Genomic DNA, 144179 nt, shown 5'->3' on the forward strand with positions numbered 1-144179 from the left:
GACACAAGAATCTAATGACGAGGAGATACGGGTCAATTTAGATTTACTCGAAGCAAGGAGAGAAGCTACATTAATAAGAATGACAGCACAGAAGCAGGTCATAGAACGATACTACAATAGGAAAGCATGCCTCAGGTTCTTCAAAATTGGGGACTTCGTGCTTAAAAAGGTTTTTCAATCTACAAAGGCAGCTAACGCGGGTAAATTAAGTCCAACATGGGAAGGACCCTATAGAGTTTGTGATGTTGCAGGAAAAGGAGCATATGAACTGGAGACAATGGATGGCAAGATACTACCTTCACATTGAATGTTGTTCATTTGAAGAGATACTATTTCTAAGGGAGACCCGCAGTCAGGTATCACCATTTTAAAATTTAATCTTTGAATTGTTAAAATTTTACTAACGATTTTAGATGATAGGCAAAAAACTAACCCGTACTAAATGATGAGTCACGATTCTGTAAGGCACACGGAATAACCTAAAATTCCTGGCTTAGGGTTACAATTATTCTGATAGAAATACAAACGGGTTAAGCAGTCTTCATCTATAATCGCACCTCCGAGTCCTGTATTTTTTTCCTTTTCAGGAAAAGGACCAAATGAGAGGAACTATCAAGTGCTCGAGGCTTCATACTTCAACGCTCAAACACTTGGGGGACTACATAATATACTTAGACATGTGTATAAAGAAAGCAAAGAACATTGAGGAAAAATCAAGCCTAAAAGAGTCAAGTGCAGAGTAAAAGTCACGAGATGGAGCCACGAGCTAAGGCCAAAGAAAAACCTCACTATAGTTAGGGTAAAGGCTATGTACTAAAATGGGTTATAAGGAAAAACCCCGTGTTTATTATTCTCCTTTTATAAAAATCTATTACAAGAAAAACAGTTACGAGAATGTTATAGATGTACTTTAAATACATGTAAAGTATTGTTCAAAACTGGACAAAGTTCAAATAAAAACTTGTCAAAGTTACTTCAAAGAAACATGTGTGTTCCTATTTCTTTTATCGATGTTAACACCATTATAAAGTTGAGACGTCTTCTTCATTAAGTGTCGAAATATAAAAGGGCCCTCTTTTATAAAACTCATGTTCAAATTAATTATTCATGACGATAACTTAAGCATTTTCTAAGAACAAAAATGCAAATTATTCTGTAAGTCCTTAAAAATAAAGGCAAGAATAAACCAAAAATAAGTTTAAGATAATAACATGAAAAACTTCTTAATATGTAAAAATCTAAGATTAAGATCGAACTTAGTCATAAAACTATGAAATTATTTACACAAATTGCCCCATAGGAGACTTGGGGACTTGCGTTTTCAAAATCAACCCTCAAATTAAGCTAAGGGTTTGATTACAATTTTTCAAAACAAAAACAAAATCATTCAAATGATTAAAATTGATCACTGAGAAGTTTGTGGAAATGAAGCAAGAATATCAACAACAACGGGTTCAATTTCGGCAAGTGCATCAACAGATGCGGTTTCAACTTGACTTGCAGTAACAGGCTCGATTGGGCTTGAAGAGTTCGGATACCCATATCAGCTCCAACATTCACGGGAGCTTCAACCACGGGAGAAGGAAAGTCCTGAGTTTGCTGAGCTTTTTCAATGGTTTCATTGATCTTAGCTAACTCCAACTCTAGGTTGAAGTTTTCTTGGCCAGCTTCAATTAGGGTATCACGACGTGAATTCAAAAATGCCCAACTTGCCTCAACAGCAGCTTTTTCCTCAAGGATCTCATAATCCTTTTTTCCAATCAGCAATCTCATTTTTTAGCTCTTCATTTTCAGCCAAGGTGGAGTTGTAAGACGCTTGAAGAGAGGCCTGGGAGCACTCTAAAGCACGAACCTTATCAGCAGAGACTCGAAGGTCTTCTTGTGTTTGAGTTAAGCTTTGCACGAGCTCCCCAGCGTAAACTTCTTTTTAACTCAAAAGAGCCTTCAACTCTCTGTTCTCTTCACTGGCTTTAGATGGCTGCTCTGAGAAGGAGGATTCGAGACGTTCGTTTTCTTTTTCTGCTTGGCTTGAAGAAGCTCTTACAACCGCCAACTCTGAAGTTAAAGCTCGCACCTGCTGCTCTAATGTACTCTTGTTCTTTTGTAAGTCTTCCACATCAATTTGTGCACTCTCGAATTGTTTCTTCCAATTGATCTCCTCCAACTGAGAATCGCGTGCTGTCTTCTCCAAGAGAGGGATTCTTTTCATCATCTCTGTACCGATAAGGTTGGCCTAAAAATGGGAAAAGGAAGTCAGAATCCTCAAAGATAGTCAAATTATAAAGCAAAAAAGGAAGGGAAGGAAAATACCTTCAAAGTAGCATGCACGATATCATTCATTAAAGTCAGGGAACTATGACTCTCCAACTTGACTTTTTCAATTGGGCCAATTAAAGGTTCTAACCATACATCTGCCTGACTTGATTTTCTCAAAAGGCTGCTTTCAGCAGGAACTTCAATAGTTACCTTCCTCATAGCGGCACTTCTACTTGAAGAGCCCACTTCCTTATGATGAACGATATGAGGGGGAATAGTCAAAGGAGGAGCAGTAGAAGAGGTAAAAATAGTAGAGGAAGGAACAGAAGTAGCTGGGGCTGGTAAAGAAGGAATCACAAGCACGAGAGTTGAAAAAGAAGATAAGGGTACTTCATCTAAAACAGGCCCTAAATCTTCACGGCCAAATTCGCTGATAAAAAGTTGGTCAATAGACTCACGAGTATCGTAGGGAGTGACGTCATCGTCAGGAATTATTATTGGGGTTTCAACAGGTTCAGGAAGAGAAACAGAAAGATGAGAGGAAACTTCAGCTTCGTCATCAGAGACGATGCGTCTTCTAGCTCGTGGCCTCGTCACCAGGGAGCCCCCATCTTCCTCTTCTTCAGAGTCTTCTTCTTCAATAGCTTTCCTTTTCGCAGAAGAAGAACCCAAAACTATTTCTCGGGCTCTTTCTAAAGAGATACGGGTTCCTGAAGGAGTACGAGTTTCCGAAGAGACACGAGAGGCCGCAACTGCTTCAGCAGTAACTCCTCGAATAGTAAATCCTGACAAAAAGAAGGATGGAAGTTAGAACAATAAAGGAAAATATAGGCATGAAAGAACAAGATATAAACTCTTACCATGAGTCTTTACTTTCCAACCGAAACGGCTAGAAAGTGTTTTCCAAGACCTACCATCCATCGGTGCGGTCTTCAATAATTTATCTACCCAACCACGGAAATTGGGAACATCCTCCACAATTCTCATGGTTGCTAAAAAAAAAAGCAAAATTAGAGAAGTTGATAAACCTGAAGGAAAAAGGTACGAGAAGGATAAAAGACTTACGTGCAAAATTCCACTTCTCAGGGAAGGGAACGTTATCTTCACCCACTAAACAAACAGTGGGGGCAGCAACAAACCCGGCATACCAGGCACGGTCCTTGTCATCTTCAAAGCTCACCAAAACCCTCTTGCTCCTGGCTACTAGTGTAAAAACACCATTGCGAAAAAGCCTAGGAGAGTAAAGATGAATCAGGTGAGGGAAAGTAAAAGGAATTTCAGCTTTAGTGGTTAAATGCCTTAAACAGGCAACAACCCTCCATATGATTGGGCCAATTTGACCCAAACAGACATTGAAGAAATGGCAGAATTCAAGAATGACCGGGTCGATAGCTGGTTTGAACCCTAAAGTGAAAGGGTATGTGTAAACAAAAGAGAACCCAGTCAAATAAGAAGTAATTCTCTTATTTGGATTAGGGATAATAATGGGAAAATCGTTACTCCAATGGTAGTCTTTACGAAATATAGGAGTCAAAACTTCTGTAATTTGAGGGGGGTAAGCATCGACATGATCTAAAGCGGAAATCTGGTTTCTAAGAGATTTCCTATCATGGTAAAAAGATAGTTATGTAGGGACTATCTCCTCTACTAAAGGCTCACTTAACGGTTCAGAAGGTTCTTTATTCCTAGAAGACGATTTGTGAGAAAGGGAACCTTTGGTTCTAGAAGAAGGACCAGAACTAAGAGAGGGCATAGACGACCCACCACAAGTAGATCCTAAGCTACGAAGCCTACCTCCCCTAATGGGGGCGTTGGGGAAGGTATCAACAATGGGAACCTTCTTAGGGTGGGGGTTTGGTGAAGACATAGCGAAGAAGAATGATGAAGTAAACAGAGATTTGGAGAATTAAGTGTTCAATAAGCTTTATGTGGTAAAAGACAAGGAAAGAAGTTATATCTATATCGATAAGCGACCGCCACAGGTAAAAGTGTAGTGATGGAAAGGCCATAATAATGATAACTGGCACTTTATAAATAGTGGAACCGTAAAAAAACCTTGAAAAGGGCTGCAAAACTGCAGAACCAATGGAAAAATGATACGTGCACAGAGCATTAAATGGAAGCGACAATTGAAGCGTCAATTTTGTTATAACAATAATGGTGACAAAAATTCTCGTTTTAATGAAATCCACTTCCCAAATATTCAATTGATGAATAAATGGAAAGTGGGGGGACTATCTGTATTGGAAAAAAATTGTATTTATATAAAGGTGACGTGTCAAGACACGTGGATTGGTCAAATGGTCAAAGAATTACAATAAGCCAAGAAGCACGGGCAGCAACGGAAACGAGCAAAGGCAAAGGAAGAGACACGGGCGGTCATTTGAAGGATTCAGTGCCCGTACCTATTTAAGTCATTTATATCCAAGAATCAAAAGGAATCGATCTGACCATAGAAAAGAGTGCAGATACAGAATTTAATAGGCAATAAATGCTGAATGCGTTAGAGAATTTGTATTTAATATAATGATTATATAACGTAGCATTCAATGTCTTTAATTATTCATAGTAGCCTCATTATGATTTGGGCAAAACGCATATCTCCAAGATATCTATAAAAGGGAGATATCAGATCGATTGTAAGGACAAAGAATACTATTGGGAAATACTTTGGTTTACTTGTTTTTATACTCTCGCTACTCAAATTACTCTCTTTTACATATTCTTTCGATTATCAGTAACTCGTGTTCTTCTAAATTCTAGCTTTGACTAAAATTCAATTTTTTGGTTAAACACTTCTTGCTTTGTTCCAAACACAAAGTTCCTAAGCATATCCACGCATCCACCACATAGCGATTCAACTTAAGCTATGTTCCAAATTTGATTACGTTAATCAACAGTTAATAGAAAAGCAAAAATAACAATTAGACGTTAGAATACTGAATCAATTCAAACAAAATCAATTCACATAAACACACACACAAACCCTCACACACTCACACACTCACACAAACGCACACAATATAGTGATTCAACTAGCTGTTACTACAAAAATACAGTTAATTAAGAAACAAAACGTTACAAAAAAAAAATTAGACAAAGGAATATGAATATATCTAATCATTGAGACTCGGAAATTTCAAGAAAACAAATTGATCGAAATTTCAGAAAAACACCTGTTGAAGGCCAGATTTAAAGAAACTTCTAGCTTTATCAAGATCTTCTCGTTTCCAAACGCATGTTCCTATGCATATCCATGCATTCACTTCAAATTGTTACCAAGAAAAGAATCAACACAGTCAAGAAAATAAGCGTAAAATAATAGAAGAAAAAATATGAAATCTACTTTAGTTTTTTTTTAATCACAGCTTCAGTTAAATTTTGCTCTGATTATAACACGGGTGATGTATGGGTCGAAATCTGACCAAACAAGAATTTGCGTGAAGAGGAACGGTAAAGTCATTTAGGACGAAGTCATATTCGTACAACGCTATAGCGACGAGCACTTCGGCTAAGGCCGAGGTTGTATACTCAGAATACTTATACGGAGAATTGGATGTTACGGTATTTCAGAGGGTCAATCGGTAAAATTGCTAAATAACTTAGGTACTCTGGCTAATGATCGTTGTGCAAATGAGAATATCTGGTATATATATATACTAGGTGAGAGAATGAAGAACCGGGGCTGGAACAAACTCACATACACAGACGTATTTTCAGGGAGGAAGAGGGGTCTTCATCTCTCTCTCCTCGCTGAGGAGAAAGAAGCAAGGAAGCTCATATCCTCAGTATACATCGTTAATCTCATCATATCAAATGTATTGGGGTCAACCTTGTTAAAGATAGGTGACCCCTTTTGTCTAAGTATTCTTCATTATTATTCAATGTTATGAAAATCATCATCTTCTTCTTATATTACGATATTCAATTATTCTTATGGTTAAATTCTATGTTCAGCTATGCTTGCTTGTTCTTATCCTCTGTCTCAGATCTAGAATGAATTATCTTTGGCTAGAATTCATCTCAAATATTCCTATTTAATTAGTTTATAAAAAGACTTAACTCTTTTTAGTCAAACAATTTGGCGCCGTCTGTGGGAATTTTCTAGCCAAAATTTTACTTTCCTCTAGATCCAAATTCAGCTAGAGTTCCACTTCCCAGTTGTAGCCTCGCCCTCTCATTACAAACATCAACTTGAGAAATTTGTAGGCAAGCTTATGAAATAACCGAACCAACCAAGGTCACATCTTTGCATGAAATCAAAATTATGTTTAATATCTATACGAAATCCACATCGTGCTGTAGCGATGGGTTTGGTACGTCATGAGTATGAATTGTCAAAGTATGACTATGGCCACTACGCACTGAGCACGCCCACAATCCTATTTGCTATATTAATGTTAGGTACCGACCTATAATTCATGCACACTACCCCTTCTTAGCAAGGGACGATAGCCTATTGTGTGATCCTTTGAAATAACAAGCTTGTCCTACCTGTATGTACGGAGTATAACTTATATTTTTCTTATTTCTGTACACCTGGGATGGGATCGAACGGGGACTCGAACTCGAGATCGTAATGGGCAGAGTAAGTTGTAAGTCCATAAGAAGCCCAAACTCGACTAATGGAGAAGCTAAGCACGAGGAGGAGATCAAATCTGAAGTCGTCATTCGAGCACGGGGGAAACAAGTCATTGTACAACGACCCTCTCCCCTTGCCAACCAATCAGATCAAGGTAACAGATAATTTCGTTTGGGTTTGACTTGTTATTTTTCTTTTTGGATTGGGAGAGAAACAGGAGCATTCTTCCAAGAGCGCGAATAAGGAACAAACGCCACCAAAACAACACACCAAGAAAACATTCCGAACCATGGCATCCCGCAGGCAACGGTCGAGCCCCCCCCCCCAAACGAATCGGTACTTTAATGCCATAAAAGGACAAGCCTGTATGGACTGGTACTGGGTCACCAGCCCAGAAAACGTCCTCCCAAATATGCAAACGAAGGCTAACCGACATAAAGGTCTCCTTCCTACGGCAAACGGCAAATCAGGAAAACCCCCCACATCGCACCTTACTATGAATAATAGACAAACGGCTCAAAACAAGCCGGAATTATTAAGAAACAATCTCCATAGCCTGGGATTGGGCTGTGAGCCCATGAGACGTACAGTCTCCCCAACACAGGAAAAACATGAACACGAAAAGCTTGCTCGTATGCTCGCTATGGCAATGCAACGCCAATTCAGCCGACTAAATATTACGAATCGTGTCTGAACTCTGTTCGAATCAATCAAATCCCAGTGTGCGCAGAAGCCCAAGCAATAAGTTCATCGCACGTCGCATCAACAGTCTCTCCAGGCCAAGCAATGAAGGGACTAGATAGATTGGGACTCACCCCAACGCGCGCATAAACTATGCAGCAACACGTGACATTCTCCAACAAAAGCAAGGCAGTGTACGACATTCTTACACCACCGAATTTGCCCCACAAACGCAGAAAATATACGTTCGAACTCGCTCGAACTCATCACGGGTCACAATTCGACCTCATTCGAATTCACCCATGCGGCCCCCGGCCATCGCCAAGCGAAAGTAAAATTCAACCTCGCTCGAATTAACAAGTCAATATTCGACCTCGCTCGAACTCATCACGGGTCACAATTCGACCTCGCTCGAATTCACCCATGCGGCCTCCAGCCATCACCAAGCGACAGTAAAATTCGATCTCACTCGAATTAACAAGTCAACATTCGACCTCGCTCGAACTCATCAAGGGTCTCAACTCGACCTCATTCGATTTCGCACCCATGCAGCCCTTGGCCATTGCCGAGCGAAGGCAAAATTCGACCTTGCTCGAATATGCAAGTCAAAAGTGACTCCGCCCAAGCTGGCAAGTCAGAACTCGACCTTGCTCGAATTTACAAGTCAAAATTGACTCCGCCCAAGCTGGCAAGTCAAAATTCGACCGTGCTCGAATTTACAAGTCGAAATTGACTCCGCCCAAGCTGGCAAGTCAAAATTCGACCTTGTTCGAATTTACAAATCAAAATTGACTCCGCCCAATCTGGCAAGTCAAAATACGACCTTGCTCGAATCTACAAATCAAAATTGACTCCACCCAAACTGGCAAGCCAAAATTCGACCTCGCTCAAATTTATACCCTTACGGCCCCCGGCTACCGCCAAGCAAAAGTAAAATTCGACCTCGTTCGAAACAAGCCAACGTTCAACCTCGCTCAAATATAGGTTACAATTCGACCTCGCTCGAATTTACACCCATACGGCCCCCGGCCATTGCCAAAGAGTAAAACTCGACTTTCATTCAAGTTATTAAAATTCGACCTCGTTCGAACTAACAAAGTAAGGTTCGACCCCGTTCGAACTAACGAGATGAAGATCCCTCGAACTAAATTCGACCTCATTTGAATTCCCAACTAAAAATCAGGGACTCATCACGGGGAAATCTGAAGATCAAATTCAAAAAAAAAAAAAAAAAAAAAAGAACCAATCGGGTCGTTACAAAAGCTAGTAAAGCCTTTGTATTGGGCCCCAAAATTTTGAGGTTCCAAAAAATTTTAATAGCATATTTTATTATTTTTTGCTTAGATATTAATGACGTCTATATATTAAAAAGAAAAAATATGAAATCTTTATTAAAAAGGAAAGATTGTCTTCTTTTTAATGGAAGAAATATTTTAGAATTTTAAATTAAATTACTCAGATCTTCATATTAATAAATAAAAAATTTTGCAACAATATCCAAGGTAATATATTGTAAATATATGCCCAATATGAAGTTTAACAAGAAAGCGAAAAACTACTTTAGAATCTGAAGAGAAGAGCTACAAAATAATTAACCACAAAAAAGACATAGCATAAGTAATTTTTAGATCTATCATAATCTCCTTTCTTGGCAAGGCAGTTCGCCTGGCAATTCCATGCATCCATGAAGTTGAGCCAAATTAGTCTACAACAAGAAAATTAACAAAACATTAAGAAGAAAATTAAAGAAAATGCAAATTCAAGCAATAAAAAAGAACATTAAAGGAAGTAATTGTTTGCTAGTTAGATTCAGTCATAACATTCTCAGTACACTACAGAATTATTTATATTGAATGCGTTAGAATCTGTAAATGAAAGCTACCTTGAGGAATTGAATCGAGGAATTCAATGCTCATATTCATTTTTTCTAGTGGAAAAAAAAAAAGAAATACTAGAAAAACGAAAGAAACACAGAACACAAACTACAACAAGAAAACAAGCAAGAAAAAAAAAAGCAAGTAAACTAACATAAAACCAATCCAAAGTAAAGGAAAAGAATAATCAAAATCAAAGAAAAAAAAAGAAGAAAAAACCTAAATTGACACTTCTTTGACTTAATGGATGAGAAATGACGTTCACTTTCAACGATTTTTCTTTTCGAGGAGATCCTTGCATGTAACATTTGTGACCTTTCATAGCAAAAGTTTTCCTTGTCATCGTAAAACTTTTGTGATACTAAAATGGGAGAAGTATCTACAGGAAGAGAGATTTCGTTATCGAGAGATAGAATGTACATTGTGTGAGCTTACTTACAAAAATATCTAAACCAACTATTTATGCATGCAGCTAACTACCACTAATACAGCAAACGACTTAATAGATTAAGTTACAAACTTATATTCGGTACATATCAACCCCTCAACTTATGGTTAGGGGTGTACAATGGAAATCGACAAACCGCACCAACCCAATAATTCGAGTCAAACCAAGAAAAAAGAACCCGACTATGATTTGGTTTAATTTAATTTGGTGTTGGAAAAAAAAACCGACCATAATTGGTTTTGTCTGGTTTTAACTAAAGAAAGTCACACCGAAACCAAACCAACCCGACATTACATATATAGAAATTTTAGATATATTTAATATTATTGTGATGTAATTTATAAATATTTCTTAAAAGATTTTATAATTTTATCTTTTGAGGTATTATTTCAAGGTTGGACTTAGAACTTTTGAATGTTCCAATAAATTTTATAGCCATTAACATTAGTAAATTAATGTCACGACCCCAGTTCGCCCTCCGTGAACCATCGTGACAGCACCTAGTCTCTACGACTAGGTAAGCCTAACAATGCGGAAAGTAAACCAATTTGCGGAAGAAAACAATTAAAACCAAAATAATGAAATAAAACAACATTTTAAAAGTGTCGCTCGGCATACACAATATCTACTCTCAAAAACTAATACACTTTCCCAAAACCCGAAATCTCATGAAACCATAAGCCTTTGAATATCTACCAGTGTCTAACTCCAGAATATCAAACAAAGAAAAGAAATACAGAAGGGCTAATACTTAAAAGCGAGAATAGAAAGGGACTCCTCGGTCTGAGGACGCGGTAGATATACCTCGAAGTCTCTGGAGCAGTCGCCTCGCCTCAAGGGTGATAGGACTGAGTCGAAGTACCTGGATCTACACATGAAAAACATGCACAGAAAGGGCATGAGTACACCACAGCGGTACTCAGTCAGTGCCAAGCCTAACCTCGGTCGGATAGTGACGAGGAAGGTCAGGGCCCTACTGAGGTTAAATAAAATATAAGGTTCAACAATGTAGAAATAAACAATATAAATAACTAAAACAGTAAAAGTAACACAGAATATAAAGGACAGCAACAATTTCTATAGAGGCAAGTAAACACAGAAAGAGGTACAACTCAACACAAAGGTAACAACCGGGGATCTCCCAGGATACCGTCCTGTAGTCCCAAATGTAAATATTCAGTGGATCTCCCGGGATATCGTCTCATAGTCCAACTCAAAATGCGAGGGGGATCTCCCGGAATATCGATCCGTGGTCCCAAATGTAAATAATCAGTACAAGGGGAATCTAGTGGGTGCAATCTCGTAGTTCCAATGTAAATGTGCAGGGAGTTCTCCCAGAATACCGTTCCGTAGTCCCAAAGTAAACACACAGCAACAGGTACACAGTTCAATTCAAGTTCCATACCAAGGTAAAGCGGGTATTTCTAACCTAGCATGCTGCACGTAATTCAAATAGGGCAATTTGAACAAATAAGGCAGTTAAGTCAATTAGACATGCTTTCCTAAGCTAACAATTGGCTTAAATTGCAAGTAGTATAAACAGGAAAGGAAATATACTAGTAATTACTTAATGAAAAATCGGATTTCCAACAATTAGCACAAGTACGCACTCGTTACCTCACGTACAAGGCATTTTAATTATCAATAATACCAAATCCTAATGGGAAGGTCTCCCACACAAGGTTAGGCAAGCCACTTACCTCGAACTAGCTCAAATCAATCCGAAATCACGCTCTTGCTACGAGTACTCGACACCAAATGGCCCAAATCTATTCAATTCAATTGCATAATGTAAATAACACTTCAAGTAACTAATTATACAAAGAAATTCTAAGCTAATACGCAAATTTAGGGAAAATGACTAAAATGCCCCTCGGGCCCACGTCTCGGAATCGGGTAAAATTTATATTTCCAGAATTCTCATACTCTCACGAGTTCAGTCATATCAAAAGTACCAAAATCGGACCTCAAATGGTCCCTCAAATCATCACTCAAAGGTCTCTAATTAATCAAGCCCTAACCTCCAAATTACCATTGATTTTCCTTAAAATTTCATGCTTATAATGATAAAAATTACTCCAATAACGAGCTTAGGGACCAAAGACCTTACCCCAACGAACTCCTCTGAAAATCTCCCTTGAAAATGCTCCCCAAGGCTTCTTCCCGTTTGAAAAGAGGTGAAAATAGCTAAATTTCGCGAAGGCAAGAATTTATATGTTTCTGCCCAGCTAATCCGCTTCTGCGGTCCCACTTCTACGAGGACATGGTCGTATCTGCGACATTTCACTTAAAGCCCAGCTTCCGCACCTGTGGTTAACCTTACGCAGATGCGGCGCCGCTTCTGCGGTGAATCTCCTGCTTCTGCCCTGCTAGCTTCTCCCTTTTCCGCTTCTGCGATGGCTCCGCCTCTTCTGCGGCTCCGCACCTGCGGAACCCAACCGCAGGTGCGGTTATGACAGAGATCAGCAGCTGAAGCTGCTCAAACAACTCCCAATTCTTCCGACAACCTTCCGAAACCATCCCGAGGCCCCCGGGACCTCAACCAAAAACACAAACAAGTTTAATACCACTGTCCAAACTTATACCAATCCTTAAAACACCTAAAACAACATCGAAACGACGAATCAACCGCGGATTCAAGCCTAAGAACTCCAAAACTCTAAAAATACACTTTTGATCAATAAGCCTATCAAACCTCGTCCGAATGACCTGAAATTTTGCACACACGTCATATTTAACACTACGGAGCTACTCCAACTTCCGGAATTCCATTCCGACCCTCGGATCAAAATCTCACTATCGAATCGAAAAACTTCAAAATTCGACTTTCGGCATTTCAAGCCTAAATTAGCTACGGACTTCCAAAACACAATCCGAACACGCTCCTAAACCCGAAATCACCCAACGGAGATAACGGAACTATCGGAATTTCATTCCGAGGTTGTCTTCACACTGTTCTGACTACAGTCAAATTTTCAAAACTTAAACTCTCATTTAGGGACTAAGTGTCCCAAAACTCTTCGAAACTCAAAACCGAACATCTCGGCAAATCAAAATAGCAGAAATAAACACGGGGAGAGCAGTTAATAGGGGATCGGGGCGTAAATTCTTAAGACGACCGGCCGTGTCGTCACAATTAAATAGTGCCAACAAAAGCCTAAACCAAAATCAAATCAATACTAATGCTACCAAAATACATTCAACTCAATACTACGAACGGGAACGTATTGAATATCTATTTTTTATTTTGCAATAATATAGATAAAAATGCATAACATATTTTTATTTTTTCTTTAGAGTTTAGTCATATAATTAATACTCCCTTATTAGTCTACTTATTTAGCATGACTTAGTACTTTTAGATTATTTTTATTTTTATTATGGCTTTTAATTAGCGATATTTATATTACATAATTTTATTATCTTTATTGTTGGATATTTTAAGATAATGCCATGACATATCTCATATTTTGTACTCTATTATTTTCTTAGAAAATACTTTATATAGTTGTATCTTACTAGGACTAAAAAAAAAATTTAAGCACAATTATATGTTTTGTTCTACGAAAATTTTACCGGGAAAAAAACCCCAAATAACCCGAAAACTCGAGAAAACCCGAGAAAGACCGAGACTGAAAACCCCAAGTTTTATTTGTTTGATTTGGTGTTTAGATTTAATAACCCCACACAATTGGTTTGGTTTGATAATTGTAAAATTCGAACCAACCCGACCTATGTATATCCCTAGTATATTCTAATTGACCTTTTCTTTTCCTGTTTCTAATTGACCTTTACTTTGTTCTTTCTTTTCCAAACTGTGGAAAATAACTCTAATTAAGTAGCTTCCACTATCTCAAATCTGGAGCATCTCTTTTTGTATTTACTTATGCAAATTAATATAGTTTTGACGCAATTAAAGAGTGGTTTAAAAAAGTTAGTATGTATCTCGCATTTCAAAATTGACTGAAAAAATAACGATTTGGATCCTTTTTTTTCTCGGATAATGCATGTGATGATCGAACAATATTTGTGCAATTTGAAGATGACTATATTCTATTGAACATCACATAGTTCACTATAAAGAAATTGTACGCAAATTGGTTTACTATATGCATTTTGGGAGTGTAATTAGGTAGAAATTGTACAATTAAGATTATTGATTTCTTGTTAGTATTTAGCACATTGAAATGCATAAAATGCATAGTACTGAAAATTCGTTGTTTAATCAGGTAGCTATTACTATTTAAGCTGGCATCTTTTAATACGTTAATAATAGTTATATGTTGTTTGTTATCTTTCTTTCTTTTTTTGGTAATTAAACTTTATTTCCACGTAAATATACAAGTATATCCTCCTAAGTTTGGACATGCATCCCCAAACTTAGTAACATCTCTTCCTCACTGACTACTCTAAGGATAATAGTTGAGTTTTTGTAAACTATTCCTCAATCTACTATGACTATGGCCTATACAATGAATATCTCTAACTATTTGTCTAGTAATATCTTCACTGCTTCTTTTAGTCTTCTGAAAGATCCTTCTATTTCTTTCCAGCCATATGTTATACACTGCTCCAATCATACTCAACCTGTACAACATGGTTTTGGATCCATTGCTTTTCACCTGTTCTATTGCTCATTTGATCTCCTCGTCCCATCTTTTTGGTTCTCGACTGATATCCATCCGCTTTAATAATCTTCTCCAAACATCTTCTAAGAAAGAGCAAGTAAAGAAGATATGGTTGTGGCTTTCCATCTCATGCTCACATAATGGACATTCTGAACTTACTTGCATCCCTCATCTTATCAATCTATCTTTTGTATATAAACTCCCCTACATTGCAAGATACATAATAAATTTCCATTTTTGACAGCTTCTGTTATTGCATAGCAATCGACTCCAACTCACCTTTAGAAATACCCCTCTTAGTTGCTTATACATTCCTCTAATGGAAAATGAATCAGTTTGCATTACCCTTCCTATGTCCAAACCTGCTTCATTCAAGTATTTCCCAGCTTGTAGTATCTTCCTTACAATCCAGGAAGCTTGCTTTGCATCAACGTCCCATGGTTCCCTTCCTTTTATATAGTATGCATGCACCCATTTGATCCATAGCTTATCCTTCTTCTTGACCAAGTTCCAAAGATGTTTCAGTAGAGCTGCCATATTCCATGTATTGAGGTCTGTGACATTCAGTCCTCCTTTAGTTTTAGGCCTGCACAACTTGTCCTATGCCACTAAAGCCTTCTTGCTCGAACTAGTATCACCAGTCCATAGGAACTTCCTACAAATGCCTTCAACCTGTTGAATGATCTTCTTTGGCAAAGGGAAAATCTGTGACCAGAAAGACTGTATAGCAATAAGTACACTTTTGATCAATTGTAGTCTTCCTGCATAGCTCAGAAACTTCACTGCCCGCTGTTTAATTCTCCCCAACATTTTGCCTAGCAATGGTTGGCATTGGCTTACTGATAGCCTTTTTATACTCAATGGAACACCTAAGTATTGAAAAGGAAGTTCACCTGTGTTAACCCTGTTATTTGAGTAATCTCCTGTTGTACTACATTTGAAACACCTCCAAAATATATGCTGCTCTTGTTCTGATTTGCCACTAAGCCTGAAGCTTGTGAAAAGCTATTGAAACACTCATATAGTAACTGCACAAACACCCTATCTCCTCGGCAGAAAAGTAGTAAGTCATCAGCAAAACTGAGTTGGATAATACTCAATTTTTCACACCTTGGGTGGTAGTTGAAGTTAGGTTGATCCTTTAAGTTCTTCAAACTACTGGTCAAGTATTCCATTGCTAAGACAAATAGCAATGGAGACATAGGATCTCTCTGTCTCACACCCCTTCTTGTATCAAATGGAATAGCAGGACTGCCATTGATATTAATAAAGTATGACATTGTTTTAATGCACTCCATAATCCAACCTACAAACTTTTTAGGAAAACACAGTCCATCTAACACCTGCTCCTAATACACCCATTCAAGTGAGTCATATGCCTTTTGCATGTCTATCTTGATCATGCATCTAGGTGAGACTCCTTTCTTACCATAACCTTTTATCAATTCATGGCTGAGCAGTATATTGTCCATCAAGCCTCTACCAGGTACAAAAGTTGCATGGCTTTCATCCACCAGTGTGTTCATGACCATCCTCAGCCTACTTGTCAGTATCTTGGATATGATTTTGTATAGGGTAGTACAGCAAGAGATTAGTCTGTATTCTTTTATTGAAGTTGGATTCTTCACTTTGGGAATAAGTGTAACAGCTGTGCAATTTATTGATTTGAACATTTTCCCAGTGCTAAAGAACTGCAAAACTGCCTTTGCTATCTCATCTCCATTCATATTCCATGTTCTCTTGAAAAAACAAGCATTAAAGCCATCTCCCCCAGGTGCCTTCATATCATCAATACTCTTGAGAGCTTCAAATACATCCTCCTTTGTAAAAGAAGCTATGAGTTCCAGTTGTTGTTTCCTACTTAACACTGGTCCATTCCTTATCCTCCCAGGATGTATGGTAGATATACTTCCACATGTTGATCCTAACAGGTTTTTGTAGAACTCAACCACTTCAGCTTCAATCTCTTTATAGTCTGTTAAGTTGTTACCCTTACTATCAATGAGCCTTGTGATTTGATTCTGAGCCTTCCTTCATTTCATGCTTGCAAAGAAGTAAGCATTATTGGTATCCCCCAGTTGTAGCCATTGTATTCTTGACTTCTGTTTGTAGATTGACTCCTCAATTTTATCTCACTTCTCCAATTGATATACCATCTCTTTCTCTTCTTCAAATAGCCTTGATGGTGCATTATGATCTTTCATTCTTCCTTGTACTTCTTGCACTCCCTCTCTTATACTGTTTATTTTTTGCTTAACATTCATGAACTCTTTGCTATTTAACTGCTTCAGAGCTGCCTTAACACACTTCAAATTCTGCCATATATCTTTCATTGTCCCTGCTTTCCATTTCCAGTTAGTTTCCTCAACCTGTCCAAACTCAGGATGATCAGCCATACAGTTATAGAACTTGAAAGGCCTTCTCTCATTATCATATTTCACATTTATTTCAAAACCCAAGGGAGAATGGTCTGAGAAAAGAGGATTCATGACATGTACTTGTCTAGGAGGCATGTTGAGCATCCATTTATCATTAACAAAAGCTCTATTAATTCTACTGAATACATGGCTATTTGTCCATGTATATGATCTGCCTATTGTAGGTAATTCTGCCAAATTACATTCCTCAACTACTTCTCTGAAATCCTTTGTTTCGCTATCCTGCACATTCCTGCCTTGCATTCTGTCTTCAGCTCCCAGGATTGAATTGAAGTCTCCCATTAGTAACCATGGCTCCCTGACTTGTTTCTTTATGGTCCTTACCATGTCCCATAATGTTTTTCTATCATTTACGTTATGTAATCCATATACTGAAGAAAATTGAAACTCATTCTTGCTTGCAACACTCTTTACAACCCCATGGATCAGCTGTGCATAGCTTCCTATCATTGTAAACTGCAGTACATTTGGATTCCAAATCACCCAAATTCTCCCTATGCATGTATTGGATACATTATGGCACCAATACATGCACAAGAGTTTGTTATCATTAAAATGTTAAAACATATCTTTAAAACATCTCACAATGAGTTGTTATTTCTTTATATGGTGGTAGACTATCCTTACCTCAAATGTCAAAGGAAGAAAATATATCTGTAAAGGTAAAATCCATGAGTATGCAAAACTACAGCAGTTCGCAATAGGGCTGTGCATTTGGATCGGATATCCGAAATCCGATCCGATCCACTCTATTTCGGATTTTCGGATTTCAAATTTCGGATTTTCGGATTTCAAATTTCGGATTTTCGGATTGGATACGGATTCGGATTTTCGGATTGGATTCGGATTGGTATGATTTTAATCTGATCCGATCCGATATCCGAAATTATATGTACCTATATAAATACACACTAAAATTTTAGGGTTATGCTTATTCATTTTTCACACACCCCCTCACTCACTTAGATTTTTCCGCCTCTCTTGCACCTCTCTTCTCTTCAGTGAAGACTAAAAGAGTCTCAATGACTCAAACTTCCGATTTTACTTTGATTTTATGTCTCTTTCTTCCGCCTCTCTTCTCTTCTCTTCTGTCTTTTATGTCTATTTCATGTTCTATTCTTCAACTTTTGATTTTATTTTGATTTTTTTGTTTGTTTTGGTAGATGGAAGAGACACCGAATGAACTTTAAATTGTTCAAAATTTTTGTGACAATCCGATCCGACAATCCGAAAAATTATCCGATCCAAAGTTTAAAATCCGATCCAATCCAATGTTAATTCGGATCGGATTCGGATTGCCCTTTTCAGAATCCGAAATCCGAAATAGGCTAAATCCGATCCAATCCGATCCGTGCACAGCCCTAGTTCGCAAAGCTGACAGTTATCTCTTTTCCCGAGACTCAAGTTTTTAAGTGTTAGAATCCTATAATGAAGCGGACCAATGTGTTATAGTGAGGGGTCACCGGACCACATAAGCTTCAACAGAAATCTTGTATATGTATATGTATATACCTTGAAAATGGTTAATTTAAAGCACTTGGCACCCTTAACATTAAAAGCCTTTAGGGGGCATTGGTTGAGAAGAATATTGTGCCCCGTCACGTAAAAATTCTGAGTTCGCCTCTGCCTCTATGTTTAAGGTTCTTAATCTGCAATAGAAATTTCTCCACTGTAGTAAGGAGCATTATTGAGACATTTGCAAAGGAAAGATAGAAGTAAGCAATGAATCTCAAAAAAGAAAAAGACGCTTGCTCAAATCCAAATCCTCGTGTAAAATCATGAAAAATTAAAATCTTGAATAATAGGTGCCAAATTCTGCATAGAGGATGCAAGACTTACACAACTTCACCTCTCTCTAAAAAAAAGAGAAGACAAAGAACAACTAGAATTTTTAGGAAAATAAAATGGAGTTGACTATATATACATCAATAACAGTTGCTCAGGCATTTGAAGATGCTGTCAAAGCATATAAAACTAGCAGAGGGCTACAGGGAGGACGCCTTGAACGTCATACAGAAGAAATGGGCTGATCTTGATAGCCAAACTGTCGATTGTTTCTTATACATTGAATAATAGAACACCTACAGTTACATTCTAGCAAGTGTCACTTACCAGAAATCTATCTAGCACCAGCTCATCCATCCAGAATAAGAAGTCAAGCAAACAATGCTGCTGGCTCCTTGGACGATCTACTAATCCCATTATCATACCGTTTGAAAGTTGTATCCTGAGGGCAAATGCAGGTAATACTGTAAATTATGGAGCACCATTATCATGCTCACCATCAATCATCTAATTGCAGTTTATCGGCTAAGACTTAGTGACAAATATCAAAACCAACAATACATTCATCAATTAATGTATTTTATTTGCTCATCCTGCCCAATGAAGGAGAAGAAGGGAACAAGAAGGGCAGAGGAAGAGCGTTTTATCATGGTGTATTTGAGAATGATTCATGTATACAAATACATAGAAACCATGTGATAAACTGAGTTTCCTTATTCCATATCTAGAGAAGTGCCTTTTTTTTGAGTTTGTTGTTTCTGCGTGATTAACATGCTATATATGAGAAGGAATTTACCTCACTGTCCTCCCAAATTGCCCCAACACACTTGGAAAAGCTAATGCTAGCACTTCTCAGCAAGCAGCGTGCAGTGTTGCTTGTTGTACTTAGCTCTACATTTTCATTACTAGCGTCAGCTTTGTTGACCTCGTGTAACTTTGGGGGGCTTGGAAGGCATCTATGAGCAACAGTTGCTTCAACGTGCCTTTCAAATTCACCATCGTGATCAGTTTCCTCGTCTATTGAAACATAGACCCGCTCTCTGTAGAAAAAATTTAATGAGGCTATTTGAGTAAGCACACTTTATCAGAACTATTAATAAGCTCTGAAGTATGAAATCCTTAATATCAGGGTCAACTAACCTAGGCAAGGAGGCATATCGCCTTGGATGGAGAACATGTTTTCCACCTTTGCCATAGTGCCCCTCAAGTAAGTCAAATTGTTCCTTAAAGCAGTCGACCCCACTATATATATGCACATCGAACTTCATGTTAGCATTGCATAAAAATATAGCTAAACATGCAGCAGAAACAGGGAAGACTTCAGAAGTAAAGATCATGAGAATTATTAGAGAACCTCTCTTCACTAAAATGGCGAAAGCAAAGCAAAAGCTACCATCATTTCTGAAGGTAAGTATATTGAGTCACTTAAGCTTCCATAGACTTATTTAAGCATTATCAAGTCGGACCAAGTAAAGAGCAGTATAATAGAAGACTCAAGATATAATTAGCATACCTCGTTTCTTGTTATGGGTTGAAAAAGTTGGATCATGATATTGATCCAGACAGAACAAAATTGCTTAGCCGTCCCTAAAATTCATCTAAACTAGCAATTCTCTGGTCAACCTAAACAGGTTCAATGGTGAAGCTCTTCCCGGAAAAAAAAAAGGAAAAGAAAACCAAATAATATATCCTCCCATATCAGGAATGTGATGATTGAGTCAAAATGATTACTTGTAAGATTATAGGATAGTTATTAAAGTCACATAGTCTTGCGCATTGTGTAACTTATATATTCCAGACTAACAAGTAAAATGCATAACTACTTCAATGACACCATTGAAGTAGTTATACAACTTAATGCAGATTCTATTTGATAATGATCATAGCAAAGCATGGTAACTGAATCTGCAAACTCCCGATAGAAGATGCTTATGTGTCAATACGAGGGATAGAAATTGGAATTATTCTCGAAGCTCATTTCGACCCATATGGAGCACACAGAACACTGCTTCATGCATGAGCCTTGGCCATAGTTGCAACCACAAGCAATCCACCGGTTCTATAGGGAAAAGGATCACTTCTCAACACAAATGCTTAAGCTAATAGCTACATGACTGTCCACTGTTTAATTCTGTGCAACAGCATTATTGTTTAGTTGAATGGTAAGAACTTGTAAAATTGTCCGTCAGAAATAATGTCCAATGTTCACTAATGTATCTATCCTATTCCTCATATGGAATACCTTAGGACTTAAATATTGCTAGTGAAGTCACGCCAATATCATCTTATGTCAAAAAAGCATGCAGGATTTCTCAAGTGAGCCTTCCTCATCACTAATTTTACATCCGTAGAAACATGATAAAAAGATCTGATTATTTACCGCATCACATACTAACAGTTAATTAAAAAGGCATGCCTGGAAAGTAGGTTCAATACGCCATAAGTATTTGTATCACACAGTTAGTCAACAAAATGAAAGGTTAACACATGGACTGAATCATATTCAGTATCTATGACACACTTGTGCCCTCATCACTGGCAGATTTCTCTCTTTTTATCACCATGAAAGTATCAGCGGCAGATATAACCGCATATGTTATGCATCAAATTTCAAGTATGTCATCTTAATCCAAGATAAAAGTAAGTGCAGATACAGAATGAAACACCAAATACCATTGAAGTTGCTGTGTCTTCTACCGCCAATACATCTCTTATCACTCCTTTATGAGATTCAATTAGATACTAATTCCAATTGCATTACACGGATGAAAATGTTTATTTTTAATGCATGATAACTAAGACATATGTGCTAAAACAAAAGAATGAGCTTGTTGTTAGCAGGTCAACAAAAAGCAGGCATGGACAAATTTCACAAGATCATACAATTGAGTTAAATCGTTAGAAAGAACTAGTTATCGGTCATAGGCACCAACGACTATGGACAAATAAGGAGAAGTATTGGCAGTACCTTGGATACAAAAAGCTGGTATTGTCAGTGCCATGAAGATACTCCTGCAGCATCTGAGGGTGGTACTCCAAAATCTGTGAAGGACAAATTCAATGTTGTAGTACAATGGAGGAGGAGGCACAAAAGAAGGTAAAAGGAAAGATCAGATTGGTTGCCAACTCATACCTCCCTGTAGATGAGCTCTCTAATATCCTCTTTTGCCAGTTTTCTTCTTTCAAAGTCGAATTCAAATTTTGAAATAGGCCGAGCAGATGGTTCATGCTCCTTGTTTGCTAAACCACGGAAATATGGATGTGCTAGTGCCTAGAGGGGATTAACATAGGACAGCATGAGAGAAATAAAAACTTGCATCATAGGCTCCAATGAGTGTCCAACAATCTACTAAGTCCTACCTCTTCAGCAGAAGGGCGATCTTTGGGGTCAAATGCAATCAGACGCTCAAGTAATCTTAGAGCTATTGGGTCTATATCTGGAAATTTTTGAGAGAGAGGAATGGGGGATTTATTCTTCATGCTGCTTAAATATCTCCTTGCTTTGTCATTTTTAATCTGCATATATCGGGAAAACGGACCATTCATTTGGCATTCATTATACATCACTAGTTTATTAACTTCAACTGAGGAAAGGGAAGGACAAACCCTTGAAATGGCTTCAGTGGATGGTGAACCAAGCAAATCGGTAATCAGATCCAATTGGTGGACCACATTCTTCCCAGGAAATAATGGTTTTTTTGTAAGCATTTCTGCAAATATACATCCTATACTCCAGATATCAACTGCTGGGGTGTACTGCAATAAGTAGTTTGTATTAGAATTGATACCAAATTATGAGCGATCGCAGTATAATAAAGTAAATATAAGTGAGCAATGATTTACACAAGTTCTTTCCCAGCAAAGTAAAATTTAATATTGCAGCACAGAAACTTAAGGCATGAAGATTGCAAAGAGCAGAATTCAGATAAGGAAAGAGAACAATAAAAATAAGAGCTTTCGTCGTAAAATTTGTGAAAAATGTCAGCCATGGCCCCAAAGGGCTCCTGTTCAGCTCTTTTCCCCTCCTAATAACAAGATAAGAGTGAATAAGAAAACATGAAGAAATTAAAGTGCCATCGCTGAATAACATAATATAATATTGGTAGGGCAAATTCCGCATGCTAAGTACAAAAGTTTCACCACATGAAGACAGATATCTACTATTAACATGAAAAAGTCATTTGAGAAGTGTACGGGATAAGAAACAAACTATATAAGCATTTGAGTTACCGATTAATGTCATACTTACTTTTGAGTAAAAAGAACCACAAAGTTCTGGAGCGCGGTACCAACGAGTTGCCACATAGTCCTGTAAAGAGCAAAGGAGTTAAGAGTTTTCTTTGGAATAAAAGCAAAAATCATGCTGAGATATAGACTACGAAAATTTTGTGAAGAGAAAAGAGACGTATGAGGTTCTTGAAAGCAAAAAAGAATCAGGGTCTTGTCATCACAGGTGTAATAACTTGACAATTTAATGACAGCATTGAGACCTTCTGACTGGCTATTATGGTTAAGATAGATCGAGAAAATTTAAAGTAGAGAAATGCTTCGTACCGTCCAGAAAATAGCTGATGGGGTATCTCCAAATGATGCCCGAGCAAGCCCAAAATCACATATTTTCAGCTTGCAATCTGCATTTGCTAGAATATTCTTTGGCTTTAAATCTCGATGAAACACGTTTGCTGTTGAGTCAATAAATGAGGGAAAAGTCATAAAAATGTAAAAGAGAAATCTAACTAAATACCAGAATGTGTTCAATGAGGAATCGCCACCTGTGTGCATAAACTTTAAACCTCGAAGAAGCTGATACAAAAAGAATTGATAATGTTCAGGAGTGAGACTGTCATTGGCCTTAATTACATGCTGAAGGTCACACTCCATCAACTCGAAAACAACATATATATCCTTGAATTCTCTCGGACATGGAGGTAACAGAATATGCTTTATTTCTACAATATCTGGGTGCCGAAGCAACCGGAGGAGCTTTATTTCTCTAAGGATGCGGGTGGCTTCAGAGACATGCTCCAAAACATTATCGATCTTCTTTATCGCTACCCTCTCTCCTGTATGAGTATCAACTGCTGCTGCAACAACACCATAGCTCCCCTTGCCAACAACCTCTTGGATTTCATATTGATGTGCTTCACCATATTCGGTGAAGAATTCCTTGAAAGGCATTGCCTGAGAAATTAAAAGACACAATCAGAACTGTTTTTTTTAAACATACAGGCAAAATCTAAGAAACACGCATACAATGTAATACATAAATAAAGAGTTAAAATCTTTTCTCTCCCCATCATCACCACAAAATTTGAAAAGTATCAAAAATCTCTACCAAACATTATCTTCCAATATTACTGATTTTTGGGAAGGTGTTCAAGAAATGCGGGTAATACTCCTCTTTAAGTGTCAGAAAAAGGATAGGAAGAGGATTTAACAATCATCAACGATACAGAATCAGATGCAAACCTTATGAACCACTCTAGATAATATTGACTCAAGTAAATCAGCTTCTGCTTCAGAGTTATAAGGTAGTCATGGGACTAAGGACAGGAGCTTAATGATGGAAATTGATACAACCATTCATAGTTAGAGAGAGATGAGAAAATACTACTCGATTAAGAAACAAAAAGGAGCAATCATAAAGCAGCAGCTGAAACTGACACAACTAGAGTGCAGGTGACCAACAATAAGAGAAAACGCATCACATGTGAATAAACTTGATGATCAGAGTGACTGAATTATTTCAAATTTGGGATCATTCTAAGTAGGGGTGAGCATACTGCGGGTTGCTCTCTATGCCTTTTTTAAATCAAAATGCCCAGCTTATACCTTCAGATATTCTAATAAAGATTGATGTTCTTATTATATCATAAGACGAGTAGAAGTAAGTTCAATCTTGGAGGTTTTTTCCTATTTAGTGTGTGTCATTTGAAAAATATGGTGGAGAAACATTTCAAGTGTTAAGGGATTCATGTTTTACATTTTGTCTAAATTTTTATGCCACTTTTCATTTCTGAAGCATTTTTTTTAAGAATTTCACTCATTAGTAATCAGCCAGTCAACAAAAGTGAGTGGAGAGAAGTTATCTCTAAAACTTCCGCAAATTATTTCACTATTAAACAAAACTTGGAAAATTTGTACATTAGATACTGGTTTCACATTGTCTTTGCTAAAATGATGGTTAGCAGTAGGGTTAATGGCTATCCATGCCAAGTACGGCGAATAAATACGGAAATAGCCAGCAGGGCTCAGAAGAAAGATAATATGAATAGCCAGATTGAAAAGCAAGCTTCAAATTCAAAATTTCAAATATCTCAACCAAAAAAAAATGAAAAGAAAAAAGAAAAGTTACCATCTTTTTTAGAATTTAGACTTCTATCTAAGATGCAAGCTGTTTAAATCACAATCCAAAACCTACAATGTGTCAAAAAATTAGAAACAAAAGACAACTTAGAGCAGACAGCGTCAAAATCCACAGCATTGTAAAAACAACAGAAATCTTTATCATCTAAAATTTGCAATCTTTTAACAACCAAATACCAAAATCCAAATTTGAACTCTCAACCAGCTAATCCCTGGCATATTTAGATCATGTGACCTCACACAATCAATACAACATAAAACCACATCCTATTTGTTAGATTAAACCATAGGAAGATTTACATTTCATTCAAATGCATTCAAGAAAAGAACAAGTAGTCTATATAACAGAATTATTGGAAGAAATTACTACCTCTGAAAAGGGTCAGTGAAGGCAAAGGGAAAACAGCTCTTAGATAATAAATGGAATGGCTCCTCCTCTCCACACTTTCTTGGAGTCTTTTATAGTTATACCTCCATGAAAGGTACACGTCTAAAGAAATGACCCGGTAAAAGCAACCCCAGTTGAATTCTGCTATATTTATATTAGTTCATATTAAACTACTATATAAAAATCCAAATAAAAAAGAGCCAAAAATTAGATATGTCAGCCTTTTGTCCATATCACAATCTTCCACAAACAGCTTTACATGAATAAAATATATTAGAACACAGCGTTTCAAGATAAGAAACAAAGCTACGAAATGGCCAAGAATAAGGCATCATCACCAAATAAATAAATAAACAAATAGAGTAGAATCCAATGCATCATTGGAACTAAATTACAAAAATGAAGATTGCCTCTATAGGGGGTGGTGGTCTAAGTGTTGCACTAACAACTTTTGAACCTAAGGTTCATGCACTACCACTAGGACAAATTCTTCCTATCTAATTAACGGGTTCAATTGAACCTAATATTTTTTACACAACATTATAGATATGTTATATGAAAAAAAAACCACTAAAATTTCAACTTTAACCTGAACTCCTAGTTGAATAAATTGCATTTAAGTCCAGTCGCAAGAACATAAAGGTTGAACCTACCAAGTTTAAATCCTCAACCCCATTCTAAATTGCGACACTATCAATACATGTTTGCAGAGGCGGACCAATGTGTAACCTTGAAGGTTCACCCAACCCCGTAAACTTTGGTAGAAATCTTGCATATTTTTATGATTAATTTTAGTGCCCGTTTGGACATAAAATTTGATGGAAGAGTTTTTAAAAAAAAATCACTTTTTTCCAAACCAGCGTTCGTTCGTAACATTCTCAATTTTCACTTGAAAATGTACTTTGAAAATTTTCGAAAATTTGAAAAACTGCAAACAGTTATTTTTCAAAATTTTCAATCAAATCACTCACAAAACTTCAAAAACAACCCAAATTGAAATTTATGTCCAAACACAACTCTAAATTTCAAATAACATTTTCACTTGAAAATTGTTTTCACCATTTTTTCAAATTTTACAATTCGTATGTCCAAAGCCTACTAAATCACTTGACACCTGAACACTAAAAACCTTTAGTCGGTACTGGCTGAGTAGAATAATGGTGCCCGTCACGTTAATATCTTGGGTCCGCCTCTACGTGTGTATGTGAATTGAATGCGTAAGCAAGTTCACCCGTTACCCAACATTGAATAGTGAGCCTTATCTCTTTTTTATTTGAGTCGGTTAGTCTGCACCGCCATAGAAACTAAAACTACAAATACACATACAGAGAAAGAGAGAAATATTAAGAGAGAATATGAAAGAACTGACCTTTTCAAGCTGAGGCTAGCTTTGCTGTAGAGAATGAGTTCAGCAGCAGCGAGCTTTACTTATATGAAAGAGTTGAGCAAAGAAAAGGTGGCAAAAGTAATGAGAGCCAAGGGAATTACAACATTTTACCTATTCTTTTGGATGCCATGTTTTCGGGTAAAATAGATCAAATTTACTCCATTTTTTTCTGACTTTTCTTGGTCGGCTGCTGCAGCAATTGGTGTGTAGATTTTGGTTTGACATATTCATTTGATTTGGACATTGTTACAGTAATTGTCAACTTATGAATAAAACGGAAGCACATTGTGATGTTTCACCAATCTAAAACATCAATTTTTTTAATTAAAAAAAATTTTTTAAGCACTTTGTTGTTAATATTTTGAGCTACAAAAAGAAATTAATTTTAAATAATTTTGATATAATTTCTAAATATGTATGCTTTAATAAAAACTACACCCTCCATTCACTTTAGTATTCTAAATAGATTTTCACTTTTACTTGTCACTTTTAACATATCATAAAAAGAGAATTTTTTTTTTCTGTTATACCCACAATATTAATTACTCATTTATAATCGTTTTCTTAAATTCATTAAAAATATGCATCAATTAATATAGGTATCACGGTAAATTATGCACTTCATTTATTATTTTTTAATGGTTGTGCAAAGTCCATAGTGGACTAGTAAAAGTGAACGGAGGAAGTAATAACAAAATGATATATGAATTCATGTGGAATATTAAACTCTCATTTGGTCATAAATTTTGGTAATTTCTTCTCAATTCTTTTTAAAATATTATTTGTTCATGGAATATGAGCAGCTTTTAAAAAAGTAGAAATTGTTTTTCATGTTTTCAAATCTGATTTAGGGCAGTTTTCGGGTGAAATTTTTCTTTCACACACAACATTAACTTTTTAAAAATAAAATGTATGTCTAAACAGAACTTTAACTTTCAAAAATTAATTTTTAAAACAATTTTAAAAACTTTTTTTTAAGTTTTTAGTAAATTTATATCCAAACTTTAGTTAAATGTATTGATCATATTACATCGAACCTACTGGAACTAAAAGTTGAGCTAGAGCCACCTATTGCCAATTTGAACAACTTACCAATGTTACCATCATAATATGAAGGCTCAAGTGGATAAGCTAGAAGCAACCTTTGGACCTAGTCTCTAAACCAAATAGAGAGGACAAGTTCAAAGCCCACTTATATATATATATATAAATGGTCCGATTAATCGGAACTCGTATCGAGTATATCTACCTAGGGATAAAGCATTTTTTATTAAAACGTCTTTATTTTTTAGAACTCGAATTCGTAGAAATGACATCAGGTAGTCACTCTAAAGGACTACACAACAACAACAACAACAACAACAACCCAGTATAATCCCACTTAGTGGGGTCTGGGGAGGGTAGTGTGTACGCAGACCTTACCCCTACCCTGAGGTAGAGAGGCTGTTTCCAAATAGACCCCCGACATCCTTCCCTCCAAGAACTTCCCACCTTGCTCTTGGGGAGACTCGAACTCACAACCTCTTGGTTGGAAGTGGAGGTTGCTTACCATCAGAGCAACCCCTCTTGTCGAGGACTACTATATAGGAATTAGTCTAAAGGACTACTATATAGGAATTAGTCAGTGTGTTAGGTGTTTGTCCAGGTTTTTTTACCATAATTGATTTTCCTATTTCATGAAGGAAAGGACAACATATTTACCATATTTGGGTTTTTCTTTTCCTAGAGGGAAAATATAATTCTTTCATATTTGGCTAGTCCCTTTTCTTGTAGGAAAAGGTTTGGAGTTCTATAAATTGAAGATCCGTCATTCTCATTCAGTAGCATCCACAATGTAGCCATAGGAGGCTTGAGAGTCGTGTTTAGGGGGAGAACTTTACGGGACAAGTGTTAGTGTGTCACTTGTTTTTGCCTCTTCGTGAGGTTGCTCTCTCGATATTAGTGTGTCACTTGTGTTTGCCTCTTCGTGAGGTTGTTCTCTCGATATTTTGTACTCTCTTTTATATAGTGGATTGCTCATCTCCGCCGTGGACGTAGGTCGGTTGACTGAATCACGTTAAATGTTTGTGTCTCTTTTGGTAGATTTCTCATTTGTTATCTGATTTATCGTCGTTCAAGATTTGCTTTTCTAACTTCGGCATGACACCTAACTTTTTCCGTCCTAATATAGTGCAGTCTGAATTTTAGTTTTTCAGTTTATTTTTTGAGACAAAAATATCTTGAATTATCTTGAAGTTAAGATTTTTAATTTAAAATTTCATGACAAAATAAATACTGACTAATATCTAAATAGCATCAAAAATAGTTGTTCATGCAACTACCCTCGAATTCGAAACCTTTAATTATGGACATTAGCAACGTGAAAGTCCTTTGACGCATGATTAAACCGGTTAGCTAACCTGAACCTTAGGCAAAAGGAGACGGTCAATCATGCATTCACTTAGGGTGTGTTTGGCACGAAGGAAAATATTTTCCGGAAAATATTTTTTAATTTTTTTATATTTGGTTGGCTTAAATGTTTTAGAAAATATTTTCCTTATGAACTCATTTTCCTCCAATTGGAGGAAAATGTTTTCCTTATCAAGAGAAGGGTAAACATTTTCCAAAACTACTTCTCAACCTTCCCCACCCTCACCAACCAACCTCACCCCCTCTCCAAAAAAGGCTTTTTTTTTAATTTCAGTTTTTCCGTTACCACCTACCCTACTACCCCTCCACCCCACCCCACTGCAAAAAAATTATTATTTTTACCTTAATTTTTTTTTTTGCAATTTCAAATTTCTGTTTTTTAGTTTTTCTGCACCAAACCCTCCCCCCCCCCTCCCCTTTTGTAATTGAAATTTCTGTTTTTTTTTTTTGGTTTTACTACCCCCTTCCCACCTTGTCCCCCCGAAGAAAAATATTTTTTAAATATATTTTTCAGTTTTCATTTTTTTATTTATCGGTTTAAAGGTTCAAAATTTTACAAGTTCCAAAATTATGAGTTCGGAAGTTTATGTGTTTGGAAGTTTACAGATTTAGAAATTATAAAGTTTACGGGTTCGAAATTCCGCGATTTTGAAAGTTTAGCGGTTCGAAAATTTATGAAATTTGTGGGTTCGGAAGGTTGTTGATTTGAAAGTTTATGACTTCATATTTATTATATCTAAATTATTTATGAATACTCTTGAGAAGTTATTTTCTTTAATTTGCGTACCAAACACCGGAAAATGAATAAGATTACTAGTACTTGTTTTCCAAGAAAATATTTTCTTGGAAAACATTTTCCGTTATACCAAACACACCCTTAATCTTGGTTTTTACAGATTTGACTTTTGACATTAGTCAAATTTGCAGATTTATTTATTTTGTGAAGATAAATAACTATATGAATAAGCATCAACAAGTTGAACATTTAATTAATTAGCCAAGCTCTACGTACCCACCTGAAAGTAGTGACACGAAGTTGTCCCCAGATTTGGTTTTTGTACGGCAAAGGACGAAATTATTAGTTGAAAATTTGCTTGTTGAATTCTACAACTTTCATCACGCTGAATTTCACAAGCTAATTATTAATAATTCTAACAATTGTTAATTATTAATTAATAATAATAATATAATTGTCCGAATTGCAAACTTTTATCGTAACACGTCAGTCCAAGCTTATAATTTGTGGAAACACGTCACTCCAAGCTATTATCAAGGGATTAGCCTATTTGATTTATATTTTAAAAATATTTCGTAGATAAGATATTATATATTTGAATAATATTAATTAGTTATATAGTGATCAAACAACTGTTGGTTATTTGTTAAGCCAACCATAAAAGACGTGTTCTCCTATTTGGTTTAGATTCATCATTCATTGCTGGAAAGGATTGACCTCAAACTCTAATGATGATTATAAAAATGGATTTTAATCAAAAAGTAATAAAATTCTGGCCAACCTCCATGTATTCCGTTAATACTTGCAATTTTTCTGGCCTCCAACACTTAGATTATTTTCTTAGATTCTTCGTTTTGACAGCCACATTTTATATTGATCTTGACTTGTTGATTTGAACGTTATTGGCTAATACATTCATTAATCCTTATTTCTTTTATTGGCAATTTTTTTTTCTTATATATACCAAAAGTCAACTTTAAAAGGCATATGAATAAGGTAAAGAGCTAGGTTGCGTTTCACTAATTTATCATAATATATTATTCAACAAGTTTTTTGGTTCCAAAAAGTTCGAGATAGATCTTAAAAAAGAATGAATGAATAGTTCAAATGCAATCAATATATCAATACACTGTGATTTATTGCAAATTAACCACGCGAAGAAGAACACAATAAACCAAATTTGATTTAAATCGTCACAGATGAAGAGAGACCACAAAACGAACTAAGAGAGAGATCAAACGAAGAGGGAAGGATTCAAGAAATTACAAATAAATTTAAAAAGGGATTTACTGCCTTTATTAGCTTTTTGCGAAATCGGAAAAAAAAAAGGACTGAATAATTTTGAGGATGTTTGATCAAAAAGTGTTAAGCTTTTTGCTAAACTAATTAATGAGGAAAATAAAGGATAAATTCTAGCCAAAGATAATTAACTCTAGATCGAAATACATTGAATGAGAGAATAGGATATAATCAAGTTTATAAACTTTTTAAGATTATAAAAGATATCAAATGTAAATGATAGGCTTACATTCTTGACGTATTCTTCCGTAATATAAGAATAAAGAAGGAAAAGAAGGAATGCCATTGGCAGCTATGGGATCTATCCTTATTGATTCAATAATGCCGATTACAAATATTTGCATCCAAGATCTAAACCTTCACTTGTTTCTCCTGAGACTCCTTGTTCTGTTCTTCCGTCTCTTCTTTATGAAGGAGAGGAAACCCCTTTTCTTGTTCTTTTACCTCCTATATATATAGTAAGTATTCCCTTTTGTCCCACAGTCCTTAGCCCGAATACTCTAATCTGATTCTACTTTAGGTCGTTCCCCTTAAGTGTCATGATATATACTTCGCCCTACAAGCTTTCTGATAGTTCGATCTCGGTAGCGGTCGAGATACTCGTCGTTATGATGCCTAGTGGATTCAATCACGACTTAATCGACCCCTTGTCATTCCTTTTAGCGTTAATCCACGTATGGTCAGATTTTGACCCATGCACAAGATAACTAGATCAGTCAAGTTCCAATCTAGCTAGGATTGGCTTCTTTCAGCTCCCTGAATTGTGGAGAGTAGAGAAATGTCCAAAGTGATGGCAGCCATGGCCCGTGGATATATGGTTTGAAAATGACAATTACTCCCGTTCATTAATTATTGCTTGTCGTTTTTTTTTTCTGGCTATAAGATGTGGAGAAACGTAAGGGGCCTCCAATGTTTGGATTTTTAATGGGATTCTTTTGACAACTACGTTTGACTCAGAGACTGGAGTTATAATTTGAAGCTTTAGGGTTTAAAATTTTATCTCTTTAAACTAAAAATTTAACATATTAAATAAATCTCTTAAGACAAACATATTATTGGGGTCGGTCGAACCCCAACTATAAACGCTATCTCCACCCTGATCTTTGATACTACTTAAGGGTGTCTAACGGGCGGGGTCAACCCGTTTTCGGAACGGCCCGGACCGGTAGAAGGGGGCCGGGTGGGGCTGGGTTATAGGGGTAGGGCAGTTTGTTCCGTTCACGTTTGAACCACTGGTTAACCAGACCGGTCAAACCCCGGTCAACGAACAACACTGTTCATCCGGTTAACCGACCCAGACCGGTTTAACTGTAACAATTTTTTTTTTTAAACGTGGACTCAGATTCTGACCATTGGCAACAGTCCATTTCACATTATGGTTGTTGCCCAACGGCTGAATTGCATTTTTAGCCCATTTTTGGGTTTTTTTTAAAAAAAAATTAGCTCCCTTTGAAAAACTATAAATACCCCCTCCCCTCCCTCTACCTCATTTCTTCACTTATCTCTCAATTCTCAATTCTCATATTCTTTCATTCTTCAATCTTCACCTATTAAAGTGCAATCAACTATTTGGCTCTTCTTTTTTTGGAATTAATTTATCGTAGTATTTATTATTTGAAGTTTGAACAATTGAACTTCAAAATTGGAACAATTGACGTTTCTTCGTGGTAACATTGGAGTTGCGAAATCATCAAGTGCTCAATTTATTGCTGAATTCGGTGCACTCCCTCCAACTCTTTCTCTTATTTACTATTTTATTTGCATATTTAATTGTTGCTAGTAGTTAAATTTTTACAATATGTTTAATGCTGCAAAAAGAGTTTGTAACAAGGTTATTAATCGGGGAAATAAAAAAAGAGGTAGTACTTCAGCTTCAACATCTGGTAGTAATTTAAATACCTCTCCAAATATTTCTGAAACATTACCTGATAATAATATAGATTATGAACAATTCCAGGAAGATTTTGGTATAGAAGATAATGAATTAGAAATGGAAGATGAGAGGACTTACACCTAGTGGTGTTGGAGCTAGTAGCAGGGGTGATGGTCGTGGTGCTAGTAGTAGACCACATGTGGCCCCGACTAATAATCGTAGAAAAAGAAGTAAGGTTTGGATTTTTTTAAGACATACCGAATAGTGATAGAGTTAAATGCAAACTTTGTAATGATACTTTTAAACATAAGACTGGAGGACAATCTATTAAGATGTCTGATTGTCACCAATTAATGAATGCTTTATATACTTATATGGAGATTGGACCAACTGAAACCCCAGATTTATATGCTTGTATGAACAAGCTAAATGAATCTTTACAACAATTATATAATTATTATGCAAATATAATTGATGATGATGCTCTTAATGTAGGCAATGTTAATCTCACTATGCACTGTACCACTTCTGCTACTGTGGATTAGGAAGAAGGCCTTGATAGTTTTAATATTTTGTTTACATTTTCTAACACTCAAACCAGTAGCAGGAACATTGATGGATTTCAATTCTACTTGCAGAAGCAAAGAGCCTCGCACAGAGGAATTTTCACCAGTGGGATGGTGGCATGAGAATGGAAAGCAATTTCCTGTTTTTTTCGCTATGGCTCGGGACGTGCTGAATGTGCCAATTTCAACAGTTGCATAAGAGAGTGCATTTAGCCAAGCAAGACAACAACTTGGAGACACCCGTCACTCATTGGGAAGCAATGCTTTGGAAGTTTTAGTATGTTTCAGAGATTGGATTTGATCCGAACGAAGAAATCAAGGACGTGAAGATGTTGATTGCCCAGAAGACGAGGAACTTGGAGATATATTAACACATGGTAACCCATCCGAATTTAACACTCCAGAAGAAGGTCACTCAGTTCATATTGATTATGAAGAACTTATTAATGCAATGCAAAACCTTTGAATTTACTCTTTTTTGGTTAATTTTACTTGTTGTTAAATGTAAACTTTTCAATTTGTAAGTTTGAATTTTGAAATAAATGTAGCACTTGTAATTATAAGTGCAATTTTTTCCTATCTTCATTGTATTCTTTATATTTTTATTTTAAATTAATACAACTTACAATAGTTATATAAAATACAAAAAAAAATTAAAAAATAAAAATAACACTAACCCGGCCCGGCCCCATAAACCCGTAACCCTTACGGTTCAATTTTTACCCGGATGAACCTGAATCCGTTAAACCCGGTATGACTCAACCCGTAACTGGCCCGGACCATAACTCGCACGGGTACTAAATTTTTCTATCCAGTCCGGCCCAGCCCGGCCCACCCGTTAAATACCCATAAAATACTACTCCATGAGACTGTAAATAATGGCACGTCAACCACATATTCCTTTTTTTTTTCTATGGTAAAAATCTTTTTTATTTTAAAATCATGTAATAAAGGTATACTTTGAGAAGTAGATAATAAATCTGTCCACTCTAATCATTGGATAGTTACAACTTGTTTAGATGATTGCTACCTATACCTATTGTATTGTATTCAATATTGTTACTTAAAATATAATGTTTGTTTTGATTGTTACTTAAATTACACTGTATTGTATTGTTAAATTCGTTGTTAGTTAATGATAAAAAATGTCATTTTATGGAACGACAGATTTGGTGTGGTGGCTTCGTTACCTTGCTTTTTTCTCTCATCTTGCCCTTCCTTATCATTAAATAATTATATTTTATTCTTAACCCTACTTTTTTATATAATAATTCTATTATGTATCCTATTTTTTTAGTGATGTTGCAAGTTTATTCTTCATGTTGTTGGTATGTGATATCATGAAACGATGCAAGCGATAGAATCTACTCATTGTATTCATCAAACAGCATAGTATAATATAGTACAATATAACACAAATATCATGAAACGACAAACAACACAATTTATTCAAATATTGTATTCATCAAACAATACAGTATAATACGATATATTATGAAAACAAGTTGTAAAGTACCGAGGCCACGTGGAAATATAAGAATATCACACGTAGAATTTGAATGTAATCTATAATAATTTTTTAACTCCCTTTGTTGTTGTATTATAACTTTTCCTGTGCGAAAGGGATTCAGTAATTTATATAGTAAGAATAATTATTTTTGCTCTATTCATACAGTAGTACTCCAATAATTTTTCGATGAAGATACAATTCAATTAAAACCCATCGCACCCCCCTTTTTTTTGTTGGTTTTCCACTTAGGTATCCGGTAATTGTATTGAGGCGCATTGGAAAGTTCCACGTTGGAGGGTAAAGCGCTATCTAATAAAGACGATTACATATCCAGAGCTCGAAAGCTCGAACCCGAGACCTTCGATTAAAGATGAAGAAGTACTTACTACTCCACCACAATCCTTGCTGGTCCCATTGCACCGTACCTCCACCCTTATAAAGTAAAGAGGTTTTTTTTAAACTCCATAGCAATTAAACAATAATTCTGTTAAATTCAGGGTATATGTAACAAATACGGCGGATGGAGTAGCTCGTCCGTTCCTACAATCAAATAAATTATATTTTTTTGTCCCAATTTATATGGTGGAGCTCGAATTCGAAGAGTAAAACTTCTTAATTTTAATCATGAATTCGAAAATAGAATTTTTAAGTTTTTTGAAATAAAATTTATATATTTGAAAACTACGTAAAAAGTACTATAAAATACATTAACGATTGAAATATCTAAAAATGTCTTTTAGATATTTTTAGTGGGGTCTGGGGAGAGTAGTGTGTACGTAGACCTTACCCCTACCCTAGGGTAGAGAGACTATTTTTCTAAATAGACCCCGGCATCCTTCCCTCCAAGAACATCCCACCTTGCTCTTGGGGAGACTCGAACTCACAACCTCTCGGTTGGAAGTGGGGGTTGCTTACCATCAGAGCAACCCCTCTTGTCTTGCACCTTAAACTGCATCTATGGATAGAAATTTAAAGCCTGCATATAACTATATAAGTCTACTTTTTCTACAAGTTCTACAATGTATCTCAAGTATCACCTGCTTAGTCACTTGTTCAGTTGTATTTTGTTGTGTCTTGAAGATTCTTGTATTTTTTTTTCTTGCCAAATGTGGTATACACCTCCTCCCAAAGTCATCCTATAAATCTCTTGGCTAGCAGTTTTCCCTTTTCCATGCTTGATTGCCCATGTCTCCTCAGTCTTCCAGTCATTTGTATTTCTGCTAGTCCCTTGAGATATCTAAACTTGAACTTCGATTAGTACATGCTAATTTAGTAGAATTCTTTTGATGAACTTCAATTGGCCTGAATTTTCGTAAGTCCATTGGAGACGGTTAGTGAACAACATTTATTCCTTTACCATAATTTTCGGGTTCATTTTATAGCATTACGTGGTTATGCAATACGAATTTATGATTATATCTACTTTTTTATTTGTATTAGTGTATGCTAATTTTGTAAAAAAAATAAACTGACAGACTTTGATTTTCATGAAATTTCGTAGGTCCGTAGGAAACATCTTAGTAACCAATACTCATTGTTTCGTCATGACTTTCGAGCTTATTTTATGGCATTTCAAGGTCATACAATATGAATTTATGATTATATACATTTTTCGTGTGTGTTAGTATATGTTGATTTTGTAGAATTTATAGACGAATACTAATTGGCCTAAAATTTTATAGGTCCATTGAAAATGGCTTAGTGAACAATACTCATTACTTCACTGTGACTTTAGAGTTCAATTTATGGCATCTCAAGATCATACAATATGAATTTATGATTATATACATTTTTTCGTGTATATTAGTATATGCTGATTTTGTATAATTTTTTTGACGGACTCTAATTGACCTCAAATGGACCAAATCAACCCTCTAAAAACTCCTTTTCTTTAGAAATCACCTCTCATCGGCTCGAATCTAGCTAAAAACAACTCAATAACGTCAAACTAAGCCAATGAAACAACACCAAATAATAAAACTTTAATCAAATGTCCAAAATCAACAAAAATCAACACGTGCCCACACGAGCAAAACCTGATTTAATGGGTAGATCTCGACTATCCATAATGCCACGAGTCCAAATATATAATTAGATTCCAAATCGATTCTCAAAATCCCAATTTTACTTTCTTGAATTATAGACAAACCCCCAAATTTTCCTTTAAAATTTCAAGTTTTAGGTGTGGAAATCCATGAGAAATCAAAATATAAAGACAAATTCAAGTGAAAATTGCTTACCTCCAATATAGTAGCGAATTTGTTCTCCAAAATTTCCACATCTCGAAGTTTATGGTATGAGATTATGGGTAAAATCTTGAAATTATATCACTAATGAGTCTGCATATTGATACATTTTGCGAATGCGGCCATTGCCTCGCTTTTCCGATGCACAAAAATATATTTCCTCAAATACCTCTTCGTCAACGCGGCCCCAGCCAACAAACATAATGCACAAAACTCCACTGGCCTATCGAACACGGGACCATCCACGCGAACGCAAAGGCCGAGCCTTGGCCATGCCCCAGCTGCCACAACTTAATGCGAACTCGATCACCTGTTGCGAATGTGGAGACCACCCTGCCTAACCCATCGCCAACGCGATTACACTGTCGCGAATGTGAAGAAGAAATTCTTCCCAGCACCAAAATGCATTATGCGATCGCGATACACCTCCGCGATCGCGAAGAAGAGCCTAACACTAACAAATACTTGTATTGCTCAAAATACTCCGTGTGGTACAAAACTCTCCCGAGCCACTCGGGACCCAGTCCAATCATACTAACAAGTCACTGCGCGGACCTTTCCAAAGCCTCCAAACACATACGGTATATGATAATCACGACGGAGGGCGGGTCAAGCAGAACTGACAGGCTTTTAGACTGGCAAGCTTCAAAAGAAGGGGTACATGTCACCTTAGGCAAATCCAACATTGGAAGAGAAAGTGAAGAGTTATATAAGGCAAGAGTTAAGTTCATATGGTACTCCCGCTTTTAGGCTGGATATGGCGTAGCCCAAAAAGACAAATCTGTGCGGGCCTAGGCCCAAAGCGGACAATACGTGCCATAGGCTTGGATCGTGAAAAATATGATATCAGAGCTGAATCTCCATTAGTACGGTGGTAGGGCAAACCTCAGCAAGGACGCTGAGTCCCAATGGAGGTGAATATGATGCCCATAACAGAGTATGAGTTAAGCATGACTGACAAACTTCTAGGCTGAGAAGCTTCTGAAGAAGGGGTGCATATGTCATTTTAGGTAAATCCCACACCAGAATGGGAGAGGAAAGTGAAGGGTTATATAAGGCATGAGTTGAGTTTACATGGTACACGCACTTTTGGGGCTCGAGGTGGCGTAGCCCAAAAAGACAAATCCATACGGATCTAGGCCCAAAATGGACAATACATGCATTGGGCTTGGGTCGTGACACAATAACATCATAACAACGAATCAACAACCAAAATGCAAATTGAACTTCTTTTAAGTTCAAGAACTTTCATACTTCAACCAACCGTCCGATTCAAGCCTATCCAATCCGAAATGAACCCATACACAAGTCCCAAATGACAAAGCAAACCTATTCCAACTTTCAGAACTAAAATTAGAATCCAATATCATCAAAGACAACCCCGGTCAAACTTAAGAATTCCCTATACCTTCAAATTGCCAACTTTTGGCAAATATCACCAAAATACTCTAGGAACTTCCAAATCTAAATCCGAACATACGCCTAAGCCCAAAATCATCATACGAACCTATTGGAATCATCAAATCACTAATCTGAGGTCGTTTACACAAAAAGCCAAATCTTAGTCAACTCTTTTAACTTAAACTTCCAACAAAGTAAGTGTTCTAATTCACTTCAAAATCTTTCCGGAACCAAACCAACCATCCCTGCAAGTCACAAAACAAACAACCAAACATATAAGAAGCATTGGGGAAATGGAGCTCAAATACACAAAACAATTGGCGGGATCGTTACACGAAACCTACCCGTGTGACGGACTCCAATTGAGCTGATAGGTCCATCCAGAACGACTTGTAGGCAATACTTGCCATAATTAACGTTATCTTTTTGGCATTTTGGGAGAAATTTATTATTATGTCTAATTTTTTCGTGTGTTTAGATACATGATGTCTAATCAAATTATTTTTGTCTTTTTTTTTTGTATAACTTAGGTAAAAAAATAACTTTATAACAAAATGGAATTATTCATCTTTCTTTTTTCTTTTAATTTGAAAAAAATACCAAATTATTCAAAAGGGTAATATGCAGCAATACCTTTCATTTTCTTGAAATGCTGAATCCCGACTTGTGCAAGCAAAAAACACAAGCGGGGAAAGTATTGTACACCAAAACTCTGTAAATGAACACGCATACATACAAGACTTGAGAATTGAATGTTCATGTATCTTACAACAAACTAGCACTACGTCCCTACTGTTACCTACTTTACAAAGCAAACCCACAAAGTGATCAACAAGATCCTTTTCCCCTTCCTTCAATCTTAATCGATTTTGCAATCAGGGTTTTACAATACCATCCACGAAAATTGAATTTGAAGCCTTGAAATTTGCCCCCAAAAGGAAAAAAATTGCGTCTTTATATTTTTCCGCAGGAAAAAATATTTGCATCTTGAAAGGTGCAAATTAAGTTCTGGGGTTATGGATGATGATGTGGTGCAGCGAGTATTTCAAGAAGGAGGTCGCGATTACTACCAACAGCAGCCTTCCACTTCCTCGTCTTCCCCTTCCATTCTTCAATCCCTTCCTCTTCATGTGGTATACTTTTTCCTCCCTTTTCCTCTTTTCATTCATTTCTATGCTGATAAGCTTGGACCCTTGTCATCAAATGAGTAAAATGTGCAGAAGGGTGTCCATGTATATAAAATTATGGAAATACGTTGCTAGTTTAGAGCTGTATAGTTTCCAATTTGTTGATTCTTCCATTTTAATTCAGTATATTTTGGTATTTGAAAATCATGAATATAAAGGAGATTTTTTTTTTCCGCTTGAATACCGCTGGTAAAGTTGCTCTTATATTACCCGGAGGTCACGGGTTAAAGCCGTAAAAACAGCCTCTTGAAAAAATGTAGGGCAAGGCTGCGTACAATAGACCTTGTGGTCCGGCCCTTTCCCAGACCCCGTGCATAGCGGGAGCTTAGTGCACCGGGCTGCTGTTTTTGGATACTGCAGTTTGGAATTTGTGGTATGTGTAGTCTCAATGACATAGAAATGATTCTCTTTTTGCAATTTTGCAGTCCTTTGATCATGGCTATTACTTGTTGGTAAAATCTGTTCAAGAACTTCGTTCTAAGAAAGAGGGTGTTGTAACTGTTGGCATTGGTGGTCCAAGTGGATCAGGTAAAACGAGGTAAGCTTGGTTTACAGTCCTCTGTTTGCATGCCATTGAGAATGGTAGATTCTGAGTGGAGCTTTTTCTATTGCTAATTTAGCGACTTAGCTTGGCTTATGTGAATTCAATTGTTTCTGAAGCTTAGCAGAGAAAGTAGCATCTGTGATTGGTTGTATTGTTGTGTCGATGGAGAATTATCGCACTGGAGTGGATGATGGAAATGATATGGATTTAATAGACTTTGATCTTCTTGTCGAGAATCTCGAGGTACAGTGTTTTTTCGTTTTCCATCTTTATCCATTAAAGTTGAATTTAACTGATGTAGGATTAAATGTATTAAAGCTCTTTGCTCTGAGGTCCAAAAATAGTTTTACTTTTTTTGTGGTTTAGGATGATAGGATTTTTGTTAAAGTCAGCTCTCTGTACATTTCAGTGCCAACAGCCTTGGAGTATGTTAGTCTCCTCAAGAAATTGTTCAATTGGCCTAATAATGTTAGAACAGTATAATATCTTTAAATCTGTGTTGTGGTCCTTTATCTGCTCACTTAAAGTTCGTTTCCTGTTTGGGTAGGACCTGATAAATGGTCGTGATACATTTATCCCTGTGTTTGATTTCCAAGGACGAAGACGCATTGGTACTAAAGCAATAAAAAGTAGCTTATCAGGAGTGGTGAGAATGCTTACTATTTGTTTCCCATGGTCCTTTTTATATCAATGTTTTAATGATCATCGTTTCTATAGGTAATAGTTGATGGTGCTTATGCTTTGCATGCAAGACTACGGTCCTTGCTAGATATACGGGTTGCTGTGGTAAAATTTCTATTTTTCACACTTCAATCTGATTAACCATGGTGCGATTACTTCTATTTGACCCATACAACTTTAGTATACTTTGTGCCTGTCACTTAGGTTGGTGGGGTTCACTTCAGTCTTCTTTCTAAAGTTCAGTACGATATAGGAGAATCTTGCCCGCTGGATTCCCTAATCGACAGTATTTTCCCTCTGTTTAGGAAGCATATTGAACCAGACCTTCATCATGCTCAGGTAAAATTTGAAGTCTCCCATGCTAATTTGTCGTCCAAAATCTTACTCTTGATTCCCTATATTTATGCAGATCAGAATTAACAACAGTTTTGTGTCATCATTTAGAGAGCCAATCTACAAGCTCAAGTGCAAAAGTGAGGTGTGTAAGATTCAGTGCTAATTTCTAAATGTTACTCCATGGAATTTAATGGTATGAATTTTTACTTTCATGTGTTAGATTGTCTAGTCCACACTACCTTAATATGAAATGTCATGTTGACATGATTGTTGACATTTGTGCATTTAGTGTTGCTGGTCCTGAGACAATTGCAATTTCTAACATGAAGCAGTTGTTGGATGCTAGTTTTATCCTCTCCAGTGATAATACTACTTTTACTTGAGCTGATTTGTGCTTTTTACCTGGGATGTGCGCAGGGTTTTTTTGAGTAGATTATACATTTGATCATTCTCAGATGTGTTCAGTTAATAGGCTTCTTCCTGAGAATAAATAGCTTTTTTGCTACATATGGCCTTTTAGAACTCTTATAGTCACTTGTTAAATGTATAACCTATCGAACTTAGGGGATTAATCTTACAACTCAGGAGGCAAAGTTTTGTTTGTATAATGAACCCCCAGTTTGGGAGAACGCTATCTCCAAAATAAAGGTTTGTGCTGCTTAGAATCATTTAGCGACCTGTACTTTAACATGAACAAGTGTATCCTTGTATGATGGTGTAATCCAAGAAAAGTTCCTGTTTAAATTGTTTCTACTTGTCATGGTTCTTCAGAGTAGTCTACCTTTATATATTGGCGGTGTTATTTGTATAAGAAACATAAGTCTGACTCTGAATTAAATTTCTATGCAGCAATTAGAAGATGAACATGCATCTCATGTATTCCATGGAAAGGAAGCGCAAGTCGACAAGTGAGTTCTAGACTCTAGGTTCTTCCTACACTGTGGCATTGTTGCCACAGCAAAGTTTGTCAACTATTCCTTCCATTGTGCTTGTAGTTTTCTTTGTAAGTGATGGTCACAGCTGACTTTCTGGAGCTTTGTTCATAGTTTTATTGAGATGTACCTAAGACCTCCATCTGCCAGTGAAGAAGCACGCATTAATGATTGGATTAAGGTGCGTCAATCGGGTATCAGATACTATCTCTCTTTGGGTGATCAACGGATTGTTGACAAAAATTTCATAATTCGGCCCAAAGCTGAATTTGAGGTAACTGGTCTCTTTTGATATTCAATAAGTGAACTATTTCTCAATTTTAAACGTGTTAAGATTAGTTATACGAATCATCTATATTGGTTATGCTCTATCTAGTTATAATTGAATTGAGTTGTGAACATGTAAGAGTGTTTTTTATTTTATTTTTTATTATGGGATTTTTGGCTACATAAAATAAAGAAATCATAGATTACATGAACTAAAGGAACTTTAGACTAAGGATAATCACCGAAATTCCTAATATTGCGTGATCGTCTGCATCAATATTTCTTACCAAAGTTTAGACTGATGATCTAGGTTCATTAGTCGCCTTAATATTTCATACCGTTGTTTCTTAGCGTAATCCTCTGTGAGTGACCTAAAAGCATATGTTACTCTTTTTCCTCATACCATAGTTTAAATTTTTGTAGGTTGGACGAATGACCCTGGGTGGATTGCTGGCTTTGGGATACAATGTAGTCGTAAGTTACAAAAGGGCCTCAACATCAGTTATTGAGGGCAGCTTCTCAAATTCATTGGAAACGATCGACACTCTGGGCGAGACATATCTGGTTTTGCGGGGAATAAATCGGAAAGTATGTATTATTTTTATCTTGTTCTCTCAAGATCTTGCTTCTAGGATGGTTAAACCATTGTATTCTTCTTCTTTGTCTTCACGCTATCTTCTATATGTCATTTTTCATCTTGTTAATTCTGGACAACGGCATGAAGTCTGTATCAAAAGATTATTTTATAACCTATTGCAATTTGTGCTAGTCTATCTGGTTCCATGTTTATTTGGTGACATCTCTTTTTTGTAGATGGTTGGAGCTGAAGCATCAAGGATGGGTATTAATGGACCTTGGATTACTAAATCATATCTGGAGATGATTCTGGAGAGGAAAGGTTGTCTCTTGGATGTAGTTTTCATTGTTATTTTGTTTCTCCCACTGGTTCGAGTAGCCATTGATTTATCAGTTGAAATTTTAATTGTTTGAACTCTTGGTCAGTTATAGTAATGAATCCAGCTTTACTGCTGAGAGAGTGAAATCCGAGTCCAGAGTGCTTATGAATGCATAAAAGATTTTTGAGTTTGATTATGGTGGTTAAGCTATTGATTTTACAAAATATGTTATAGATAGGGCTTTCTTAGTTTTGGATTCTGGCTAGCTTTCATTTGCAACGACAAGTTGACAAGCTACATATGTCCATTTTTTAAAGGGATTATATTAGGAAATTAATGGTGGGTAAGGGAATGCCACCTTCTAATCTTTTGGCTATTGCATGCTTATGGTGGCATCTAGAGCTCTTTGATATTTACTTCATAGATGGAATGTTTTTTAGAACCCTACCTTTTTCAACCAGAGAAAGTGAGTGGCATGACTTTTGTTGGTAAGGAGGGGTGATGACATGTATTCTCTACTATCCCTTGGCAAGTCTTTCCAGCGGTAGAAAATTTATATTTCTCTCAGGGAGGGAGGGGGTGGTTAGTAGCACAAGATAAAATGGCGAAAAAGGAGAATTCATTGCAACAATTGGCTAGTAGAAGCAAATTCTGAAAAGCTAGCATTCCTGATATTATCACAGGCTGCAATATCATGGATAGGGCTAATGCTTGTTGCTCAATTATCATTCCTAGGATCCACAAAGTTAAAACATGGGAAAAATTCACCTTCAAAGGTTCTTCACTAACTTTACGATGACTGTGAGATGCTTGTACAAAATTCATGTTGATGTGATTTCAACAATCAGATATTTGCATTCTGATAAATGATTTTTCACTTGCAGGTGTACCACGTCTGAATACACCACCGTTATCTAATCCGCCTAATGCTGTTTTAGCTAGCAACCAAGAGAGCATCACAGCTCCAAAGCCGCTTCGTGTTAGTTCAAACTTGGTCAACCGGCTAGAAGATTTATCTCAGCCTTGGACGCGTTCCCCCACAAAGTCCAAAATGGAACCTGTCTTAGCAACATGGCATTTTGTCTCACTGGATCCAGCACTTGCTCATGGCTCTGTTACTGGTATGTTTGTTTTACTGGGAACAAGCCGTGATCTACATGTCGTCATCAATTATCCATTTGTTTCAATTCCGCTCATAAAACAGCAACAGATCCTACTTCTTCCAGGGATGCCCTGCAGCTTGCTCCTATGCCTGATTCATATGATTTGGACAGAGGATTACTTCTTTCTGTTCAGGCAATCCAGGTTCAGATTATGTGATTAGCCATTTTTACATTTTTTTTCGAAATCTGAGAATCTGCTCATTCTTGTCACAAACAGAAACTTAGCTTCATTACTGTTTTTTTGCAGGCTTTACTGGAGAACAAGGGTCTTCCAGTTATAGTTGGAATTGGTACAATGAACAACAAAGATCTCTCTCCTCCCCCTCCCCCAAAAATATTTACTGATATTCATCTTATCTGAAGTAACCTTGATCTTTAATTATCAAAAACTGTTACCACTAAGAAATTTTGCTTTAAGGACTAAGGATGTTATGCAGTTCAAAAATGCTTGTTAGTGATACTTAATAGGGGGAAAACCATCATTAACCTTGTACAGCTTTTGGAACTTCCGTTTTACCGCCCTATGCCTCCCTATGGTTGAATAGGTTAGTAGCCTCCTTGTAGTTTTAAAAATCATGTGGTATATCCGTCTAACCAATCACATGCATGTCGCAATTTTTTCCTCTAACACCTCATTGAAAATGTCGCATATGCCCTTAATTCTTATGTTTGGCAACTCCATACATCAACTGGCCACAACTCCCACAGTTGTTTTAATGGTACTTAGGCTAAATTAAACATGGAATATTCTGAGGCCCTTAAATCTGCTGCAAAATTGTCAGGTGGTCCACATCCTCTCATACATCGTGCAACACCAACTTACTACAATTTGTTGCATCATCCTCAATTTATCAGCTGTAAGGATCACATCCTTCATTACGCACCATGTAAAGAACACAACTTTCTTGGGTGTGTTAGTCTTCTGTCTTGGACTCGAATTACCTTCATTGAGCAAGAAACTCTTATATGACTCGCAGAAATATTTTTGCTACATGTCCTTTTTCATATCATTCTTTATCCTGAACTACATGTAGTTTTATATCCTGTCTAGGGAAAATATCATTAAATGGGTTTCCTAGTAGTGTAATTTCTCAAGACACTCTTTTCTTTCCCCTGAGCATTTTGGCAACTGTAGCATGCTAGTGAATAAGTTGGGGGTTTCTTCATTAGTGTTGAGCATCTGCACAGTTAATCTAACCAGAATCACATTTGATTGCCGGTTTGGACTGTGAACCCAACGACTCTAGAGAACTCCTTCATACCCCTCACAGTTTCCTCAGCACTACTCCATATGTGGTTGTAAAGTCATTTGAAAACCACCGGCACTTACAACATTCAGCATGCATCGCCTTCCTCATAGTGCTTCTTCTGCATTCGCATATCTCGATAAGCACTTGCCCGAAAGGCTTGGTTGAATGTGGTTAATCAGCGAATGGCACTGTTCTCTAGTTCCCGTTGGGCTCGTCACCTTCGCCGTCCTGCAAGTGATATTTCTTTTACTTTGTTTTGTACCCTTGACCTTTCCATCATTTAGCAAATTGTTTTTCGTTCATCCTTTTGGTATTTTCTCAATTTTCTCAATGAAAGGGTGCTAAAACTCCAGCATCGTTGCATATTCTGCACAATGTTACAACCACAAGCCATTATAAGCTCATTAACATTATGCACCTCTTCAATATGATTGGTCTTGGACTTTCTCATGTTGACTCGCAACCTAAACACTTCCTCGTACCACACCGGTAATAGGAAATGAATCTGTCTCGTCTGTGGCTCATAAAAAATCAACGTGTCGCTTGCGAATATGAGATGTGATATAAAGGTCTCAATATTGCATCCAAGGGTGTGACTTACCGGTTATTGAAGTGGGTGAAAACGTCGGAGATCAGGGTTCAAATCCCAATAAAAACAAGGAGTGCTAGGTAATTTCTTCCCATTTGCCTATGCCTTGGTGGGCAGAGTTCTCCAACACCCGTGCTTGTGGGAGGGGTGGAATAGTAGAGGTGCACGCAAGCTGGCCCGAGCACCACAGTTACCCAAAAAAAAGGGATACAGATATCTCATTACTATTCTTATCTACTATGAAGTCACGGATATCCTTGTGCCATGGCCTTTTCCAGAAATATTACTAAAATCTTCTATCATAAATAAGAAAAGAAGTAGATAGAGGGGATCTCCCGGCCTAATTCAGCTTTTGCTACCAAAAAATGAGAATGGAGTTTCATTGACCGTAATGAAATATCTTATCGTAGATATTCATTGAAAATTGACTTTCTTCGCCTTTTCCTGAAACACATATTTCTTTAGAAAGTAATGATTTCTTTGAATGGTTTGCAGAGGATGCATTCTAGTACAAGAGCCATTTACTCTTATATAGAAGTTAGGAGAACCATAAAGTCTCATGTTCAAATCTCAACGGAGGCAAAAAATGCTTGGTGGTTCTATCCAATTTGTCTAAGCTTTTGGTGGGTAGAGTTACTTGGTACCTGTACCAAGTACCAGGTGAAATAGTCGAGGTGCGTGCAAGTTGATATGAACACCGCTGTCATAAAAAAATAGGTAAAAAAAGGAATTACAAGAAGTTCCCATTAACATGATCATGAACTTTCTTCACATCCAATTCTCAGAATAACCGCGGTTCTTTGCTCCCCAATTTTGATCTATAAATTCATTACCAATAAGCACGAAATCCATAAGTTCACTTGCTCCCACATCAGTATTCTGAGTGGTAGATTCGGGGTTGTTTATCCATAAAATATTGCTAACCTGAACTATTGGATCTCATACCTAAATTGCAACTGCACATTCTATTTCCATAATCATCATCAATCTATCTAAAAATTTACAAGGTAGAATAATATGATTTGGAAAAGAAAATCAAGTGTTGCCTTTCTCAAATTGAAGTGAATTGCTTTTGGAGGGTATTAGGGCTTTTATCTTAGTTGTTGGATTAAAAATGGGTTTTATGTTTATATATAAAAGGCCGAGGAACAGATTATTTTCAATACCACAAGGGGGCTCAAAGCTTATTTCCATACCACAAGGAGGTACTAATTTCATAAATCAAAGGAGATAACATTCCCTAATTTTTTTTTTGAGATGGTAACATTTGTGTGTATTAATATATAATAGTACATAGGTTGTACTGAAACCATATTGAAACCATATTTACAAGAGAACAAAAAGAAAGACTAACTGCTCTGCAATTCTAGCAGTATTCTAAAACTTCTAGGATTGATACAGTATCTTCTGGCCACTTCTGTTTACACCAAAAATAAAAAAGAACACAATTCAGCTTGATCTTCTGCACTGAATTGCTACTGTCTTCAAAACATCTAGAGTTCCTCTCCTTTTAGATTGTCCACCATATACATGCAGGGACAGTCCTCCATCTATCTCTGTTTCCAGCTCCAGTTCCAGCTTCATCCCAACTAGTAAGCACTTCAGTAATCTTAGAGGGCATTGTTCATGAGATACCTCTGAGATTAATAAATATCTTTCATAGTTCATCTGTAATCTTGTAATCCTGCAGCGTAAAAATAGATGGCTAACTGTCTCAGCTGTTTCCCCACATAGAAAGCACCTAGAGCACAATGGGATTCCTCTTTTTATGAGATTATCCTGGGTTAGAACTGCCTCCTTTGCTAGCCAAGTGAAACAATGCCTCCTTTCCCTAATTAAAAATATCAATGCTTTAGTTTGCTCCTGAAAAGTACAGGTTTTAAGCAATAAAATTTGACTATGATGGTAATTGATTCCTGCTTATTCCTGGTAACTGTAGTTTTTGCTATAATGCACATGGATCCTTTGGTTAAGAATAAATGTTGAGAGATGATATCTTCAGTCCTAATTGTCATTAGGTATCTTAAATAAAAAAAATCAAGATATTTTGAATTGATTAGCATCTTATTTAACCCCCCTTTTCCCGCTTTTTGTTGCCACTATAGGAGGTCCGAGCGGATCTGGAAAAACGAGTTTGGCTCGTAAGATGGCAAATATTGTTGGCTGCGAAGTTGTTTCCCTTGAAAGCTATTACAAGTCTGAACATGTAAAGGACTTTAAATATGATGATTTTAGCTCTCTTGATCTCGGTTTGCTGTCCAAGGTACAAAATCATCCTTTCTTCTCTTCTGCTCTGTACTCTTTTCTTGAAACTGCAGCCTCGTTTGTTATTGAAGGTAAATAAGGTTACCAGCAGAGTCCTTTTTGTTTCTTCTCTTTTTTCCCCAGCAAAGTCCTTCAAATGGATTGATTAGCTGTGTTAGGAAATTCAAGTCTTAGCTTTTGCTCTGGGAAATGTCATTGTGGATGCTAACTACTTACACAAAATAACAACAACAACAACAACAACCCAGTATAATCCCACTTAGTGGGGTCTGGGGAGGGTAGTGTGTACGCAGACCTTACCCCTACCCTGGGGTAGAGATGCTGTTTCCAAATAGACCCCCGGCATCCTTCCCTCCAAGTACTTCTCACCTTGCTCTTGGGGAGACTCGAACTCACAACCTCTTGGTTGGAAGTGAAGGTTGCTTACCATTAGAGCAACCCTTCTTGTCTAACTACTTACACAAAATAAGAGAAAAAAAGGAGAGAGATAGTTTACCTGAACGCTTATTTCATTGTTATACACCTTTTAGAGTTTGGAATTGAATCACATACTTTTCTTAAAATTAATTATTTCATTTCATAGTCTTTGCTTTCCTCTTATATCTCACTTCAGAACAAGTGGGATTTCCAATCCTCGTAGGATTAGGGGATCAGTACTGTAGAAAATCCTTGGGGAAATTTTCATGGCTACTCAATAAATTTTATTAAGTTAGTTATAGAAATTAACAAAAAACAATGCTTTCATCTGCCGTTAAGTTGATCCTTATAATGGTAGAAGTGGTTTACGGTGCTACACTTTGATTTTTCTTGGTGATCATTGGGTTGGGAAACTTTAAATTTCTTATCCACTCTTACATTGCTTGCTGCGGGTTCTCACTTAAATAACATTTTTTTTCTCTTTCCCATATGTTAATGAAGAGAATGTATGACCTTTACTTCCTATACAATATGCTTTTAATGGGGATTTGTTAGGGGATCGGGATTCATAGTTGTCTTGGTTATAAACATATCTTTCTTACTTTTTTTCCAGTTTATGAGAGCTTTTATTTGGTATACAGAAGTCCGTCAAAATCAAGACATTCATTTGGTTTGGTTGTCTTTGTGATAGATCCAATACCTAAGGCCAAATTTAGTTTCTTAGCAAGACCTACTTTCTACTGTCTGTGAAATTAACTTCTGCACTGCGATTGTCCAGTCCTTCCAGGAAATTTGTGTTTTGTTATTCACTTTATAAAATCCTTTGTAGGTTCTAGCTACATTGGAAAAAAATGTTTTACTTATTTAAAAAAAGAAATGATAAGAGAGATACTACACTTGATCTTAGTCAAAAGGCCAATAATGTATTACTTTCAAAAAAGACCCTAACATTTCATTGAGATGAGTCCGCCTCAGATATGGTAATGTGTATGTAACTTGAGAATAAAGAAGGAACTGTCAAGTTAGCATGTTCTTGTAGTTCTTGTCTTATACGATGGTTTCCAATTTACTCTTTGGTGTAAACCTATGAGTCTATTGCAGTATCTGAAAATCTGCATCTATATTGGAAGTCTTACTTTTGGGTTTATAACTTTGGACTACTTGTATTTGGCATAGCTTGCGCTATTCCTGTATGCTTTTCCTTCCCCAGCCATATTTCTCTGTTCCTGAATCTGTTTGTCATTTGTAGAATATCAGTGACATCAGAAATTGCCGAAGAACGAAAGTACCTATCTTTGACCTTGAAACAGGCGCTCGTAGCGGCTTCAAGGAGCTTGAAGTTTCTGAAGAATGTGGAGTGGTATGACTATTACCCTCCCCCCCCCCCACAAACCCCACACACACAAAAAGAAAAAGACACAAAAAAGGAATGAGGAGTGGTGTGTGCAGATTTTCTTGCTTTTACTGAGTAAGTTTTGGCACGATATAAATAAAAAAAGAGACGATGTATGTTGAATTAGGTAAGTAAGATGAAGACACAATTGATTTCCTTCTAAAAGCTGTGAAGTTTATTGTTGGTATAGCTATTGCTTTTTGCTGCTAATCTTCTACAGTAATTAGAGAAGCTGAGTAAGTTCTGCTTAATTTGACTAGGTGATCTTTGAAGGTGTTTATGCTTTGCACCCTGACATCAGAAAATCACTGGATTTGTGGATTGCTGTTGTAAGTATGATGATGTTATACATGATTATTTTGAATTTGCTTCACTTCGTTTGTGAAAGTATTTAGGTAAGAAATTTATCACCAATGATTTTATTGCCTGTTTTGGAACAGGTTGGAGGTGTTCATTCACATCTTCTTTCTCGAGTTCAAAGAGACAAAAGTAGAGTTGGCTGCTTTATGTCCCAAAATGAAATTATGACAACTGTGTTTCCAATGTTCCAGCAGTACATTGAACCACATCTTGTTCATGCACATGTTAGTCTATTCTGGAAATATGTTTACTTTTCGTATTTCCTATATAGTTTTCACTAGATAGTTTAAATTTAGCAATAAATTGGGCTTTAGAATTAAGTGATCTTCTAAATCAAGCAGAATTCGCTACTAGAAATTTTAAGTAATGGTTGTCATCTCTTGGTAATGTTTATTTTGCATGTTTACTATGGGGAAGTTTATGTAATTACTTCATGGTGCAAATCGCCTGATATTTTGTAACAAGTAGCGGTGCATGAGACAAGTTTTGTACAATATCGTGCAACTTAAAACTGCTTTTTACATAAAGTGGCAATAGAAATCCCAGTATCTGTTATTAGCAAATTGCTAGTAATAATATTTATGGTGATTTGGGGTGGAGGAGAATGCACTTTGGATGGGTTTGGTAGCGGAAAAGTATAGTATTATGGAATGGGGATGGAGGACTAGAAATATCACAACACCGTTTGGGTGTGGCTTATGGAGGAGTATACATATTTCTTTCAGGGTTGGGGATGGACGCGGGATTAGTTTTTGGGCGCATAAGTGGTGCGAAAGAACGAGTTTAGTGAAGCCTTTCCTAACATATATAGAGTATCTTGTCAAAGAGAATGACAATCCAACAAATCTGTAAGTCTCACAAGGAGGGGGGAAGTTCATTGGGATTTGACATTCAGGAGGAACCTTCTTCCATCACTTGGTTGAGATATTGTGAGGCGTATGGAGATGGCGAGGGTAGAGATGGGTTATTCACTGTTGAATCTTATTATTAGAGGTTGTTAGGGAGAGAGGAATGTGTCTTCCCTCGTTACTCTATTTAGATCCCAGGGCACCAAGAAAGGTTTGTTTCTTAGCGTGATTGGCAGCAAGGGGAGTGATTTTGATAGCAGAAAATTTTAGAATGAGGAGGATCACCTATGTTAGTTGGTGTTTGATGTGCAAAAGCTCGGTGAAGATGTAGATCATCTCCTATTGCATTGTCAAATAGCTAATTGGTTATAGAGGGTGGTCCTTAATTTGTTTGGTATGCAGTGGGTGATGTCGGGCACAGTAAAGGAGGCGTTGCATAGTTGGACTCACAGAAGGGGAAGAAGTCCAAGGGCATGGAATATTGCTCCCTTACAATCATGTGAGTTGTTTGGAATGAGAGAAATAGGAGAGCATTTGAAGGAGCGGAACAAGATTTTGTAAAATTGCAAAGTAGTCTTTTGTTTCTAGTTTCTTTTTGGTGTACCCATGAGGGCCCTGTTTGTATAGAAGATTGGGTCTCTTTTGTTGAGAACCATATTTTGATGTAGGTTCTCTTCTTTTTGGTCTATGGCTTATTTACGGGGTTTCCCCCAGTTGCTAGTAAAATTGTTAACTTATTATAGAAAGTAATTTTTATGGTGCTCTGCCTTTTTAATACCATTCTGCAGCTAAAAATCAGGAACGACTTTGACCCTGTGCTCTCCCCTGAGAGTTCATTGTTTGTGCTGAAAAGCAATAAACAGGTCAGTTGCTTCCTTTATGCTAATACGTAGGACTCAGAACGAGTCTTTTCCTTTTGCTGCTTTAACTAGCAAACTGTTTACAGGTTGCATATCAAAACATTTTGAGAATTCTTGACCCCACCAAGATATGTAGTTCCGTCCAGAATTTTATTGATATATACTTGCGGCTTCCTGGAATACCTGCCAATGGCCAGTTAACTGAGAGTGATTGCATTAGAGTCAGAATATGTGAAGGAAGATTCGCATTGCTAATACGCGAGGTGTGTGATTTAACATGCATACAAATGTATTTATCGAAGGATTTGCTGTACCGTTCCTTTTTTTGGAAAATTTTGTGCAAATGCTTGACCATACTGGCTTATATTTTCTACTGCTACATCTGAAGCCTATAAGAGAAGGAAATTATATTATTCAGCCGAAAGTGGACTTCGATATCAGCATTAGTACTGTCGCCGGCCTCCTTAATCTTGGGTATGTGGAGTATTTGACAATGGAGCTGGTTTTTATTAGGCCATTTCTTGCATCGTCCATCCTTTCATTTCCACGCTTCATAATTTCATTTACTTTCGGCAGATAATGTGTATGATTCTGTTGTATCAATAATTCATGCCATTCAATTGCATTAGAAATTTTTCTTGTGTATACTCTGCTGTCTATTGCATGCTTGGCCTGCCTTGTATGAATTGATCTCAAAGTTCGTGTAATAGGCTAAAGGATGTACAGTTGAATAATTATGTATGAGAACAAAAACTGCCTCTTCTATATAGATTCTGTAGATCCTTCTGAATTTGACATGTCTTGGATAGTTGATTGCTGTACTGCATATTGAGCTTGTTTTCTTGTTATAAACAAATAATGGTTATGAAAGGAAGGGTTGCGGGGATATTAGACATCATCTGGTACTTATAAAAGTTGAACACCTGCAGAGTTTAAGTCTTAGCAAAGACAAAAAACACTAGGTGGTTTCTTCTCATCTCCCTAAGATTTGGTGGGCAGAGTTACCTGGTACCTGTGCTGGTGGGAGCTAGTAGGTACCACGGTGGAATAGTTGAGGTGCACGCAAGCTGGCCCGTACCTACCGTTATCAAAAAAAGAAAAGAAAAAAGACGTTGAATGCCTGCTAGTGAAAGCAACAACCAGAATGGCAAGTCTTTACATAATAGAAAGACTATGTTTGATGTCCCAGTTTGGGTAGTTCAGATGATTTCATTGAAGAGGAGGAAGAGAGAATGCAGGGGGATGAAAGGGATGAGTTATTCTGGGGCTACCAACAACTTTAATGGAGAAGATGAGGGAAGCCCCAGCAAGATGATGATGGTAAAGGCCAAAATGGGTGGGGAAGTTCTTTAGAAGTCTGACTTGGTTAAATGCATTTGTATGGACAAAATAAGATTCAGAAGCCAAGTACAACATCTTGGACTGATGTTTGTTGCAGAAAATACCAAGTCTTTTCTGTTTGATGGGTTTTTAACTTTTTCCCTTTAGTTGGTTTTTGGACATGAAAGGACAATTGCTGGATGCGGGCATTAATCTACCTTTTCCTCACCAATAGCTGGGCCAAGTTTTGTCCTAACCTTTTTCCCTCTTTTGGTGATAAATAAATAAAATACTTCTTTCCCACATGGGACACAATCTGAGGGCAATCTACTACTTGATAACCCCTCAAAAAGGCAAAAAGAGAAAGCAAGAAAAAAACAAGATACAGATAAAGGATAACAAACCCAGGCACACTTTCCTCAAAATGACCCTAATGGAAATACTGAATGTCTCTGTTATCGCTGCTTCTATCCTTTTTCTTCCATTTAACACTTTCTTATTCCATATTATATCTATCCTTTCTCATAAGTATTAGTAAATAACGTTAATTCATATGTGACTTGGCTCATCATCTCTATTTATATCTTTTCTAGGTTCTTTCCTAATCAGTATATTTTGAATCAAATTCTTATGCTTCATAATTTCTGATTGCAGGTATCAGGCAGTTGCGTATATTGAAGCATCAGCTTATATCTACCAAGATGGGAAGGTATTCTCAGTTTTTTGGATACTTTTTTTTATCATACTGAGACACACTAAAGACTTGTCTACATTACTAGAATTGTAATCTATATCATTTGTGAGGAATAAGAGAAAAGGAATACCTATTTCTAGGTGTGGTATACAATTCATATCTTAAACAGACGAAAGACCGGCTTAATAATAACACTTGATGCTAACTCAACCATTATAACAGACAAGCACTTTACTTCTAACTCGTCCCTTAAAGTCAAAGTGGAGAATCAACTTGAGTTTACTTATCCAGAAACAACAAATAAATTGTTGCTGGAATGGTTTATAGAAAGCATGTCAGAAGGTCATTGACAAAGTTTTGATTCACTAGAATCTCGCCAAAATTATGATAGATGGGATTTCGGCAGAAAAATTTTGGTCACCGAAAGAGAAAAATGGCTGGAAATATGAAATGTCGCCGGAAAGTGGTACGCTGCCAATGCAACTGTCACCAGAGAAGAGGCACGATTAGTCACAGGTAAAAGGTACTGCTCATTTGGAATTGCCACAAATAATTGGCATGGTGTTGTTAGAACGTTCATCAAAAAGAAGCACGGGTGCCACTCAATTGGACACCCAAAAGAGACTTTTCCAGGAGAGCAGTCACTGAGATTTGCTCAATACTACTCCTTATTCAAAAAGAAATAAGAGCGGTAAAACCAAAATGGTCACCATAAGGAGGAAAGACAGTACAATCAGAAGATGGAACAAAGAGGACTTTAGGATATTAGAGGAAGAAAAAGATCTTGGTAGAATCAAAGAATTAACAGTAATTGAACAAGTGGAAGATTTCAGAGATTTATCACATAAAGGAACTCTCAAGAAGGATTTCTTTAATAGGGGAATAGGAACAAATAGCTACACAGAAGATTTTTTTTTTTTGGGTGGGTGGGGGGGGGGGGGCAGAAATCAAGATGCTTGTGGTTAAGTGGAAGAAATAAAAACACCATATAGTATACAGTCATGATCCCTGTGTGACTACTGATAGGAGGCTTTTCAGTTGCACTGCAGGTTTTCAGTAGTCTTCCTAGGTGTTGGTACGAATCTGTTTTACCTATTATCCAATGTGGTTCGGATCTGATTCCTGATAATTTTTGTTTTTTCCTACTCATATGCTGCATTCTACCTCCTCCTCAGTTTATGTGTGGTTGATATTACGTGTTAAGGTTTCCACTTTTTTCATGCATTACCTCTTATGTGACTTGCTTTCGAGGAAGTAAAGGGTTCTTCATTTTAGATTCTTATAGAGGTTGATCATCTACAAGATGTGCCTAGCCCTTACATACAAATTAAAGGGGTCAATAAAGAGGTTGTGGCAGCTGCTGGGTCAACACTCAAATTAGATGGTTCATATACTACCAAGGTTTTGACGTTCACCTTCTTTTTTTCTTCTGATTTGACATTACTATTACTATCAGAATTTTGTCTTACATCAGAAACAGTCCAAACTGATAGCTTGCTTTTTTGAATTTCTTCACAGAGTTATCTTCAAATAGTTTTAGAACGGTTGCCTGCATTAGAGAGAAGTTCAAGTGGTATCCATTCCCAACAGGCAGCAAGGTTGCAAGAACTCGTGGAATACATACAATCTCAGGTAACCTTATTTGGTGGGCTGGCATACCTCATTTTTGTAGTTTATCATTGATACATTGATATGAAATGAGGGTAGAAGGGAGCTTCGGAAACACTGACGCTTGTTTTTGATTTATCAACATGATAATCTACTGCTCTATCTTTCCTGTTATAGTTTGATAACTGGATAAAAGTGGTTGAGGCCAATATTTACTTCAATCATTTGTCTTCTAAGTTCCTCATTGTTCATGCGTTTGCTGAGAACATTTTTGTTCAACATGCTTTTAGTGTTATTTTTCACTCTTACAACCGAAATCCGAGCTTGGTTCAAGTTAGCATTTGATACAAATATAGGAAACATATAGGATTTGGCTTAACCTTCAACCTGAAAACTTGATTAGGCTGTTCAATTAATGATGGTAAATCCCACTGGTTGACTTGGATGGTAGTCTGGACATGGTTGTTTAAATTGGTTTTCCAAATTAAAGAAGAATGGTCGTTGAAATTGGTTTGCACTAGAAATTCTGCTTATAATTCTGTCTTCCTCCAACCTGAAAACTTGATTAGGCTGTTCAATTAATGATGGTAAATCCCACTGGTTGACTTGGATGGTAGTCTGGACATGGTTGTTTAAATTGGTTTTCCAAATTAAAGAAGAATGGTCGTTGAAATTGGTTTGCACTAGAAATTCTGCTTATAATTCTGTCTTCCTCCAAGCTTGAAATTCTTCAAGGCTATCTATGAGGATTTCATGTTCTTGTTTTCTTTTATTTTATTTTTCTCTTTTTCCTTTAAAAACTATATAAAGCTCCTTCTTGGTTAAATTTCCCTTTTTCTTTTATTATGGAAGTAAAAATTTTTGGTCAGAAGAAACACATTTTCCAACAAATGAGGAAAAGTGCTTTCCTTCACAACATCTCATCTCTTAATTTCATCACTGCTCCTACCAATAAGTAGACATTTTTATGTATTTTGATACTCAAAATTTTCATCAAAACACTACTGTTACTTTTTTTTTTAAAAATCATCAAAACACTCTCCAGTTTCTTAAAGTTATCATCGGTCTTTAATACATTTTCTTTGGAAATGTTTTCAACTATCAAACTTAAACAGCAGAAAACAATTTCCATAAATTCATCTTCCAGAGAACATTATTCAAAAAATATCTTCCGTCGTACCAAACACACGATAATTGCAGTAGTAGTACCAAGTTTTGACAGCGAAGGCCATATGGCTGATAGTGTCCAGTAAAGGAGTTTTTTCGCGTGCTTCCGATTAATTCATGAATCATATATGCCTTCATGTGATACGCCACCTATTTCCCTCAGCTACACGTACTAGTTTGACATTATGGTATGCTTCTACAGTGTTATAGTATGTAGATTGAGCTCACTCACATACTACTTAGATATTGTGGAATGTTGGTACACTGTTATAACATCTAGGTCGAGCTTACCGCATGATATCAAGTCTAATGGTTAGTCAGCCTCTTATTGATTAGTGTTTTGTGTATTGCAAGCAGGGAAGCAGTTCATCTTCAGAGTCCTCGCCCAGTAGAGAGATTTCACCATTGGATGGTGTAATTGAAGACATGCAGTCAAGAATTAAAAGGCTTGAACGATGGCAAATGATCAATACGGTATTTCCATTTCTCTCGTTTTCTTGACTGCCTTTCTCACCATAAAAGTTTGAATTCTGGCTTAAATTCTATCATGTAATCACAGGTTCTATGGACATTTTTTATGTCTGCTTTTGTTGGTTATTCACTCTACCAGAGGAAGAGGCAATAGAAGGGTTATAGAGTTGATTCAGAAAAGCTAATGCTTGACCATCAGTGACTGGCTCCTTTGAACAATCTCATAGCTTCTTGTGATCATCACATTTTTATCGGGTGATTGATCTACTTCTAATTGACTTTCGATTTTATGCTCTGAAATGTATGATGTGTGGCTCCACATCTGTAAATACTAATCTGCAACTGATCAAAGAAATGTGAGTCATGCGTAATCAACGTTGCAAAGATTTCTAATCAAAACTGAAATTTTTTGTGTCCTTGCCACTTCTCTGTGTGGTTTAATGTATGATTCCAGCTTACTCTTAGGGATCGTTTGGTAGGATGTATACATATACTAGCTTTGGTATTATTAATCCCTTGTTTTTCTTATACATAGCAAACCATGACATTAGCAATACCATGGTTTTTGTATAAAGGCAGTTGCGCTTTATACAGGTTCTGAAGTTAAGGAGAGAGAGTTGTGTTCTGCTGAAATTGTAATGTAGTTCTGCAGTTTTTTGCCGTTGTAATACTTCCAGTTGGTTAATAAAAAATTTTATTTTACAAAAAAAAAAGGCAACTGCGCTTTCAAAACCTTTTCCAAATAATGTGGATGGTACTTCTGTAAACAAATTATGCAATGCAATGGATGTTATTTTTAGTACGCCAAACCAAACAGTTATGAAGAAATACTTCTACCATAACTAATCCTAACATTACTAATACACTCTATTCAGTACTGTTATACACCTTACCAAACGACCCCTTATAGTTTTAAAAGCTAAGGATCCTTTCACTTAGTTTATTTACAGGGCAGAAATGCTGCTAATTAACTAGATAAAGTGGCTGTGATGGTCTGAATCAGTTCTACTGATAGAAGATTTCTCATGTTTCTAGTTGTTTTGGTTGGTCAAATGCTGTTTGCTAGAAGAGAAAAATTGAATAAGAAAGGTGAAGGGAAAGCAGAAAATAACTTACTTTCAATTGCTTCTTGGCCAGATCACATAGAGTTGTTTTGTTTGTTGTAAGTGCATGCATAACTTCTAGTTTTTAGAGAACTTTTAATATACCTTAAGCAACAACAACAATAATTATGCTCAATCTCAAGTAAGATGGTATTGGGTATATGAATTCTTGTTGAACATTTTGACTTTGAATTATGCGGATTTATCATAAATTGATTAATTATATGCTAATCGTCAGCATTGTTGTGTACTCCTCCTTGATTCGAGTTTGGGACTGGCAATGTGAGTAGGCTCGCAAAAGTGGAGTTACCTTAAAAGAGATTGAAAATATAGCGGTTGCTTGAAAATTCTTTCCTAAAAGTCAATAATTCTCTTAGCTAATTTTGCTTGTACAATTCAAGGATTCCATATCTAGTGAACCTAAGGGGAAAATAGGTTATTTTTATGCTTTTGATTGAGTCCTTGATCAACCAAATAGAATTACAAAGGTACAGATGAAAGAGCTAAGCAACAGCAGCTGAATTTATTTTATTGTATCTCAAACATTGTCTGGTATTTGGTATTTTATTGTTGAGGAAAGTGAAGCTACTGCTTCTTCGACTGTTAAAAAGAGGCAATCTGGTCTCATCATATCTTTAGTTTCATCAGCCCTCTGTAATTTTTCCAGTACTTCTCCTATTGGATTCACCAATACAAACTGCAATGCCAAAATCATTAAGGAAATAAATACTCACATAATATCAGAATAAATAGAAAACAAAATGGTCTTGAGGATTTTGACTTCATTTGGAAAGAAATAGTGGATTGTTGGAGGGAAGGAAAGGCTGTGAGTTCGAGTCTCTCCAAGAGCAAGGTGGGAAGTTCTTGGAGGGAAGGATGCCGGGGTCTATTTGGAAACAGTCTCTCTACCCTAGGGTAGGGGTAAGGTCTGCGTACACACTACGCTCCCCAGACCCCACTAAGTGGGATTATACTGGGTTGTTGTTGTTGTTGTTGTTGGAAAGAAATAGTGACTCTAAAAGCTAAAGTACACTTACCTCAAAGCCTTTCTTTTCCATTGCCATACTCAAATCCTTGAACAATGAGACTCCACTTGTATCAATGGCAGTCACAGCTGAAGATTAAAAAAACAATCCACAATTACTTGTCAAGTTGAAATTAGTTTGTTTTATTTGTGGGAATTTCTTGATGTCCTGACTGTTTCTTGGTAAATTAATTTGTTTTATTTGTGGGAATTTCTTGATGTCCTGACTGTTTCTTGGTATTATCCAAAAGTAGGGGGGAAGGGCAGCCCGGTGCACTAAGCTCCCGCTATGCGCAAGGTCCAGGGAAGAGCCGGACCACAGAGGTTTATTGTACACAACCTTACGCTGCATTTCTGCAGGAGGCTGTTTCCATGGCTCGAACCCGTGACCACTTAGTCACATGGCAGCAACTTTACCAATTACGCCAAATTGGGATTAAATGACAATATTGAGAACCATGTCTCTATGAACTTACCAGACAAATCAAGGACCACAAATCTAAGCCCTGACTGTTTCTTGTTTTTTCCTCCCTCTGCATCATAGTCTTCTATCCATCTTGAAATCCTTTTTTTGGCAAATAAAAATACCTAAATAAATATGGAAGGAAGAAAAAAAAAAAAAATGAATGACAGAATGGTCAATGCAGCAGTTCAACTAGTACTAACCTTTCTTTAAGATAAGTTGCATTGGCAAAGTTGATTGGAGCTTCAATACTTAAAATGAGAAAACCAGGAACACTCATAGCCTCTTTATAATGATCAAGATTTCTATAAATTCCAGTCCCAGGTATATTTCCTAACATTACTGTTTTTGGCCTTGTAATTTGCAGCAACACCTTTAAAATTGATATTCCAATCTGAAATTCATTATAAAAGAAAGTCAAAAACCAAGTAACGTAACAACAATATACCCCGTATAATTCCACAAGTGGGATCTGAGGAGAGTGGTGTGTACGCACCCTTACCCCTACCTTGTGCAAGCGGAGAGACTGTTAAGAAAAAACGAAAAGGAACTTGAGAGGGAGCTTACTGCAATGGCAAGACCATTTTGAACAGAGATGAAGATGACTCCGAAGAATGCACATAACAAGACTAGGAAATCGAATTTATCGATCTTCCAGATTTGGTAAGCAGCTGGGACGTCGATCAGGCCAACAACAGCAGTGACGATGATGGCTCCGAGCACAACATTGGGAGTATATTGGAAGAGAGGCATTAGGAAAAGGAGTGTCACCATCACTGTCACTGCCATTACTATGTTAGAAACTGCAGTTTTGCTTCCTGCATTATGATTCACTGCTGACCTAGAGAATGCACCTGAAAATTTAGAGTTACATTTAACACATGTTTTGCAGTTTTAGAAATTCTACTGTAACAATAACAAACCCAGTGTAATCACACAAGTGGGGTTTGGGGAGGGTAATGTGTACGCAGACTTTACTCCTACCTTCTAAACGTAGAGAGATTGTTTCCGATAGACCATCGGCTCAAGAAACAGTGAAAATAAAGCAAACAAACAGTTTTAGAAATTCTAAAATGTTGAAAGATTTATGTACCAGTTGTGACATAGCAGGAAGTTGAGGAACCAACTATGTTCATGACCCCAATAGCAATCATCTCTTTGTTTCCATCCACTTGGTAGTTCTTTAAAGCAGCAAAAGTCCTCCCCACTGCAATTCCTTCCTATTTTTTTTTTTTTTAACACAACACATTAAGTAGGCGTTTGGACATAAAAACTGTAAGTTTTGAAAATAATAATAATAATAATAATAATAATAATAATAATATTGGAGTTAAGTTGAAAAATAATATTTGAAATTAAAATTATGTTTGAATAAAATATTGCAGTTTTGAAAGCGGGGAAAAACTTATTGGTTTTTGAAAAATTTATTTTCGAAAAATTTCCAAAAACTTCCAAAATTTTATGGACAAACACATTTTTTTTAAAAAGTTCCGAAAAAAAGAAGGAAAAAAAGGATATGGACAAACAGGTCCTAAGTTTTCTGTGTCTAAAGATATTAGAGCCTGCTATGAGCTTTATAGTCATTATTTATGGATGTTATATTCCAAAAACTCATAATTTGAGTTCTTTTCCTTTTTCATAAAAAGATAGGTAAAAGAGAAAAAAAAAAAATTACAGTAAGTGAAAGGATGCCAGTGATAATTCCAGTTTTGATTACAAGTCCCAAGTAGCTTCCACTGAAATGTAACATGTTCCATGAAGGAGGGTTCAACCCTTCTTGTAATTTGCCAATCTACCAAATGACAAAAGGAAAATAATTACATAAATATCAAGGTTTAGAAATATAATAGATATTAAAAGTATAGATGAATTTCCTTGGGTTTAGAAACTTACAATGCTGATACCATGCTTCTGACCTTTCATTGCAAATACCAGAAGTGTAGAGATAATGACAGAAAGAAGAGGGGCTCCTGCTGATATCCAAAATAGTTTTGGCTTTCTCATGCTCTGCACCCAAATTTATCATGATAATACCAAGATATACCGTTAGACATTTTTATAATAGTATCGTTATATAACAATCATTTTCTATAAAGGTCAGAGCTTTTGTGTAACGAATATTCATGCTATGTTATAATATATTCACTATAACAAAAGTGAAGAAAGAAAAATAAAAGGAAAAAACAAAAGTGGAAAAGAGCACTTACAATGTGTCTGGTCAATAGGAGAAACCCCAAGAAGCAGAATGCCATTAGTATAGTTTGCCAAGACCACTGCATATATACCATATAAAATGTTATATATACAAAAAAAAAAAATATACATTATTTTTATTATTATTATTTTAAAAGCGATTATATAATGTCATTTTCCTTTATTATTTCAGTTAAGCCCCTCAAAGAGATAAATATGCTTTTGGATTTGTAGTCTTGTAAATGGAGTCATCTTTAGAGGGAGTATACAACAACAACAACAACAACCCAGTATAATCCCACTTAGTGGGGTCTGGGGAGGGTAGTGTGTACGCAGACCTTACCCCTACCCTAGGGTAGAGAGACTGTTTCCAAATAGACCCCCGGCATCCTTCCCTCCAAGAACTTCCCACCTTGCTCTTGGGAAGACTCGAACTCACAAGTCGGACATGATGAAATATAAAAAATAAACATTAAAGTGAAGCACCTTTTTTTTTTCTCTCCGAATTGCTTTAAAAACTTTTTGGACATCATGAGGTCAAACACTCAAGCCCTTGACTGCCTTGACTTGAATGTAGTCAACTCAAATTGAGAATTAGAAGGTTTGTGGGGATGTATTTTATAAAGTTTCCATACTTAATAAAGAATTAATTTTTGTCAAACAATTTTGGAAGAAATTTTTAAAAATTCGGTGCATTACTAGCTTATAATATATATGCTACACTGGTCAACATTTTTTCTTGTTGACTACATGTTTCTCATTCTACAACACCATTAAATTGCTATTATTTGTTTTTCTACAATCAATTATTTTCAGATTCTAATCAACTTTTTAGACGATTTTGCATGATAATGAACTTATCCACATCAAAATTTGTAAAATTAAATTAAAATAAAATAATAACAAATGGGGAGACAATTAGTACTTGATTTTAAGAATCTTGAATTCACATGATGGCAATCGAAAGCCAAGTCAGCACGTGAATATTCTTATAATCCAAATGTAGAAAAGACACAGACAAATACAATTCTCTGAATTTGCTCCAAAAAGCTGAAAACTAAAGACAAATTTAGTTTTATATAATTCCAAGAAAGAAAAAGTATAATTATCAGTTACATTTACATACAATAGTAGATAAGAAGAGGGTAAAAAGACAGTAATAACCTCATTAGTTCTGTGGAAAACAGAACTTAGAACAGGGACTATCGCCATTTGCTTGGTAAAATTTGTGATACCAAGAAGACTCTTGAGTTGCTGCAGTGACACTATAACAGCAGCTCCAGCCATGAATCCAATCAGTGTTGCTTTTGAAAGAAAATCAATAATAAAACCCAGTCTGCAATTTCCCAAAAATATTAAAAAAAATAGATTACTAACCAAAACCAATATCTACACTTGTAATTGTCCTTTTTCTTTTTAGGTAATCATAGTAGGAAGCCTTGGAGTAAGGATAAAATGGTCTCCGTGTGATTCGTATGTCGCGAGTTCGAGCCGTGGACGTAACCACTAATACTTGTATAAGAGTAGGCTATATACACAGAGGCGGACCTATACAATAGGTAGAGGGGTCACCGGCACACTAAAGTTCGGCAAAAACTCCATGTATACATGTATATGTCTTTAGAAAATAGTGTGGATACCCTATATACAAAGCAGATTTTGGTTGAACCAAAAAGTGCACCAGCGACCTTCAAATCCTGGGTACGCCTCTGTATATACATCACACCCCTTGGAGTTCGACCCTTTTCCGGGCCCTGGGTGAACACATGATACCTTGTGCACCGAACTGTCCATTTTTTTTTCCTTTTAGGGAATTTGTACTTCAGAAGAATGAAATAAAAAAAGTGGGAATACCTCAAAAAGCCTAAAGAGGCTTGGAAAAGGCCAGCAAAGAAAGTAGAAGAGAAAGCAAGTTGAAGGAACAAGATTGGATCTTTAGTTGGGGACACCACTTCTCTCAACATTGATCCTAAAACAAGTGATGCAATTGAAACTGGCCCTACTGCAAGATCCCTTGAACTTCCAAGAACAGCATAAACAAGAGGAGGAACAAAACTTGAATCTACTTTCCAAAAAGCAAATTAAAAAAAAAAGTTAATTACTTAAGTACCCCAACAAAAAAAAATGCATGATGACAATGAAAACACTCACAAAGACCAACAATTGGAGGTAAGTTAGCTAGTTTTGCATAGCTAATTCCCTGCCAAAAAGAAGAAAAGAAAAGAAGGAAAGAGTTAGCAAAGTAACAATAGTGAAAAAGAAAATTACCATAACTTTAGAAGACAAAATCAAGAAAATGGTTAGGCCTGAGACGATAAAAGAACCAACAACAACGACGACCAGTGAAATCTAACTAATGGGGTGTGGGGAGGTTAGTGTGTACACAAACTTTACCCCTACCCGAGCGATAGAGAGGCTGTTTCCGAAAAACCCTCGACTCAAGAGGAGGAAAAGAGGCAATATAACAGTACCATCAATAAGATACAAAAAAAAGAACCAACCTGAGGAATTGCAAGGCTAGCAATGGTGAGGCCAGAGACTATATCAGATTTGAACAACTTGAAGCTGTAATTAGGACCCCATTCTAGTATAGGAAAAACATACTGAGCACCAAGAACTAGCTTCTGTTTTAATGGCTGACCTTTGAATTGACGTAAAGGGTCATCAGGGAAAAAGGTTTCTTTAAGCCTATTTTTGAGTTTTTGGAAAGTGCTTCTATGGGGTGGAGAAACAACTTTGTGTACCTCCATTGCTGTTATGTCTATAACTCTATTCTCATTATTTGGTTCCATTTTGGTCTATTTAATGAGAATGGATTTGAATGCAAAATGTCTGTGGTTCCTTTCCTCCTATTTATATTTCCATCAACTTTCAAAAAGACAACTACCAAACAAACTAGTACTAGTCCACTTGATAATTTCTCTATACCTTCAAAAAAAAAAAAAAAAACACAATTGTTTTTAGGAGGGACTGAAAATAAGAAGAATGTAACAGTAGTGGTGTTGAATATTTTTCCTTGACCAGAGTCTTTGGTCTGACTAAATTTATAGGTAAAAAATGGACATATATAGAATCTAAAAAGTAGATCACAAAATCTACTTAATATCAAATAAATAAACTTACTAAAGACTTGGAATTTGTATGGAAGGTGATAGTAAGTGTTATTGTTCAAAAGATGGAGAAAGTGAAGTTGGATAAGATTCTGATGAAAATAAGGTGAGATTTTGTGATAGGTACGTATCCAAGTAAATATGTGAAATGGGAAAATGAGAAAATTAATAGAGAAATTTCATTAAATGGAAGGGTGCACTTCTCTAAGAAGGTTATGAAATTTATACAAAAAATATAGAGTTAAGGGTCAAGATTATAAATGAAGAGTACTCAGAGTTTCAGAGGGATAGTTTTAGATAAAGTTATATGTGGAGGTCGGTATGCCGGCAAACTGCTCTTCAATTATTTTTATTTTTATCTTATTATATAAAGATTTTTATTTTTTTTTATTTTTTTTTTTTTTGTAGAAACTTCGCAGTGGGGGAAAAAATACAAATAAAATACGAGATCACATAAGGCTATGTGTAGCAATTCTTACTAATGTTCGGAATAGTTCAAGTTTAATTTGATTATTTTAGATCAAATTATTATTTAATAATGATATATCTTCTAATATTCAAGATCTCAGTGTTGTTTTGAGAAATATATTTTGTGAATTAGAAAATATTTTTATGGATAAAATAATATAAGTTTTGGTCAAACCAGAAATACTTATAAGTTGAAAAGTCATAAGTTGGGGGTAACCAACTTAGTTCAATTTGATTTTGGTTTATAATCACTTTGAAGATTTATCAAACGCATAAATAAGTTACTACGGTGAAATAACAAATAGGATTGATCAAATAAGATTTATGTCCAGAAAGGATCTTTTAACTTGCTCTAAAAAGATTATAATAATTAGATTTTCAGGGATTTCTGGATGAAAATTCTCAACAAGATCTATATAGGAGTACTTTTATTGATTTTTCATTAAGTAAATATACCTTCTTATGTCATTATACGGTGCAGAGTTGCAAATTTCAGTGCTAGAATGACGTCGGTTTATTTAATTTTACTTTTGAAAGTGAAATACGAACAAAATGTTGATATGAATTGATTATATCTTTTTCTTTTATATTTTGCTTTATTAATAAGGTATGAAATAATAATACTTACACAAGTCTGAATACTATGCACAAAATAGAATGTTCTCAAATTTGTTAGATATTTACTGACTTTGCTTATTCCTCGCTAAAATCGAGATAAAAAAGTACTTTTGGATTACATTAAAGGAACACTAAAAACAAAGCTTCAGATAATATTAATTTTTTGGCGCGAATTCTATTAGTCGGGTTTCAAAACGGATCTCGAATATAGGGTGGCAACAAAAAAAAGACTATCGAGATGACTAGTCATTTGAATAGAACACAAATATCCTAACCAACTCTTAGGAGTTTAACGTAATTTTTCAAACTATAGAAGTCATAGGTCAAAAGATGAGTAGATTAAAGCTAATAGTCTCGAATAAGATACTAATTACTTGTACCTTTTCCAGTTCACGTGTTAGGAAACACAAATACATCATTTTGAATAAGACCACAACAACAACAACAACAACAACAACAACAACAACAACAACAACAACACAGTATAATCCCACTTAGTGGGGTCTGGGGAGGGTAGTGTGTAGGCAGACCTTACCCCTACCCTGAGGTAGAGAGGCTGTTTCCAAATAGACCTCCGGCATCCTTCCCTCCAAGAACTTCCCACCTTGCTCTTGGGGAGACTCGAACTCACAACCTCTTGGTTGGAAGTGGAGGTTGCTTACCATCATTTTGAATAAGACCATAACTTAATTATACCAAATTAAATAGGCACATTCTCTATACTTTCTTGTTCAATAATAATTAAGGATTTTAACTGTGAAAGATTTGCTTGATACATCCAACCCTACATATAAGAGAAAAGCTAAGTTAGGTGTCCAAATCTGGAAGTAGCAATTAGAGAATTAATCACGCAATTGGAAGGAAGTAAAAAGGAATAAACTAATTGAGCAAAAAGGTAGGAAAGAATAGAGAGGCTTGGTTCCAGAAGATCACATGGGAACAGATTCTTGATGTTCTGCAATTATTTGGATGTACCAATCAAATTTTGATATATTTGTCAGGACCCTATAGTTTGAAATGCAATTATTCCCATCCATGAGGTTGGTCTGCTGCATAAATTAAAATAGAACACCATTCTTGAATTAAATTTGTCTTGTCATTAGATGCATAATAATCTCTGGTTCAACACAGTTCCCTACTTTACCTGTATATTTGTCCCTAAAGAGTCAACTTGGAATTTGGTTTTTTCCTATCATTTTCTGTCTAGCTATATTGGAGTTTTTGTTCAAGTGGCAACTTGATTTTCTCCCGTGATATTTTCCTTGTTTTCTACTGTGCTTTTTCCCTTCATCCTTTTGGGGTTGGGAGATGTTGGAGATCAGAGATATAAGATAACAACTGTATCAACAGGTTGTCGAAATGTGTAACCATCTCATCTAAAAATTTAAGCTGTTAGACAGATCATACTTTTATTTACTTACTTAATTATGTCTTTAATGATGATGTCCATCTCATTGAAGAAGTATTAGGCATGTGCCTAATAAGAGTTTTCTTTGGTTTGGTAGCCAACCTTGTTGACTTGGTTTGGTTGGTAGCCAACCTTGTTGAATTAGTTTGGTTTGGTAGCCAACCTTGTTGAATTTCTTTGGTTTGGTAGCCAACTTTGTTGAATTGTGAAAAGTGTGTGTAAATTGTCAAATATTGTAGGCTTTAGAGGGTGAAGCTTTGGCTATAAAAGGAGAGCTTCAACTCTCATTTCTACACACCAACAAAGAGAGAAAGAAAGAGTAAGGTTTCACAGACAAGGTATAAGAAAATAGTCTGTGAGGAAAATAGAGAGAGAGCGATATTGTAGTGAGGTGGGAATATCAAAAGAGGGTTATTTCTTTTGAGTGTTGTAGTGGTCTTTGGAGTATTTACCTCCGACCTACAAAGTTGTAAAATTCCTTACTATAGTGATATCAGTTGCTCCTCTCGGGGTCGTGGTTTTTTCCCTTATTCAGAAGGGTTTTCCACGTAAAAATTTTGGTGTCATTGTTACTCTTTTATTCTTGTTAATTACCGTATCTCGGTGCTACATTATTATTCCGCTTTATTACCGTGAATATTATTTTGGTAAGGGGTTTATTCCCAACAACTGGTATCAGAGCACAGGTTCTGCTCGTTCACTGAAATACTATTCACTGTCGGTAGTACTATACTTGGTGAAAAATAAAAATGTCCGGAGTAAAGTACGAGGTAGCAAAATTCAACGGAGATAACGGTTTCTCAACATGGCAAAGAAGGATGAGAGATCTGCTCATCCAACAAGGATTACACAAGGTTCTAGATGTTGATTCCAAAAAGCCTGATACCATGAAAGCTGAGGATTGGGCTGACTTGGATGAAAGAGCTGCTAGTGCAATTAGGTTGCACTTATCAGATGATGTGGTAAATAACATCATTGATGAAGACACTGCACGAGGAATTTGGACAAGGTTGGAAAGCCTATACATGTCCAAAACGCTGACAAATAAATTGTACCTGAAGAAGCAGTTATACGCCCTACACATGAGTGAAGGTACGAATTTTTTGTCACATTTAAATGTGTTTAACGGACTAATCACACAGCTTGCCAACCTCGGAGTGAAAATCGAGGAAGAAGATAAAGCCATCTTGCTATTGAACTCGTTGCCATCTTCGTACGATAACTTGGCAACAACCATCCTGCACGGTAAGACTACTATTGAGTTGAAAGATGTCACATCGGCTCTTCTACTCAATGAGAAGATGAGAAAGAAGCCTGAAAATCAAGGACAGGCTCTCATCACAGAAGGTAGAGGCAGGAGTTATCAAAGGAGTTCGAACAACTATGGTAGATCCGGAGCTCGTGGGAAGTCAAAGAACCGATCCAAATCAAGAGTCAGAAATTGCTACAACTGTAATCAACCAGGTCACTTCAAAAGAGATTGCCCAAATCCAAGGAAGGGCAAAGGTGAAACCAGTGGCCAGAAGAATGACGACAACACAGCCGCCATGGTGCAAAATAATGATAATGTTGTCCTCTTTATAAATGAGGAAGAGGAATGCATGCACCTGTCAGGTTCAGAGTCGGAATGGGTGGTTGACACAGCGGCATCTCACCATGCCACACCGGTAAGAGATCTTTTTTGCAGATATGTAGCAGGTGATTTCGGCACAGTGAAAATGGGTAACACAAGTTACTCAAAGATTGCGGGGATTGGTGACATTTGTATCAAGACAAATGTCGGATGCACATTGGTTCTAAAGGATGTGCGGCATGTACCTGATTTACGGATGAACTTGATCTCGGGAATTGCTTTAGACCGAGATGGATACGAGAGCTATTTTGCAAATCAAAAGTGGAGACTCACTAAGGGATCATTGGTGATTGCAAAGGGAGTTGCTCGTGGCACGTTGTACAGGACAAATGCAGAAATATGCCAAGGTGAATTGAACGCGGCACAAGATGAGATTTCTGTAGATTTGTGGCACAAAAGAATGGGTCATATGAGCGAGAAGGGATTGCAGATTCTTGCCAAGAAATCACTCATTTCTTATGCCAAAGGTACAACGGTAAAACCTTGTGACTACTGTTTATTTGGTAAGCAGCATAGAGTCTCATTTCAGACATCGTCTGAAAGAAAATTGAATATACTTGATTTAGTATATTCTGATGTTTGCGGCCCAATGGAAATTGAATCAATGGGCGGTAACAAATATTTTGTTACTTTTATTGATGATGCTTCACGAAAATTATGGGTTTATATTTTGAAAACCAAAGATCAGGTGTTTCAAGTTTTCCAGAAGTTTCATGCTCTAGTAGAAAGGGAGACGGGTCGAAAGCTAAAGCGTCTCCGAAGTGACAATGGAGGTGAGTACACTTCAAGGGAATTTGAAGAGTATTGTTCAAGTCATGGGATCAGACATGAAAAGACAGTTCCTGGAACCCCACAGCACAATGGCGTAGCCGAGAGGATGAACCGCACCATTGTGGAGAAGGTGAGAAGCATGCTCAGAATGGCTAAACTGCCTAAGTCATTCTGGGGTGAAGCAGTTCAGACAGCCTGTTACCTGATCAATAGGAGTCCATCAGTTCCGTTGGCGTTTGAAATCCCAGAGAGAGTCTGGACCAACAAGGAGGTGTCCTACTCGCATCTGAAGGTGTTCGGTTGCAGAGCTTTTGCACATGTACCAAAAGAGCAGAGAACAAAGCTGGATGATAAATCTATTCCCTGCATATTTATCGGATATGGAGATGAAGAGTTCGGGTACAGACTGTGGGATCCTGTAAAGAAGAAGGTCATCAGAAGTAGAGATGTAGTCTTCCGAGAAAGTGAAGTTGGAACTGCTGCTGATATGTCAGAAAAGGCGAAGAATGGTATAATTCCTAACTTTGTTACTATTCCTTCTACTTCTAACAATCCCACAAGTGCAGAAAGTACGACCGACGAGGTTGCCGAGCAGGGGGAGCAACCTGGTGAGGTTATTGAGCAGGGGGAGCAACTTGATGAAGGTGTCGAGGAAGTGGAGCACCCCACTCAGGGAGAAGAACAACCTCAACCTCTGAGGAGATCAGAGAGGCCAAGGGTAGAGTCACGCAGGTACCCTTCCACAGAGTATGTCCTCATCAGTGATGAGGGGGAGCCAGAAAGTCTTAAGGAGGTGTTGTCCCATCCAGAAAAGAACCAGTGGATGAAAGCTATGCAAGAAGAGATGGAATCTCTCCAGAAAAATGGCACATACAAGCTGGTTGAACTTCCAAAGGGTAAAAGACCACTCAAATGCAAATGGGTCTTTAAACTCAAGAAAGATGGAGATGGCAAGCTGGTCAGATACAAAGCTCGATTGGTGGTTAAAGGCTTCGAACAGAAGAAAGGTATTGATTTTGACGAAATTTTCTCCCCCGTTGTTAAAATGACTTCTATTCGAACAATTTTGAGCTTAGCAGCTAGCCTAGATCTTGAAGTGGAGCAGTTGGATGTGAAAACTGCATTTCTTCATGGAGATTTGGAAGAGGAGATTTATATGGAGCAACCAGAAGGATTTGAAGTAGCTGGAAAGAAACACATGGTGTGCAAATTGAATAAGAGTCTTTATGGATTGAAGCAGGCACCAAGGCAGTGGTACATGAAGTTTGATTCATTCATGAAAAGTCAAACATACCTAAAGACCTATTCTGATCCATGTGTATACTTCAAAAGATTTTCTGAGAATAACTTTATTATATTGTTGTTGTATGTGGATGACATGTTAATTGTAGGAAAAGACAAGGGGTTGATAGCAAAGTTGAAAGGAGATCTGTCCAAGTCATTTGATATGAAGGACTTGGGCCCAGCACAACAAATTCTAGGGATGAAGATAGTTCGAGAGAGAACAAGTAGAAAGTTGTGGCTATCTCAGGAGAAGTACATTGAACGTGTACTAGAACGCTTCAACATGAAGAATGCTAAGCCAGTCAGCACACCTCTTGCTGGTCATCTAAAGTTGAGTAAGAAGATGTGTCCTACAACAGTGGAGGAGAAAGGGAACATGGCTAAAGTTCCTTATGCTTCAGCAGTCGGAAGCTTGATGTATGCAATGGTATGTACTAGACCAGATATTGCTCACGCAGTTGGTGTTGTCAGCAGGTTTCTTGAAAATCCTGGAAAGGAACATTGGGAAGCAGTCAAGTGGATACTCAGGTACCTGAGAGGTACCACGGGAGATTGTTTGTGCTTTGGAGGATCTGATCCAATCTTGAAGGGCTATACAGATGCTGATATGGCAGGTGACATTGACAACAGAAAATCTACTACTGGATATTTATTTACATTTTCAGGGGGAGCTATATCATGGCAGTCTAAGTTGCAAAAGTGCGTTGCACTTTCAACAACTGAAGCAGAGTACATTGCTGCTACAGAAACTGGCAAGGAGATGATATGGCTCAAGCGATTCCTTCAAGAGCTTGGATTGCATCAGAAGGAGTATGTCGTCTATTGTGACAGTCAAAGTGCAATAGACCTTAGCAAGAACTCTATGTACCATGCAAGGACCAAACACATTGATGTGAGATATCATTGGATTCGAGAAATGGTAGATGATGAATCTCTAAAAGTCTTGAAGATTTCTACAAATGAGAATCCCGCAGATATGCTGACCAAGGTGGTACCAAGGAACAAGTTCGAGCTATGCAAAGAACTTGTCGGCATGCATTCAAACTAGAAGACAGTGCTACCTCCTCTGGATGAATGAGACTGGAGGGGGAGATTGATGATGTCCATCTCATTGAAGAAGTATTAGGCATGTGCCTAATAAGAGTTTTCTTTGGTTTGGTAGCCAACCTTGTTGACTTGGTTTGGTTGGTAGCCAACCTTGTTGAATTAGTTTGGTTTGGTAGCCAACCTTGTTGAATTTCTTTGGTTTGGTAGCCAACTTTGTTGAATTGTGAAAAGTGTGTGTAAATTGTCAAATATTGTAGGCTTTAGAGGGTGAAGCTTTGGCTATAAAAGGAGAGCTTCAACTCTCATTTCTACACACCAACAAAGAGAGAAAGAAAGAGTAAGGTTTCACAGACAAGGTATAAGAAAATAGTCTGTGAGGAAAATAGAGAGAGAGCGATATTGTAGTGAGGTGGGAATATCAAAAGAGGGTTATTTCTTTTGAGTGTTGTAGTGGTCTTTGGAGTATTTACCTCCGACCTACAAAGTTGTAAAATTCCTTACTATAGTGATATCAGTTGCTCCTCTCGGGGTCGTGGTTTTTTCCCTTATTCAGAAGGGTTTTCCACGTAAAAATTTTGGTGTCATTGTTACTCTTTTATTCTTGTTAATTACCGTATCTCGGTGCTACATTATTATTCCGCTTTATTACCGTGAATATTATTTTGGTAAGGGGTTTATTCCCAACATTTAACACGCCCCTCGCGTACGAGCTTGATGCTTTTTTATGAGTCAAGCATGTAAAATTACCTTTGATAGTGGATGACGGTGAGACTCGAACTCAGGACCTCTACCTGCTCTGATAACATATTGAAGTGTGTTAACGTGTCATCTAAAAGCTTAAAATTTTAGAGAGCACACTTCTTACTTACATACTGTGACTTCAACACAGGTTACAATGTGTTAATTGCAAGAGAAGTAAAAAATACACTATCGAACCATTATGCTTTATGTTGACGACTTAAAATAAGGAAAAATATTATGACGTGGACGATTATTAACATTCTTTTGACTAAGTAGATATTGGTTGCAATAAGAATATCAGTGTTATTAAATAGTATAAATCTATTTTGTCACGTAAAATGTATTCAATTGGTAAAAATTGGCAACCATTTACTATTATGCTATTTGAGTGGAAGGTTGTGGCTTTGTAATTGTAAGATAAAATTAAACAAATTAAGATTTGCAATCAACCAATCTATATATATATATATATATATATATATATATATATATATATATATATATATATATATATATATATATATATGGCAGAGACACACACACACCAGAGAAGGACATCACACACACATATATATTTCCTCTCCTGAAATAAGTGGTGGAAAGTATTTTTCTTTACTTCTTCTAACTTAACTAACAAAAAATTAAATAGCTATAATACATAGGTATCTATAAGTGTTCTTCTAAGATGTACCTAGTCTAGTGTGTATATATATATATACAACAACAACAACGACGACGACGACCCAGTATAATCCCATAAGTGGGGTCTGGGGAGGGTAATATGTACGCAGACCTTACCCCTATCCCGAAGGGTAGAGAGGCTGTTTCCAGGAGACCCTCAGCTCAAAAAAGCAATAGGAGCTGATCGTGTGTGTATATATATATATATATATATATATATATATATATATCATAATTTTAATATTTTATACTCTTCTCCTTCCTTGGTTCATGAATAAAACCATACATGCATTCTACATTTTAATTTTATTTCGGTTTGATTTTTCAAATTTTCTTGTATACACCTGTATAGATGAGTCGAATTCTAATACACTATTCTCCATGGGCCATTCCTACTTTTTGCTGGCCTAATGTGTTATGTCTTTCTTTTTGTTGGTTTTTGACCCCAAAAAGTTTTTCAGTCAATACTCTGAATAGTGTCACTGTACATGCCATGCTTATCCATACAAAAATAAGCTCAAAATTATCAGAATATAAAGTAGCTTTTTAGAGACACAAAGGTTCAATCAATTATTTAAAGGCTCAAAAGATAAATTGGTGTCAAACTACAAATGACATGTACAATGTAAGAACAAAAGGAGAAAAAAGTAATGATCAGTAATATGTTGTGGTTTAGGAGAACTAAACCAAAGTAAGACAAAGAAACAAGGTAAAGTAGAATGGAAAATACCAAAAGAAAATGATTATTATCTTCTCATATTATCTTCAAGAAAATTGATTGTGCATATAGTGCACTTTCGGTTTCAATAATGTGGTTTCTGTTCACTGCAGTTTCTCTATCGTCTTTTTCTCTTCTTTGGTTTTAGAGAAAGAAAATAGAAAAGGGATGGTAAAAAGAGATTTTACTTGGTGTAGGGATTAGGGGTGGGCATATTTCGGTCGGAACCGAAAAAACCGACCGAACCGATTTATTTTTTTTATTTCGGTTTCGGTTATTCGGTTTGTTCGGTCGGTTTTGGTTTAAACTTTTAAAATTTCAGTTTTTCGGTTCGGTTTTCGGTTATTAAGTTTTTAGTTCGGTTAACCGAAAAATCGAATTATTAGCATATATGTTATTTAAGTTATATATAGGCTAAGCCCATAGGTAATAAATTAATACTATTAGGTCTAATCTATCAAAGAATCAACCCAATTAAGTAAGTCCATCAACTTTCCAATCTTAAAGGCTTTCCCTCTATTAAAACTTCCATAGCATATGTGATAGATACCGGGAGAATTTCACACAGAGTTGTAATTTACACTATGTTTGAATTTTATGATCCATAATAGTGGGCAAAGTTTAATTTTTTTTTTTCTATAAACACAATATTTCCAACGATTTCGAAGTTTTGAGAAAAATCAACAAATTCACCGGTCGTATTATTACATAGAAGGAGTCCGATATGATAATATTCAAACCGAAAACCGAATCGAAATTAGAAAAACCGAACTGAACCGAACTTATTTCAGTTCGGTTTCGGTTACTACTTTTACAAAACCGAAAACCGATTAACCGAACCGACCGAATGCCCACCCCTAGTAGGGATCATGCCAAGTATTAATCAATTTCTATCAATGGATTTTATGTTTTTTTTTTTCGAAAAGGAAAAGGGAGGAAGAAGGAAAAAGAAAAAGATTCCTTCTATGGTAGGTTAGAATCACGTGTTTTAGTGATAGTTTGCATTCCAGTTACTGTGTTTTATTTGTGTTTGAGTTTAAATGTTAGTGTATTGAACTTATTATGTATTTTATGCCTTGTAGGAAGTGATTTCAAGTTAAAAAGATATTCGGGAGCTAAATTGAACAAGTTGGACCTTTGAAGCCTGAGGAAAGCCCAAGGGATTAAATCGGGATCGCGTTCGGGAGTCGGGAGCCAAGTCTGGATGTTAAAATGCAAAGAAAAAGAGTAACTCTGTAAAACCTCCACTATCGCGCCGCATGGGGCGGCGCGAGCGTGGCGCGCCTGTATAATTTTCTCAGAGTACTTTGTTGTTTCGGCTTAAAAGAGGTAATTTCACCTGGGCCCACTCCTACAAGGTATAGATACACCAAAAAGATACTTTTTTTGAGGGACTTTTGACCTTGGAAGCTTTGGGAGAGCATTGGAGGCTACAAGACTCACGATTTCATCATCTTTCACTGAATTCAATACGAGAGTTTGGCTGTAACATTAGATTGATGCTCTCTTATTATTTAATTATATTTATGATGACTTCCTCCATGATTATGGAGTAGTTTACTTTAGGGTTTGACATATATGGTGTTTTGATAAATATTTGTGAATTTTAACTCTAGTTCGTGCTTGAATACGTTTATGGAGTTTTGAATTGTTGCAACTTTATTTATCAGTTTATTTAATCGAAAGAGGAATATCTTGGTGATTATCTTTGCAATATTTTATTTGATTTAATTTATTGATTCTCTTAAGTAATCAAAAGAGCTTGTTGAATTGTTGATTGAATCAAGTTAGGCGAATATTCGAGATACGTTTTTCTAAGGACCAATCTATTAACGCATGCTTGCATACTTCACAGTGCTTATATTAGTTCACTTCGTAGAGTTTAGATTTAATCAAGAGAGGAGTCTTGACTAAACGTTTTGAACAAATCATCGAGTGAATTCGTGAGAATCATTAGAACATTAGAGTGAATTAAACTAGAGTTAAATCCCAATTAGCTATCTTGCACCTATCATATCACACCTTTATTCCTCACATTGATAAGGAACTAACTCTGCATATCTCCAATTCGTTGCTGTCAATTATCAATTATTTTATTTTAGTAGTTAAACGTAATTCATAATTATTTAACTCAACTGTTGATACTCCTGAATAGCAATTAACCCAGAAATTACTCGAACATTGTTTAAATTCAATCCCTGTGGAGACAATATTTTACTATACTATCTATGATTAGCGAGCATCAATTTCGTATTTTGTTTTGCGCTCGTCACCTTCGTATCAAGGGGAAAAATCATAAATAGCCTGATTTACAATTGCTATTGAAAACTAGCCGCAATTTCAAAAGTAATCAAATTTAGTCATTTTTTCGTGTAAAATTAAAATCTGAACAAAAACACCCTAAAAATTAGGAAAAATTCCAGCATAATATGTTGGGGTTCGATCTTTTACATATAAGATTCTAGCATAATATGCTGGAATTTCATAATAATATGCTGAAGTTCTAACATAATATATGTTGAAACTTTCCGTGTTTTAGCTATAATATTTTTGTCCAAATTTTATCTCCCCATAAATAGTGAATATTTTTCAATGACTTTACAAATACTGACTATTTTCCAATCACTAGTTCGATATCGGGCTAGCATGCTATTTTCCCTCGTATTTAGCATATGTGGAACTAGCTATTATAGCTAACGAAATATCAATCAATGGATTATCTCTTTTTCACGAAAAAATATCACTCTGCGTTCCAACTTTAGTTGTTTAACCTTTTCGCCTAACACGAGACAACATTATCACTCAAATTGATTAACCTTTTTAGATCAAATTAAATATCCATTAACTTTGTCTACGTATTAAAGTCAAGTTAGAGCGACTAATTTTGAGAAGTAGAATCGTTGTTAAATATTAAAAAGAAGTAATTACTGAAATAACATTGCAGTCTCGTTTGTTTCGAATATTTTTGGATATTATAGCGAATTGCTGTTATAGAAAACATATATTATAATAACACATGAGATTTGGTTCCGGAAAAATTTAACTTTTATAGAGAAGTATTGTTATATGAGGATGTTGTTATAGAGAGGTCTGACTGAATTTGATCGTGGTTAACTGATAAAAGTTTATCACAAAGATGTATATTATACATTTGTTAGTTTAATACAAATATTGTGCGTGTACATATTAAGAATATTCTGGTTAACTATCCTATATGAACAGATTCTGATATATTTTGTATAAGGGACCCGAAAGTATTTGTCAATAATGGAGGTGGTAGATCATTTTTCTTAATCCCCTAAGGTCCAAAAGTAATGGATATTTTGATCTAAAAAGTTAATTAATTTGAGCGATAGTGTTGTCTCATGTTGGGCAGAAAGGTAAAAACAACTAAAGTTGGAACATAGAGATAATGTATTGTAAATTTCACGAATCGTCATATAATTATGATTTTTTTAATTGGTTATTATTTATTAGACTAAAACTAAAAAATAAAAAACATGAAATAAGAAAATACTACCAAAAAATTGTGTTTTCCGATCACTATAATTTTTGTGTGAGTTAATAAAAAATTTATGATTTTTATGTGAGAAAACAAAGTTATATAACTTTGCTGAGAAAAAGTCACAATTATACGACTATTTGTGAAATTTACCCTAGATTATCTCTATGTTCCAACTTGAGTTGTTTTTACCTTTTTGCGCAACATGAGACAACATTATCGCTCAAATTAATTAACTTTTTAGATCAAATATCCATTACCTTTGTGCTCAAATTAATTAACTTTTTAGATCAAAATATCCATTACCTTTCAGATAGTTCGGGCATATTCAGAGGAGGGGCACTGATGCACCAGTGAGGAGGTGTGAGCGACTGGCTGTGGTGGGCACGAGGAAAGGTAGAGGGAGACCTAAGAAGTATTGGGGGGAGGTGATCAGGCAGGACATGACACGACTTAGGATTTCTGAGGACATGGCCCTTGAAAGGGAATTGTGGAGGTCGAGCATTAAGGTTGTAGGTTAGGGGGAAGTTTGTGAATATTACTACAACCACTAGAGGGAGACTAGCCATTTAGGAGTTAGACTTAGGATGCTACTGATCAGCTACTGATGCAGGGCTGTATCTGTTGGATATTAGTATACCTTACATCCTTTTCTCCATCCTTTTCGTATTTCCTATATTTCTTATATTGTTGTTATTTTGTTATTTTATGTTATGTATTTTATGTTATTTGAGTCTATTGATAGTACTAATATATTGTCTCTTGTTGCTCTCTTGAGCCGAGGTCTCCTGGAAACAGTCTCTCTGCCCCTCGGGGCAGGGGCAAGGTCTGCGTACATATTACCCTCCCCAGACCCCACTTGTGGAATTATACTGGGATGTTGTTGTTGTTTGTCTACTAAAGTCAAGTTAGAGCTACTATTTTTGAGAAGCGGAATCGTGGTTAAATACTAAAACATGATTTCTAGTCATGTCCGATAATCACTCCGGCACTCCCACCTTCATTAACACGTCTTAGCCTTATTGTTCATATTTAAAGGTACAAACTATAAGATATTTGATCATGGTTAAATAATAAAAGTTTATCATAAAGATGTATATTATACATTTGTTTGTTTAATACAAATATATTGTGTGTACATATTAAGAATATTCTGGTTAACTATCCTATATGAACAGATTCTGGTATATTTTATAAAGGGACCCAAAAGTATTTGTTAATAATGGAGGTGGTACATCCTTTTTCTTATTCACCTAAGGTCCAATAGCAAAGGAACTACAATAAAGTCACCCATAGGCGCACTATAGTGACTTCTCATTTATCTTTTTAGATTGCATGTTATCATACTATATATCATTTCCGATACCTATATAAAGGAAATTATTTTGACACATTGTTTGAAAGTGATCTTGGTCAACAAAATGTTTTATATTTAGACGCTAACAGAGAGAAAAAAAATAGAAAAAAATTAAGTAAAGAAAATGGATCCCCTTTTATCAAAAGTGGAATTTTCTAATAACATGTGGCAAAGATGTAAGGAGCTATGTAGGGGTGTTCAAACCGAACCGGAAAATCGCATCAAACTGAAAAATCAAACCAAATCGATTAAAAAATCCGACTAGGTTTGGTTTGACTTGGTTTGGTATTGAATAAAAAAACCCGAACCAAACCGACATATAAATATATAAATTTTATTTATATTTTTAAGACTTTATTGTGAATTTTCTTTAGAAAACGTAGAAATATTTGGGATCCTCTCATGTATAACCTTAAAAGCGTAAATTAACAAAAAATTATTGTTAGACGACTAAGAAAATAACTATCACGTATTACTAAAAAAAATTTCCCATTAGAATATTTAAATAGATCATATGTTTGTCAATCTTTTCCATATTTACTAAACATATATTCACTTATCAAAACTTTATCTATAATTTTAACAAAGTAAGATTGAAATAATATTCATGTAACAAAAAAAATCCGAAAACCCGAAAAATCCGACGAAATCGAACCAATCCAAACCGATATAGTTGGTTTGATTTGATTTTGATAAAAACCGAATCAACCCGGTCCATATACACCCCTAGAGCTATGCATGCTAGGAAAAGTACGTTAAATCGTAAGATATCTTTGTCTACCCATTTAGCAAACTCAAGATGAGGGCAAATCTTGTTTTTTTTAGGTAACACCATATAATGATTTTCTGTTGTCACTTGTCATCTTACCCATGATATTACCTATATTTGGAATACTAGCTAGTGAAAAGCGAGATGATTTGGTTCATTTAAAAATCTTCAATTATTTTATTTTGAAGTAAAATTCAACTCAACTTCCAAATATTAATTTTCTTAAACTTCAAGTTTAAATAATTTTTTTTCATTTAACTTCCAACAAAATATTGTCCGAATTCCTAGCTGCTTAATTTTCTAACAATGATGGACGTTTGGTTATCGAGAAATGAGTAGGGATGGAACGCAAACGGTGCATGGGAGAGGAAGAATTATTTAAATTTTCAATTAGTTCTGAATTAGTCTTTCAACATTTTTATAGTGTTTAGTTTGTGATGATGTAATTATAAATTAGGAGAAATTAAATTCTTACTATGTTAAATCCCACTATGATCTTCCAATAAGAAGGGATGTTAAATTGGGAATTAGGTGGGATATTTAATGAGAAATTTTTATAAAGCACTATCTTTTAGTGGTAATTAGCTATCTATAAATATCATTTGCTATATTACGGATTGTAGATACGTTTTCTGTTGTTATAATATGTATTAGATATATTTAAGCTATTGTATTCATGAATACAGTAGCAAAAATAGGCGTGAATCCGGGAAGTCCAGCTAATCATTTGTTGTATTCGAGTGTATTCGACTGTATTCATGGCGTGAAACATGGGATTACAGCTAGACAAATTATTGTATTCGATTGTATTCACGACGTGAAACAGGGGATTACACTGTTTTTAACCGGAAAGTAAATCAATTAATATAATAGACTCCTAATATAACTCAACAAACTCAATTATAACACACAAAATTTGTATTTCCAGTTATAAAAAAATTCTTAACTGAAAAAATACCCCAAACACATAGCAATCTTCAGAGAAATTATATAATACATCTGAATACATGTAACACCCCGTAAATCCGAATTAGTTGTGGATGTGTTAGATGAGTATTAATGTGATCATTTAGACATGTGAAGCCTAATCAGGATGAGTATGGGTAATGTAACACTCCATAAATAGGAATCAGATGTGTGCGTACGAAGACTATTTATATGATGGCTATCAATTGTATATGATAATAAGTGTACGAGGTATATCATAAGTGATTTGGGGTTCAAGGAGAGACTTAAGTCTAAGCCAAGTTTGAAAACTACATGAAAGGCTAAAATTCCAAATGGGTAAGCACAAGACCACATTTTGGATGAGCATAACTACAGATATATAAGGTGATGAACAACATATCAAATGAAATATCTTTGGGTCTAGTTTCTAAATCTTCAAACCGTTCATCATTTGGACTTTCCTACAAGAAGTTATGACCAAATTACCAAAGGCTGGCGGAGGACTGCGCTGATGCGAAACATCCGAGGCTGCGTCCGAAAAGAGGGGCTGGCAGTGAAGTGTTGCCATAGCATCCGAGCTCCTAAGCGGAGGACTGCTCGGATGCGATGCATCCACGTTCGCGTCCGAAATTTGGGCTTATAAACATAATTTCTGGATTCATTTTCCCCCATTTCTTTTGGACGACTTTTAGGGTTTTCCTTCACTCTCTCAAGACCTCCAACCCCTCCCATCTTCAAGGTAAGAAATACCCATTATCTTGGTGTGAATTCCATCATTTCTACACTAGTATTGATGAAATCTACACATAAAATACTTAGATCTTCAAGAAATTTCTTCAAGAACTCAAAGGAGGGTTTTACAAGATTTCTTTCAAAAAGGTAATCCTACACCCTTAGACATACATGTATGGATTTATTAAGGGAATATGAGTATGAATAAGTAATAGAACTCTTGTTATGGTGATTGGAAGCCATAAGTTTCCAATTTAATTACATAACTATAGTAGAGATTGAAAGATGAATATTTGATGGAATTTTATTGGTTGGGTGTGGATGGATAGTCATATATGTGATGTTGGAAGTTATATATTGGTTAATCATGATGGTGGGATAAATTGTTGATGAATGGTGGTAATTCGATGAACTAACTATATGGTGATGAGATGTAGAGATTTATGCCTACAAGGTGTTTGATAATATGCCTAAATGGCTTAAGTTATGGAATTTGTTACCAATATTGGTTCCATTGGATGTTCTATTGTAGATTGAAGGTTCTTAGTGTTGTGGATCATTGTAATATCACTAAGGGATGAAATTGAGGCATGTGAGGCTAACTCTCTATGTTTGGGAATGTTAATGATTCTCCCTACACTATGTTTCTTTTACCACGTTACTAATTGCCTCAGAAATATAGTTTAGTCTAGTTCCTTGAATAGTTGTAGAACTTCTATTCTTTAGCTTCATAACTCATTCATGACTTTCATTCTGAACATTGTAAGCTCAGTGCGTACTCAATATAGACTTGGGTTTGATGCCCCCGAGTCTTAGTATAGATTACTCAGTATGCCATAAACAGTTGAAGTTCCAGTGTTCATAATCAGTTCAAGAATACATGTCTCAGCCTAGTCCTATTCAGAATTCCAGTATTATGTAACTTAATGTGATCCAGTATTCCAGTATCATGTAACTCAGTGTGATTCAGTATTTCACTATCATGTATTGCAGTATGATTCTCAGTTCCTAATTTTAAATCCCTGAATGTTGAACACCTGTATTTGGGCCTGAGGCCGTAGTTATGTATACGTATACTTGGGCATGAGGTCGTAGCTTGTGCACACATATATTAGGCCCGATGTCGTAGCTTATTCGGATAAACAGGTTGTTCATCATTCAGAAAGGGAGTATTCATATCCTTACTTCCTTTGTTCAGTTCAATTATCAGTTATCATTTCAGTTGCCAGTTATCATTTCAGTTTCAATTTTAATAGTTATCATTTCAGTTATCAATTATCAATTCTCAGTTATCTGCTTAGTTTCAGTTTTAGCATTTATAATTCTTTCTTTCAGTTGCTTTACATACCAGTGCAATTCAAATGTACTGACGTCCCTTTTACCCAGGGCCTGCATCTCACAATGCAGGTAATGATTTACAGGTTGACGATTCAGAGCGCTACTACTCTCGTATCAGCTGTTTGGTGATCCCAGTTATTTCGGGGAATTATAATTATCTTATAGTCTTCAGTATTTTCAGACAATTAATGTTTTTAGTACTTCATTAGAGGCTTCATAGACTAGAGTATCAATTAGACAAAGTCACAAGCTTTTTGTGTTAAGCAATGTTGGCTACAAATATGTTTCAGACTTGTATTAGTGTTTCCACACTTTGACTTTTATCATTCAGACTTTTAGTATATCAGCATGTGTTAGTTTATCTTTTGCATTTAATATGTTATGATATCACATGTTGATTCAGCCAGCCAGTTGGTTCGCTCGGTCACATGTAGTCAGACACCGAGTGTCGTGTTACGTCTAGGCTCAGGTTCGAGGTGTGACAATACATAAATTATATTAATTAAAAAAATATATGAATACATTCATGGCATATAACGAGACAGTGAATACAATGAAATACATAGAATACAACGGGATACATTGAAATACAATGAAAAAAAGACAGTGATTACAACGAAATACATGAAATTCAGCGAGATACATTAAATTACAATGAAATACATGAAAATATAGTGTGATACGCTGAAAATACATTGAAATACATTAACAGAAAATCAAGTTACTCAGCCCTAAACTCCGTCGTCTTTGTTCAAGAACAAACCCTAATTTCCGGCGAATCCGCCGTCGAGCAAAAATCAACTTTTGAGAGCAGCTCGGTGACAAGAGCTTTGAGATATATGTCTATATTAATTATTTGTTCTTTTTTGTTAAAACAAATTGAAAATTAAAATAATTTTGATGTGCAGAAAAAGTCAAGGGTGAAAGATCTGTGTCGGTCAGGGAAATGCAGCTTGGGGAAAAGAAGAGGAAGAGATGGAGATATTGATGGGATTAATAGACTTAAAAGTAGTGTCAAGAGTATTGAGAATGAGTGAATTGAATGATGAACAGTTGCATTGGTGTGAAGACAAGATGAGCAAAGTTAGAGTTTTTGATGGAATTGAAAACGAGGATGAGAGACGCTAAACGTGGGACATCGTGATGAGACATCGTGAACTTGAAATCACCGTTTGTGACTAATGGTAGGTGATGTGGGTGAGAGGAATTTTGAGATTGAGCATTGTGTTTTCAGGGAATGAGGGAAGAAAGACATGTATCAAAGTAGAGAGAGAAAGAAAATAGTGTAACTGAATAACGTATTTAGTGGCTTAGGGATAGAAGGTAACCAAAATTAGATATTATGTTATAAACATTAAAAGGTATCTATAGTATATGGAGACTCTCTTTTGGAAAGACCATGCACCTTCTCTTGTATAGAAGAATCATATGGGATAAATATGTTGCCTATTTCAGCATCACTGTCTCTTAATGTGGGCATTTCATTTTCCAAGATTATACCAAGTGACAGAAGCTATATATGTTGACGACAAAAAAATAAACAAACCAAAACGAAGTTGCTCCAGTAGTAATACGTAGTGCAGCAATAATTCGGTTTTTCGGTCACCGAACCGAACACCGAACCGAATACCGAACTTTTTTAAACTATAAACTACAAACCGACTGAATAAATCGAAATTTTCGGTTCGGCCGGTTTTTTCGGTTTGGTCGGTATTATGCCCACCCCTACTCACAATACTCTCACAATTAGGTTGCAATATCCCTCCTTCCTCTAAATAATATATACTGTCAAACCTCTCCATAAAAGTATCATTATATAATATTCATTTATTATAAAAGTCAAATTTTTTATGAAATTAATTTTTATAATATGTTATAATATATGTTCGCTATAACAACACTTTACTAAAACAATCAAAAAATTTTGAAATAATAGGACTGTTATAAAGAGGTTTGATTATATTCTATATCTCTCATTGAGTCTTTTACTGTCTGTTTACACAGTCTTTGGATCTGCCGCTGCATATATGTACTACAAAGTTAAGAAATTGTAACTGAGTGAAATATTTTAAACTTCTTATAAATAATTAAGTACTACCTTTTACATCTCCATATACAATAGTTACCACGACATATTTTCCAAAAAGATGATAGTGGAATAATCAGGTCCACCCAACTCAAAATTTTGTACTAGTGGTTGGGACCATGTCAAATATTGGACTGTAACAAGAAATAACTAAGAAACTTTAATCCCCGAACTATATAAGTCATAAAGTGCTACTAAGATATACATTTATGGTAAAATTTATAGGATTCCTTGTTATTTGTTTTCTTTTTCTTCCCCTCTCCCTTTAATTCTTTCTATTTTTATTTTATTTTTATTTCGTGAACTTTTAAGAAGATATAAATATACCATCAGTTAGCTCACCTATGTAAGTTATTACACTATTAGAAAAGGGGGACAATCGACTATAAAACCGACCGATATTGGTTGGTAATTAACAAAAATCGACCGATTCGTGGAAGTCAGTAGAGCCAACCGACCGATTTCGATCGGTATTTTCCGACCGATTTTGGTCGGTCAATTAAATTCCACAAACGACTAAGAAAAAAATCTGCCTGAAAACCTGATCGACGTCGATCGGTATTTTTAATTGTATAATTTAAAAATACACCATCTGGGAATTAAACCGGGGTTTGTACTATGGCAGGATACTATTCTACCACTAAACCATTATTTAATTCTGGTTTAAGAATCTCTTTTATTTTATTTATACTCTTTAATTGTATTTTCGCGCGAAAATAACAGACCGATTTCGATCGATTTTTTAAATATTAATTTTAATTTATTTTAAATAAAAAACCAATCAAAGTTGGTCAGTTTTTTGAAAAATAAATTTTGCTAGATGCAAAATAGTCCCCCCCCCCCCCATTTTTACACCAAAAAATCCGATCGAAGTTGATCGGTTTCGTAATAAAAAATTAAAAAAATAAATATTTTGAAAAATCGACCAACTTAGTCGGTCGTCCGCGGTCGGTTTTGGCCGAATTTATACTAGTGTTACTATACTTCATGTATATTAGAAGACTAGGTTCACATTTCCACAACCTTCCCTTTCCGTGGATCTTACAGTAACATTTTCTTTTTCCTTGTAATATTGGATGTTAGATCACTATATATGGCTAGGCATCAAGTTAACTGAGTGCCATGTTTCTATATATTATGTCAACAAGGAATCATATCACATAGTCACAATATCTTTCATGTTGACTTTTTTTTCCATGATTGGTACGTACTGCCCCTTTTTCAGAACACCTACAACTATGTGAGGCTTACAGTGATGAAATCACACTCATGGCTGTAAGTGCTAATTGGCCTAAACAATGAAAATACCCAACACGTCCCACTCTTACCATGTTTTTTATATTTTTGTTTGATCAAACGTCATACTTCTATTCCTAGCCAGAAACAACAACAACAACCCAGTATAATCCCACTTGGTGGGGTCTGGGGAGGGTAGTGTGTACGCAGACCTTACCCCTACCCTGAGGTAGAGAGGCTGTTTCCAAATAGACCCCCGACATCCTTCCCTCCAAGAACTTCCCACCTTGTTCTTGGGGAGACTCGAACTCACAACCTCTTGGTTGGATCCTAGCTAGAAAGAGGGGGAGAAAAAACGTATCAGAGAAGTAATTGAATTTTCATCCATATCAAATAGAAAGGTATAGAATGCAACATTTTTTGTTAGTTTAGCTCAAACAATCTTAGTTTCTATAGCTCAAACAATCTTAGTTTCAATAGCTCAAACAATACAACTTAGAAAGAAACATGCATAGGATCGGCTGTCTAAATTACATCTCACACGTAAACTTTGTTTTTCTTTTTGGTCGAGCATGCCAATATAATTGCATGAGGTGACATAAGACCACGATCTTGGTTTCAAGTTGATCTACTTCAAGATAAGATGGTGCATGATCATATATATGCATAGAAAGAGAGGCGGAGCTAGGTTTTCAGTCTATGAGTTCTTTTAGTAAAGACAGTTTAATGGGTTCTGGATAAATTATTTATATATATTAACTGAATTTTTCTAACAAAATACAGCGTTTGAGCCAAAGTTATTGATTCAACCAAACTCGTACATACTCGTTCCGTCCTTATATATATATATGTAGAACTTTCTTGAGGATTCATGAAAGTGAGTTAATAAAGGGAAAGAATATGGTGATGATATGTGTGGACCCACCACAAAGAAAGGTGTTAGCTTTTGGAGATGCCAAGTTTCTATGTACACCATTCTTATTGCTAGGGAGAGGTGGTGATGATCAATTTGGTCAAGGTTACTATACTTCTCCAAATATTTTGGCTGTTTTCCTTTTGGAGGTTACCTTATCACAAAACAAGTCATGATATGCTTTGAAATTTGCCCATGCTGAGGATGTAATATGATTAGGAAAAAGAATATTATTGTGGTCCGAGAATGTGAACTGCACATTGAAAAAGTAAGCAGACTTAAAAAGTTATGAACCAAATAATTCTGAAAAGGACATATAATTGGAATATGTAAGTTCAGTTACTAGTAAAGAGTGTTATGAGTTGGTGGAACTTTAGGGGTCGCAAAAGTCTCTCTTTTTTTTTGTTTTCCGTATGGTGTTCGATACCGTATTGGAAGCCGATTATATTCGGATTCGTACTGGATAGGGCCTCATTCGGGGGGAAGCGCTCCCTACCAAGGATTTTTCCATACTCAAGGGCCAGAGCTCAAACCCGACTACCTTTGATTAAGGGATGAATAGTCTCATCAGCTGCACTACATCCTTTGATGGTGGGTCATAAAAATCTCAATCGTTAAACTATGGTCGGAAAAACCTTCTTCTTCCTCATGGTTTTGCTGTTTAAACACTCATTCTAGTCGAATTTTGAGAACTTTTTTATTTTAGTTTAGTTTTTATAGGATATGTCAAACATGATTCTTTAGATAAGTGCCAATAATAAGAACTCGCGTTCAAAGCTTGTGGTGATTATTACGAAAAGGAATTATAGCTTTCTCCTTCCCGTCTGTTATTACAGTACGAAACCTGTCTAATAACGAAGCTTAAACCTCAAAATCAACAACTACATTTAGGTTACATAAGTCGGTTGGTTCGGATTTTTTAATTACCAAACTAAACTTATGGTGTCGCATTTTTAAATATATAAACCAAATCAAACGAACAAAGTTGGATTTTTCAATCTCTGCTTTTCTCGGTTTTTTGGATTTTTTCGGGTTTTCCGGTAAGGTATTCATAGCACAAAATATGTAATTTGTGTGCCATCAAATATTTCTTTAGTCCTAGCAGGATAAAACTATATAATGTATTTTTCAAGAAAATAACACAATAATATGAGATGAGTCATAAACATTGTACTAAAATATTTAATACCAAAGATAATAAAATCGCATAATAAAAATAAACATAATCTAAAAGTATTATATAAGTCATGCTAAAATATGTACATTTTGTGACACCCCTTTTTTTCTATTTCACTAACCCTCTTAAAAATAATAAAAGCATTTGTAAAGCTCAAAAGGGTTTTTAATTAAAAAGTGACACCTGACATTGGTTTTGGTGTGTCAGGTCACCGTTTTTATAAAAATAATTTTTCCTTTTTAAATACTTTGGACTTCAAAACTAAGTCTGCACCAGAGATTCGGGCAAGGGAGTTCATTTGACTCGGGAGAAGGTGTTAGGCACTCCCCCAAGTCCCGTAACTAGTACGGTTGTGTACTCGATCAAGTTGGCTTTTAAGATATTCAAATTGAGGTAAAAACACCCAAAAAGAAAATAAACAATCAGTAGAGGCTCGAGATAGTCCCCTCCTAATAAAATAAAATAAATATAAATATAAAACAAGAATAAAAGTACTACGAGTTCTACTTTCGACTTCCAAATATAAATATTTTGAGGCATTCTCCGGATAAATTTAACTAAGGGAACAACTTCTTGCCTCAGTACTAATAAAATCTTAAAGCTTGCCTACCCAAGTGTGGTCGGCCTAAGTCATGCTCCTAGCGTTGAATGAAAGAGCTAACCATAACTAATTAGAAGTATTAAAACATGTCACATTAAACACAATTCTATTTTTTCAAAATTTTCAATTCCACTGCCCCCTTTAATTCAATTCAACTTATTAATTCAACTCTATTCCTTCAATTGATTCATAAGATGTCAAAGTCAATCACAACGAGTAAAGTAGATTCCAGATATTAGACGTCACATTTTTTATAATAAAACAGATACTAACTTCAAATCACTTTAAAGAGAACATTATCAAAAGCATATCAACAAACAATCTCAATGATAAAATCAAAGGATTCAAGATAAAATAGAAGGGATTGGACCTCGATGGATACTGTTAACCACAAAACCGAGTCAGATGGACGATCTTGGACCGGATCCTCGTACGACACTCTGAGCGGACCTCGAACAACAACTCGAATTTCGATTCAATCGAAACCCACTTTTAGGACCAACGTCCGAAACTGGGAATGAAGAAAGCAAAACATTTTTTTGGACTGTATGTGTGGGGGTCATTAATGAAATGAGAGCAAGGTGAGAGTGTGTTGTTGGTGGTTGCAACTGTTGCAGCTCGATTTCCGACGAGCTAGGTGGTGACCGGCGTGGAGCTGGGCGTGAGGAGATGGCTGCTTCTTTTTTGAGAAGTTAGGGGGCCAGTTCTGTTTGGTCCTGAGTAGCAGAGGTCCCGGCGGTTGGACTACTGTCTCTTAGGTTTGCTATGGCGTTTTGGAATCAAGAAGAAGAAGAAATGTCTGTCAGGGTTTTGGTGGTCTCTTCATGAAGAAGAAGGTGGGCAACGGCTGGTCTTGGTGCTCTAGGGCTTAGCTCAATTTTTGTCATTATATATGTGAGCATCGGTGATGATCTTGGAGAGGAAGAAACAAAATTTTCAAAAAAAATCGTGTGGTCCCCTACTAATATAAAAAAATGAAATATTTTCCAAATTGTAAGTCATAACCAAAATCAAACAGAAGGTCACATTTCCTTCCTTCTTTTATTAATACATTTTCACGTTTTCTTTTCTGTTATCTTCCCCTCTCTTTTTTTTTTGTTTGTTTTTATTTTTCTTTTCTTCTAAAGTTGAATTAATTTTAAACAAAATAGCTTCACGAATTACTAATTATCTAGGACAATAGGTAATATTAAAATAAAAAAAATAATCATATTAGAAATTTTTAAAATCTACTTAGTATTCGCTAAAGACCTACAACTTAAAAATTGCACTAAACTAGTAAAACTATTTTTTGTGAAACTTTTCTTACTATCTTTTTATAAACTAAAATGTCAAGACTATTTTTTGTATTTTTAAATTTTATGAAAAGTAAGATAAACTAAAAGTAACTAGATAGAATATTAATTAGCTAAATAAAAGAAAATATTTTTGAAAATTTTATTTTTGTGATAAAATAAAGTAAAAGAGTCAAAACTAGTTAAAAAGCGATATTAGGCCTAGACTAAATATTTAATGCTAAAATATGTAAAATCTTGGAGAAGGTCAAAAATTACATGTCTACAACTGCCCCTCTTTGACTGGAAACACGAACAGTTTTCAGACAAAGAATGACGAGACAAATTTTTTGACCCGACCCTTATTTAGAGAGATCAAAAACTAAAAGAGAGGAGAACGTGACCGAGCCCCTGTATCTTAATTGCCTACATATCCTTGGCTATAAAGAAATCAGGCCACGTGTAGTTCAGAAGTAGGAACGTGAGTGATTGCATGTGACGGTTTTGCTAACAACTCACAAATCTTCCTAGTGCAAACTGGGGCAGAATATTTTGTTTGTTTTATTGTTTTGATTGCAGACACCCACATGAAGAACGAGGGAATACATTTCAGGGTTCGTTTCGAAATTATTTCAAGTTTCAAGTCAGTAGCAGACGCCACCTGGAGAACAAGACTGAGCGGTGTGACAGTTCATTTCAAGTCTGATGAATTTTTTTTAGGATAGAATAAAGATCCTAGTTAAGGGGTATGACAGTTCCGTCGTAAAAAAGACTAACTAAGACCGTCAACTATGAGCTACAAGATTCCTATCTATAAGTCTTCTCAAGCTTGATCTTAAGTCTTGAATGGTTCTTCATGCAGACTTTAGATTTGAACCTTAGCGCTTGCTAGTTGGAGGTGCTAGTTCATTCTTTTTCAGCTTTTCGGATCAAAACCGGATACACCATGCTTTTGACTTTAGTCATGTCTTGAGCAATCCACCTCTTGTCTCAGCTTTTGCATTTTGGATTCACTTCCCTTTTCTTTTTTTTCTTTTTTTTTCTTTTTTTTTATTCTGGATTGAGATTACTTTTGTTGATCATCTCGGACTGTTGACTCGCTTTCTTGTTGTGAGCTTCTGCTACTTCTAACTTGAATTGGATTCTGAAATGACTTCCTTTGTTCTTCAGGTGGGTGCCTGATTGCTAAAACTTGAACTGTATTCCCTTGTTCTCCAGGTGGGCTCCTGATGCAAAAACTTGAAATGTATTCTGAAAAAAATTCCCTCGTTCTCCAGGTGGGTGCCTGCAATCAAAACTACACAACAAACAAAATTTTCTGCCCCAGTTTGCACTAGGAAGATTCGTGAGTTGTTAGCAAAACTGTAAATCACCTATGCTATTGATGCAATAATGAGAGTAAAACTAAAGACTCAACTGGGGTGTGCATCTCCTGTGCGTAAAACCAAGAAAATTCAACTAATAAATTCATTAGATTAGCTCTTCTATCTTAGAAGAAAGATTCATTGGGCTAAGATTTCGATCCTAGGAGAAAATTCATCAAACTAAGTCCCTTTTTCTTTTCTTTTTTCTTTTTGTTGTTGTTATCTTAGGAGAAAGATTCATCAGACTAAGACGTCGATCCTAGGAGAAAATTCATCAGACTAGGTCTTCTATCTTAGGAGAAAAATTCATCATACTAAGATTTATATCATATGAGAAAATTCATCAGACTAGGTCTCTTATCTTAGAAGAAAGATTCATTAGACTAAGATTTAGATCCTAGGAGAAAATTCATCACACTAGGTATATATTATTTTATTTTTGGTATCTTAGGAGAAAGATTCATTAGACTAAGACGTTGATCCTAGGAGAAAATTCGTCATACTAGGTTTGTTATCTTAGGAGAAAGATTCATCAGACTAAGATTCGATCCTAGGAGAAAATTTGTCAAACTAGGTCTTTTATCTTAGGAGAAGAATTCATCCGACTAGGTATTCTATCTTAAGAGAAAGATTCATCAGACTAAGATTTCGATCCTAAGAGAAAATTCATCAGACTAAGTCCCTTTTTTTCTTTTTTTTTCTTTTTTTTTGTTATCTTAGGAGAAAAATTCATCAGACTAAGATTTCTATCCTATGAGAAAATTCATCAGACTAAGATTTTGATCCTTGGAGAAAATTCATCAGACAGTCTTCTATCTTAGGAGAAAGATTCATCAGACTAAGATTTTGATCCTAGGAGAAAATTCATCAGACTAGGTCTTCTATCTTAGGAGAAAAATTCATTAGACTAAGATTTTGATCTTAGGAGAAAATTCATCATACTAGGTTTTCTATCTTAGGAGAAAGATTCATTAGACTAAGATTTAGATCCTAGGAGAAAATTCATCAGACTAAGTCCCTTTTTTTTTTCTTTTTTTCTTGTTTTTTTTGTTATCTTAGGAGAAAAATTCATCAGACTAAGATTTCTATCCTAGGAGAAAATTCATCAGGCTAGGTTTTCTATCTTAGGAGAAAAATTCATCAGACTATGATTTTGATCCTAGGAGAAAAGTTCATCAGACTAGGTCTTCTATCTTAGGAGAAAGATTCATCAGACTAAGATTTTGATCCTATGAGGAAGTTCATCAGACTAGGTCTTTTTGTTATCTTAGGAGAAAGATTCATCAGACTAATATTTTGATCCTAAGAGAAAATTCATCAGACTAGGTCTTCTATCTTAGGAGAAAAATTCATCAGACTAAGATGTCGATCCTAGGAGAAAATTCATCAGACTAGGTCCCTTTTTTGTTCTATTAGGAGTAAGATTCATCAGACTAAGATTTTTTATCCTAGGAGAAAATTCATCAAACTAGGTCTCTTATCTTAGGAGAAAGATTCATCAAACTAAGATTTTGATCCTAGGAGGAAGTTCATCAGACTAGGTCTTTTTGTTATCTTAGGAGAAAGATTCATCAGACTAAGATTTTGATCCTAGGAGAAAATTTATCAGACTAGGTCCCTTGTCTTAGGAGAAAATTCATTAGACTAAGATTTTGATTGGGAGGAAAATCCATCAGACTAGGACTTTTTATCCTAGGAGGAAAAATGTAAAGAGCAATGGCAACATTTTATGCACACTAGCAAGATAGGTAAGGGCAAAGATGTGAGAAACTTTCCTTTGTCGATTTTTCTCTTCTTCTTTTCTTTCTTTTCTTTTTTTTTTCTCTTGTTTTTGAACTAACTTGCTTGCACTGTTTTGTTCCTGTTTCAAACAAAGAAAACTTGTGAGTTTAAATGTGGTGGTTAGTTTGTGGCCTTGACCTTAAGGGAGGCTGCTTCTACACTTGCCAAGATAACTTTGATTTCAACTTGGACGACCTTGACTGTTATCGACTACTCATTTTCTTTCAACCCTTATCACAAAAAACACCTCCGCTCCATTCGATCTCAATATCCTCTATCTGTTGCATTTTGCTCATGAATTGACATTTACCGAACCCTTGCATTTCACATGAATCCCAAAGCAAGTTGATTGTTACCGACTCAGTGTGCATACCACTTTTCCCTAACTTATGCCACTTTGATGTGCTAGCCAAATTCGTTTTGTGCAATTGGAAAGCTGGTAGCAAATTTTGAAGTCATTTATCACTTGTTCAGACCAGACAGACTCAAGAAGGGACTCAAACAAAATAAGGGACAAGGGGAAGAGATGATAGTTACAAAGTAGAAACCTATCAGATGTGGATACCAACTCTAATGACAATGACATGCACCTTTGGATTAAGTGGTCTAATCTCTCAAGCAAGTCTATTATTCAACTCTTGTTGTACCTCTTCGCTGTGAAACTAGGTTTCAGCGCTTCAATTGTCCCATCTGATCCACAATCCTCAGTCAACTTGTAGTGCTCTGAAGGGTTTTCACCATCAAGCCTCTCTCATATTGCTCTTTTCTCAACTCACCACCGCCTTACGGTGCCTATGAGGGTTTTCACCGATAAGACTCTCTCATTTTATCATTTTCTCTCTTTGTGATGAGAACAAGGTATTACTCATGATACAAGAAGATCAGACTTCCACCACACACTTGATTTGACATCCTCAAAGATTGGTCAGAAGGTCTTTCTTTGGATCGTAATGTAGGCTTTTGGACATGGTTAGAAAGAAAGGGTGACATGAAGGCTCAAAATAATTTAAAATGAAAGGGTTCAAAATTACAACTTTTGGAATCAGGTCTTTTGGAAAAATTAAAACTTCTGCCCCTGTTTCTTGGAGTTTGGAGAATTTTTTTTTTTTTTGCTTTTTGCCCTTTTTTTTGCTTTGATGAGATTTCTAAGAAAAAATGTCTCACTCTTGACTTCGGGGGATTATGAAATATTTGATTTGTTGTGACCGAACCATAAGGCTGTCTACGTATCTTAACGTGTCAAGAATTAGGTTGAACGTAGTTCAAAGGACAAAGTGTTTTTTCTTTTCCTTCTCTCTTTTGTTTTTCCTTTTTCCTTTTTTTTCTTTTCTCTTTTTTTTTTCTTTTTTTTCTTTTTTTTTATTCTCTTTCTCTTTTCCTTTTCCTTTTCTAGTTCCTGACTCTATTTCTGATTCCAAAAGAGGGGCATGAAACAAAAATTAGGCTCAAAATGGGTAGCAAAGGATAAAAGTGTTTGGGTAGCAGAATAAAATGCATTCGTCATACCAAACTTTAAAAATGCCAAGTACAAACATGCAGTTGAAGATAAGAAAAGAAATCATATATAGTATCTATTGAGGGAATCAACACAAACAAAAGTGTCAATGGGCAATATCTTTATCTCAATGAATGTCCCTTGCCAGTTCGAAGCAGACTTGACTCAACCTTATCTCGATGTAGAAGAATGCATTTTAGCACTGACTGATTTACCTCAAAATTGCTTGAGAGACATTTTCTTGTTGTATGCTCTTATCAACCTCTCGATTTCCCAGACTAACTGCCTCAGTTTCACTCAATTCAAGCTTCAGGTTATCTCAGAATGCGTGAATATTTACTTGTTTCATCAAATACCTCATTTTATCATGTTCAAAACTGTGTTATTGCTTCATGATTAAATTAACTTTCAAGACCAGGCTGAGAATTATGCGTGCATGTCATGTCACTAGAATTGGGATGAAAAGAACTATAAAAGGAAAAGTAACCTAAACAAAAAGTGATTGTAACTAATAGAAAACATGAGATTGTATTAGACGGATGGTGGAGAGGGTTTGAACAAAACAAGAAAAATAGACATGGGTTACAACTCTGGAACAATCCTAAATAACACTAGACGAGTTACTACAACTAAATGAACTAGACAAAATAAGAAGAAGAAGGGTTTGAGCCACAAGACAATGTCCGGATTACAACCCTGAAATAACCCAGACAATAGAAATGACAACAAAATAAACCACCAAAACTCCTCCATTGCTAGCCAAGAAAGGAGTGTATTTCCAAGCTCGACATCTTAGCCACTAGGTTGCACATCAAAATTAGTGGGACCTTCACCAATTTCAATAGCATTAACTTCAGTCAGCAAGTTTCCAAGAGGATTCTCATACTCCCTGTCACCGTGCATCCTCCCCACGAAGTGTGCATCATCATATGAAGATAAAGGATTATGTGCGATATTTTGGGTGTCACTGTCCTGGACCACAATTATCCCTTCTTCAATCATTCTTTCTATATCTCTTTTTAAATCCCGACAACTTTCGACATTGTGCCCCTGGGCATTGGAATGGTATTCACACCTTTTAGAAGGATTAAAGCTTCTTGCACGCGGGTTCACATGATTCGGAGGAATAAGTGCAATCAGGTCATAATGCTTTAATTTCTCAAACAAGCTTACATAGGACTCTCTTATCGGTGTAAATTTATCTTTCAACATTTGTTTACCTCTATTACCCTGGCTTGGATGTGGGTTATGGGGAACCTGAAAAATTTCATGGAGGCTGGTGGAGATTTTGCGGTGCTAGCACTCGCCTCTGGGGTGACCCAGTGGCTGGACAGAGGACAAGACGTTGTTAGGAGGATAGTACCGAGGTGGATTATATGGAGCTCGGGGATAAGTTTGAGGTTAGGGTCGGGGTCGAGGCTGAGTATATTGGTGAGGCGGACCCTTTGGGCCATGTCATGATCCTGAGACAACCATGGCAACATCATCATGTTCCTTCTGACCCCGGCAAGCTTCTTGCGTCGTTCTGAATTGCCTGTGTTGTGGCTTTTAAGGCAGAATAGTTCATGATCTTACTTGACTTCATCCCCTCTTCCACCATTTCTCCCATATTTACCACATCATTGAAAGGCTTACCAACGGCTGAGATCAAATGGCCGAAGTAGGCTCTAGGGCTTGAAGTAAGTACTCGACCATTTCATCTTCTTCCATCGGAGGATTGACTCGCATGGCTTGCTCTCTCCATCTGAAACCGTATTCCCTAAAACTTTCATTGGGTTTCTTCTCTATCTTGGTCAAGGATAGGCGACCCGGGACAATATCTATATTGTACCGAAAATGCCGAGTAAAGGCCTGGGCCAAATCGTCTCATATGTACCACCTGCTGGCGTCCTGGAGGGTGTACCATTCTAGAGCTGCCCCACTTAGACTTTGGCTGAAGTATGCCATCAGTAATTCATCCTATCCCCCCGCGCCTCTTATTTTACTGCAGTAACCTCTCAGATGAGCTACAGGATCCCCATGTTCATCATATAAGTCAAACTTGGGCATCTTGAACCCGGCAGGCAGGTGAACATCAGGGAACAAACACAAATCCTTATAAGCCACACTCACCTGGCTTCCTAACCCTTGCATATTTCTCAATGTTTGCTCCAGACTCTTTACCTTCCTAAATATCTCCTCTTGCTCCACGTTCTTGGGTGGCTTCTCATTTTCAACATGAGGCTCAAAGTGGGGAGTGTAGGAGTAAGGATCTGGGACCTTGAAGGTGGGTTCCGGGGCATAGTATTGGGTATCTGAAGCTGGGAATGCGGTTGTTTTGGCTAGTGAAGCATGGAAAGTTTGAAAGGAAGTGCCATGCTAATTGTGATAAGGGGTAAAGCCCGGTGCATGTTGAGGAGAAAGGTCAACGATAATGGGAACTTGGGCTTGTGATAGTGGCGGAATAGTTGCAGGGTTTTCAGTGTAGTTAGTGGGGAATGAAGGTGGAGGATGCCCCATGATCAAAGACTGATACATTTCTGCTATCTGCTGTTTCAACCTTTGGACCTACTCTTTCAATTTAGATTCCAGCTTCTCAATCTCCCTCGACGGGTCAATAATTCTTGTGTCCAAGTCTTTGCTAGTCATGTCTACTTTGCTCTTTGACCTTATGTTGTACAGATGACTCGCCAAAATACCATAAACTAACCACCCTCTGTTATGATAACAATAAAAGTAACAAAAGAGAGCAAAACAAAGCCAATATGTTAGCGTTAGGGCATTTATCAGACAGAAATATCACATTGCATGCAATGCCTCTAGCAACAATTAACGGTTCTAGAATGGCTTCGAGGGTCATAAGGTCATTTGGCATCATCCCAATTTCACTCTTCTTGCCCCATTTCCTTCTTCATTTTCCTTTCTAACACCGCATGGCTTTTCATTTTTTTCCCCTCTTTTCTTTCTAATTATCGCTCTTTTCTTTCCTCTCGTTTTTCACGTCCCACAACTTCATTCTCTTTTTCATTTTCTTCTTTTTTTTTCTCTCTTCTTACATCCATAATTTCATTCTCTTTTTTTTCTTTTTTAATAATAATTCGATCGATTCCTATGTAGGTTGCCTACGTATCAGACTCCTCATGAATCAGATCAAGCGTAGTTCTGAAAAAGTAATGGACAAAATAAATTAAGAAACAAAAATCTTTTTTGGATTTTTCGTTTATAATTTTTTTCGATTTTCAAATAAAAAATAGGAAGTACGATGATGAGAGACTCGACAAACTAAACTATACTATGACAACTTTGACACCAACTAAATGACTGAATACTACTGTACAAGACTAGGAAGTAAAACATGAACAATAGACTCAAAAACATAAAAAGGCTCCTCAAGCAGCTCTTGAATGCAGTGGTCCTGGGGTATCTGTCATGCTCGAGTCCTGGTACATGGATCCACACCTGAATGAGAAAAATAAGACTAAATAAATAAGTGACTCAAGACACTATGCGACACCACAACACCTTCTGTTGGACACGTACAAGACACGATTGGGCTATTTTTTTAAAATTAACCTACGTGGCCAAGAGTGGCTATAAGTGCAAAATCAACAAGGGTGACTACTCAGATATGGAAATATCTCACTAAGGCTTACATGGATTCATACTCCCAATAATCATGACCCAAAATTAATTTGCAGAAATGACCCACTTTACAAAAACGACCAATATGGCCAGAAGCGGCCAAAGATGCAAACTCAACAAGGACGGACTTTAAAGTAATATGACACCTAGTTTGGACTCAAGATCAAAAGACATGGGTTATTGAATCACTTTTTCAAAATGACCCCATTTTGCAAGAATGGCCGATGTGGCCAAAAGTGGTTAGACATGCACAATTAGGCTAAGACCCCGCGAAGCCAAGAACCTAAGACACTAGGAAGACTGGACCCTATGTGGGTTGCCTACGTATCCCGCCCCGAGAGACGAGAATTAGGTATGCGTAGTTCGGGAAGACCGAACGTAGGAGAAAGCCTTTTTTAAAAAAATGCCACTAATTTGGAAAAAACTATTTTTTTTTTTTGAAAATTAATGAAAAATGTAAAATCTTTTTGGATTTTCTTTTTCTCTTTTTTTTTGGAAAACTATGAAAGAAAAATGTGAATGGGCCCTACTTGCTTCACTTTATATAAAATATACTTGGTCCTCCAAATGACCCTTTTACCCCTAAAGAGATGCAACATGTAGCATATAGGGATGATTAAATGTCTTTTGGGCCATAAACTCATTTTGACATAATTTGGATAGGCCTCCTACAACGGACACGGTGCCTGGGACCGAACCCTACTAGGTTTAAATGATATGATGCACATAAGCATGACCTAAATGCTGACTTACGGTTGGGGTTCACTAGATAAGGCAATTCGGGGCGGCACATGGTCGATAGCAGCTGCTCTAGCTGTCCGCCCACTCCACGCTCCCACGCCACCCTCCTAGAGACACAGGTGACTCACAAAAATGCCGTGTACGCTCAAACGCGCTCTGGAAGACTTGTTGCAGAAAGAAGACTCGGGTTATGCAAATGATGACAATTTATAAAGTAGTAACACATAAAAAAAATATTGTTAACAAATAAGCAACTAGCAAATAAAACGACATAAGCAAAAATAAAAATCACATAAAGCAAACAAAACACATAAAAACCTCAATTGAATATCCTAAAAAGCCAACAAGATCAAGTACTAGCTCGAACCTGCAACTCCCCAGCAGAGTCGCCAGAGATGTCACACCCTTTTTTTCTAATTCACTAACCCTCTTAAAAATAATAAAAGGATTTGTAAAGATCAAAAAGTTTTTAATTAAAAAGTGACAAAATTGTATTCAAAAGGAAATAACTCAGAGTCACCACCTGACATTGGTTTCGGTGTGTCAGGTCACCGTTTTTATAAAAATGATATTTCCTTTTTAAACACTTTGGACTCCAAAACTAAGTCTGCATCAGAGATTCAGGTAAGGGGGTTCATTTGATTCGGGGAGAATGTGTTAGGCACTCCCCAAGTCCCGTAACTCGTACGGTTGCGTACTCGATCAAGTTGGCTTTTAAGATATTCAAATTGAGGTAAAAACACACAAAAAGAAAACAAACATCCAAAAGAGGCTCGAGATCGTCCCCACCTAATAAAATCAAATAAAAATAAATATAAAACAAGAATAAAAGTACTACGAGTTCTACTTTCGACCTCCAAATACAAATATTTCGGGGCATTCCCCGAAATAAAATATATATAAATCCTTCGGGGCATTCCCCGGATAAATTTAACTAAGGGAACGATCTCTTGCCTCAGTACTAATAAAATCCTAAAGCTTGCCTACCCAAGTGTGGTCGGCCTAAGTCATGCTCCTAGCGTATGAAAGATCTAACATTAACTAATTAGAAGTATTAAAACAAGTCACATTAAACACAATTCTATTTTTTCAAATTTTCAATTCCACTGCCCCCTTTAATTCAATTCAACTTATTAATTCAACTCTATTCCTTCAATTGATTCATAAGATGTCAAAGTCAATCACAACGAGTAAAGTAGATTCCAGATATTAAACGTCACATTTTTTATAATAAAACATATACTAACTTCAAATCACTTCGAAGAAAACATTATCAAAAGCATATCAACAAACAATCTCAATGATAAAATCAAAGGATTCAAGAGAAAATAGAAGGGATTGGACCTCGATGGATATTGTTAACCACAAAACCGAGTCAGATGGATGATCTTGGACCGGATCCTCGTACGACACTATGCGGACCTTGAACAGCAACTTGAATTTCGATTCAATCGAAACCCACTTTTAGGACCAACGTTTGAAACTGGGAATAAAGAAGGCAGAACATTTTTGTTTTTTTTGGACTCTGTGTGTGGGGGTCGTTAATGAAATGAGAGCAAGGTGAGAGTATCTTGTTGGTGGTTGCGACTGTTGCAGCTCGATTTCCGGCGAGCTGGGTGGTGGCCGGCGAGGAGCTGGGCGTGAAGAGATGGCTACTTCTTTTTTGCGAAGTTAGGGGGTGAGTTCCGTTTGGTCCTAAGTAGCAGAGGGCCCGGCGGCTAGACTAGTGTCTCTTAGGTTTGCTATGGCGTTTTGGAATCAAGAAGAAGAAGAAAGGTCTGTCAGGGTTTTGATGGTCTCTTCATGAAGAAGAAGGTGGGCAACGGCTGGTCTTGGTTCTCTAGGGATTAGCTCAATTTTTGTCATTATATATGTGAGCATCGGTGATGATCTTGGAGAGAAAGAAACAAAATTTCCAGACAAAATCGTGTGATCCCCTACTAATATCAAAAAATGAAATCTTTTCCAAATTGTAAGTCATAACCAAAATCAAACAGAAGGTCACATTTCATTTCTTCTTCTATTAATACATTTTCACGTTTTCTTTTCTGTTATCTTCCCCTCTTTTTTTTTTTTTGGTTTGTTTGTTTTCATTTTCCTTTTCTTCTAAAGTTGAATTAATTTTATACAAAATAGCTTCACAAATTACTAATTATCTAGGACAATAGGTAATATTAAAATAGAAAGTAAATAATCATATTAGAAAATTTTAAAATCTACTTAGTATTCGCTAAAGACCTACAACTTAAAAATTGCACTAAACTAGTAAAACTATTTTTTGTGAATCTTTTCTTACTATCATTTTGTAAACTAAAATGTCAAGACTATTTTTTGTATTTTTCAATTTTATGAAAAGTAAGATAAAATAAAAGTAGCTAGATAAAATATTAATTAGCTAAATAAAAGAAAATATTTTTGTAATTTTTATTTTTGTGATAAAATAAAGTAAAAGAGTCAAAACTAGTTAAAAAAAAAAAGCGATATTAGGCCTAGACTAAATATTTAATGCTAAAATATGCAAAATCTTGGGGAGGATCAAAAATTACATGTCTACACATTTAATAAGTACAATTACATGACTAAGCACCAAAGAAAAAGATAAATTAAGTTATGTATTTTCATTATAAACTAATGGAAAATGAAAAATAGATATCCAACACTATTGTTATTTCTAGTGTTGAATTGTATTTATTTTATTAGTATTAATATTGATTTGAACTTTATTTGAGTTACTATATTATGGGCTATAAATATTATTGGATCATTCAAGAATGTTAAGTTCAAGCTTGAAATAATACATTAAAAGATAAAACTATGAAAAAGTTTAAGAAATATTTTAAATTGCATTACAATAAACATTTATATATATAAAATATTTTTAAAATTGTATGAATGTAATGTCGGGTTGGTTTAATTTCGGTTTGACTTTTTTTAGTCAAAACAAAATCGAACCAAACCAATTATGACCGGGTTTCTTTTTCCAATACCAAACCACATTGGATTTTTCTTTTCCGGTTTGATTCGGATTATAAGTTTGGTACGGTTTATCGGTTTTCTTTGTACACCCATAAGTACATTACATTCTTGATTGATTGATGATTTAGGAATCCGAGATTGTTATTTGAATATTTTCCTACTTTATTTTGAGTTTGTTTATTCGCTACACGTATAATTTTACCATTTCTTGGGGAAAATACGAGGGCGGAACTATTTAACAACTCGGTTGAATGTTTATTCAGAGTAGTCCTAGAAGACGTGATCTATATCTTCCCCTTTGTTTCAATTTATGTGTCTTAAATTGATAAAGCATCGAATTTAAGAAAATAAAAAATATGTTTAGATCTTGTGATTTTAATCGAAAGATATATGTAATGTATCAAAATGTTCTTAAATCTTTTAGTCCTTTCCCCTTCACTTCTTCCCGTTCTCTCCGACAAGGGCAGAGCTAGCATGTCTTTTACGGGTTCGGCAAATCCAGTAATTTCGGTCCAACCCCTATATTTGTATAAAGAAATTTATTAAAAATATACAAATTAATAATTTAGAATTCAGTAGGTGGAAGGGAATAGAATTCTAAACCTATTAGTTTCAAATTCTGGATCTGCCTCTACTCTCAGAGTAACTAAAATAATTTTCAAAAGGAAAATTCCACTATTCACCGAAAATGCTATTGGGACTTAGGAGTATTCATAGTTGGACTTTGTGGTGGCTCAACCTCCCAAATTGCTATTTTTATTAGGGAACTACCAGCGATGTCAATTTATAAGTAGCTCATTACAAAAATTAGTCAATTCATAAAATATTATTAATATTAGCCAAATATTACTAATATTAGCCAATTAGCTATTTGTAGCAAAAAATATTAATTTTTTGCTTTCTTTTGAATGGGTGTTATTAGAATAGATTGGGTACATCTTAAGAAGTTTGAATATCAGTTTTGGGATGATTTGGCGAAGTTTTGAGGTGGTTTGAATTAAAAATTCGAAGTAAAAACTGAACATGAAAAAAAAAAGATGTGTATCACATATGTATCATATTTGTATCAATTATATATCACATGTATATCCATGTATACCTGTGTGTAGGGGTGACAAAATAGTTCAAAGAAAACAGCTAACCACCCATATTATCCACTAAAAATGGGTTGGATAATGAACTTTTTAAAAACGGGTCAAATATGGATAAGAACCATATTATCCATTTAGAAAATAGATAATCAATGAGTAACCAATGGATAATCAATGAGTAACCAATGAATAACCAATGTGTCTAACTTTTATATTTGCAAAGCCTCAAATTGGGGGTTCTTCAAGTTAGGGAGATTAAGAATTCTCCCAAAAGTAATCATATACAAGAAGCCATGGATAATATGGGTAACCCATATTATCCGTCGGTTAACCCTTTTTTATCCGTATTAAATATGGGTCGGGTCGGATAATTGATCCGTTTTTTCATTACCCGTTTTCGACCCGAACCATATCTGACCCGACCCAACCGTTTGCCACTCCTACCTGTGTGTGAGATACATGCGTGATACATGTTTGATACATGTGTCGCAGAAGAATTTTTTTAACTCGATTTAATTACGAATTTTGATACAAAACTGGTCCAAATCACCTCCAATCTTCCTCAAATTTTGTATATTGACTTATCTATATGTTTTCCATAAATTTCAACTATACCCATTGAAAAAGCTCCTTTTTTGCTTAGATTTTTGGAATATTATATATATATATATATATATATATATATATATATATATATATATTGTATTTCATCGCCTTATTTGCTACTTCATCCATGAAATTTTATTTCCGACTTGCATCTAATGTTGCTAATCAAGCTTAAAAATATGAAAGGTGATTTTTGTATGTGATTATTTGAGAGAAAGAACCTTATTTATTTGATTTTTCAATTTTTATATGTATTTGGCTAGTTTTGGTAAGTCTATGACTAATGGCTAGATGTTGGTAAGTTGAGACTTATTTGGGACATTTGTATAAGTTTTCATTTTTATTATATGGGCCAATTAATGCCCCAAAATCAGGAGAAATTCAAAAATAGCCAGATTTACAAGTGGTCATTCAAAAATAGCCACACTTTCAAAAGTAATCGAAATTTAGTCACTTTTCATGTAAAAATAAATCTGAACGAAAATACTGTTCAAAATCCAAAAAATACTCCAGTATATTGTATTGGAGTTCCAGCATAAGTATACTGAAACTCCAGCATAATATAATGGAGTTCCAGCATAAGTCTACTAGAACCCCAGCATAATATACTGGAGTTCCAGTAAAGTATACCGGTCCAGTATAATAAGCTGAAAGTTCATACGCAGGTGCTCGAATCTCCAGTATATTATGCTGGAACTTTCCGCGTGTTGGAGTTCTAGCATAATATGTTGGAAGTTCATACACAGATGCACCGAACTCCAGTATATTATACTGCACCGATCTCTGTTGCAGCAAAATAGTGGCTATTTTTCAATGACTTGACAAATGCTGGATATATTTGAATGACCAGTCCGAAAACTGGCTAGCCCGTACTATGTTTACCTAAAATTCGTTTGTTAAAAGTCCAGCAATTTGGATGTTGTGTGTTGGACATAGGCTAAGCTAAAGGCCTTCTCATGCATTTTGGTCCACCCTCTTTCCCCCTAACTTTAAATTTCGCCAATCGTCCCTTTTTATATAACTCTCTAGTAAATAATCTTTTGAAAAAACGTCAGATCACATCTATTTTCTAATAATTGGTTCTGAAAACTGTTGCGTTGATTATAAACTTGTTAGAAGAATATTACTACAAGAATTCTCAACTTAAATATATTTAGCTGATTTAAAATGTTAACCCCTAAATCCAAGGTTTAGTGTGTTTGGGGAAAGAGGCGGAATCTGATTTTGAAATAATAAATCAAACGTAAAGTCATTTGGCTAATTCCAACATCTAAACCAATCCCATAGCCAACTATATATGTCGAAATATTGAAACTAAGAACCATCCTATTCTGGTTTTGAGTTTGGTCTTCGAAAATTTTGTAAAAATACAACAATAACAACCCAGTAAAATCCCACTAATGGGGTCTGGGGAGGATAGTCTGTATGCAGACCTTACCCCTATCCCGAAGGAGTAGAGAGGTTGTTTCCGAAAGACCCTCGACTCAAGAAAATAAAAATACAAAAGGAGACAATATTAGTATCACCATAAAAATCATAGGTAAAATAAGAACAACATGAAATCCAGAAGAAAGATGCAAAACAAAGCAAAGCAAAAGAGATAGCTATAAATAGGTCATGTACTGAAAGGCAAAATAGTAAGACACAACATTGCCACTAGCTATCTTAGACAAAAACCCTACTAGACTAGTCCCACAATGGCACGAAGTAAGGCATGACTCAACTAGCTCCTAACCTACAACCCTAATACTCGACCTCCACATCTGCCTATCAAGTGTCATGTCCTCGGAAATCTGAAGCCTGGCCATATCCTGCCTGATCACCTCTCCCCAGTACTTCATAGGCTGCCCTCTACCTCTTTTCGTGCCGTCCACAACCATCCGCTCACACCTCCTTACCGGAGCATCTGGGCTTCTCCTCTGAACATGCCCAAACCATCTTAGCCTCGCTTCCCGCATCTTGTCGTCAATGAGAGCCACATGCACCTTCTCCCAAATAACATCATTCCTAATCTTATCCATTCTAATGTACCCGCACATCTACCTCAACATCCTCGTTTCTGCTACTTTCATCTTCTAAACATGTGAGTTCTTAATATGCCAACACTCAGCCTCATACATCATAGCCAGTCTAACCACCACTTTATAGAACTTACCTTTGAGTATCGGTGGCACTCTCTTGTTGCACAAGACTCCAGATGCTAACCTCCACTTCATCCATCCTATCCCAATATGGTATGTGACATCCTCGTTGATCTCCCCTCCCCCCATGGATAACCGATCCAAGGTACTTGAAGCTGCCTCTACTTGGGATGGCCTGTGATTTTAGCCTCACATCCACATCCACTTCTCCCGGTTCATCGCTGAACTTAAACTCCAGGTATTTCGTCTTCGTCCTGCTCAGCTTGAAACCCTTAGACTCAAGAGCCTATCTCCAAACCTCCAACCTCTCGTTAACACCGGCTCGTGACTATCAATCAGAACTATGTCACCGGCGAATAGCATGCACCTCCCCTTGAATATGGGGTGCTAACGCATCCATCACTAAGGAGAATAAAAATAGACTGAGCGCAGAACCTTGGTGTAACTCAATTACAACCGGAAAATGCTCAGAGTCCCCTCCTACTGCCCTAACCCGAATCTTAGCCCGATCATACATGTCCTTAATCACCATAATGTAGGGAACTAACGCACTTTTTGCCTCCAAGCATCTCCAGAAAACTTCTCTAGGAACCTTGTCATACACTTTCTCTAGGTCAATGAACCCATGTGTAGATCATTCTTCCTCTCTATATACAGTTCCACCAACCTCTTAACAAGGTATATAGCTTCTGTAGTAGAACGATCCAACATGAACCTGAACTTGTTGTCGGATACAGGCACTGCCATTATCACCCTCGCTTCAACCGCCCTCTCCCACACTTTCATGGTATGACTCAGTAATTTGATACCCCTATAATTGTTACAATCCTGGATATCACCTTTGTTCTTATACAATGGAACCACCGTACTTCACCTCCACTCATCCGACATCCTCTTCCCCTTAAAAATAACATTAAACAACCCAGTCAACCACTCCAAACCTGCTCTCCCCATACACTTCCAAAATTCCACCGGAATATCGTCTGGACTGGTTGCTTTGCCCCTACTCATCTTACGCATAGCTCCTACGACCTCATCAATCTTGATACGCCTACAGTTCCCAAAGTCACGGTGACTCTCGGAATGCTTCAATTCGCCTAGCACATTATCTCGATCCCTTCTTCATTCAGAAGTTTATGAAAGTAAGCCTGTCATCTCTTCTTAATCTGAGCATCTTCCATCAATACTCTACCATATTCGTCCTTGATGCATCTCACTTGGTCCAAAACCCGAGCCTTCCTCTCTTTCAACTTGACCAGCCGGAATAACTTCTTCTCCCTGCCCTTTTCCCCCAGTTCCTCGTACATACAACCAAAAGCCGTTGCCTTAGCCTCCGTGACCGCCAACTTAGCTTCCTTCCTAGGTACCTTATACATGTCCATGCACGCTCGCCTCTCCTCCTCACCTATGCTCCCAACTAACTTCAAGTACGCCGCCTTCTTCTTTTCCACTTTACCTTGGACCACTTCATTCCACCACCAGTCTCCTTTGTGCCCACCAAAGACGCCCGTCGAGACCCCTAACACCTCTCTTACAGCCTCCCTTATACAGTCTGCTGTCGCTGGCCACATAGTGCTCGCATCACCACTACTCTTCCAATTTCCCATAGCCGACAACCGCCCCTTCAACTCTTGGGCTTTATCCTTAGTCAAGGCTCCCCACTCGATTCTCGGTCTTCCTCGAGCACATCTTTTCCTCCTCTTTAACGTAACACCTATATCCATCACCAAGAGTCTATGCTACGTCGCGAGTATCGCACCGGAATCACCTTGCAATCCTTGCACAGTCCTCTGGCACACCTCATGATGAGGAGATAGTCGATCTGAGTCTTCGCCACCGCATTTTGAAAAGTAACCAAATGCTCCTCCCTCTTCGGAAAGCTAGAGTTCGCAATCACCAACCCAAATGCCTTAGCGAAGTCCAACAACGAGGTACCTCCTCCGTTCCTCTCCCCAAAACCGAAGCCTCCATGCACCTCGCCATAGCCATCTACGGTCGACCCAATATGAACATTGAAATCCCCTCCTATGAATAGCTTCTCAGCAGGCGGGACCTGGCGCACAATCTCATCTAACCGTTCCCAAAAGCGCCGTTTAACCTCCTCATCTAGGCCCGCATTCGGCACATAGGCGCTAACAACGTTTAGGGTGCACTCCCCAACCACCAACTTAATAATCATTAATCTATCATCCACTCGTCTAACCTCAACCACAAACTCTCTAAATTTTCTATCCACCAAGATATCCACTTCATTCTTACCTTTCTAGACTCTTGAGTACCAAAGTTTATACCCGTCTGCGTCCTTCGCCCTCGACCCTACCCACATTGTCTCCTAAACACACACTATATTGACCCTCCTCTTATGGAGGATCTTCGCCAACTCTATAGACTTACCCGTCAATATACCTACGTTCCATGACCCAATTCTCAACCTATAGACACCCTTGTTCCCTTTGTCTCCCTTGCCTTCCGACCCACCACTTAACCCCTGCCCTACCTCCTGCCCCACCCCCTTTCCCCCTGAGGACATGACCTCACTTGACCATCCCACACTACAACCACTATACCTACGAAAGACTAAATGGGATCACTAACACACATAAGACAACACACCAAACTAGAAGAAGACAAGTTGTAACTACAAGCACACTAATACGGTGAATAAACTAATACAAACTAGGATGATAACAATTTAACTAACACAACAAAGGGAAACAGGAAAACGGGAGGTACCAACTTCCGTGAGTAGAACCTGGGAATTATATTGGTATATACGACGATGTTGCGGCCACCTAGCACGTTTGCGTCAAACTCCCGCCGCCCCTTGCTGACACTCGCCAGGGTTGTTATTTAATGTTTGCACACACACGTCCCGTCCGCCACTAATAGCCGCAGGCCCTAACCTGAAATACACACAAAATACCACGAAGCCAAACAAAGGGGGGAGGGGTTGTCACCGCTACCACTGGTGAGACCCCACCCGTAGTAAGAGAGCGCAAAAAAAGATGAAATAAAACCTTAAGTTAATTTAAAAAACAATCAATAATGAATAAAACCGAAATTTAACGAAAATATCAGATCTACGAGTGAAGTGAGGCGGAGAGGAAGCTTAGAAGCGAATGTTGAAATGGAACTTCGGGCAGCGAGGTTCCAAGTCTTAGCGCAGCAAAATTCAACTTCAGATCTCTGAATAGTTAATTAAGTAAAGAAACAATAGAAAAGATAAGATGTAAAATTTTCCAGTTTGCAACACCACAAACAACCGTGACGCCTAAATTTTGTAAAAATACTGATGGGTTAAACCCATATCTTGAATACTAAAGCATCAATTGAAAAAAAAATGTTTGAAAACGATATGAATGGGAAATTTATTACCATTAATGAATTAGAAAGGCATGCGAAAATAGTATCTCTACTTACACATTGAATTTGTTGTTGTTATTTAATTGGAAAGGTGTGACAGTAGGCACTAGGGCTGTGCACGGATCGGATCGGATCGGATTTAGCACATTTCGGATTCGAATTTCGGATTTCGGATTCTAAAAAATGCAATCCGAATTCGATCCGAATTATATCGGATTGGATCGGATTTTAAAGTTTGGATCGGATCGAATTTCGGATCGTATTATTATGCCTCAAAGTTAAACTAATATGTATATTTTCTTAGTAAAAGAGGCAATACATTAAGAAAAATTCATGTTTATGCAATTATGAGAGTACTATAGTGTCAATACAGCTAAATCTAGCAATTGTAAAGGTAATAACTTGGAGGTTGATGTAAATGAAGTACCGACTATCCGAAATTAAAGTGTAGTATTTATATATGCCATAATAATTTCGAATTTCGGATCGAATCGGATTAAAATATACCAATCCGAATCCGACCCGAAATTTTAATAAACACAATCCGAAATCCGATCCAATCCGAAATTTAAAATCCGAAATTGAATGAATTGGTTCGAATTTCGGATATCCGATCCGAATGAACAGCCCTAGTAGGCACGATAGCTGTAGGAATTGGAGAAGCAGAGGAACTCACATGTTTGCCAACTCCTTTGTGAAAGCAGCTGATGCCTCCGTTTCCCCTTTCGTCTTGCCTATTTATTCATGTAATCTATCACCTTACATTTTTGGTATTTTCTAAATATCTTTCTCACTTTTGCAGTTTTTTCACCATTGATATTAGTAAAACGTACTCCATTCGTTTACTTTTACTTGTCACTTTAACATATTAAGATAAGATAATTTTTTTTTCTGTTATACATACAATATTAATTACTCATTTCAAATTATTTTTTCAAATTTATTAAAAATATACATCAATTAATACAAGTATTATGGTAACCAGGGCCGACTCTAATGTACATCCAAGTACATTTTTTAAGAATGATAGATTTATAGGTATTTAAAAAAATAATATTTAACACTTTTCGTATAAAAATAAAGTTTTTATGTAGTAGTTGCCTCAAAGAAAAGAAGTTTTCAACATTATAATTGATAAAATCTTACCTAAGATTAACAATGTCTCAAGATTAATTAAATTTGTTGGCTATATTATCAATTGAAAAGGAATTATTAGAGGAAATCGATAATAAAAAAATTATTAAAAAAATTTAAGTTTCATATTAAATTTTGGCTTTAGGCCACACATATGTTTGAGCCGCCTTTAATGGTAATTTATGCATTTCATTTATTATTTTTTAAGGAATATGCAAAGCTCATAGTAGAAAAGTAAAAGTGAACGAATGAAATAATTGTTAAGGTTAAGCCTTTTGTAGTCGGCCGTAAACAAAATTACAATTGGTAAGCGTCACAATTAATGTCCTAAAAGAATATTAGAATCAAATTTATGCATAAAAGCACAGTATTATCCATTTTTTCTTTTTTAAGTAAATGAAAGATATTACTCCACCTTTCCTCTAGCCACTATATTCTTAATCAAATTTTACTAAGATAGTAACTTTAGAAAGCACAATTGTCATAATTTATGAGGAAGGAATTAAACCTTGCCGTACAAACATGACATTAGAAACACAGATAATATATACAACAACAACAACGATCCAGTATAATTTCACAAGTGGGGTCTGGGGAGGGTAATACGTACGCAGACCTTACCCCTACCCCGAAGGGTAGAGAGACTGTTTCCAGGAAACACTCAGCTCAAAAAGGTAATAGGAACTGATATATTAGTACCATAAAAATGCATAATAAATAACAACAATACAAGGGATATGAAATACAATATATATATATATATATATATATATATATATATATATATACATACACACGCTTGTCTTTCTCTCTCTCCGTCACTAATGAGAGGCACGTGCGTTCCTTTGCATCACAGCTAGCTAATTGCATCCATCTTTTTGGTCAGGTCACGTGCGCACCTTCTCCTCAGTTCTGCGATTTTTCTCTTTCGCAAATTTTCACCATTGTTTAACACTTTGGCTATATTTTCTCTTCTTCAACGTCCTCCCTCTCTCTACCCTAATGTCAAATCCAATTTGAGAGAGAGAGAGAGAGAGAGAGGAACAAAGGGTTGGGAAAAACAATAATATTGTTGTAAATCTCGAAAACCCTTTTGAGATAAAGGATTGGGAAAAATTATATAGAATGCAATGTAATTGAGCGATATTGTATTGTCGATATGCACGCTTACAATAGGCTACCGAGCAGTGGACACAGCAGCCCATCCACGCCCTCATCCCCCCGCTCTCGGTCGCCTCGTTTACGCAGCACTAGTAATAGTAATAGTGGTGGTGGATCCCGGGTCAAACCCAGCGCCCGTTTTACATCGGGTCAACCCGGACAGAGAACCCTCGCCCATCGTCTTGCTTGGTTCATTCTATCGGTTCTGCTTCGCCGTCAGGGGATTTTCCTCTTTGCTCCTTTGCTCTACATAGCGGGGATGTTGTTTTACATGGGGACTGTATCGTTTGATGTTGTTCCTAACATCAGGCACCACCCTGCTCCCGGGTCCCTCTACCGGAGCCCCCAGCTTTATGCCAAGCTTCTACCTGAAATGGACTCCGATAATTCCACTGCTCATGCGGTTAGACTCTATTTTTTTTTTGTTTGATGATAAAAATTCTATCTTGGAGTGACTTGTGGGTTTTTGGGGATTACTGAGTTAGTTCCAATGCAAATTAGGATTGCTCCTGTTTAGTCTAGATCTATAAGACTGAGTGTATTTGGCTCTTCTCTGTTGTGGATCAATGCCATTGATTATAGTTGTTGTACTGTTATTACCCTATGAATTTTCTCCTCATCTTTCCTTCTTCATCATCTGTTAATTCAGAGCAGTACATCTGTCAATAAGTGCGTACTTTGTAACTTGATGTTATTTTATGATTCCTGATATTTTAATTCAAATTCTCATAAAGATGCATGATGTCAATGTTGGTAATGAAGCTGGTTGTGAAATGTACTTGCAGTGAAAACAATTTTGTATATAATGCTTTTACAATCCTACTAACTAGAGGTGCAAATTTCCTGTAGATTTCAACAATATGGAAAAACTCCTACAGAGGTGGTGAATGGAGACCGTGCATTAACAAATCCTCAGGAGGTAGAAAATTTGGAGAATCAAACTTATCTTTTATCCTCGTTAGTACACTATGTTGCTTCTCTCTCTCTTAATTATTCTTCATATAGTAAGTGCAACTCTCTGGTTGCATTCGGCCATTCAGGTTATATTGGAGGTTTCCCAATGCATAATCTTATCGTAATTTGAAACTCAAGATAACTACTGCAGTTATATGCAGTGGCGGATCCACCTTTGGACATATGGGTGCTGAAGCACCCATTGGCTTTGGCCAAATTATGTAATATATCCATACATAATACCTAAAAACTTCAATAATTAACCATGAGCACCCACTATGACCGCGTTTGGCCATCTAGAATTTAAACTAAATCAGTGAAGCACCCACAACCTATAAATCCTGGATCCGCCACTGGTTATATGCTAGAAAATTTCAGGTTCATGACCTCATCCTATATGTTTAGGTTTATAATACAAAATATTCTTCTATAATTAGTCGAAACTAGGAACCTCGGTATTTAGATAAGTTTTCTTATTCAAATAACTTTTTTTTTTATTTCTTGTAATCTAAAATTTTCTTATTTCTAAGGCAGAATAGCCTAGTTGACACCTATATTTATTCCATTTTGACATCCTGACCCCTTTACTCCACAGAATTTCATTTAGACACTTGAACTTGTTCAAAATTGGGTGTTTTAAATCCCTCAGATGCTCTGTCTCTCAATCGCGCTAATGTCAGAATCCACATAAGATAAATTATGCCACACCATTCACTATCTTTACAAAAAACTAATAAAATAACCCTTTATTGATTTTTCCTTTTTGTATACTCTCTCTCATCTTTCATGCCTCAAACCAAATAACCGATAACCTGAACCTCACTCTCTCTTTATTTGTTCTTTTATCTTTTCAGAAAAACTTTCCCAAAATTTCCATCCTTTCACCTTTATTCCTCCCTGGCAGAGAAGCATTCATAATTTTGGGTGGACAAAAGTTATTTGATGAGGTTGGGGATTTACATGGAGATGTGAGAAAATGGGCATTCTCTAGTGGGATTTTTTGGTGAGAGACACTGAGAGTATGGTGGAGAATTATGATGTTCAAGTGAGGGAAAATTGAGTTTGTATGTTTTGGTGTCTATAGGATCTGTTTAATGGTGGTGTTTGAAAGTATTATTTGGAGAGGGAGATTGTTTGTAATGGTGATTGGTGAAGGTACGGGTGTTGGTGTGTGCCTAAGAATCGAGAATAGTAGTGGGCTTATTCTTGTTTTTATGTACTTTTTTTGGAGCAATTTGCAGGTGAATTTTTTGTGTCAGGTGTATGAATGTATCTGGGTCCTCTTCAAGGAGGTGCTAATTGTATAGTGTGTTTGAATTAGTTTGTGAGACAGGGAATTATGTCACACGATTAAAAAAAGGTTTATCCGGTGGAAGCTTTAGTTGCCGGAAACGATACCTTAGCAACCTCAGATCCACTAATGGTAGCAAAGGAATTTTGTAACTAATACCCAGCAATAACAGTGAGATTTAAACTGAAGAAAATTAAATAAGAACCTAATTTTTACCCCAACTCTTGAAGCTTCCATCGTTCAATAATGTAGTTTGGGGATGAAAACTCTTTAAAAAGCAAAATAAAATAAAATAAAAATATACGATGCAGCCTCTTATTTAGGGATCACGCAATTGTGCCAACTCAGATAAATAGTTGCCTCATAATCTTAGTCAACAGTCAGAGGCGTTTAAAACATAACGTTTGAACAAGTACAAGTATCATTTTGAAATTATGTGAAGTAGAGGGGCCAGGATGTCAAATCAGTGCAAGTATAGATATTTATTAGTCTATTCAGCCTATTTCTAATAGATTGAACTCTTATAAAGAGTAGTGTTTTGGGTCGTGAAGGTTCTAGGTACCTATGCTGAGGTTTCAAGTACCCGTGCTTAGGTTTTAAGAACTCGTATTGAGCTCAGGTAGGTACCGAGTACTCGAGCTGAGGTTTCAAGTACCCGTGTTGAGTTTCCAAGAACTTGTGCTAAGGTCCAAAGTATCCTTGCGGATCACGAGTAGATAGTGAGTACCAATGCTAAGGTTTCAAGTACTCGTGCTGAGCACCCTGTAAGGTAGGTCTAGGATACTTGTGATGAGGTTTCAAAAGCGCGCTTAAGCCTTGAAGCGAGGCTCAAAACATGTTGAGCGCTTCGCCTTGCTTAGCGGACGCTTCAGTATTATCATCATGGCTCTAAGACATACTTTTCCTTGCCAATGAGTGTTATTTTGAAGAGGCGGCACTAAGCAATTGATATTTCACTTTATCATAAATTTTCTTTAATTTCTTTGTCCATATATTTGGTATTCATGCTTATAGATATTAGTCTTGGAATACACATACATATTTGTCGTTTTTCTCCATTTGCGCCTTTCTTCATTAAAGCTTACGTTTTTTTTTTTTGCGCATTGTGCTTAAAGCTCCAATAGACCTTAGAGCTTTTTTATGCTTTTCGCTTTTGATAACACTGGACTACGTCGAATATCTTCAGGTTTGCCTGAATCAAATGGTTACCTTTATATTGAAGCAAATGGTGGTCTGAATCAGCAAAGGACATCGGTATGTCCTTTAGTTCCAAAGATAATTGTTCTTGAATTGCTGAAGTTTTGCTTGGGTGATGGTAGTAGTTTAATATCAGTATTGTTGCTTTTGTGCTTCCAGATATGCAATGCTGTTTCTGTGGCCGGTTATCTTAATGCGACCCTGGTCATTCCACACTTCCATTTTCATAGCATTTGGAGGGATCCAAGGTTGGCCAGCTCTTTCATCTTCTTTGTTTGTTTGAGTAATGTAGTATTTCCTTAGACGAACATTTATATACTGTAAAACTCAGGAATTTGGCGGTTGCTCATTACTTTTTGTGCTGACAAGCTCTTGAGATGCTTTACTAATTTTTTTAGTTTTCTTTTACCATCTTTGCTTTTTTTTTTAAAAACTATTTTTACCCTTGAATTTTTCAAATGTATTTTTAAAATTGCTTTTCTTTAACCGAGGGTCTATCGGAAACAACCTTTCTATCTCACACAAGGTAGGGATAAGGCCTGCGTACACCTCACTCTCCCCAGACCTCACTTGTGGAATTACACTGGTATATTGTTTTTGGTGGTGTTGAAGCTCTTGAGATGCTTTACCTGCTCATTAGAACTGACTTCCCTTTAATAGAAATGTACTACCTATTTACTAGCCATCATTTTTGTTTTGCATTTTTCCTTCTGCAATTTATGTTCTTATTTTTCTTATGATCTCTGTGGTGAATATAATATTTTCTCCTTTGTGTTTTTCTTATTATCTTGAGCCGAGGGTCTTCCGGAAACAGCCTCTCTACTCCTTTGGGGTAGGGGTAAGGTCTGCGTACATACTACCTTCCCCAGACCCCACTTGTGGGATTTTACTGGGTTGTTGTTGTTTGTTGTACCTCTAGTTGAATATATCACAAATGGCCGCAAAAAAGATTTCAGTACCTCTAGAATTTGAACAGATTTGTTAGTCTGGGAATCTATACCTTAGGTTTATGCCATTTCCTTTGGAGGTATTGTTGAAGCAAACTAAAATCTGGTGGTGGATTGTCGTATAACTATTTCTGAGATAGTGGGTTTTAGTTTGTTTTAAGCATGGCCATTCTCTTGACCAATCTTGAGTTTAACATCCATCTACTTCTGCATCTTCTTTAATTGCAAATCATAAAAATGCTCCACGGTTGTTTTTCTGCAGCAAGTTTGGAGATATCTATGATGAAGAATTTTTTGTCAAATCCCTAGCCAATGATGTGCGAGTGGTGGACAAGATTCCTGATTATATTATGGAACGATTTGATTACAATATGAGCAATGTTTACAACTTCAGGATCAAGGCTTGGTCCTCCATCAGTTACTACAGGGATACAGTTCTTCCAAAGCTGCTTGAAGAAAAGTGAGTTCCTGGACATTTTTTTTGTCACCGCTTTGACTCGTAGGCTGAACTGCCTTTACTTAGGATGTTAGGCCTAATTATTGATACGAGATTTATCCTTGTGATGATACGATGGAGTCCTTGTTATGGAAACTCATACTTAGTTCTAGTTTGAAGTAGTTTCATAATTGATTATATGATATACATCTGGAGTGCTTGCTCTTCCTCCTATGGGTTCCTCTTGGGGTTTTTGCTTTAAAATTCATGTTTTGAGGTATGTTTGGTACTTATTTTGATTTGTTGCATTTCTCTCTTGGGATGACAGAAAGATAGCAAGCTAATGTTGGTGCTTTTCATTGTGAAATACAACTCTGATTTACTTTCCAGCTTGGAAACTAGATTTGTCTTCTCCTAAATTTTATGCAACCTACGTATCACCCTTCCTTCTTTAATTTCAAAAGATTTTCCATGTTTACCATTATCTGGTGACTGTGACTCACAAAAGAGAAAAGAAAGGTCTAGGCGGAGGACCTGGTGCTTTATGTTTGATACTGATCCTTCTGGGTGATGACCTAAATTCTTAGTGGAAATCTTTCATCTTATTCTTGTACAGTGGTCTCTCCACTGAAGATAACAAAATGCAGGAAGTGTTTTGCTTTTGTACAGAAAGGAGCCTCCTGTTTAATTTTCTGAGCCATTATCATACATATTTGTAAAGATTCAGTTAGAGAGATATTATTTATTTGTAATTATGTAGCCTTGATTTCTTTCCTAGTTTATAATAGTTATTTAAACACTCAATAGCTTCGGAGAATAATCAAGCAATACATATATATTCCTTGCCAATTCTTTGATGCTTAATTGATAGGTTCATTTGTTCATATTTGAAGCATTTTGTTTTGTTATTTATGGCCACCATTTTTGCTAAGAGTTATCTAATCATGCGCTCAGGCTCATCAGAATATCCCCGTTCGCAAACCGTTTATCATTTGATGCTCCTCCAGCCGTTCAGCGGCTTAGGTGCCTGGCAAATTATGAAGCCCTTAGATTTTCAAATCCTATTTTGAGTTTGGGGGAAACATTGGTTGCAAGAATGAAAGAACGGAGTGCCAATAATAGTGGCAAGTATATCTCTGTGCATCTCCGCTTTGAGGAGGTTGGTTTCATGTGGAACTGCTATATATTGATTGTTTATGTGCTCCACAGCTTAGATTTCCAAGGATATTGAGCCTTGATCACTTTCTCTTGCAGGATATGGTGGCTTTCTCTTGTTGTATATATGATGGTGGTGAGGAAGAAAAAAGGGACATGGATGCTGCAAGAGAGAGAGGATGGAAGGGAAAATTTACAAAACCTGGTCGTGTGATTCGTCCTGGAGCTATCAGGATTAATGGCAAGTGTCCCTTAACTCCTTTAGAGGTAATATCTTGTCATTGTCAGCCCTTTTCAAGATGCTTGACTTTCATGTTGTTTATATCTTTTATATCTTATGCACATAGGAAGTTAGGCACTTTTGTAAAAGGAGCACGTTATATTTCAGATAAGTGGTATGCCTGTACTTTCTTGGCCTGGTCAGAGCATTCTGATCCTTTGTGAGACTTCCTTCATTAAGAAAAGTTTTCTTTACAATCCATATTGTCCAAAAAAATTTTCTGGAGAACACTTCTTTGTACCTGATCTTAATTTCAGTTCGTGAATTCCTATCTTTGTCTGAGATTTAGTGTATACTTATGCTAGGCACAGGGATCTTTATGAGATGATGTGTGGGTATCAGTATATAATTGCACTGGTTTTACTTGTATTAGTTTTGTTGGCTTCCCCTAGTTCACCAAGAAATATCTATGAAGTGACTCGTGAGACTTGAGTAGTATACTTAGCGGTAAGTTGTTTTTTTTGAAAATTTCTTCTCCTTGTTCAATCATGTGTGAGAAGGATACCTTGGAAATGTGTGTGGATTATTCTTCTTCTTTGTCTTCTTTAGTCAATATCTACTGTCTTAGGTGAGTTGCATGATTGTGACTAGCTTTTTAGTAAGATTCCAACTACTATATGTTATTCTCATAAAATCTACTGCAGTTTCACGTCTTGCTTCTGTGGGCTTTACCTCTCAAGCATTACTGCTGTATATCAACTTTTTATTGTTTTTGCTTTTCCTTGGCGCTTTATCATTTTCGTGGCTAATTTTCTACACTTTTTTTATCAGGTTGGTTTGATGTTAAGAGGCATGGGATTTGACAAGACTACATCCATCTATTTAGCATCTGGAAAAATATACGACTCTGAGCGACATATGAAACCACTATTAGAAATGTTTCCTCTTTTGCAAACTAAAGATATGCTGGCAACCCCAGAAGAACTAGCTCCATTTCAGGTTTAAATTGTTTGATTTGCCGTCTCCAGACTTTTTAGATTCCCCTCCCCCCAACACACACAAAACCTTGGCTACCATCTGACTCAAGTTATTGCTTATAGAATTACTCTTCCAGGATGGCTGCCATAGACTATACTGTTTGCCTTCATAGTGAAGTATTTGTGACAACTCAGGGAGGCAATTTCCCCCATTTTCTGTTGGGCCATAGAAGATACTTATATGGTGGACACTCCAGGACCATCAGGCCAGACAAAAGGAAGTTAGCTTTGTTATATGATAATCCCAATATCGGGTAAGCTTTTGGTTAGCATTTCTGCCATCTTTTTTCCAGTTTATGTGAGACCTCTCTAGTGTGCCTGTAAAGAAACTGAAAGAAACCGTTATGGGGATAGAAATAAAAGAGTGGGTATTACAATGTTGAAGGCCCATGGCCATGACGGTAATGATGCTGGCTATTTTTACTTAATTCCATAGAAATACCACGGTCTTCTGGTGTTTCATTGCTGTTCTGGTGACTTTACCTGTTATCTTAATTTGAAGGGTCATTTTTCTAACTTGCTATAAAATTTAGTTAGGCACAGTATGCAGTCTTGTATGTTTGTTTTGCAGTGCTTTTGACCAGTGTATGTTTTCCATGTGCTCCTCTTCCAGGTGGAAGAGCTTCAAGCGGCAAATGCTTAATATACGAGCACATAGTGATTCAAAAGGTATTGAGATTAAAAGACCAAATGACTCAATATATTCATTCCCTTGTCCAGATTGCATGTGCCGGAGTAACAAGACTGAAGATTCTAGATCATCCTCAGTAACGTGATCTGTGTGCATGTCAGTAGGTGGTGTTCTTATTCTCGTAGTACGCATGAACCTCAGCTGCTAACCGTTCTTATTCTCGTAGTACACATGAACTTCAGCTGCTAACTGTTGTGATTCTTTCATTTTTTTCCCCTCCACTGTGGAGAGGGCCTTACTGGATTAGCTGCTTCTGGGATTTGTGTAATGACTGATCAATTTGATTTTCTCCGGGGCATGAGTTTGAGGGTACGCTTTTGTACATGATGGTGTGAGAAAGGATGGGAAAGTCATGTCTATCGGTGAAGTTACCCCCGGTGTTGATTTACATAGTAGATTCATCTTCTTCCAGCTGCTGTATCTCTAACAAGCTGTGAATTGACACAAGATATATTTGCACGTTAGTTTTGTGAGAGACAGGATTTTGTATATTAGTGAAGTGGGAGTGTTAGATTATAGGAACATGATGAGAACAGTATAGGCTTATCAGAAGTTAGGGTTCCAAAATTTTACTTTGGATACCCTTTTTTGCCAACATTAGATAATGTCTCTTGTTGATATTTATTATTGCTGTTTGACTAGATTTATCACCTTAATTCAGTGCACAGAATTTTCAAAAGAGCTGTGGATTTTTCTTGATTAATTGTGTCTATCATTTGGCTTATCGAGTATCAATCAAACTGTATTTTTTTTATGATCATGCACACGATTATAAATAAATATATGTTTCAGTTATTGTTTTGAGAGCGGCTATACAATATCATATTCCCTTTTAAAATATGCCACGATAGTCTTATGACTATAATAGCATGACATTAAAAGTAAAATGAGAAAGTGAGTATAAGTAAACAGGAGGAAGAAGGGGTTACAACATACATAGAAAAAAGGATTGTATGTACTCAACATATTACAAATTCGTTGGAAGATTTCTAAAAGGGAGAGATTTACATTTAAGTTGTAAGTTGGCGAAAGACAAATCTTTGCAATTTTTATGTTTAAATACATTCGTTTGGCCAAATTTCTAAAAAGTAAATAGCAATGTGTTCGATCAGTTCATTTCATAGGTAAATGGATAAGTGGGTTTCAAGTATCTAAAAGTGAGGGTTCTTGAAATGTTTTTTTTCCCTATTTCATATTTCTTTTTAAATTTCTTTGCGATCATCTAAAGATAACTCTAATGTTCAGAGATTTTTGCATTTGTCTATCAATGTGCCAAATAGCACGGGCTAGCCAGTTTTCGGACTGGTCATTTAAAAATAGCTGGTGTTTACAAAGTTATTGAAAAATAACTGCTATTTTGCCGCAATACGGAAAGTTCCAGCATAATATACTGGAGATCGGCGCACATGTGTATGAACTTCCAGCATATTATACTGGAACCCCAACACTCGGAAAGTTCCAGTATATTATACTGGAGTATTTTTTCGAATTTTGAATAGTGTGTTCGTTCAGATTTATTTTTACATAAAAAATGGCTAAATTTCTATTACTTTTAAAACTATGCATATTTTTGATTGACCAGTTGTAAATGCTATTTTTGAATTTCTCCCTAGCAGGGTACATCATGAAATATGGTAAGCATGTGGACCCTGAACGCAAAAAAAGTTGCTAAGATAATTCTTGAATTTATATTTTAGTACCAAACTTACAGTAATATGCGATTAGCTCTATAAATTCTCAAGAAAACACCGCGTCAACACGTCATAGAATTCTACCAACTCTTTTACGGCACCGAGGGAAGCTCAGACGGAAAGGTCAAAGATGGGTATTGAAGGAGGAAACCTGAGTTCAGAGCAGCTTCAGTTCTTCGACTCTAATGGTAATCTCATCTATGTTTTAACTAAGTAGTGTGTAATTTGATGATGTAACAGTTATGTGATTTGAATGCAACACAACATACTACAGGGTATTTGGTGTTAGAATCATTTGCAAACCCAGCAGAAATTGAGTCCCTTAGGAAGAGAATGGAACAGCTGCTTGATGAGTTTGATTGCTCTTCCACTGCTTCTATTTTCTCTACCAAGAACCAAGTAAATATTCTATTTTTTGAACTCAAATACTTTCGTTTAATTGGTTTTGTGCTTAACACCCCCCAAATTGTGTTTTTTTTCAGCAACAAACAACTAATGACCACTTTTTTGAAAGTGCTGATAAGATTTCATTCTTCTGGGAAGGTATATATGCTTCTCTTAAATTGATGATATTTTGGATTTTAATTTTCTGATCCTGCTTTTTAGTACTTTGCATCTGTGTCCATTGCTTCCACCGTCTTATTACCTTGTTGTTGCTATTGTTTGTTTATTGCTTCATTTTCACTGTTCTTGACTCTCTACTTTCGTAAGGTAGGAGTAACGTCTGCGTACACTTTACCCTCCCCAGACTCCACTTGTAGGATTTCACTGGGTTTGTTGTTCTTGTTGTTGCATCTGTGTCCATAACTTTCATTTCCGTTTATAGGCTTCTAAGTTGATGTTTGTGGTCTTGGCAGAGAAAGCATTTGATGAAGATGGCAACTTAAAGCAGCCAAAGCAACTCTCAATAAATAAAGTTGGGCATGGTAATCATCTGTTCATTACTTATTGTCAAAAGAGTTGTTTCATTTTAAATTTCTTTGACCTGTGGTAGTGCTGCAGCTCTTCATGAGAAAGATCCTGTATTTAATAAGTTCTCTAGCTCAGACAAAGTCTCAGGCATGCTGCGGTCATTGGGGTATCAAAGGCCAGTAGTCATTCAGTCAATGTACATATTCAAGGTAAATACTGGTGTACTGTTTTATCCAGTTATGGGGTTTCTCTGCCCTACGTCTTTTATACAATCCTTTGGCTAAATCATGTCCAATCCCTGGTTGTTCAAGATCACTTGCTGGTGCCCAGTAAGAGATGGCATTACTTGTGAGTATCATTCTAGAAAATTGGTGTCTTAATAAGGCTAGAATGTATCCCCGTTGAAAAGTTACCTTTTTTCTGGACTTAGTGTGCGGAAGAAAGCTCGAATATTATATTTAACAAGGTCAATGAAATTATCTAAAGGAAAAGCATCAAAGGGTGTTGGATCCTGTATGCAACAAGGTATAGTCAATTCATACATAACAAATTCTCGCATACCCCAAAAAATTTCAAAGCTATTTCTTCTCCTTTGACTGAGTTTTGGTATTAGCTTTTCTAGAGCTTCTACTTACACGATCAAACTCCATTGAAGCATCTAAGCATGTGCTATATTTTTAATACAAAATTTGGACCATTTCTCGATTTGTGCATGTCATCCTTGTGCATGGCCACTAATCTCTGTGTCTTCCATTTTTATCAGATGTCCCTGAAGGGACCTAATCATGTGCTTATTAGATATTTCCTGTTTCTAGTTTTCCTCTTATCTTCTGCTATCACTTGCCAATTCCTACTAACTGGATGAAGCTTGAACGTTTAGGTTGAATCTTTGGTACTTGATTGTAAAAGCTAGTGTCTATACATAGGTAGAACTTCCTGCTCTAATGCAGTGATCTTGGATTGAAACTTGTATCTGTACCATGAAAAAGAGTATTAAAGAAAATGAACACCAATAAGAATTACTTCACGTTACGCTGTGTGCTTTATCATTTATTCCATTCCATTTTCTCCCTAATAGACCCAAATTCTGTAGTGATCAACGGCACCACAAGATTCATTGTCATATTAACTTAATATACAGCTATATGTAGGATCTTTGGAGTTCTGACAGTTCTCCAAATAACATGATGACTCTGTATAAAATACTGTTTAACTTATTATGCTGATTTCCTTAGCTGTTCAAGGATTCCAATCTGAGATATTAACTGCTAAAAAAGTTTGATCTAAGATACTATCATGTAAAGTAAATGTCGCATTATTATGACTTTGTGCACATGAATCGGTCTTCTAACTACATAAATAGAGAATATTTTCCTATATTTATATTTATAAACCATTGATTTGCCATTTGAATTTTCTTTTCTTATCTATCTATATTTTTTTTACAAGGTTCTTATCTGTCTATATTTAGTACTTGAATCTTACTCCCTTTGTTCCATTTTATGTGGCACTGTTACTATTTGGGGAGCCAAAGAGGTTCTTCTTTGACCACGATGTTCTTGAATATTTTCTTACAACAACAAACAACAACAACAACAGCCCAGTGAGATCCCACAAGTGGGGTCTGGGGAGGGTAGTGTGTACGCAGACCTTACGCCTGCACGATATTGTTGAATATTTTCTTACGTGTTTTGAATTATTAACTATTGTAGCTTATCATAGTTTTTATATTGCTTTTAAATATATAAATTTTTGTCAAATAACTTGAAAAGTTGATGTTTGAATTCACAACAAAAAGTAGGTACTTTGATCCTCTTAGTCCATACCCCGCCACATAAAATGGAATGGATGGGAGTTGATTTCATGTCAACTTGTTGATCCCAGATTCCATACTTGAGTAACCCCAATATTCCTAGCTAGTATTTATATTATTTGGATGAATCATGTACTCAATAGCATATTAGTTCTTGAAGTTAAATAATTTTGCTCATGTCACATCACCTTGCTCGTGTTATCCAAGCATGCATCCATACCGTGTGCACGTCTTGTCACTTTAAAAATTCTAAGCCTCACTATGGTGAAGTGTAGTTATAAGTTCTCTTTAGTGGTGATATCCTCGTGTCCCCTTGAAAATGGTTTCTCAATTGTCTCTAATAGTATGATAACATCATAGAGGAGGCGTGTTTTCCTGTATATGTGGAGTCACCAAACTCTTTGCAATTGAACAAATTACAGAAAAGAAGTAAAACCCCTAAGGTAGTTGTAGTTACTATCATCCATCCTTCTGCGAGTGACATGTAAAACTTTGCTTCTCAGCAACCAGGTATTGGGGGAGAAGTAGTGCCGCACCAGGATAACTCTTTTCTGTACACTGAACCAACAACATGCACTGGCTTGTGGCTGGCTTTACAGGATGCAACAATTGTAAATGGCTGTCTCTGGGCTATACCGGGATCCCACAGAAGTATTCTTTTCCCAACTCTACTTTGCCTAGGTACCTTTAATCATTGAATTCCTTCATATAACATACATAATGTTCTATTTCTTTAGATGGCCTTGTGAGGAGATTCCTTAGAGATGAAAATGGGGTTCACTTTGATAAGCCATCTCCATGTTATAACCAGAAAGATTTCGTTCCACTTGAAGTAAAAGCTGGATCTTTGGTAGTCATTCACGGAGATCTTATTCACCAGAGGTCAGTCACTTCCAGAACTTCTCTGAGACCACATAGAACTGCTAGTTATGCTATCGTTTGTATTTGGCTCGTTTGGAATCTTTTTTATCCATTCAATCTTTTCAATGGATGATTGCAGTTTTGAGAACCAGTCTTCAAAGTCACGACATGCATACAGTTTGCATGTGGTGGATACTAATGGCTGCAAATGGGCAGAAGACAATTGGTGAGTGGCAAGGGTTTTGTGTTTAATTTGCTCCGTTTCTTGATTCTTAATGCCATGTTTTACTGAGGGGTAAAGCAGCAGAATCATGCTATAACTGTAAAAGTACCGCTAATGTCTAATACGGAAGCTGCTTAGGTTCCATACAGTGTGTGCAGGGTGACTTGTAGATTATTAGGAACTTCGCAAAGTTGTTCTCGACATTACAGTTTAGTATAGGTATTAGCACATCATTTTTCATGGTTCTGAATTACTGAAAACTACATGGGTAACTTCTATAGATCCTTTTTAGAAAGCAATATTTGCAAGGTAATATTGCATACGATATACCCAATGTGGTCTGCCCTGTTCCCAGATCTGCATAGGGGAGATAAGTGCACCAGACTGCCCTTTGTAATAGCTACATCTCCACTTCGAGTCTATTGCATGGACATTTATTTGTTTGATCATCTAGTTGGAACCTATTTAATTGTTTTATCCTTTTAACCTCTAAAACTGGTGCTAAAGTGTGCAGATCTCGTCTTCTGACTCTTGAAAATTATTAACTATAACTTTTATGATATGGCTAGATACTCTTATTCTTCAAGTTGTAAAGTTAAAGCAAAAACTAAGATTGTCCGGAATGCAGGTTTACCTGAATTTTTTTCTTAATCAACATTAGATCTGCATCTGAAGGGATCACATGTAATTTCTTACATATGAGAAATCATTTAATTTATGTTCAGTAATATGTCATAGTATCAGGCCCCGTCCAATATAACTTGTTAGATTTTGGAAATTGAGTATTTTCCTCCCTTGGATTGTGGCAGATGTGGGGGTGGGGGGTGGGGGGTGGGGGGATACGTAGGATGATAGTTCATATAAATGGACCTATTTGCTGAGATGTAGCTTTCATTCATAGAGAAACTCGGGAAATATTCTTACCAAAAGAAAAGCTATGTTGCCAAAGAAAAAGGATCAAGAGACTCAAAAGCAGGCATGCTTATTGAATCCATAGCTTTTATGCAGTGTTTGCTGAATGATTTGCGACACCAGATATATAAGTTTCTAGTTATGATCCAACTTACATGCTGCTTTTGTTTTTGGAAACTGTTTCAGGATTAGAAGAAATGCAGATCCAGAGCCCTTATACAGTTCTTGAATCTACCCTCAGAGTCATCAACTGCTAGTTTCTTACTAAAATATCAAGTGAACCTTGGGAGCGACCTGTTTAACTTTCTTAGCTCACTTGTGTATATGCACATCAAGTACTTGATGAATAAGATTACAAATCATTGAATATGGTTGTTTTTCAAATATTTATGTCTCAAAAAAGGGGCATTTGCATCTATACCCGCTTTTTGGGTCACGTTTTAACTTGTGCCCGCTTTGCAAAAAAATTTGCAAGCGTACCCACTTTTCGCGTAACTTCAGTATACGGGGCTGAAGTAGCAAAGACAATCACGCAAAACTTCAGCATTCTGGTAGACTGGCCTAGAGTTGGCCAACTTCAGCTCTAGAGCTGAAGTTTTTGTTTTGTAACTGGCGAACTTGAGCTGAAATTTTTGTTTTGTAACTGTCGAACTTCAGTTCTACAGCTGAAGTTTTTGTTTTGTAACTGGCGAGAGCTGAAGTTCAGGAACTTGCTAAAAAATCTTTACCCTAAATGCCCTAAATGCAAACACGTTATGTAAACATATAACCTGCTGGTTAGTTAATTTGTATCAAACTTGCATGGACAATAGGCTGTCATACTACCATTCAAAAAGAAAAAACCTTTATACTCCAATTCTTTACCAGAAGAACTAAAATAAGCAAATAATCATTGGTATATTTTCCAAGATATTGATTTCTCGCATCTGGGTATAGTTCTTATGTTCTAGCTTCTGTGAATAACCAAGGATCGTTTTTGTATTCCGATTTCTGAGATTTTGGGTTCGTGCTTATGTGCATAATTTCAATACTCAAACTTGATGGTTGTAAACATCTAAGTTGTTGAAATGCCCTAAAAGGTTTTTATCTCCACAGCCCATGTCAATTACTGGAACATTTTCACAATTAGCAACTTCAGAAAGGAGTGCCTATCGGATTGAGGGCGCATATAACTTTGAGGAGGAGAAGGAGGAGAAAGGGGTCTGAAATTGTTTAAAAAGTGGGTACAAGTTAAAACTTTTAAAAAAAATGAGTATAGGTCAAATGGGGGCGACCAAAAAAGGCGCCCCGTGCAATTTTTTCCTCAAAAAAGAAGGTAGAAATTGCACCGGGTAACTACTTTTAGCACCTTTATTTAAAACGTATCCAGTTTTTGAAAAAATCTATTTAAAGTTTAGCCAGTTTTGACAAACTTCAGTCCGCTCCTCCCTCCCACCTCCTCCTCCTGCTTCTTCATACCCGAAATGGCATAACCTCGTACCTCAAGGTTTGAAACTTCAAAGCTGATTGGTTGCAAGTTTGACTCTGAGGGGGATTTTTCTCACAAGGGATAATAAGTCTAGAAGTTAAAAAGAAATTGAATAGAGGATAAAATTTGAGAACTTCTCAAAGTTGCTCACTATTAATAACTTGCATTTGAGTTTATAAATCGCATTCAAGGATTGTGGTGCCGAAAGCGATTTATAAAACGCATTCATAGATTGCATATTATAAATCACATTCTCTGATTGCATTTTATAAAGCATTGACTGATGGTTTTGTAATCTAATTGAATATTGCGTTTTATTAAGCCCAATTGCATGATTTATAAATAGCATTGACTGATCGAGTTTTGTAATCTAATTGAATATTACGTTTTGTACAGTGCATGTACCAATTGTGTTTTATAACGAGCATCCACTGATTGCATTTTATTAATCGCGCGTGTTATCAATCTTTTTCACTGATTGCGTTTTATAAATGGCACTCTGATAGTCTGATAGAGTTTTATCGCAATGGTGGTTTGCGTTTTATAAATCGCATTTTTAAATCGCTACACTGGTTGCAATGCTTTATAAATCGCATGAACTGACTGCACTTTATTATAGTTGTTGCGCTTTATAAATTGCATTCGTTAATTGTATTTTTCATCTCGTCTGATTGCGTTTATAAATCGCATTTACTAATTCGTTTTGCTCGTATTGTTTTGACTGATACTAGGTTGGATAAAGTTTTCGCATAGGGAAGGTAAAATTAGAAATAAAATTTAATCCAATTTAAAAGATTTTTTTTTAAATTTATACAACATATATTCAAATTTTGATTTGAAGAATCGACTATGTGATTATAAAAATAATAATGCAGTGATTTACTTGTTCTTGAACCAACTGATCCTCCTCTTTCTCCCTCCCACCTCCTTCTCCTGCTTCTTCATACCCGAAAGAGCATAACTCATAGATTTTGGTAGAAGTTAGGTTTTGGTAGTTCAAAATTCCGAAGATATATACAGAAAAATGAAGAAAATCAAATACAGCATATAGTTACCATCGCGTTCATCATACATAGATTGCCTGAAATTTTATGGTATATAAATGTTGTTCAGCTAATTACTACTGCCCTTTTAATCCTATAAGTACATAATTCTTGCATTATAACAGGATAGAATGCACGACTAGTTCAAGATTGAATTTGTCTGCTTTCTTACCTCTTTGCAGGCAATGGGAAGTGGTTTCGACAAATTTGCCAGTAGTTTCCCACAAGTAGGGTAGTAGGGTAAGTCTTACCCCTACCCTTGAAAAGGCAAAGAGGCTGTCTCCGACAGACTCAAATCATATCAACCTATTGAAGGAGCTTATTGCAAGTGCTGACCCCAACAGCAGCAGCAAGATGCCAACCAGCATGTAGAAATGGTGTTTCAGGTAAGAAATCATCAGCAATGAAAATGATGATGTCCATCTCATTGAAGAAGTATTAGGCATGTGCCTAATAAGAGTTTTCTTTGGTTTGGTAGCCAACCTTGTTGACTTGGTTTGGTTGGTAGCCAACCTTGTTGAATTTCTTTGGTTTGGTAGCCAACTTTGTTGAATTGTGAAAAATGTGTGTAAATTGTCAAATATTGTAGGCTTTAGAGGGTGAAGCTTTGGCTATAAAAGGAGAGCTTCAACTCTCATTTCTTCACACCAACAAAGAGAGAAAGAAAGAGTGAGGTTTCACAGACAAGGTATAAGAAAATAGTCTGTGAGGAAAATAGAGAGTGAGCGATATTGTAGTGAGGTGGGAATATCAAAAGAGGGTTATTTCTTTTGAGTGTTGTAGTGGTCTTTGGAGTATTTACCTCCGACCTACAAAGTGTAAAATTCCTTACTATAGTGATATCAGTTGCTCCTCTCGGGGTCGTGGTTTTTTTTCCCTTATTCAGAAGGGTTTTCCACGTAAAAATCTTGGTGTCATTGTTACTCTTTTATTCTTGTTAATTACCGTATCTCGGTGCTACATTATTATTCCGCTTTATTACCGTGAATATTATTTTGGTAAGGGGTTTATTCCCAACAACTGGTATCAGAGCACAGGTTCTGCTCGTTCACTGAAATACTATTCACTGTCGGTAGTACTATACTTGGTGAAAAATAAAAATGTCCGGAGTAAAGTACGAGGTAGCAAAATTCAATGGAGATAACGGTTTCTCAACATGGCAAAGAAGGATGAGAGATCTGCTCATCCAACAAGGATTACACAAGGTTCTAGATGTTGATTCCAAAAAGCCTGATACCATGAAAGCTGAGGATTGGGCTGACTTGGATGAAAGAGCTGCTAGTGCAATCAGGTTGCACTTATCAGATGATGTGGTAAATAACATCATTGATGAAGACACTGCACGTGGAATTTGGACAAGGTTGGAAAGCCTATACATGTCCAAAACGCTGACAAATAAATTGTACCTGAAGAAGCAGTTATACGCCCTACACATGAGTGAAGGTACGAATTTTTTGTCACATTTAAATGTGTTTAACGGACTAATCACACAGCTTGCCAACCTCGGAGTGAAAATCGAGGAAGAAGATAAAGCCATCTTGCTATTGAACTCGTTGCCATCTTCGTACGATAATTTGGCAACAACCATCCTGCACGGTAAGACTACTATTGAGTTGAAAGATGTCACATCGGCTCTTCTACTCAATGAGAAGATGAGAAAGAAGCCTGAAAATCAAGGACAGGCTCTCATCACAGAAGGTAGAGGCAGGAGTTATCAAAGGAGTTCGAACAACTATGGTAGATCCGGAGCTCGTGGGAAGTCAAAGAACCGATCCAAATCAAGAGTCAGAAATTGCTACAACTGTAATCAACCAGGTCACTTCAAAAGAGATTGCCCAAATCCAAGGAAGGGCAAAGGTGAAACCAGTGGCCAGAAGAATGACGACAACACAGCCGCCATGGTGCAAAATAATGATAATGTTGTCCTCTTTATAAATGAGGAAGAGGAATGCATGCACCTGTCAGGTCCAGAGTCGGAATGGGTGGTTGACACAGCGGCATCTCACCATGCCACACCGGTAAGAGATCTTTTTTGCAGATATGTAGCAGGTGATTTCGGCACAGTGAAAATGGGTAACACAAGTTACTCAAAGATTGCGGGGATTGGTGACATTTGTATCAAGACAAATGTCGGATGCACATTGGTTCTAAAGGATGTGCGGCATGTACCTGATTTGCGGATGAACTTGATCTCGGGAATTGCTTTAGACCGAGATGGATACGAGAGTTATTTTGCAAATCAAAAGTGGAGACTCACTAAGGGATCATTGGTGATTGCAAAGGGAGTTGCTCGTGGCACGTTGTACAGGACAAATGCAGAAATATGCCAAGGTGAATTGAACGCGGCACAAGATGAGATTTCTGTAGATTTATGGCACAAAAGAATGGGTCATATGAGCGAGAAGGGATTGCAGATTCTTGCCAAGAAATCACTCATTTCTTATGCCAAAGGTACAACTGTAAAACCTTGTGACTACTGTTTATTTGGTAAGCAGCATAGAGTCTCATTTCAGACATCGTCTGAAAGAAAATTGAATATACTTGATTTAGTATATTCTGATGTTTGCGGCCCAATGGAAATTGAATCAATGGGCGGTAACAAATATTTTGTTACTTTTATTGATGATGCTTCACGAAAATTATGGGTTTATATTTTGAAAACCAAAGATCAGGTGTTTCAAGTTTTCCAGAAGTTTCATGCTCTAGTAGAAAGGGAGACGGGTCGAAAGCTAAAGCGTCTCCGAAGTGACAATGGAGGTGAGTACACTTCAAGGGAATTTGAAGAGTATTGTTCAAGTCATGGGATCAGACATGAAAAGACAGTTCCTGGAACCCCACAGCACAATGGCGTAGCCGAGAGGATGAACCGCACCATTGTGGAGAAGGTGAGAAGCATGCTCAGAATGGCTAAACTGCCTAAGTCATTCTGGGGTGAAGCAGTTCAGACAGCCTGTTACCTGATCAATAGGAGTCCATCAGTTCCGTTGGCGTTTGAAATCCCAGAGAGAGTCTGGACCAACAAGGAGGTGTCCTACTCGCATCTGAAGGTGTTCGGTTGCAGAGCTTTTGCACATGTACCAAAAGAGCAGAGAACAAAGCTGGATGATAAATCTATTCCCTGCATATTTATCGGATATGGAGATGAAGAGTTCGGGTACAGACTGTGGGATCCTGTAAAGAAGAAGGTCATCAGAAGTAGAGATGTAGTCTTCCGAGAAAGTGAAGTTAGAACTGCTGCTGATATGTCAGAAAAGGCGAAGAATGGTATAATTCCTAACTTTGTTACTATTCCTTCTACTTCTAACAATCCCACAAGTGCAGAAAGTACGACCGACGAGGTTGCCGAGCAGGGGGAGCAACCTGGTGAGGTTATTGAGCAGGGGGAGCAACTTGATGAAGGTGTCGAGGAAGTGGAGCACCCCACTCAGGGAGAAGAACAACATCAACCTCTGAGGAGATCAGAGAGGCCAAGGGTAGAGTCACGCAGGTACCCTTCCACAGAGTATGTCCTCATCAGTGATGAGGGGGAGCCAGAAAGTCTTAAGGAGGTGTTGTCCCATCCAGAAAAGAACCAGTGGATGAAAGCTATGCAAGAAGAGATGGAATCTCTCCAGAAAAATGGCACATACAAGCTGGTTGAACTTCCAAAGGGTAAAAGACCACTCAAATGCAAATGGGTCTTTAAACTCAAGAAAGATGGAGATGGCAAGCTGGTCAGATACAAAGCTCGATTGGTGGTTAAAGGCTTCGAACAGAAGAAAGGTATTGATTTTGACGAAATTTTCTCCCCCGTTGTTAAAATGACTTCTATTCGAACAATTTTGAGCTTAGCAGCTAGCCTAGATCTTGAAGTGGAGCAGTTGGATGTGAAAACTGCATTTCTTCATGGAGATTTGGAAGAGGAGATTTATATGGAGCAACCAGAAGGATTTGAAGTAGCTGGAAAGAAACACATGGTGTGCAAATTGAATAAGAGTCTTTATGGATTGAAGCAGGCACCAAGGCAGTGGTACATGAAGTTTGATTCATTCATGAAAAGTCAAACATACCTAAAGACCTATTCTGATCCATGTGTATACTTCAAAAGATTTTCTGAGAATAACTTTATTATATTGTTGTTGTATGTGGATGACATGCTAATTGTAGGAAAAGACAAGGGGTTGATAGCAAAGTTGAAAGGAGATCTGTCCAAGTCATTTGATATGAAGGACTTGGGCCCAGCACAACAAATTCTAGGGATGAAGATAGTTCGAGAGAGAACAAGTAGAAAGTTGTGGCTATCTCAGGAGAAGTACATTGAACGTGTACTAGAACGCTTCAACATGAAGAATGCTAAGCCAGTCAGCACACCTCTTGCTGGTCATCTAAAGTTGAGTAAAAAGATGTGTCCTACAACAGTGGAAGAGAAAGGGAACATGGCTAAAGTTCCTTATTCTTCAGCAGTCGGAAGCTTGATGTATGCAATGGTATGTACTAGACCTGATATTGCTCACGCAGTTGGTGTTGTCAGCAGGTTTCTTGAAAATCCTGGAAAGGAACATTGGGAAGCAGTCAAGTGGATACTCAGGTACCTGAGAGGTACCACGGGAGATTGTTTGTGCTTTGGAGGATCTGATCCAATCTTGAAGGGCTATACAGATGCTGATATGGCAGGTGACATTGACAACAGAAAATCCAGTACTGGATATTTGTTTACATTTTCAGGGGGAGCTATATCATGGCAGTCTAAGTTGCAAAAGTGCGTTGCACTTTCAACAACTGAAGCAGAGTACATTGCTGCTACAGAAACTGGCAAGGAGATGATATGGCTCAAGCGATTCCTTCAAGAGCTTGGATTGCATCAGAAGGAGTATGTCGTCTATTGTGACAGTCAAAGTGCAATAGACCTTAGCAAGAACTCTATGTACCATGCAAGGACCAAACACATTGATGTGAGATATCATTGGATTCGAGAAATGGTAGATGATGAATCTCTAAAAGTCTTGAAGATTTCTACAAATGAGAATCCCGCAGATATGCTGACCAAGGTGGTACCAAGGAACAAGTTCGAGCTATGCAAAGAACTTGTCGGCATGCATTCAAACTAGAAGACAGTGCTACCTCCTCTGGATGAATGAGACTGGAGGGGGAGATTGATGATGTCCATCTCATTGAAGAAGTATTAGGCATGTGCCTAATAAGAGTTTTCTTTGGTTTGGTAGCCAACCTTGTTGACTTGGTTTGGTTGGTAGCCAACCTTGTTGAATTTCTTTGGTTTGGTAGCCAACTTTGTTGAATTGTGAAAAATGTGTGTAAATTGTCAAATATTGTAGGCTTTAGAGGGTGAAGCTTTGGCTATAAAAGGAGAGCTTCAACTCTCATTTCTTCACACCAACAAAGAGAGAAAGAAAGAGTGAGGTTTCACAGACAAGGTATAAGAAAATAGTCTGTGAGGAAAATAGAGAGTGAGCGATATTGTAGTGAGGTGGGAATATCAAAAGAGGGTTATTTCTTTTGAGTGTTGTAGTGGTCTTTGGAGTATTTACCTCCGACCTACAAAGTGTAAAATTCCTTACTATAGTGATATCAGTTGCTCCTCTCGGGGTCGTGGTTTTTTTTCCCTTATTCAGAAGGGTTTTCCACGTAAAAATCTTGGTGTCATTGTTACTCTTTTATTCTTGTTAATTACCGTATCTCGGTGCTACATTATTATTCCGCTTTATTACCGTGAATATTATTTTGGTAAGGGGTTTATTCCCAACAGAAAAGAGCACCACCGAGCAATGATGACATTTTATGCACATTGTGAGCCATCCTCAGATCTGGATCTTTCAATGTTCTTTTTGCGAAAGCAACTTAAACAAAGATGCGTGAACAGAAAAATCATATACTATATATGCACCTTAGATAATACAGTGTTAAAAAAAGCGGGCGCTTCCTCACTTTAAGCGAGAAGCGAAGCGGAGCGGGAGGGGTATCGCTACTGCCATTAAAAGCGGCTTAGGTATGCATAAGCGACCACTTCTCTCTAAAAAGCGAGAAGTGGTGAAGCGCCCAGAAGCGATCGAAGCGGACGACTTTTCAATTAAAATACCCAAAGTCTTTTTTCAATTAAAAGACCCAAATCATTGTTTCTATTTTAGCACTTCTTCGACTTCTTCAACAGCAAACTAGAATTCTTCAAACCAGTGATTTCTTCCTCACTTTAAGAAGATTTGTTCAAGCAAACTAGGTGTATTGGGAAAAATTGAGTTTACATATTAAAGTAGAATAAAGATGACGTGTCAAGACACGTAGACTAGTCAAATAGTTACATCTGGAAAAGAGACACGAGTTGCAACAGATACGAGCAAAGGCAAAGGAAGAGGCACGGGCAGATATTCAAAGGACTCGGCGCCCGTACCTATTTAAGTCATTTAGGTCCAGAGATCAAGGGGAATGAATCTGACAATATATGAGAGTACAAATACAGTATTTAATGAGCATTAAATGCTGAATACGTTAGAGAATCTGTATTAAATACAATGATTGTGTAACGTAGCATTCAATGTCTTTAATTACTCATAATAGCCTTATTATGACAAGGGCAAAACACATATCTCCCAAATAGCTATAAAAGAGAGATAATTGATCAATTCTAGGGATACGAAAGTCTATCTGAATATATTGATTTACTTGTTTTTCTTCTGATTATATTATTGCTAGCCAAATTACTTTCTTTCGTATATTCTTTTGATTATCAGTAACCCGAGTTCTTCTAAATTAAAGCTTTGACTGAAATCCCATTTTTTGGTTAAACAAATTGATTCCGTTGCCGGGAATCTGATAATCTATTCTCTTTTAGCTTAACTTTCCTTGTTGCATCAATCATGTCGAACAATAATGACAACATCCAAGGAAATCAAGGAAACCAAGAAAATCAAGGAAACCAACAACTTCAGGGAGATCCACAGGGTACTCACACCCCGGTCCCTTCTCCACGAGGCTCTCCTTGGCGGTCTCGTGAAGGCACTCCTGACAGATCTCATACAAATGGAAACGCTCAATTTGAAAATGTTGAAACTATCGATGAAGCTTTGAAAAAACTAATTGCTGCTCAGGTCAATAAAGCTCTTGAGGCTTTTGCTAGCCAGTTACATGCTGCACCAACCACACCCACTCCAGATAACAACACTTTGGAGAACCCTCGGTCCGGGCTTGTTAATTCAGGTAGTGGTGGAACCCCCAGCGAATCACAGGAGGGAGAACCAGGTAACTTAGTCAATTCTAACTTACATAATTTAGTACTAACATTGCAGAAACAGCTCAAGGAGCAAAGTGATCGTATAGAACAAATTCCCGGGGTGCCTCCCGTAATCAAAGAGATAGACATGGATAAATATTCACAACAACTTTGGAAGCCAAGCGCTACTCCTTTCCAAATTTCAAAGAAATTCAAAATGCCCGATACTCCAAAATACGATGGAACAACTGATCTACGAGACCACGTAACTGCATTCACAACAGGCGTAAAAGGCAACTATTTGACTAAGCAGGAGATTGAATCAGTATTAGTCAAAAAATTCGGTGAAACACTCACCAAGAGAGCATTAACATGGTATTCTCTTTTACCTGAAAATTCTATAAATTCTTTTGTTGAGCTTGCAGATTCTTTCATCAAAGCACACCCGGGAGCTCAAAAAGTCGAAAAAAGAATGGAAGATATTTTCAAGATCAAGCAAGGGGACTCAGAATTGCTTAGGGAGTTCGTGGACAGATTCAACGTGAAAGAATGACATTACCACGTGTACCAGATAATTGGGAAGCTATAGCTTTCACAAGCAATTTGAATGAAAAAAGCTCAGAAGCTACGAGGCGACTCAAAGAAAGCCTTCGCGAAATCCCAGCTACAACGTGGAATGACGTTTACAACAGGTATAACACGAAGCTGAGGATAGAAGAAAATACTGTTCCACGACTTCAAAAAGAAGAAAAGGTAAGTTCGAGACGTGCGAAGACCAAAAAAAGATCTGGTAAAAATAGGTACGAGCCATACATGGAACTTGCAGGAAAAGACTCACGATCAAAGCAGGACAATCAAAGGTATGATCACAGATCAAGGAATAGAGAGTCAGGTTTTTCATCAAGATTTAGAAACGATCGAAATACCTATGAGTCACGAGATGATGATAGAAATTTGAAGGCGAGATTTGGCAGTTATAGTTTCAACGTGAGCACTTCCGAGCTCGTAGCTGTTTTAAGAAGCATGGGAGATAAGGTACGATGGACAAAAGAGATGAGATCGAATCCAAACAGGTGCAACCCTGATCATTGGTGCAAGTTTCATAATGACCATGGGCATAAAATGGCAGATTGTAGGTTTTTACAAAGTGGAGTTGATCATTTATTAAAACAAGGATATCTCACTGAGTTGTTCAGCGAGAAAGGTAAGCAAGCTTACATGAAGAACATGCAGGAGCCCCCGAAGCCACCTTCTCCCAAAAGAACCACCAACTCCGAAGTCAAAGCCCGTACCTGCTTCTCCGAGGTACTCTTACTCTCTTCTAAATACTCCACATCAATTTGCAAGCTCTCAAAATGTTCCCTCCAATTGCACGCCTCTAACTGAGAATCACGCACTAATTGATCTGAGTGGGAAACTCTTTTCATTATCTCTGTGCCGATAAGGTTGGTCTAAAAAGGGGAAAAGGAAATAAGAATCCTCAAAGATAAAAAAACTACAAAGTAAAAGAAAAAAAAGAAGGGGAATACCTTCAAAGTGGCGTGCACAATATCGTTCATCAGGGTCAAGGAACTATGACTCTCTAGCTTAGCTTTCTCAATTGGGCCAATTAAAGGCTCTAGCCATACATTCGCTTGACCTGATTTCCTTAAGAGACTGCCCTCAGCAGGGACTTCAATGACTACTCGCCTCATAGCAACACTCCTACTTGAGGAGCCAACTTCAGTGCGATGAATGTTTGGAGGAGGAATTGTCGAAGGAGGAACAGAAGAGGTGGTAAAAATAGTCTGGGGAGGAACAGAAACAATCGAGACTAGCAAAGAATGAGTTACAGACACGAGTGTCGAAAAAGAAGCCAAGGGTACTTCATCTAAAACAGGTCCTAAGCCTTCACTACCAAACACGCTAATAAAAAGCTACTCAACAGAATCATGAGCAGCAGCGGGAGCAATGTCATCATCAAGAATCAGTACCGGAGTCTCAGTAGACTCGGTAAGAGAAACAAAATGACGGGGGGATACCTCTGCTTCATCATCAAAAATGATGCGTCTTCGAGCTCGTGGCCTTGTCACTAAAGAACCCCCGTCTTCCTCCTCTTTAGAGTCTTGTTCCTCAATGGCAATGACTTTTCTTTTTGCAGAAGAACCCAAGATTATTTCTTGAGCCCTTTCAAAAGAGATGCGGAAAGCCGCGACTGCATCGGCAGTGACTCCACAAATAGCAAATCCTGATAAAAAATTGGATTGAAATTAGTGCAATAAAAAAAAATTTACACGAAAAGATGAAATAAAATAAAAGCTCTTACCATAAGTTTTTACTTTCCAACCAAAACAGTTAGAAAATGTCTTCCAAGACCTACCATCCATTGGTGCAGTCCTCAATAACTTGTCTACCTAATCACGGAAATTGGGAACGTCTTCCACAACTCCCATGGTTGCTAAAAAAAAGAAAGCAAAATTAGAAAAGTTGACAAACTTGAAGAAAAAAGGTACGAGAAAGTTAAAAAGACTTACGTGCAAAATTTCACTTCTCAGGGAAGGGAACATTATCATCACCCACTAAACCAACAGTGGGAGCAGAAACAAACCTAACATACCAGCCACGGTCATTGTCATCCTCAAGGCTCACCAAAACCCTCTTGCTCCTGGCTACTAGTGTGAAAACACCATTGCGGAAGAGTCTAGGGGAGTAAAGGTGAATCAAATGAGGAAAAGTAAAGGGAACACCGACTGTGTTGGTCAAATGCCTCAAACAGGCAATAGCCCTCCATATGATTGGGCCAATTTGACCCAAACAAACATCGAAGAAACGACAGAACTCAAGAATAACAGGGTCAATAGATGGTCTAAACCCTAAGGTGAAAGGGTATGTATAAACAAAAGAAAACCTAGTTATGTAAGAGGTGATTCTTTGATTTGGATTAGGGATAATAATAGGAAAATCACTACTCCAGTGACAGTCTCAACGAACTACAGAAATCAAACTTTCTATAATTTGAGTGTGATAAATATCAGCACGATCTAAACTAGAGACTTGGTTCCTAAGAGATTCTCTGTCATGATAAAAAGATAGTTTCGTAGGAACTATCTCCTCTACTGTAGGCTCCCGAAAAGGTTCAGAAGGTTCTTTACCTCTTGAAGAAGATCTTTGTGAAAGTGAACCCCTAGTTCTAGAAGAAGGTCCAGAACTAGGTAAAGGAGTGGAAGAACCGCGAATAGATCCTAAATTACGAAGCATACCTCCCCTTCTGCTTCTAATGGGGGCATTAGGGAAGGTATCAACTATGGGAACCCTTCTAGGGTTAGAATTTGAAGAAGACATAATGAAGAAGGATGATACGATGAAGAAGCAAACATGGATTTGAGAGATTGAATATTCAGTAAACTTTATGTGGAAAAGACAAAGAAAGAAATTATATTTATACTGATAAGCAACCGCTGAAGGAAAAAGTGTAATGATGGAAGTACCATAATAATGATAACTGATGCTTCGTGAATAGTGGAGCCGTGAAAAAGCCTTAAAAAGGGCTGCAAAACTGCAGAACTAATGAAAAGGTGACACGTGTGAAGAGCATTAAATGGAAGTGACAAGTAAAGCGTCAATTTTGTCATAGCATTAATAGTGACAAAAATTTTCGTTTTAATGAAATCCACTTCCCAAATATTCAATTGATGAATAAATGGCAAGTGGGGGGGACTATCTGTATTGGAAAAAATTGAGTTTACATATTAAAGTAGAATAAAGATGACGTGTCAAGACACGTAGACTAGTCAAAGAGTTACAACTGGCAAAGAGACACGAGTTGCAACAGATACGAGCAAAGGCAAAGGAAGAGGAACAGACAGATATTCAAAGGACTCGGCGCCCGTACCTATTTAAGTCATTTAGGTCCAGGAATCAAAAGGAATGAATCTGACAATATATGAGAGTACAGATACAGTATTTAATGAGCATTAAATACTGAATACGTTAGGAAATCTGTATTAAATACAATGATTGTGTAACGTAGAATTCAATGTCTTTAATTACTCATAATAGCCTTATTATGACAAGGGCAAAACACATATCTCCCAAATAGCTATAAAAGGGAGATGACTGATCAATTGTTGGGACACGAAAGACTATCTGAATATAATGATTTACTTGTTTTTCTTCTGATTATATTATTGCTAGCCAAATTACTTTCTTTCATATATTCTTTTGATTATCAGTAATCTGAGTTCTTCTAAATTAAAGCTTTGACCGAAATCCCATTTTTTGGTTAAATACTAGGGTTCTTCTTCTTCTTTTTCAAGACTTCAACAGTACAACAACAACTTAGTTTCAACAGGTATGTTTTCCAGATTTATTTTCATTCTTCTTCTTCTTTTTCCTTTTCTTTTCTTTTCTTTTTCTTTCTAAAAGTCCAAAGAGCGCTAGAATGCTGGCGAATTTTTTTCAGAAAAATTCTGCCCAGTTTCTGCCCAATTATCATGTCTTTTATTCTTAGTTCTTATGGCTTTTCTTATGTGTTATGTAGTTGTTCTTTTAATGGCGCCAAAAGAAGATAGGAAAGACCCAGCTTGGGCTTACTCTGCAAGAGTTAATGAGACCAACAAGATGGCCATTAGATGTCTTTTTTGTGATAAGATTACAAATGGAGGAATGTATCGTCAAAAGCACATCTAATCGGTGGTGATCCAAATGTCGCATCTTGTCCTAAAGTTTCGAGGCATGTGAAGAAAGAATTAAAAGCATACCGTCAAAAAAATAAAGAGTTAAAAGACTCAAATGATTCATGAAAAAAAACTTTATAATCTTGATGATGATGATGATGAAACAGAAGAAGGTGACGACGCTTCGTCGCTTCCACCAAAATCACAAAAGCGAGGAAGGATGCTTCCACCAATGTCTTCTAGTTGTGGATATACTGGTAAGACCAAAGGTCCTATGGATTGTTACTTCCCGCAAAAATCTGGAGATACGGGAGGAAAAAGTGGTAATCCTCAAGTTGATGCAAAAACGATTTTGAGGGACCGTGCAGTTACCTTTTTTGCTCGGTGGATATATGATACAGGTCTTCCTTTTAATTATGTTAATTATACTAACACTTTTGCTGCTTTTATTGAGGTCGTAGGCCAATATGGCTAGGAATGAAGCCTCCAACTTATTATGAAGTTAGTGGGCCATATCTAGAAAAAGAGGTGGCAGAGGTGAACAAAATCGTGGAGGAGCACAAAGTAGAATGAAACAAGTTTGATTGTTCCATTATGATGGATAAGTGGACAGCGAGAAATGAAAAAATGATCATCAATATCTTGGTGAATTCTCCTAAGGGAAGCCTGTTTCTTGAGTCCGTTGATGCAAGCGACTCTTCGACTGATTCAACCAAAATGTACTCCTTGTTCAAGAATACAATAGACTCTATTGGAGCAGAAAATATTGTTCAAGTTGTCACGGACAACGCCAGTGAAAATGTTAAAGCTGGTGATATGATGTCTGCTTGTTACCCGCATATCTATTTGACTCCGTGTGCAGCACATTCTGTTAATTTGATCTTCGGTGATATTTTCAAGGAAAGACCTTTCAGTACTGTCTTTAATCAGGCAATTAGAGTGCATTTCTATATTGTTCAAAGGCCTTTGTTATTGAACATGATGAAGAGATTTACTAAACAAAGAAGCTTGGTGAAACCTGCAAAGACAAGATTTGCTACTGCTTTCTTGACTTTGGCTAGGATGTATGAGCAAAAAAGCAATTTGAAGAAGTTGTTTGTTTCAGATGAGTACACTAGCAGTGCCTATGGAAGGGAAGCTAGAGGGAGAGAATCTGCAGATATTATACTTTCTCCTTCATTCTGGAATAATGTGGTTCATGCATTGAAAATTGATGGTCCTTTAGTTAAAGTGCTTCGTATGGTGGATGGGGAGCAAAGACCACCAATGGGCTACCTGTACGAAGCAATTTATAGGGCAAAGGAGGTTATTCAAGCCTCTTTTAGTGATCAAAGAAAATACAAAAGAGTCTTTGAGATCATAGATAAAAGGTGGGATAGTAAGCTTCATAGCCCTTTGCATGCAGCTGCACTTGTTTTGAACCCGGAACTGTTTTATGACAATGAAGAGAGGATTCTAGGAGATGAACCTTTGTGGAATGGATACTATGAATGTATTGAGAAGTTGATACCTGAAGAATCCGTGCAAGATAAAATCACAGAGCAATTTAGTATTTATAGGAATGCTGAGCAACTTTTTGGAAAAAAACATGGCCATTAGACAAAGAAAGACGAAGTCACCAGGTGAGCGAGTGCTTATATGTTGTTTTATAGTTAATAAATTATTTCTTTATCAATATTATGTTTTGAAAATTTGTTCTACTTCTACAGTTGAATGGTGGAAGCAATATGGTCATTCCACTCCAGATTTACAAAAGTTTGTCATCAAGGTTCTAAGTCTAACATGTAGCTCATCCGTGTGTGAAAGGAATTGAAGCGTATTTGAGCATGTAAGAACTAATAAGAAAGATTTAGTATATTGAGATAATTAAATTATAACTGAGTTGTCCTAATCTTACTAATTACTTATTATTTGCAGATTCATACCAAAAAGAGGAACAAACTAACCTTGAAGCGTCTCAATGATCTAGTCTTCATTAAGTACAATAGAACATTGAGGCGTCGTTACAACGCTCGCAATGTAATTAGTTTGGACAAGATCGATGATGCTAATGAATGGCTAACTGGAGTCCCGGAAGATCATGCAGATGAAGAAGTATTTTAGGATACTTCTGATTTCACTTGGGGTGATGTTGCTGAGACGCGTGAAATTGGGGAGAGGATTTATGGTTTGAGGGGGAGTACCTCAACTTCAAGTTCACAGAGGAAGGGAAAACAGGCAGCTACTTTGTTCCTAGTTGATGAAGAAGATGAAGTTGAAGAAGATGACGAGCAATATAATAATGATAGTGGAATACAAGAATTTGAAAATCTTGTAGAAGAATAGGATGCTCATTTTGTGCTTCAATGGATGCTACTCTTTAGTTTTTTAATTGAAGTATTGAATATTTGCTTACAATTACATGTGTTGTCTATGCCGTATATATATATATTTTTTTTAAAATTCCGCTTCACTTAAAAAAAGCGGTTGCTTCGCTTCTCGCTTTTCGTGAAATAGGGGTTGTCGCTTTTCTTCGCTTCACGCTATTTTTAACACTGAGATAATAAGAGCAGGCTACACATTGGAGATGTAGACACAGACCTCCATCATTCCAGTATGTACAGCAGAAACCATCAGAGGCTGGACCGATAGTAGGAAAGCAGATGCTGCCATCAAAAGCTTCGGATTCTTATTCCTAAGTG

At 36.7% G+C, this 144179-nt stretch overlaps 5 protein-coding genes and 2 pseudogenes across 17 annotated transcripts; 3 read left to right on the forward strand and 4 right to left on the reverse strand.

Annotated features, from left to right (window-relative positions):
• Nucleotides 1–9127: 9127 nt before the first annotated feature.
• LOC104247885 (mitogen-activated protein kinase 9-like) lies at nucleotides 9128–26893 on the reverse strand. Of its 7 annotated transcripts, XR_011403176.1 has the most exons (16): nucleotides 26816–26893; nucleotides 25429–25587; nucleotides 25048–25109; nucleotides 23465–23873; nucleotides 23247–23374; nucleotides 22942–23001; nucleotides 22299–22448; nucleotides 22053–22208; nucleotides 21826–21963; nucleotides 21661–21734; nucleotides 19833–19934; nucleotides 19489–19732; nucleotides 19020–19134; nucleotides 18420–18556; nucleotides 10646–10709; nucleotides 9128–9224 (listed from the first exon to the last, which is right to left on the reverse strand). XR_011403176.1 is itself a non-coding variant. In XM_070160691.1 (14 exons), exons 3-13 carry the CDS (start codon nucleotides 25048–25050, stop codon nucleotides 19063–19065), a joined length of 1536 nt encoding a protein of 511 aa, XP_070016792.1. In that variant the 5' UTR covers nucleotides 25051–25109; nucleotides 25429–25587; nucleotides 26816–26893; the 3' UTR covers nucleotides 10497–10709; nucleotides 19020–19062. The 7 variants fall into 7 exon arrangements, 4 of the variants coding, with proteins under 4 accessions (XP_070016792.1, XP_009802332.1, XP_070016794.1 ...); XR_011403177.1 differs by lacking the exon at nucleotides 18420–18556 and having other exon boundaries at nucleotides 9129–9224; XR_011403175.1 differs by lacking the exons at nucleotides 9128–9224; nucleotides 10646–10709 and adding an exon at nucleotides 16965–17401.
• Nucleotides 26894–39532: 12639 nt separating this feature from the next.
• Nucleotides 39533–58537, forward strand: LOC104247886 (inorganic pyrophosphatase TTM1). Of its 6 annotated transcripts, none has more exons than XR_716343.2 (26): nucleotides 39533–40006; nucleotides 40486–40598; nucleotides 40721–40847; nucleotides 41152–41250; nucleotides 41322–41390; nucleotides 41490–41624; nucleotides 41695–41763; nucleotides 42471–42529; nucleotides 42668–42827; nucleotides 43244–43408; nucleotides 43634–43718; nucleotides 44601–44837; nucleotides 44927–45021; nucleotides 45127–45169; nucleotides 48824–48981; nucleotides 50650–50760; nucleotides 51054–51122; nucleotides 51234–51377; nucleotides 52790–52864; nucleotides 52948–53124; nucleotides 53250–53335; nucleotides 54836–54890; nucleotides 56161–56276; nucleotides 56394–56507; nucleotides 58008–58124; nucleotides 58210–58537. XR_716343.2 is itself a non-coding variant. In XM_009804033.2 (26 exons), exons 1-26 carry the CDS (start codon nucleotides 39890–39892, stop codon nucleotides 58273–58275), a joined length of 2871 nt encoding a protein of 956 aa, XP_009802335.1. In that variant the 5' UTR covers nucleotides 39533–39889; the 3' UTR covers nucleotides 58276–58537. The 6 variants fall into 6 exon arrangements, 5 of the variants coding, with proteins under 5 accessions (XP_009802335.1, XP_009802337.1, XP_009802338.1 ...); XM_009804033.2 differs by having other exon boundaries at nucleotides 56151–56276; XM_070160148.1 differs by lacking the exon at nucleotides 39533–40006 and having other exon boundaries at nucleotides 40493–40598; nucleotides 40729–40847; nucleotides 56151–56276.
• Nucleotides 58538–59530: 993 nt separating this feature from the next.
• Nucleotides 59531–66187, reverse strand: LOC104247887 (probable sulfate transporter 3.3). Its single transcript, XM_009804037.2, has 13 exons — nucleotides 65406–66187; nucleotides 65056–65104; nucleotides 64759–64966; nucleotides 64069–64240; nucleotides 62919–62984; nucleotides 62605–62718; nucleotides 62387–62503; nucleotides 61805–61931; nucleotides 61279–61565; nucleotides 60915–61105; nucleotides 60725–60813; nucleotides 60262–60338; nucleotides 59531–59921 (listed from the first exon to the last, which is right to left on the reverse strand). Exons 1-13 carry the CDS (start codon nucleotides 65694–65696, stop codon nucleotides 59763–59765), a joined length of 1947 nt encoding a protein of 648 aa, XP_009802339.1. The 5' UTR covers nucleotides 65697–66187; the 3' UTR covers nucleotides 59531–59762.
• A 46351-nt stretch (nucleotides 66188–112538) lies between these two features.
• LOC104233685 (protein ESMERALDA 1) lies at nucleotides 112539–121398 on the forward strand. 2 transcript variants are annotated; one of them, XM_009787116.2, is made up of 10 exons: nucleotides 112539–113194; nucleotides 113641–113710; nucleotides 116223–116290; nucleotides 116393–116481; nucleotides 117443–117640; nucleotides 118571–118775; nucleotides 118871–119038; nucleotides 119823–119990; nucleotides 120092–120282; nucleotides 120642–121398. In XM_009787116.2, exons 1-10 carry the CDS (start codon nucleotides 112790–112792, stop codon nucleotides 120802–120804), a joined length of 1725 nt encoding a protein of 574 aa, XP_009785418.1. In that variant the 5' UTR covers nucleotides 112539–112789; the 3' UTR covers nucleotides 120805–121398. The 2 variants fall into 2 exon arrangements, 1 of the variants encoding a protein (XP_009785418.1); XR_011403032.1 differs by having other exon boundaries at nucleotides 112574–113194; nucleotides 120106–120282; nucleotides 120642–120719.
• Nucleotides 121399–122440: 1042 nt separating this feature from the next.
• On the forward strand, nucleotides 122441–127549 carry LOC104233686 (phytanoyl-CoA dioxygenase). The gene is made up of 9 exons (XM_009787120.2): nucleotides 122441–122598; nucleotides 122685–122809; nucleotides 122893–122953; nucleotides 123268–123336; nucleotides 123413–123531; nucleotides 125639–125786; nucleotides 125873–126017; nucleotides 126136–126222; nucleotides 127318–127549. Exons 1-9 carry the CDS (start codon nucleotides 122541–122543, stop codon nucleotides 127358–127360), a joined length of 855 nt encoding a protein of 284 aa, XP_009785422.1. The 5' UTR covers nucleotides 122441–122540; the 3' UTR covers nucleotides 127361–127549.
• LOC138880581 (U6 spliceosomal RNA) lies at nucleotides 124006–124101 on the reverse strand (annotated as a pseudogene).
• Nucleotides 127550–129948: 2399 nt separating the features above from the next.
• LOC138880276 (uncharacterized) overlaps nucleotides 129949–144179 on the reverse strand; it is a 17998-nt pseudogene continuing 3767 nt past the window's right edge.

Source organism: Nicotiana sylvestris, chromosome 10 (genome assembly GCF_000393655.2).
Source record: "Nicotiana sylvestris chromosome 10, ASM39365v2, whole genome shotgun sequence".
NCBI classification, from domain to species: Eukaryota; Viridiplantae; Streptophyta; class Magnoliopsida; order Solanales; family Solanaceae; genus Nicotiana; species Nicotiana sylvestris.

What these genes read in the sequence shown, in the direction of transcription:
- LOC104247885 (XM_070160691.1), bottom strand. An exon ending in CATCAGCTATTTTCTGGACG is followed by an intron (nt 23,002 to 23,246) that starts GTACGAAGCATT and finishes TGCTCTTTACAG; the next exon opens with GACTATGTGGCAACTCGTTG. An exon ending in GAGAGCTCATCTACAGGGAG is followed by an intron (nt 21,735 to 21,825) that starts GTATGAGTTGGC and finishes TGTCCTTCACAG; the next exon opens with ATTTTGGAGTACCACCCTCA.
- LOC104247886 (XM_009804033.2), top strand. Translation starts at nt 39,890, where the DNA reads ATGGATGATGATGTGGTGCAGCGAGTATTTCAAGAAGGAGGTCGCGAT. An exon ending in CACATCTTGTTCATGCACAT is followed by an intron (nt 51,378 to 52,789) that starts GTTAGTCTATTC and finishes ACCATTCTGCAG; the next exon opens with CTAAAAATCAGGAACGACTT. An exon ending in TCGCATTGCTAATACGCGAG is followed by an intron (nt 53,125 to 53,249) that starts GTGTGTGATTTA and finishes CTACATCTGAAG; the next exon opens with CCTATAAGAGAAGGAAATTA.
- LOC104247887 (XM_009804037.2), bottom strand. Translation starts at nt 65,696, where the DNA reads ATGGAACCAAATAATGAGAATAGAGTTATAGACATAACAGCAATGGAG. An exon ending in CTAGCCTTGCAATTCCTCAG is followed by an intron (nt 65,105 to 65,405) that starts GTTGGTTCTTTT and finishes TCTTTTTGGCAG; the next exon opens with GGAATTAGCTATGCAAAACT. An exon ending in TCCTATTGACCAGACACATT is followed by an intron (nt 62,719 to 62,918) that starts GTAAGTGCTCTT and finishes ATTTGGGTGCAG; the next exon opens with AGCATGAGAAAGCCAAAACT.
- LOC104233685 (XM_009787116.2), top strand. Translation starts at nt 112,790, where the DNA reads ATGCACGCTTACAATAGGCTACCGAGCAGTGGACACAGCAGCCCATCC. An exon ending in CATTAACAAATCCTCAGGAG is followed by an intron (nt 113,711 to 116,222) that starts GTAGAAAATTTG and finishes GAATATCTTCAG; the next exon opens with GTTTGCCTGAATCAAATGGT. An exon ending in AGCATTTGGAGGGATCCAAG is followed by an intron (nt 116,482 to 117,442) that starts GTTGGCCAGCTC and finishes GTTTTTCTGCAG; the next exon opens with CAAGTTTGGAGATATCTATG.
- LOC104233686 (XM_009787120.2), top strand. Translation starts at nt 122,541, where the DNA reads ATGGGTATTGAAGGAGGAAACCTGAGTTCAGAGCAGCTTCAGTTCTTC. An exon ending in AATAAATAAAGTTGGGCATG is followed by an intron (nt 123,337 to 123,412) that starts GTAATCATCTGT and finishes GTAGTGCTGCAG; the next exon opens with CTCTTCATGAGAAAGATCCT. An exon ending in GGAGATCTTATTCACCAGAG is followed by an intron (nt 126,018 to 126,135) that starts GTCAGTCACTTC and finishes GGATGATTGCAG; the next exon opens with TTTTGAGAACCAGTCTTCAA.